The sequence below is a fragment of the Gossypium arboreum genome, chromosome 3 (genome assembly GCF_025698485.1).
Source record: "Gossypium arboreum isolate Shixiya-1 chromosome 3, ASM2569848v2, whole genome shotgun sequence".
Classification (NCBI taxonomy): Eukaryota; Viridiplantae; Streptophyta; class Magnoliopsida; order Malvales; family Malvaceae; genus Gossypium; species Gossypium arboreum.
In genome coordinates this window covers 45,883,519-46,027,697 of record NC_069072.1, presented here as the reverse complement: position 1 = coordinate 46,027,697, position 144,179 = coordinate 45,883,519, and the positions used below count along the sequence as shown (strand labels likewise).

The 144,179-nt window shown below is 36.6% G+C and overlaps 1 pseudogene; it reads right to left on the bottom strand.

Annotated features, from left to right (window-relative positions):
• Nucleotides 1-1,384: 1,384 nt before the first annotated feature.
• LOC108471192 (transcription termination factor MTEF1, chloroplastic-like) lies at nucleotides 1,385-2,583 on the bottom strand (annotated as a pseudogene).
• Between the last annotated feature and the right edge of the window lie 141,596 nt (nucleotides 2,584-144,179).

The window sequence follows — 144,179 nt, the reverse complement described above, 5'->3', positions numbered from 1 at the left end:
TCTAAACCTAGCCAAACAATTAACCATTCTTTTCTCTGCAAACGTTTAAGGTTTCCCTTCCACAAGGCATCACATCAGTTTATAACCTATGAACAGATATTGCCCATAAAAGGGGCAATTAGGCAATTATCGCTGAGGCCCTCAACTGTTGTAGTACAGAGTGGTTAGTCCTCATGGAACATTGATTGCCACTTCCAACATTCACCTAGCAATCTTGGTAAACTTAAGTGATTAAATTGTATGAATTTTGCTTCTATTATCGACCAAGCCAGTATGAAGCAATACGATGTCTATTTCAACAATACAAAGATTCTACTGAAACAAGAAAGAACACTGATCCAAACACTCCAAAGAGAAATGGCAAATTTTCATGGAGGCCAAGTCAGTTATATTAATGGCAGAAAGCTTTAAAGACAACATATAGCATGACAGCTTATGTTATTATAAGTTTTATACAGTATCTAGTTGTTTATTAACACTCAAAATGTCATGGCTGGTTGTTCAAATTCAACTTTCTGAAATGCCTTGTGTTAAAGACATTGCAACCATCATATGGCAAGGCGCCAAGGTACGGAGTTCTGCAACTGCAAAATCAACAGCTAAAACGATTTCGAGATGATTGTTGATTGTGCAGTTGCAAAACTCCGTACCTTGGTGTTTTTACTGAATACGAACAAGGCCAAGAGAAGAGGGGACAACTAAACTGTGAACATTGATCTTCCATTGGAGGGTAACAACCACAGGCAAGTCCTGATTTGTTATTATCGTATTAAGCATGATCTTGTAGACTTCAGAAATAATTAGCAGCACCTTCAATCCATTTCACCCTATTCACAAAATGTATTTTAGCTACGTTGCTTCCTTGTAATCCCTCAAGTCTAAGTATCATCATAGCAGAGCATTCTAGCATTTCCAGCAGGCTATATTCCTCAAGTTGACAAATTAAAGCATAAGCCACCTTACCACAAACAGATTCAACGCTATTGAAATATATAATTGAAAGAACTGCAATGGTATGAGTCAAAATTCCAAGCAATGATAAAATGAAGAAGCAGAAACCAAACAATTAGCCATACTGATCTCTAAGCTCACACTTTTTATGGCCTGGAAAACCAACGATGTGTTAATAGCTAGCTTCAACCATATTAACAACATCATTAAATAAAGATCAAGTATCAGTGGAATTTAGAGAGACGGGGAATAAAAAGAGATAAGGAAATGATCAAAGTAGAATTTTGAGAACCCTCTGAGACTCAAAACCATTGTATTTATAAAACATAGAGCAGTAAATATTACAAATCTGGCACGCCATTGAAACAAATTAAAAACTTCAGGCTCCTAAATAGTAACTGCATTTCAATATGCTTCTCCTTCGGAACCAAAGTAAACCACCATTTCAATCTCATTTTGGATTTCAAATTCCAAGGGACCTAGGACATATTAGGCTGAGCAATCTCTACAAGATACAAGAGTGATAGACAGTGTACCATATACAAAGTAAAAAGAGCACATACCAGCAAATGACTGAAATATCTTTAAATTGCACATGGCTGCTTAAAATTAAAGTCACTATGTTACAAATACACATTCTTCAATGGGAAACCTAGTAAATATCAACAATTGCTCAAAAGGAACAGATGAAATCTAGAAAAAGGAAAAAGCTATCTTTTATGAACTCTTTGCAGTCGCATCTCAATCAATCTAGCATTCAATTCTCCATCGCTAATCTTTAACATCTTTGACAATGGCAATTTGAACCCATATTCCACTAAAGCTCTATGCCTCGGCTTAATTTTTTTCTCTAAACTAAACGAAAAATACTGAGGAAATCTTTTCAATTCCTCCAAGTCACCTTCCATTTCCTCCAAGAAAAACTCAGCTTTAGAACTCATATTATTCTCCACACTCAAAGTCAACAGCCCGGGTGATCCCACCACCATCCGGTTCACCTCCGGCTCGTCAAAACCCAGAGATTGAAGGAAGTTAATTTTCGGTTTCAAGGTGTTTTCCACGTCGGAAACTAAGAGAAGGGTAGTATGGGAATTCAGGACGAGGCCGAGGGAAGTGAGGAAACGGAGAGTTGGGCGGAGTTGGGTGGGGACGGAGGAGACTAAGAGGCGAGGGCAACGGGTGAGGGAGAGAGGGAGGTGAGGGAAAGGGAGGGGGACTTCGTGGAGGAGGAAGTTAATGGGAGGGAGAGGGTTTGAGGTAAGGAGGAGGGGGCACATGTCCAAGATACGGCCGATGGAAGGGCGAGAGAGGCCGACCGAAGTGAGGGAGCGTTCGAGGGAAAGGAGAGAGGAAAGTGGGGTGGAACGGAGGGAAGGGTTAAGTTGAGAGCTTTGTGGGGATTGATGTTTAAGGATTGGAGGTACAGGAGCTTTTGGCGGAAAAGAAGACCGTCTTCTTTGGGTACTTTGGGTATGGGTGGGGTGGTGGCCGGATGGAGTTGGAATCTGCAAGCTTGCATTTTTACTTTTCCTGGTATGAAGGATGACGAAGGGACGGAGATTTTAAAATTAATATTTTGTAATATTAATGTTGGATTTTAAAATTTTTATTTAATAATATTAAAAATTAATTGTTTTTATTTCAGTTAATTGAATTTATATTATAAATTTTAATATTAATTATTATAATTTTAGGGAAAATAACTTTTTAGTATACTCTTTTTAGAATTAACTCAACACTCACCCGTATAAAGTTCATCTCGACCCGATTAAGCAATGAATAAGAAAATAGCGAAATAAATTAAGAAATTGAACACACAAATTTAACGTGGAAAAACCCCTCCAAAGAGAATAAAAACCACGGGTAAAGATAATTTTACTATAATGACAAAAAAACGAAGAGGACAAAAGATGGAGATAAAAACTAAACCTCGAAAACTCGAAAATAAATAACCCACAAAACGTAAACACAAAATTATCTAAATGTGTTATGAGTTCTAATCTCTAATGGGTGTATTTTCTAAGGTTGTAAAAGAGCTTATTTATAGGCTAAATTCATAGATCAAATAATAATAAAATAATCTAAACTAATCAGTGTTTGATTGAAATAAGTAAACAAAGTTTAACTGAAAGACTATTTTTCAAATTTGACTGAAAATAAGAGTCATATTTAACAAATCTCCACCTTGAATCATATTTCCACAACGCCATCTTTGCCAAAGCCCGCCACGAGCCTATCTTGAACTATGCAGGGAATTAACTGAGTCGAATTTGTGCTTAGAAACTAGAAGACTTCTAGCCTTCGACTTGTACACTGCCAAATCAAAACTAACCCGGGTCTGATTTTCACGAACACAGTGCCCTAACTTTTCAAAACCTGCATCCAAAAGAGAACCTCTCTTCAACGAAACAGTCATACATTTTTCCCTCCTATGACCAAGTTTCCTCCGCTCCAAACAAGTTGACTTCAACTCAGTAGCAGACGAGGACGTCCGATTTCACCGATCCTTCGTATAACCTTCCGAATATAAAGACTGCCGGTTCTTTTACCTTTTAACAAAACGAGAGCTCCACGAGATACTATAATACCGCTCGACTCGATGTTGATTTTGCATCCTTTCAAGTCTAAAATACTTAAGGAGATGAGATTCTTTCGTAAATCAGATACATACCTGACATCTGAGAGTGTCCTACTCGTCCCATCGTGCATCTTAATTTTAACAGTACCAATACCAATTACCTTACTAGATGAATCGTTTCCCATGCACACAACTCCACCTTCAATCGAGCTGTATGTAGAGAACCATTCTCTATTGGGACACATGTGGAAAGAACACCCTGAATCTAGGATCCACTCGAACGTGAGCTTGGTGTTACTTGTTGACACTAACAAGAAATCATCCCCATTTTCATCGGCCAAATTAGCACCAGCTACATCTTCCTCGTTACTCTCAGCAACTTTTTTATTTCGCAGTTTATAACAATCTACTTTGACGTGACCAACTTTTTACAATAGCGACACCCTTTATCTCGTTTCTTTGATGTTACCAAAACGGAAGCTTGCCTATCTGTCTTGCTATCCAAATGAAGCTTATTGTCGAGTTTGTCTCTACTTAACAAATGACCCTTCACATCTTCGAACGAGAGTTTGTCTCTGCCATAAATCAGGGTCTCCCTGAAAGACTTGTATGAAGGGGGTAAAGAGCACAATAATAGCATAGCCTGATCTTCATCGTCAATATGAACCTCAACATTCTTTAAATCATTTAAAAGAGTAATGAATTGACTGATGTGATCTCTAAGAAGCTCACCTTCGTTCATGCGAAACGTAAATAGACGTTGTTTCAACACTAAACGGTTAGCCAGAGACTTAGTCGCATAAAGAGTTTCTAACATTTTCCATAAGGCAGATAAGGTCTTCTCCATCAATACCTCCTGCAATACCGTATTCGTGAGGCACAACTGGATTACAGATAAAGCCTTTTCATCAAGCTCTTCCCATTCTGTTTTATTTAGATTCTCAGGCTTTTTTCCGATAACAACCTTTTTCAAGCCTGATTGAACTAGAATTGCCATCATTCGAACCACATATTGAAATTTGTCTCACCATCGAACTTCTCAATTTCAAACCTTGTTGTTGCCATCTCTGAACGGGCTGATCTATGAAAATTGAACTAGCTCTGATACCACTTGTTAGGATCTCGACCCGATTAAGCAACGAACAAGAAAATAGCGAAATAAATTGAGAAATTGAACACACAAATTTAATGTGGAAAAACCCCTCCAAAGAGGATAAAAAAACCACGGGCAAAGATAATTTTACTATAATGGCAAAAGAACGAAGATTACAAAAGATGGAGATAAAAACTAAACCTCGAAAACTCGAAAATAAAGAACCCACAAAACGTAAACACAAAATTATCTAAATGTGTTATGAGTTCTAATCTCTAATGGGTGTATTTTCTAAGGTTGTAAAAGAGCCTATTTATAGGCTAAATTCATAGATCAAATAATAATAAAATAATCTAAACTAATCAATGTTTGATTGAAACAAGTAACAGAGTTTAACTGAAAGACTATTTTTCAAATTTGACTGAAAATAAGAGTCATATTTAACAGTTAAGATTTATTTATTTAATCGTTAGTCAAACCAATTGAATTTAAAACAATGAAAGTCAACTCGCATGGTTTGCGACTTCTACCTGTAAAACCCCATTCATACATCCTCTCTTCTCGCGCAAAATCTTCCAAGATTCTCAAGCTCTTAAACTCTCATGGAAAAACAACTTTTTCTTTTGTACTTATTTTTCAAAGAGAAATGTCAATACACATTCCCAACTACGCTGTTAATATAGTGAAATCTCTATCTCATTTTTCGAAGTTCGATCCTTATATTGAAAAATGCTTGAAAGATGCCAATTTATATGTGGCATCTGCGACATCAAAGTTGAAAATCATTTAGAATATGATTGTTGCCTTGGTGGGAATATAGAGGCCGAAAACATTTATAAACCATTTTCCAAACAAAGAAGTGATCATCACCCTCGAATATGTTACTTTAATAATACACATTCCAATCGACAATGAGGCAATAATTGTAGTTAGTACAACCAATTTAGAGTACTAGTGTCTTCGGTTAGGTGTTGTGCTATTAAGGGAGAAATTGAAGAAAGATTTAAACAAGTGCCGGTTGAAGTTTACATAGTTGGAAACAACCCCTCCATCGCATGTAACTATGGATGGATCGATACGCCAGATCTTGGATGCTCTAAATGGATGGAGGGTTTGTTGCCAGACAAGTTTTGTTACAAGGTACATATCATGTTCTTCCTCTGTTCGAATATTTTGAGGCGATCAGTAGATTCAGGTAGGGTTTTATCACTCTAACATATCTATAACACTCCATACCCGACCTGATCATTGAGTCCGAGTTACAGGATGCCACATAATTTACCGGAGCAACTACTATTCAATTTACAATTTAATACATGCTATTAAATATATTATTCAATATCATTATGATTTTCAGTCATTTCCGGGTCTTATATGAGCTTACAAAAGCTTTATTGCTAACCAGAGGTCAAATTAGGACCAAACTATAATGTTTGCAAATTGTCGAGTTGACGTCACGACTTCGGTGGTTCCTCGTCATGACCGGAAGTTATGATACAAGTCACTAACTTGACCTCATCTTGATACAAAGGAAATTTTTAAGGAATTTGGGAGAAAAAGTGAGATTTCATCGTATGAGACCAAATTGTAAAGAAATTGAAGTCCCTTTCATGTATATATAAGTGGCATTGGAGCCATGAAGAATTTTCTTCATGTTTCCATACAAATATCTTATTTAATTTATTAATTAAATAATAAAATATCTTATAAAATAATAAAATATTTTGTAACACCCCTAACCCGTACTCGTCGATAAAATAGGATTTCAGAGCATTACCAGAACATTCAGAATAATTTTCCATTAAACTACGTAAATTACTATTCATTTACCGAGATCACCCATAACATCCCTTGCTCGGGCCATTGAGGCCTAATACGAACATTAGTATCGAGTTGAGACTTAATCAAGACCTTTAAGAATTTTTTGCGACTTTTCAAAATTTTTCTAAGATGCAGGGCTCACACACCCGTGTGGTCCAAGGGACACGCTCATGTGACCCTAGGACACACCCGTGTTGAAGGCTGTGTTCGACCAATGTAACTCTCTGACTTGCACACATGGCCGTGCCACAAGCCCGTGTGCTAGGCCGTGTGGTTAATTAATTCAATTCGAAATTAGGTGCAGGTCTCACACGGCCAAGACACACACCCATGTTCTAAGTCGTGTGGCACACACAGTTGAGACACACGCCCGTGTCTCTACCAGTGTGCCCAATTCTGAGCATTTTGTTTCTCAAAATTAAGGTGCAGGAGACACACGGCCTAACCACATGCCCATATTACTAGGCTGTGTGTCACACACGGTCTAGACACAGGCCTGTGTATCTGTCCGTGTGGATAAAATAAAGCCATTTCTAGCTCCATTTCTCACCCAAATTTTCACCCAAGACCTGCACTTGAAACACACATCCAAAGCCAACCAATTCAAGCATTCAAATTGGGCAATTTCCATCATTCACAAGGCATATCACTACATGCATATGTGTTTATAAACTTACCTTGGAATAACTTAGACATTAGTATCATTTGCTCCCATATACATAACATATCACATATGAATATAACATCATAACCTACCTAATCATGCCAAAATAAACAATCACTAGCCATTCCAATGGCTAGGTTACAAAATATCATTTTCAAGCCACTATTGGCCAAGTTGTCCTATACATGCCATTATACCAAAATGATTTCTACTAAGTATACCCAAAATGATTAGCTCATAGTGTGACAATGCTCCAGTGATCTCCAACCCTCGCAAGCTTCTGAGCACTATAAAACAAGGGAAAAATAAAATGGAGTAAGCATTACATGCTTAGTAAGTTCGTATAACGGAAACTAAACTTACCAATCTTGTTTATTAAAATCTAGGCATATAATGTTGTGTTTCCATCCATTTGGCTAAATTTCCTAATCACATACATTCAATCAAACATATTAGTCACCAAAATATTCATATCAATCAAGTAACATAGATGAGCTCATCAAGCAATATTCTTTCAAGTCATTATCACATCATATCAAGATTTTCATGCAATGTCAAGAGTTTTGTGTCCGTTGAATCATTGAATCCCGATAGATACAGAAGTAGTAAACTCGAAGTGTACGATTCGATAATTCGTAAATTTCTTATTCAAGGGTACCCATTAGGGCACTTAACCAAGAAACATTCTCTCGAGTCACATATCGTATAACAGGATTACCAGTCCAGGCTAAATCCCTTATATAACGTAAGTTTAGAGGAGCTCAATTAGGATTACCAGTCCAGGCTAAACCCTAATCATAACATGTACTCGAGAGATATTATATCTAAATTACCAATCCGGGCTAAATCCTTTCTATAACAAGGTCATTGGGATTACTCGTCCAAGCTAAATCCTGTCTGCAACAAATGCAGAACCCTATTTGTTTCGAGAAAGCGCATACAATCATTGGAATTCAACATTCAATCAGGACTTAACCCTTTTATCACCATTTCAAACATGTATTAAGTTTCTCATTATAACATTCAAGTAATGTACGTCAATATAAATCCCATTCCATACGACACAACATTCAATTAAACATATTTACATGTCGGATTAAGTTACACGAACTTACCTCGATACTTGTTCGCGTAAAAGTCTACTAATCCGAAATCTTTTCTTTTCCTCGATCTAACCTTGAATTAGTGTTGTCTGGATCTATATAAATGAATTTAGCCATCAAATTCACACATTTCATATTTAAATGGACTCAATTTACGTCCTAGGCAAAATTACCATTTTGCCCCTAACTTTTTCATAAATTCTTATTTTGTTCATAGTCCCAGAAAATGAAACATGTGTAAATTACTCCCTATTCCAAGCCTAACCAAAGCCCTATTACAAATTTCCAACACATGTATTCATAAATTTTCATAATTTTTCATCAAATTTTACAACTTTTCATTTTAGTCCCTAAATAATATTTTTATCAAAAATCACTTTGTAAAAGTTGTTTATCTATCAATAATCTTTCATTTTTCTACCATAAATTTCTAATTTCTAGCATATACATCCATGACTCATTTTCATGCCTTGATAACTTTTCAAATTAATCCCTCAAATAGAGAGATTAAGCTATCCCAGTTTCAAAAACACCAAAATTACTAAAAATGGGACAAAAGAACTTACCCAATTAGGCCTTAAAAGTTTCTTTTCTCTCTCTTAGGGTTTCCATGTGTTTTAGGTTGAAGATGACATAAAATAAGATGATTTCTTTTATCATCTTTTTAATTAATTAAGTATTTTGCTACTTCCAATTTAGTCTTTGCCCTTTTTCTCTAATTCCATGGATAAGTCACAAAGAAAAATCTACATACTTTTCTTAATGGTTTAATTATCATATAAGGACATATAATTTTGAATTCCATAGTTATTTGATCCTTATAGCTGCTAGAATTCAACTTTTGCATTTTATGCGATTTAGTCCTTCTCATAATTAAGCACTAAATTGATAAAATTTTCGTATCAAAAATTTCACACGACATATCTACCATATTACGGACCATATAATGAAATAAAAATAAATCTTATTTTTGGGTTGGATTTGTGGTCCCGAAACTATTGTTCCTATTTCACTAAAAAATGGGATGTTACAACTCTCCCCCCTTTAGGGATTTTCGTCCTCGAAAATCTTACCAGTAAAACGATTCTGGTACTATTTCCTCATAGTATCCTCCGACTCCCAGGTAGCCTCTTCAATACCATGTCATTGCCAAAGAACTTTTACTAGAGCTACCTTTTTATTTCTTAACTCTTTTGTTTCCCGAGCTAATATTTTGATTGGTTCTTCATCATATGTCATATCAGGCTGAATCTCTACTTCTATCGGAGAGATAACATGTGAAAGATCAGATCGGTACCGCCATAGCATAGACACATGAAAAACATTATGAATCTGATCAAGCTCTGGTGTTAAAGCTAACCGATATGCAACTGGTCCAATTCTTTCAGTAATCTCATATGGTCCAATAAACTGTGGACTCAGTTTCCTTTGCGTCCAAACAAAAGAACTTTCTTCCAAGGCAACGCTTTCAAGAATACTTTGTCATCCACTTGAAATTCTATTTCTTTTCGTTTCAAATCAGTGTAGGACTTTTGAGGATCAGAGGCTACTTTCAAGCTATCTCAAATGACCTTCACTTTTTCCTCGGTCCCTCGAACCAAGTCAACTCTGTGTAACTTTTTCTCATTGAGTTCTATCCAATATAATGGAGTTCTACATTTGCGTCCATACAAGGCTTCATATGGTGCCATTTTAATACTAGATTAATAACTGTTATTATAAGCAAATTCAACCAAAGATAAATACCTTTCCCAGTTACCTTCAAACTCAAGTGTACAGTATCGAAGCATATCTTCCAAGATCTGTATTACCCGTTCAGATTGACCATATGTCTAGGGATGAAATGCAGTGCTAAAGTGTAATTGAGTACCCAGAGCTTCTTGCAAATTGCTCCAGAATCGAGATGTAGACTGAGGATTTCTATTTGAAATAATAGAGACAGGAACTCCATGCAATCTGCCAATTTTATAAACATATAATTCAGCCAATCTATCCAAGGGATAATCCAAATGTACTGGAATAAAGTGCGTAGAATTTGTCAACCGATCAACAATTACCCAAATGGCATCCTTCTTCTTTAGAGATAGGGGTAATCCCGTTATAAAATCAATTGTAATTCTTTACTATTTCCATTCTGGTATCGTAACTAGCTGTAATAGTGCAGAAGGCAACTGATGTTCAGCTTTTACTTGCTGACATATCAAACACTTAGATACGAACTCAGAAATATCTCGTTTCATTCCCGGCTACCAGTACATCTTTTTCAAATCATTATACAGTTTATTACTACCGGGATGTATAGACATGTTACCATTATAAGCTTCATTTAAGATCTTCTCTACTAGTTCTAAATCTTTCGGTACACATACTCTGCCTCTGAATAACAAAAAATCATTAGCCCCGATCTAAAATTCTGAGTCAGGAGTCGATTCACTTTGTACCCGTATTGCTTGCAATTTACTATCATTTTTCTGAGCCTTAGAAATCTATTGCAAAAACATTGGTCTAGCTTTTAGCTCAACTATGATTGAACCATCATCAGACAATGATAATTGAGTATTCATTGCTTGCAGAGTATACAAGGATTTTCTGCTCAAAGCATCTGCCACTATATTGGCTTTCCCCGGATGGTAGTCAATAACAAGATCATAATCTTTCAATAACCCAGGCCATCTGCGCTGTATCAAATTCAAATCTTTCTGTGACATCAAATATTTCAGACTTTTATGATCAGTGAATATTTGACACTTTTCCCCCAAATAAGTAATGTTGCCAGATTTTCAATGCAAACACTATGGCTGCCAATTCAAGGTCGTGTGTCGGGTAGTTCTTTTCATATGACTTTAGCTGTTAAGAAGCATAGGCTACTACTTTACCATCTTACATCAAAACACAACCTAAAACATGCAATGACGCATCACTGTAAACTACAAATTCCTTACCCGATTCTGGTTGAACTAACGCTGGAGCTTCTATCAATAAAGCTTTTAATCTGTCAAAAATCTACTGACATTTATCAGTCCACTCAAATTTCACATCTTTCTACAACAAACGAGTCATTGGAGAAGCTATCTTTGAAAAACGTTTTACAAAATCTCTGATAATAACTGGCTAGTCCCAGAAAACTTCGGACTTCAAACACATTCTTCGGTGGCTTCTAGTAAACAATAGCTGAAATTTTATTCGGGTCTACTTTGAAACCTTCAGCAGACAAAATATGCCCAAGGAAACTAACTTCCTATAGCTAAAATTAACATTTACTGAATTTGACGTACAATTCTCTAGCAGAGTTTGTGTAATAGCCCGATTTTAGCTAAATCAGAATAGTGGTTTTGAGACCACAAATCTGAGGTCATAAAATTATTTTAATATTATTTTTTATGTTTACAGTATGTGAATTTATATATGTGAAAATTTCGTAAGTTAATTTTATCGTTTAATAGCTCAATTTGAGAAAAATGACTAAATCGCGTAAAATGCAAAAGTCACATTCTATTTGATAAAAGTGCTTAATTGCTATGGCTTATTAAAGGAAGGGTCCTTATGTTGTAATTAGACCATTTATAGTGGAATTTGACATAAATGGGCATTTAATGGATGTTTTTATAAAGGTTTCATTAAGGGTGAAATGGTAAACTATGTTTTAATGATAATTAAAATAAAACAAAAGCCAAAATTTATTTTATTTTCATCCATCTTTGACCGAAAATAGAGAAAAGAGAAGGGTTTTGAAGCTTTCATCCATTCAGAACTTGCATAGCTCAATTGAGGTATGTTTTGAGCTCGATTTTTGATGATTTCTATATTTTTGTTATCGTTGCTTTGAGTACTAGCTAGCCCATGCCTAAATTTTGAAAGCGTTAATGATTTTCAAAGTTTCCATTGATGAATGCTTGAGCTTTATAATGTTTGATGATGAATTATGAAAGCTTGATGCTTGATATACATGTTTTGTAAAGAGATTTTTGACAAAAATGTCAATTAGGGATTAATTTGAGAAAAGTGTAAATTGAACGGTTAAATTATGAAATAAATGAAAGTTTTGGGCTACTAAGGGTCACTAGGAAATTCGGTTAGGCTTAGGTGAAATTAATTTTTGTGTAAATTGTGTTTTTTGTGAAATAGGGACTAAATTGAATAAATGTGTAAGGGGCTAAAGTGAAAAAACTCAAAATATGTGTTTGTGGATTAAATTGAATGAATTGGTGATTAAATGGGTTAATTTTGAATGCATATAGTCAAGAAAGGAGAACTCAGATTTAGATCGGGGAAAATCGAAGGTTATCAAGTAATTGATTCGACTCGTCAATTCCGAGTATGAGGTAAGTTCGTACATGATAAACAAAGTTAAAATTGTGTTTTTAATGCTTTAATAATGCATAAATTGTATATATTTGACTACGATTGCGTACGGCGATAAATCGATTATGTTTGGCACTTAGTGTGCGATTGGAATAGTTTTGGCTGTATGAGGCACTAAGTGTGCGATACTGAGATAGCTACGGTTTAATGTGATGGCACTATGTGTGCAAGGTCGTTATAGCTTCGGCTAATCACTAATGTACTAAGTGTACGAATTCTTAGAACATTGAAAGACTTCCAAACGAATTAATGTATTGAAGAAAGAGGTGAGAATGAAATAAATAAATATGGGAAAGTTCAGGTATGTATGATACCTATGTGGTAGTTGATACTATGGTTATGAAGCTTGATGAATTTGTATATACATGTTAAATGGTGATGGATTATAATTGAATGATAATATAAAAACTACTAAGTGTTTATTAATTGATGTTTGGTATTATAAAAACTGTAGAGTATATTTGGTACGAACTTACTAAGCTATGAAGCTTACTGTATGATATTTGTCTTTGTTTTATAGAGTATCGAAGCTAGCTCGGATATTAGGAATCATCGAGAACCATCATCACACTATTGATCATCTTGTTGGTACTTTTAGAGCTTTGTATATATGGTATATGCCATGTATAGGCTAGTGTTATTTTAGTATGTTTTGAGTCATATTATTAGCCATGAGATTTGGCATGTAAATGTGGTATGTATATCCATTTAATTTGGCTTGAATTATGTGTTTGGTAAGTGTTATGTGTGATGTATATAATGCTTTATGAGTTGATTTGGTTGAGATGATGATATGGTGTGTTTTGTGATATGAAATAGATGACATTATGATGAATTAGTGAATATGGAATTTATGCAAGCTTGTGATGATTTTGACATAATGATTTGGTATATTTTGAATATAGAATTGAGTAGTTAAAATGGTTGATAATAGATGGTATAATATATGTGTGAATTTGGTATGTTTTGGGTTGCTTATAAGTGTATGAAAATGATTTCAAATTGGTTAAAATGTGAGCATGAGTTTAGGGTGACAAATTGGCTTTACAAATGACCTATTTTTGTCCACACGAGCAGAGACACGGGCGTGTGTCTCAGCGTGTATGACACACCCTGGGGTAGCCCTACAAATTTATGTCAGTCTCGAGCACAGCCTAAACACACGGGCATGTGGTTGGCCATGTGACCCAAGTCAGTATCCTCTCCAGTTTTCTCATGGCCAAGGCACACGTGCGTGTCTCTGGTCGTGTGGTGCAAGTTAGTATGTATGCTCTATTTTTACACGGTCTAGGACATGGGCGTGTCCGGTAACCGTGTTGAGGTACACTACCTGCTTACATAGGCTATGACCTATGAATGTAAAATTTTTCTAAGTGTTCTAAAATTTTTATATGTGATCGGTTTAGTCCCAAACCACTTTAAAGCATATTTTAAGGTCTCGTAGTACCTTATAAGAGACAATGTGAATGTTTGCGAATGGTTTTTGGTAATGAATGTATAAATGTATGTGAATGGGATGTGTTATTTAGTAATGCCTCGTAACCCTATTCTAGCGTCGAATATGGGTTAGAGGTGTTCCATTTATTGGTATCAGAGCTGCAGTTTAGTCGATTCTAGGACTAACATAGCGAGTGAGAGTCTAGCTATACATGCCATATATATAAATTACGATAGTGTGATGACTCTTGATAGTTAAAATGTGTTTTTATATAGCAAATGGAACCAGATCGAGCTATAGCTGACGATGTGGAAAGTAATGCACCCGCTCCCACTCAAAGGGTGGCGCCGACTGATTCTAGTCCTATTTCTAGTAACCAGGGAGGAGAGGCTAAGCAAGCTTTCTTCCAAATGATGAATGAGTGGTTAATGGAATTTGTACGAACGAATCCAGCTGCTCAACAGCCTTCACCCCATCTACTCCTCAGTAAGTTCCAATTTTACCATAAGTGATAGATCTGATTCGATTGAGTAAGCCGTTAGTGGATAAGATACGTAAACATGGGGCTGAAGAGTTTTGGGCTACAGTTGATAATGACGCTGAGAGAGTTGAGTTCTGGCTTGAGAACACTATCCGAGTATTTGATGAATTATCCTGTACTCCAGATGAATGTATCTAATGCGTAGTATCCTTGCTTAGAGATAATGCATATCACTGGTGGAAAACATTGACATCAGTAGTTCTTTACCTGGGAATTCTTTCAGACTGAGTTTCGGAAAAAGTACATAATTCAGAGATTCCTCGATCAGAAACATAAAGAGTTTCTAGAATTGAAGCAGGGCCGAATGACTGTCACTGAGTACGAAAGAGAATTCGTATGGTTAAGCAAATATGCCCGGGAATATATGTCTACTGAGGAGATCATGTGTAAAAGATTTGTTGACGGGTTGAATGAAGATATAAAGCTGTTAGTTGGGATACTTGAAATGAAAGAATTTGTAGTATTGGTTGAGAGGGCTTGTAAAGTTGAAGATCTCAGCAAAGAAAAGAGAAAAGCTGATTCAGAGGTAAGAGATTCGAGGAAGAGATCAATGAATAAATATTATCAATCTTCATCAAAGAAATCTAGGGATTATTTTAATCGATCGACAACTTCAGTGGGATATCAAAATAGAGATCATGGCAAGCAATACACCAACCCTAAAGCTCAAGTCACATCAGTATTGAGTGTTGGTAACGTAAAAAGTGTTAAGCTCGAGTGTCAACAATGTGGAAGACGGCATTATGGAGATTGTTGGGGGAAATGTAATAATAAAACTTGTTACAGTTGTGGTTCACGAGATCACTTTATTAAAGATTGTCCAAGATTAGTTGAAAAAGAATGTTCAGAACACGAGGCCGAGTAACACTGCAACTAGAAGTAGACCACCTAGAAATTTGAGCAATGTGAGTGGTGGTAGAGGTGTGATGTGAGACACTGCTGCGAGATCTGATACCAGAGCACCTATACGAGCCTACATTATTCGCTCTTACGAAGAAGTGTCATCTCCAGATGTTATTACAGGTACTTTTTCTCTCTATGATACTAAATTTATTGCATTGATAGATTCAGGATCAACTCATTCGTATATATGTGTAAACTTAGTATCCAGTAAGACTTTGCCTATAGAGTCTACTGAATTTGTAATTAGAGTATCGAAACCCTTAGGCAAGTGTGTTTTGGTTGATAAAGTGTGCAAGAATTGTCCATTCATGATTCGGGATATTTGTTTTCTGGCTGAACTAATGTTGTCACCATTTGACGAATTTAATATAATTTTGGGTATGGATTGGTTAATGCTGCATAATACTGTTGTGAATTGCAAAAGAAAGACGATTGATCTGAGATGTCAAAATAATGAGATTATCCGAATTGAGTCAGATGATGTGAATGGTTTGCCAGTAGTGATTTCATCGATGTTAGCTCAGAAATATGTGAGAAAGGGTTACGAAGCTGATTTTGCTTATATGTTTGATACGAAAGGGACTGAAAAGAAGATTGAATCAGTGCCAATTGTATGTGAGTATCCAGATGTGTTTCCTGAAGAGTTACCAGGTTTACCATCGATTCGAGAAGTTGAGTTTGGCATTGAATTAGTGCCAGGAACAACATTGATATCAATAGCTCCGTACAGAATAACTCTGACAGAGTTAAAAGAATTAAAAGCTTAGTTGCAAGAATTAACCGATCGAGGATTTGCATAACTGAGTTTTTCGCACTGGGGATGTAACACCCCAAAACCGGCCCAGACGTTATGGTCGGATTCGACGTGTCACATTGAAGTTTTTAAGAATACCCATGCCTCTTTCAGTGTCCTTCTTAGTGTTTTAAAAGATAGTCTTTGCTAAGTTAATAAAGTGAATGGAAGCTGTGCACCAGGTAAGTATCCGAAACATAGGAGGTGAGCCATGAAGGCTGCTTAAGTACCAAGCTCTTGATTGGATCCAATCCTAGAAATGCCCACAACCATTGCCACACTTTGGTGCGAGGTTAGGTTTTGAGAAAAACGAGTTAGAATTCATTTAAGTAGATATTTTTGATAAACCAATTAATTGAATCGTTGCGTTATTTTGAAAACAATTATCATTTTGGAAACGCTCCCTAGGTCTAACTCATATTAAAATGGCCTTATTACAACCCAAAACCAAATAATAATATTAATAAGATAAAACTTATAAAGAAATAAATCGGCTACTTATTGCAATTAAAAGAAACAAAAACAGTAGTGTGGCCATCTCCGAGTCCCTCGCAGCTCCAAACCATCTAAGCTTAGGGATTACCTGCACAGTTAGAAACGGGGTGAGTTTATGAAAACTCAGTGTGTAACCCCAATAACAAACAAATAGTAAATAACACGGTATCAGTACAATCTGGGCCAAAGCCCTATTTAGTCTTGGCATATACTGGGCCGAAGCCTTTCCATAAATCATATCACTGGGCCGAAGCCTTTACTGTAAATGATATGGCCCTTAGGCCCATTTCAATATCACATGTAATGTCAATGAATGTATGCAAGCCCATTTCAATATCACATGTAATGTCAATGAATGTATGCAAGCCCATTTGGGGAGACTACTCGACCCACCATCCGCTACTCTCCACCCGTACCAACCAAGCTCTCCATGTGGGGAATAACTCATCCCACCCAACCAAACTCTCCATGGCAAGCATAGTTGCTTTATCATATAACCGGAGGCCTAGCCTCTTTTAATAATCGGGCAAAGCCCTTTCGATAAACCGGGCAAAGCCCTTTTGATAAATCAGGCGAGAGCCCTTTTAGCACTTCCTCCATCAATATAACCCATATCCTGTGACAGCCCTAATTTGGCCCTAGTCGAAAAGTGGTTTCGGGATCACAAAATCGAGTCACAAAAATAATTAAATGTTATATTCTGTGTTTATTATATGTGAAAGTGCATGTGTGAAAATTTCATGCTTTGATTTTGTCATTTGAGAGTAAAATTATGAAATAGGACCTATGTGAAAATTTTTGAAAATGCTATAGGCCAAATTGTAGTGGCCAAATAATTTGTAGTGTAAAATAGGAGGATTTGCATGTCAAACCTCCCATTTTACATGTAGTGGCCTGCCATCATGTTGGTGGTAGACAACATGTGCAAATTTTTTTATTGAAATTATGGCATGAGTATGGCACAAATATTATATGCCATTTTGTGTCATAAATTGTTGGGTAATTAGAATAATAAGAGTAACAAAAGGAAGTGAAGGAAAAGTTTTGTCCATCCTTGTTCATGGTAGCCGAAAATGGAAGAGAAAGGAGAAGAAAAGAGCTCTTGAATGTTCGGTCACTTGGGGAAGAAAATCCAAGGTAAGTTCATGGTGCTTTGCTTTATTTTGATGTTCATGGGTTTTCTTGTTTCTACCTTAACCCATGAAGCATATTTTGATATTTGGTTGTGTTGTGAGCATTCGGTCATGAATGGAAATGAGAGAAATGGTTGTTGTTTCATGTTCTTTTGATGAAAAATGGAGAATAGATGAAGTTGAGCTAAGCAAATGAGCATGCATGTGCCTTAGATGCTAAGGGGAAAAATCGGCTAACATGTTGTGTGTATTATGGCCGAATGTGAACTTGGATAATATTGAGTAATGTTGTGCTTTAAAATGATGAAAGGAAGATTATGCTTAAGTGAAGTTATAGGTATGTGATGATTGATTTGTGATATGCATGTTTAAATAACATGCATGCAAGGTATGTGTGAAAGAGTGAATTGGTAATAAATCTGATTGGGAAAGCAGCAGTAACGTGATTTTAGAAAATCACCATAAATTGTGGGAGATGAGTTAGCAGCTGAATAAACTATGTAATTAAAGATTAATGAGTCTAGTTTCTTATAAAAGAAACTGTGTAAGCAAAATAATTGCCGATGATGAGATATTTGAAGTGATGTGGGACAGGGTCAGAATGACTTCTAGATCCTCTATTATGTTTTTATAAAATCATTATAAATTGTAAAAAAATGGTTATAAGATGAAGTTTATATGCTTAGACTCCTTAATTAGTCTAGTTTCAAATGAAATAAACGAGAACATATTTTGAATTTTTTACAATGAGAAATATGATTCGTAGTGAAGAGTGGTCAGATTAGTCAAACAGTGAAATGAGGGAAACTTTAAGAAAAATCTGGTATTGATTGGCCAAACCAAAAATCCTGAAAATTTTATGGGTAAAATATATATGGGTCTATTTTCAGAGAAAATTAACAGAACTTGATTTGGAGTTTCGTAGCTCCAGTTATAAATGATTTAGTGACTGTTGCTCAGGAAGACAGCTTGCAGTGAAATTATGATTATGTGGTAAACATTGACAAAAATTTGTTAATGAGTTACTTATTGATTTCTTATAAGCTTACTATGATCAGTATGTGTGAAAGTTGAATATATATATATATTATATTTTGAAAGTGATGCTTGAATAGTCGAATAATGACTAGTTTAAAATCTTTAAATTTTAAGCTCAAGAGCTAGAGGGGCAAATTCGGATAAGAGAAAAGAGAAAGTAATCGAATAGCCGTTGTAATCATTCGAAAACATTCGAGGTAAGTTCTTAAGTGTTTAAGCTTGATTCCTTTTTATATGCCCAAGAGTTAAATTAATATGGTAAAGGGAATGTAAATTTTATTTAGTTAATGTGCCGAATATGTAATGATTTAAGGCTATAAGCCGATTATGGCTATTGTGCTTAAGTTGAATTGGATTTGGAAATTTGATGCACTAAATGAGTGTTACAATGAATAAACTATGCCGTATATGTGCTGGTGGAGATATCACCATTTGTGATTATTAAATACCTAAAGGAAACCATGATGTGTATAAAATTATTATTATTAGTCCTTTGTGATAGCTGAATATGGCTTGGCACTAAAGTGATTAAATGTGAACTTCGATGAGGTAAACCATTAAAAGTGTGGTGCTATAAGACTATGGGCTAATACGATATGTGGATTCGTTCCGTAAAGTAAATTATTCAGGTATGCGATATGTACTTAGGCATGTTAAATTGATTGGAATTGAATCATGAATGTGAATTGAGAAGCATAGGTAAAAATGCCTATGACATATATGTGAGTAAGGGTAAAACCATTGTAAATTATCGATAAGGATGGGCTATGTGCGGAACCATCTTATAATTGCTAATTTGGAAGGTTGTGTGCGAATCAGTGAGCAATATGTATATATTAGATGAATCGTGACCTTTTGGTTCTACTTGAACTAAGTTGCGCGATAAATAATTTATGCATATGACTTATAGTCGAATGGTCACTATGGGTTAAGTTTGAATGGTGAAATGGAAATTTGATATGTTGAATGAGATGTGTTAATATATAATTAAATATGCATGATATTTGATGTGTATCCGGCTTAAAGACCCACAAAGCTTCGTCTTTGGTATTATATCCGGATAAATCTCGCAGCCTAGTCTTGGTATTATATTAAGACCCGTGCCTAGCGTGCTTCGTCTTGGTGATGTGTATTCGCCTTTGTGCCTAGTAGGCGTAATCTTTGGTGAAATGATATGTTATGTGAATTCGGTGTTCCTTGTAAGATAAGGGTTTAGCGAATGTTAAAGATGAAATGATAGTGTATTGTATCATGCTTATATGGCCTAATGGCAAGTATAACATGTTGGTAAATATGCAATGTGCTTTTATAATCGAATGATAAGTTTGAAATGAATGTGAGTGAAATGTTATGCATAAGCTATCAAATGTTAAGTGTGAAAATGAGATGAAAGAAAAATGTTTGAGATGTATAATTATATATACTTTGAATGATGTTAGTACTCAATTGATATGAATATGTTATATGGAACTTGTTGATTTGATTATTCGGCCTTTGAGCTAAGCGAGACTATAATGTCGGTAAGATACTATTCTAAGCTTTCGAGCCTAGCGAGCTATAAAGCCGGTGAAATGATATCGGCCTCGAGCCTAGCGGCGAAATGCCTGGTGATTTGAGAAAAGCCTATGACTAAGGTACCTCGTGCTAGATTGTCAAATGAATACATTTAATACGTAAAGTGGGCAGTGCACGCAGATGTACTCATATGTGAGTTTGATTTGAATTGAATCATAAGGGAGTAATGTGATACGTACGTGAATAAATGTTAAAACTATACCTATTATCATGATACACCTGGTCAGGGTGTGAAAGTATGTGAGGGTATTTGATAAAAATATGTTACATGAATTCAGATTAAGTGTGATAAGAATGCTGAACGTGCATTATGTGCTTGTGTATATTCGGCCAGATGGCAATATCTCTAGAATTTGGCCTCTTAAGAAATTAAATAATCGAAGTATAATTGCGTTTATTTGTTTGCATTGCTTAAGACTTACTAAGCTTATGAAAGCTTGCTCGTTGTTACATTTCTGTTTTATAGATTGTTGACTTGATTACTGCTTTCGGGTTGGAGTTCACGGAGATATTATCACACCGTCGAGCTCACGTTATCGGTGTAAGTAAATCCTAGTATTTCGAGTCTATGACATGTATAGGGTTTTAATGTTTTGGACCTCGTAAGCTCATATATGGGATAGATTGCATGTGAAAAGAAAAGTTTTAAATTGATTGAAATTTTTCAGCACGGTTTTTTTGTGATTGACTGAGTTTAAGTAGGGTAACACCTCGAACCTTGTTCCGATGAGGAAAACGGGCGAGGGGTGTTACATATCCCATGCAACATGTCATGTATACAGAATGTCATGCCCATATTTGAATCAAACAATCACAGTCAAGTCATTCATATCACCAACATATATTCACAATCAAATCCGTCAACCACACAGTCCAAGTTAGTCACTTGCCCACAAGGGCAAAACAATCATTTTTCATATTATAAGGGTATTTTCGTAATTTTACCAAAAATCAGGTTTTTCCATGTTCATTACAATTGTCAATATTTTCGAGTGTTTAAACAATGATCTTTAACCCACTTATCAAATTCAGGCTTTTGGGCCAAAAACCCCTAATAGGCCCTACGAATGCTGATTTAGCCCACTAAGCCTGCTAAACCCAAATTTTACAACAATACTAACTGTGTTAACATGCAATTTTTCCAAATTCCATTTTCTATCAATTTTACCCAAATGGGCCCAAAAGCCCATTTGGCCTAATTCCTGCCCATTGAGGCCCAACTTACCATTGTGCACAAAATTGAGTTCTTACTCGTTCCATCGATCCAAACACCGATCTTATCATATTTATCGCATCTATACCCACACGCAACATTACAAGTTCCCGAAATACCGGTATTTTAGCATTTCGGCTTCTCACAGATATTAATCTAAGCTACTACGAGGGTTAGTACACACCTGTTATGGGTTGAAGTTGAAACGTTTCCATAATCAATCACCTACGATAACCACCACCTGTCACTCAAACTTAACTAATCCAATATCAATATATGTAAATCCTAAGCACATTAGTCATACGGAACATAAGGGCATATTCGTCATTTTACCATACAAGGGTATTACGGTCACTTTACCCTACAGGGGCTTTACGATCTTTTTACCTATTAAGGGTATTTTAGTCATTTCATCCTACAAGGGTGTTTTGGTAAATCTACAAACCAAAGGTATTTAAGTAATTTTGTAAACCAATGGTATTTCTATAATTTTTAGAAAGTCAAGGGTATTTCTGTAATTTTGTAAATTAGGGGTATTTTGGTAATTTTACAAATTGAGGGTATTTCGATAATTTCACAAACCAATGGTATTTCGGTAATTTTACAAACTAGGGGTATTTTGGTAATTTTACAAACTAGAGGTATTTCGGTAATTCTATCTTATAGGGGTATTTTAGTAATTTCACAATCGAGGGTAAAACGGTAATTTTGTAAACTGAGGGTAAAATGGTAATTTTGTAAATCGAGGGTAAAACGGTAATTCTGTAAATCGAGGGTAAAATGGTAATTCTATAAATCGAGGGTAAAATGGTAATTTTGTAAATTGAGGTGAAACAGTAATTCTATAAATCGAGGTAAAATGGTAATTCTACAAATCGAGGGCATTTCGTAATTTGGTAAACTAAAGTATTCTAAGCGAGGATAACAATACTAAGCAGCCTAAAGCCTATTCTCTACCAAATGGGCTCACACGCTCATGTAGCTCTTTTAGCCCAAATCTAGCCACAAATATGAGATTCACCTAACCTAGTCCAATATTTACTACACAATCAAACAACTTATCCAATTGGGCTCGTAGGCCCATTGGGCCCACATGGCCCCTTTCGGTCCATCGCGGCCCGAAGTAGCCATCCTACAGCTAGAGTAATGAGAAATACACACCTGATAGGAGACTGGAGTTAATCCACGCTCTGAGCACTCTTAGCCGACGCCCAACCCAAACGAGCACGCCATAGAGCGAAAGGGATCAGCCAAGAAAGGTATCTTTACTCTTCTCATTGTTCTCTCTATTTAAAGCCAGCTTCGCATCCACTCTTATGTTAGCTTCCCGATGTGGGATCCTTTCAACATCAGAGTTTAAATTCAACACCAACTCTTGCCGCCCCCTGTTAGCAAAATAAATGTTCTTTGATTGCCATGAGTTTCGAACCCTGGACCTCCTTGCCAACTCTATGATGCCACCTTGCCACTTCACCACAGGCTCTTTTTGTGTCATATTTTATCCCCAATTAATTATAAGGTCTAAAGGCCAAAGTCCAGGTTCCCTTAAAAAAAAAATAGAATAAATTGCAAGAGCCAAGGCTTGAACCCAGGCTCCCATACAACCTTAACTACGCCACTTCCACTAGACCACATTGCTCATTGTGTCATTTATTTAACACAATAATTTAAAAGGCCCTTATCCAAGCATCCAGGTTTTTTTCACTTAATACCAAATTTTTTGCTAAAGCCCCAGTTTGAACCCAAGATTTCTCCAACACTTCTCAAAGCCATTAACCACTAAAGCAAACATTTAATTGTTTCATTTCATTACACAATTAAATACCTCTATACAACCTCCTTATGGACCCCCACTCAAGGCCCAATACTTCTAGGCCCAAATTCGGGGTGTTACAGGGGAGCTCCTATTTTGTTTGTGAAAAAGAAAGATGGCACGATGATAATGTTTATAGACTACCGATAGCTTAATAAAGTGACGATAAAGAACAAATATCTTCTACCCAGAATTGACGATTTGTTTGATCAATTGAAAGGGGCTACTATGTTTTCAAAAATAGATTTGAGATCGGGTTATTACCAGTTACGAGTTAGAGACTCTGAGTGCCAAAGACTGCATTTAAAACGATGTATGGTTATTATGAATTTTTGGTTATGCCTTTCGGACTAACGAATGCACCTGCTATCTTTATGGACTTAATGAACCGAATTTTCAGACCGTACCTGGATTGATTTGTTGTTGTGTTCATTGATGATATATTGATATATTTGAGAGACAAAACTGAGCGCCGAACATTTGAGAATCGTATTACAGACTCTCAAATGTTCAGTAAATATGAATTCTGGTTGCGTGAGGTTGCTTTTCTGGAACATATTAGCATCGAGTATTCGAGTCGATCTGAGCAAGATTTCTGTGATTTTAGATTGGAAACCTCCGATAAATGTATTTGAAGTTTGCAATTTTCTGGGACTAGCTAGTTACTATAGGCGATTTGTGAAAGACTTTTCGAGGATTGTGACTCCATTGATGAGATTGCTACAGAAAGATATAAAGCTTGAATGGTCTGAGAATTGTCAAAAAAGTTTTGATCAGCTGAAAGCTTTATTGACCGAAGCTCTAGTGTTAGTTCAACCAGAATCAGGTAAAGAATTTGTAATCTATAGTGATGCATCATTGAATAGTCTAGGCTGTGTTTTGATGTAGGAAGGCAAAGTCATAGCTTATGCTTCGAGACAATTGAAGCCGCGTGAAAAAAATTACTCGACGCACAATTTAGAGTTAGCAGCCATTATGTTTGCACTGAAGATTTAGCATAATTATTTGTTTGGTGAGAAATTCCATGTTTATTCATATCATTAGAGTTTGAAATATCTGATGACTCAGAAAGATTTGAATTTGCGACAGCGGAGATGGCTAGAATTGTTAAAAGATTACAAGTTAATAATTGACTACCATTCAGGAAAAATGGATGTTTTTGCTTATGCTTTAAGTCGAAAATCTTTGTTTGCTCTACGTGCAATGTGTAACATCACGAAATAGGGCCTAGTCAGAATAGTGGTTTCAGGGCCACAAATCCGACATCAAAATATTTATTTTAGGATTATTATGAGGCCTAGAATATGAGTATATGCATGTGTTAAAGTTTTATGAAAAATTCTAAGTATAAGGTGTCCAATTGGAAATTAGGGACTAAATTGAATAAATTGGAAAACTTGGATTTTAGAAGCAAATTGTATGATATTGCTTTAGATTATGAATTAGAAGGTCTTGGAGAGCAATTTTCCCAAATTCTAAATTTTTGGACAAAAATGGGCTTGCATGGATGAAATTTTAAAGAAATGGCATAAAGGCATTTTGGTCATTTGTCATTTTAATGAATTAAAATGGGAAAAATCAAGCCAAAATCAACCATTTTCTCCTTCATCCAGCCGAAAATTTGGAGTTCTCCATAGCTAGGGTTTCAAGCTTTCCAAGCTCAATAATAAGTGCTCCCAAGCCCCGTTTTTAATGTTATTTGTATTTTTGAAATCCCAGTAGCTTGCTCTCTCCATTTCTACCCATATTTCAAGTTAGGGTTCATGTTAAAAAATTTACCCATGCATGAGTTATTTGTATTTTGATGGATTATGGAGGAATAAGAAAGATAAATGTGTGTTAAACATCTTTTCCAAGTTGGTTTTCATGAGAAACCCTTATAGGGACCATTTTGCAAAAGATGTAAATGTGTGGTAGAAATGAAGAAAATATGGAAATTGTGGGCTACCATAAGAATTAAAAGTGTTCGGCTAGGCTTGGGTAAGCTAAAAAGTGCATGTGTTTCATTATACGAGCCTAGGGACTAAATCGTAAAAATGTGAAAGGTTAGGGGCAAAACGGTCATTTGGACCGGGGGTAGATATTAAACTTGTGATGTATAATGTGGGGTATTAATGAATTAATTTTGTTGTTATAGACCCTGAGGAACAAATTTCGGAGGTCGATCGTGGTAAACGCAAGGTTTCGGAATAACCAAAACACAGCTCCGAAAAGAATACCAAGTAAGTTCGGATAACTTAAAGTAAACCCCTAATATGCATAATTGAATGATTTATGAATGCATGATGATTGCATTTATTATTAGCATGAAATATCATGGAAATGTATATTTGATGGTAACATGTGAAAAATGTCTCGGATGAGGTTGACAAAGGGAATTCGATGGATAAACCCTCATTGATATGTGTAAAAAGATCCTGCATGTGTTGCAGTAAGGATTTAGCCCGGACAGGTAATCTGTGATCTCGAGTATGGAAAGGATCTAGCCCAGACGGGTGTTTCTTGAATGATCGAGCCTCCCGAAGAATATATGTGCATTGAGGATTTAGCACGGACGGGTAATCCTATTAGGGTCTGAATTTAGCCTGGAGTAGTAATTTAAATCTAAGCTCATTAAGGGTGTTTGTTGCTATAAGGGATTTAGCCTGGACTGGTAATCCCGACATCACCTTATGAGTTTATGATATGGGGGATTTAGCCTGGACTGGTAATCCTGCCATGAGATGTGAGGTTCGCGGGAGTGCATATATGTGAAATGATCATTCGTAAGAATTGACGGATAATGGGCACTCCATCGAGATTTCCTAGAAACTCAACAGGATTAATATGATGTATGTCAATAAGATGATGAATGATGAGCTCATCTACATAAATTACATGATGCTTTGTTATGTGACTAACTCATTGATTGAGTGCATGTGATAGGAAATCACTTCATAATTGATGATTTCATGATTTAGGTGTGGATGTATTCTAATTACTCGGTAAGTTTACTTTCCGGTATTCGAGCTTACTAAGCATGAAAATCCTTACCCCCTCTTTTTTCCCTATTTTACAGAGCTCGAGGACTCATAAGGATTGAAAGACGGTTGGAGAAGCAACACACTATCAACTAGTCAAGCTTTGGTATAAAGACACTTCTATTTTGTTAATGGCATGTATAGGGCTTTGAGTATTTTGTCATATGTGTCATTTGAATTGCCAAATGAAGGCATGTAAAGATGTATTCATTTTTTTGTAGAAGGCCATGGAAATTGGCATATTTGGAAGTAGGCTATGACCTGCCTTTATATGCATGTTTATGTTCTTATATGATGAGTTGCTACAATTGGCAATGAGTTAAAAAACGAGCCAAATTTTGAATGTGTTACAATAACATAAGAACCCATAAATACTAGATGGGAAATAACTTTTTTGTATGAAACCAATGATATGAGGTTTCCATACAACTAACTTCATCAAGATTGTGACAGCCCAAAATTGACCCTAGTCGGGATGTGGTTTCGGGACCACAAAACCGAGGCATAAAAATAATTTAAAATTTATTTTGATGCCTATGATATGTGTTAATTTGTGTGTGACATTTTTGATGTTTCGATTTAGTATTATAAATGCGAATTTCACTAGAAAGGACCTAGTAGTGAACTTTGAAAGTATGATGGGGAAATGTGTGATGACTAGTTGCTCATGCATGCAAAAATAAGGGATTTGCATGTCAAATTTCCCCCCCAACATGAAGTGGCCGGCCATGGCAAGAGAGGATGGGCAAAACATGTCATGAAACATGTTTTGTTGGTGCATTAGGGAGAAATAATAAACAAAGGTGTATGGGTAAGAAAAGAATGAAAAAAATGTGTGTGAGTGTGGTATTCCCCCATTGCCGTGAGTTGTAGAGAAAGAAAGAAAATTTTGTTCATCCTTTCTTTGAGCCAAAACTAAGGAAGAAGGAGGATTTTTGCTTCATGCTTGGTTTGGAAGAGATCTAGAAGGAGATTTGGCTAAGTTTGCATCAAGATTAAGGTATGTATGAGGTTGTGTTAGGAGTTTCATGCATGTTTTGGTTGCTAACTTGATGTGCATGTTAGCCATGGCTCAAATCTTTGTTATGCCATGGAAATGGTATTTGGCCAAAGTTGTTATGGTGATAAAGCCATTGCATGCTAAGTGTGAAGCTTGATGATGATGCATGCAATGATGGATTGTCTACTTTTGAGTAAGATTTTGAGTTTTCTTTTGTTTAATCATGATTGAAGTTGAAAAGGGCATGATTGTCATATTCGCCATGATGCATTCATGAGCATGGTTCATGCTTCTTGCATGTTAGTTAAAATTTGTGTTTTGGATGGCTATGGACACCTTGAAATTCGCCATGCTCATATATGTATATATATGTTTGCACATGATGTTTTGGTTATGAACTAAGTGATGAATATGGTTGTTTAAAGAAGAAGATGTTGAAGAATGATTGTGAAATTGCAAGCACAATTGCCTAGCACACATATGAGTGCTTGATGCTATATTATAAGTTTTGAGCTACAATATGCAAAGCATTAACTAGTAAAATGCATGCTGTTTTTGTGAGGTATTAAGTGCATAATTGGCCTCAACATGTACATGAATATTGGCCTTGGGTAGCCTATTGAAGGCCTTAGCTTTTCCTTGATGCTCGAATAAATTGTATTGAATTGCTTGATGTAGTATAAAATGTGCATGACCATTGTGTATTCAAGCTAAAGAGTGGCCATATGACCATTTAAACTCCTTGTCATATTCGCCATAAGCTAGCACAATGAGGTTTTAATAAATTGAATTTGTTTGAATTAGCTCAAGAGCTAAGAGGGCCACAATTGGACAAGGGAAGGAAAAGTGATCGAATAGCCGTAAAAGCCGTTCGACAACATCCGAGGTAAGTCCTCAAGAAGTGACCTTAATTGAATTATGTGGAATGAAATATGGATGTATTGATTATTGACTTATGTGTGTATGAGTATTGAATAATACCGGGCTAAGTCCCGGCGATTATGCTAGTGATTAAAATTGTGTTTGAGCCTTAGTAACGAAAATGAAATATGTATGTCCAATGATTATTGATGTATGTGTGCATGAGAAATTGAATGATATCCGGCTAAGCCCCAAAGACAATTATCTTGGAAATTATAACCGGGTTAAGACCAAGGCGGTTAATGCTAGTAGCTATATCAGGGCTAAGACCCGAAGGCATTCGTGCAAGTTGTTAAATCCAGGCTAAGACCCGAAGGCATTTGTGCAAATCGTGATATCCGGGTTATGTGACAGCCCAAAATAGACCCTAGCTGAAATGTGGTTTCGGGACCACTAAACCGAGTCATAAAATTAATTAATTGTTATATTCTATGCTTACTATGTGTGTGCATGCATATGTGGAAATTTCATTCTCTAATTTTACCCATTTGTATGAGAAAGTATTAAATAGGGATCAAAGTGAAACATGGTGAAATATGATAGGCTAATTTTAAATGGCTTGTTAGTACATGTTAACAAAAGGTGGAGTTGCATGTCAAATAATCCCTTCCTAAGGAGGAGTGGCGGCCATGACAAGGTTATGGGCAAGGGAACATGTTCCCAACATGTTTTACTAATGGATGATGTTAGAAATAATAAACAACTAAGCATGGGTGAGAAAAAAAAAAAAAATGTGTGAGAGAGTAGCATCCCCCATTGCCGTGCAACCAAGAAGAGAAAACAAAAAATTTGTTCATGCTTGCTCTCTCCCTTTTGGCCGAAAATACTAAGAGGAAGAAGGGATTTTGCTTCATTTCCTTTGTTTAGAAGAGATCTAGAAGGAGATTTGGCTAAGTTTGCATCAAGATTAAGGTATGTATGAGGTTGTGTTGGGAGTTTCATGCATGGTTTGGTTGCTAATTTGATGTGCATGTTAGCCATGGCTCAAATCCTTGTTATGCCATGGAAATGGTATTTGGCCAAAGTTGTTATGGTGATAAAGCCATTGCATGCTAAGTGTGAAGCTTGATGATGATGCATGCAATGATGGATTGTCTACTCTTGAGTAAGATTTTGAGTTTTCTTTTGTGTTTAACCATGATTGAAGTTGAATGGAGCATGATTGTCATATTCGCCATGATGCATTCATGAGCATGGTTCATGCTTCTTGCATGTTAGTTAAAATTTGTATTTTTGGATGGCTATGGACACCTTGAAATTCGGCCGTGCTCATATTGTATATATATGTTTGCACATGATGTTTTGGCTATGAAGTAAGTGATGAATATATTGGTTTAAAGAAGAAGATGTGGAAGAATGCTTGTGAAATTGCAAGCACAATTCGGCCTAGCACACATATAAGTGCTTGATGCTATATTATAAGTTTTGGGCCACAATGTGCAAAGCATTAACTAGTAAAATGCATGCTGTTTTGTGAGGTATTAAGTGCAAAATTGACCTCAACATGTACATGAATATTCGGCCTTGGGTAGCCTATTGAAGGCCTTAGCTTTTCCTTGATGCTCAAATAAATTGTATTGAATTGCTTGATGTAGTATAAAATGTGCATGACCATTGTGTATTCAAGCTAAAGAGTGGCCATATGACCATTTAAACTCCTTGTCATATTCGCCATAAGCAAGCACAATGAGGTTTTAATAAATTGAATTTGTTTGAATTAGCTCAAGAGCTAAGAGGGCCACAATTGGACAAGGGAAGGAAAAGGTGATCGAATAGCCGAAAAAGCCGTTCGACAACATCCAAGGTAAGTCCTCAAGAAGTGACCCTACTTGAATTATGTGAAATAAAGTATGGATGTGTATTGATTATTGATTATGTATGTATGAGCATTTGAATTCTACCGGGCTAAGTCCCGGCGAATATGCTTGTGATTATATTTGCGTTTGAGCCTTAGTAACGAAAATGAAATATGTATGTCCAATGATTATTGATGTATGTGTACATGAGAAATTGAATGATATCCGGGCTAAGCCTCAAGACAATTATGCTGGAAATTATATCCGGTTAAGACCGAAGGCAATTGTGCTAGTGGCTATATCCGGGCTAAGACCCAAGGCATTCGTATGCGAGTTATTCTATCCGGCTAAGACCAAGGCATTTGTGCACGTGATTATATCCGGTTATATTCGAAGAATCTTGGGCTGGAGGTGAGTGTTGGTTGCTGTAATGAATTCAATTAGTACACTCGAAAAGCCCAAAGGATAAGGTACGTTATATGTGCATTGGAAAGTCGACATGTTTGAGCAACATTCGCTCAATCGACTAATGAATTTCAGTTATTGAATTGATTGATACTTTGTGAAAGTATATAATGATGAAGTGTGAAGTAAGAATGTGTATTAATGAAATGATGCATTTGGCTATGTGAATGTATTGCTGTAATTAGAGCTGATTATATTCCTTGAGACTTACTAAGCATAAAAAAATGCTTACCCCGTTACTTTGGCTCTCTGTTTTATAGATTTCGCTCGATAGCAATCGGATTCGGGATCAATAAAGTCGAAGTCATCCACACTATCCACGCCTCTATTTTGGTATAAATTTTGGTTGAACTTTGAAATGGCATGTATAGGACTACCCTTGTTGGTTGAATATGTTGTGATGTATATATATACGGCCATGCGAAAATGGCTCGTAAAAGTGAAGTATCGACTTAGACTAATTGTGGTTTGTATGTATATATTTGGTGTCATGATGTGGCTATGGCTTGGAAATGGGAATGTTGGTCATATGATCAGCCATTGGCATGGTTAAAATGATCATATATGAACCTATGTATGGCAAGACTAGTTGGTTCATGGAGACTACCAAATAGGTAAGACCTACCTTAAAACAGATGCTGCCAGCTGCAGTGACGTGAATGTGAAAAATCACCAAAATTCGTAGGAATGGAATTAAATAGTGAATAAGCTATGTAAATGAACCTTGATGAGTCTATTTTCATATGGAAGAAACGAAATGGTCATAGGAGTTACATGTTAAGAGATATTAAAGCTATTGTGAGACAGGGCCAGAACGGTTTCTGGGTTCCCTGTCGCAACTTTAAAAATTTACTATAAATTATCCAAAAAGAATTAGGAGACATACCTTATATGTACAGATTCCATTTTGAGTATAGTTTCATTAGAAACAAACGTCACCAGCATTAAAGCCCTGTACAGAGAGATATTCAAGTTATACCGCGCGAAGGTCAGAGCAGTCGATCCCTGTAACATGGGTGACTTTAACTAATAAACTGTACCAATTGGCCAGACCAAAAATTCTAGAAATAAATCCATGGATGGATATATGAGTCTAAATTCAGGGAAAATTTACAAAACCAGTTTCCGAGTTTTGAAACTCGAGATATGATTTTTAAGGCGACAGTGACGCAGTTTTCCAGCCTGACTGGAAATGTCAAATGGATGGGCAAAACAAGTGAACTTGGCTTGTTAACCCCTCGTGTCCGACACCGGCGATGGTCTCGGGTTCGGGGTGTTACAGGTTAAGTCCCGTAGGCCTTGGTGCGGGTTACCATAACCGGGCTATGTCCCGAAGGCGATTGAACGAGTAGCGACATCCGGTTAAACTCCGAAGGTATGTGATTTGAAAATTATAAGCTTGCTGGAAAATTTCAGCTAATGCACTTGTGAAATTTCCCAATGACAAGGTAAGTGCGGTGTGTGCTTTGCGCGCTAGGAGTAAGAGCGTATGAATATCCGCTCCTATGATGGAACGAGTTATCGGCCTTAATGAAGCCGTTATTTGTGTATGAACATAAGAGTTGGGATGGTGAAGTAAGTATGATTATGTGAATGTGCATTAATGAAATGATGCATTTGGTTATGTGAATGTATTGCTTTAATTAAAGCTGATTATATTCCTTGAGACTTACTAAGCATAAAATGCTTACCCGTTGCTTTGGCTCTCTGTTTTATAGATTTCGCTCGATAGCAATCGGATTCGGGATCAATAAAGTCAAGTCATCCACACTATCAACGCTCTATTTTGGTATAAATTTTGGTTGAACTTTGAAATGGCATGTATAGGACTACCCCTTGTTGGTTTAAAAATGTGGCGATGTATATGTATACGGCCATGCGAAAATGGCTCGTAAAAGGAAGCATGAACTTAGACTATTTGTGGTTTGAATGTATATATATGGTGTCATGATGTGATTATGGATTGGAGATGGGAGTGTTGGTCACATGATCAGCCATTGGTATGGTTAAAATGATCATATGTGAACCTATGTATGGCAAGACTAGTTGGTTGATGGAGACTACAAAAATAGATAAGACCTACCTTAAAACAGATGCTGCCAGCTGCAGTGACGTGAATGTGAAAAATCACTAAAAATTGTAGGAATGGTATTAAATAGTGAATAAGCTATGTAAATGAACATTGATGAGTCTATTTTCATATGGAAGAAGCGAAATGGTCATAGGAGTTACATGTTAAGAGATATTGAAGCTATTGTGAAACAGGGCCAGAACGGTTTCTGGGTCCCCTGTCGCAACTTTAAAAATTTACTATAAATTATCCAGAAAGAATTAGGAGACATACCTTATATGTACAGATTCAATTTTGAGTCTAGTTTCATTAGAAACAAACGGTACCAGCATTAAAGCCCTGTACAGAGAGATATTCAAGTTATACCGCGTGAAGGTCAGAGCAGTCGATCCCTGTAACATGGGTGACTTTAACTAATAAACTGTACCAATTGGGCCGACCAAAAATTCTAGAAATAAATCCATGGATGGATATATGAGTCTAAATTCAGGGAAAATTTACGAAACCAGTTTCCGAGTTTTGAAACTCGAGATATGATTTTTAAGGCGACAGTGACGCAGTCTTCCAGCCTGACTGGAAATGTCAAATTGGTGGCAAAACATGTGAACTTGGCTTGTTAACCCCTCGTGTCCGACACCGGCGATGGTCTCGGGTTCGGGGTGTTACAAAGATCATTTACAAGTGTATAATCATGTTTTACTTTGAATTTGGTATCTATTAAGAAAAAGAAGTAGAAAGGGGTGACTAAAGGCTTGGAAAATAGCCTATTAAGGGCCACATGGTTAGACACACGGGCATGTGTCTAACCCATGGGCGTGTGGTATGGCCGTGTGTCCTCTGCACCTAAAACTTTAAGTCAAATTAGCACATGGGTAGAACACAGGGCGTGTGTCTGGGCCATGTTAATTTAACAGAATGCTCAGGTTTTGGACATGGGGTGAGCCCACGGGCGTGTGTCTTGGCCGTGCCTAAAAGTCAATGTTGCCCACGGGTTAAAGGCATGGACGTGCCTTAGGCCACACTGGCTTGGGTGACCACACGGCCCCTCATACACGGGCATGTGACACTTCTAAATAAGGAAATTTTCTAAAGTTATTAAATGTTCCCGGTCCTATCCCGAACTATCTCTAAGTATATTTAGAGCCTTGAAGGCCCATTTAAAGGACAAGATGTGAATGCCTGAAAGTTTCAGATCTGAGCTAAACCTGGTGAGTCGATTCAGTATGTTTTAAATGTAAAGTTCCGGTAATACCTCGAACCCTATCCTGATAACAGATACGGGTGAGGGGTGTTACACAATGAATACTCAATTGACTCTTTCTGATGATGGCTCGATTGAAGCTAAGTTGAAAGCGAGACCGTTGTTTTTACAATAGATTTGTGATGCTCAGAAAGTTGATAATGAATTGTTAGCTAAAAGAGCTCAATGTGATTTGAATTCTCATTCAGAGTTTCGAGTTGATGGTGATGACTGTTTAAGATTCAGAGGTTGAATTTGTGTTTCAAAAAATTCAGAGTTGATTCAGATGATTTTAAGTGAAGCTCATAGTAGTCGGTTATCTGTACATCCGGGAAGTACAAAAATGTATAATTATTTGAAACAGCTTTATTGGTGGCATGGTATGAAACGTGACATTTCAGAGTTTGTTTCTAAGTGTTTAATTTGTCAGCAAATTAAAGCTGAACATCAGGTACCGTTAGGTTTATTGCAACCTATTATGATTCCCAAGTGGAAATGGGATAGAGTGACTATGGACTTTGTTTCAGGTTTACCCCTATCTCTGAGTAAGAAAGATGCAATCTGGGTTGTTGTTGACAGATTGACGAAATCAACTCATTTCATTCCTGTACGTATAGATTCCTCACTTGATAAGTTAGCTGAGTTATATATCTCCTAGGTTGTGAGATTACACGGGGTACCTATTTCCATTGTATCGGATAGAGATCTGAGATTCACATCGAGGTTTTGGAAGAAACTACAAGATACGATGGGTATAAAGCTACATTTCAGTACTGCATTTCACCTGCAAACAGATGTCAATCTAAGCGAGTTATTCAAATACTTGAGGATATGTTGAGATATTGCATTCTTGAATTCGAAGGTACGTGGGAAAACTATTTACCGTTGATTGAATCTGCGTATAACAATAGTTTTCAATCAACCATTAAAATGGCACCGTACGAAGCTTTATACGGTCAGAAGTGTCGAACACTGTTGTACTGGACTGAACTTAGCGAGAATAAGATTCACGGGGTTGATCTAATCAGAGAGACTGAAGAGAAAGTAAAAGTAATCCGTGATAGTCTGAAAGTAGCTTCGGATCGTCAGAAATCATATGCAGATTTAAAAAGAAAAGATATTGAGTTTCAGATTGGAGATGAAGTGTTTCTGAAAGTATCTCTGTGGAAGAAAATACTTCGGTCCAGTCGTAAAGGTAAGTTAAGTTCAAGATTCATCGGGCCGTATATGATTGTCAAACGTATTGGGCCGATTGCTTATAGATTGTTGTTGCCACCTGAGTCAGAAGGGATTCATAATGTATTTCATGTATCAATGCTATGAAGATACAGATCAGATCCTTCGCATGTCATTTCCCTGACTGAGGTTGAAATTCAGCCTGATATGTCTTATGATGAATAATCAATACAGATTTTAACTCGTGAGATCAAAGAACTAAGAAATAATAGAAAGCGTTAGTCAAAGTATTATGGCATCGGTAAGGGGTTGAGGAAGCTATGTAGGAACCGAGGATGCTATGAGAAGGAAATATCCAAACCTATTCACTAGTAAGATTTTCGGGGACGAAAATCCCTAAGGAGGGAGAGTTGTAACAACTCGGTTTTTGCTAAATCGAAACAGTGGTTTTGAGACCACAAATCTAAGGTTGTAAAATTATTTTAATATTATTTTTTGTGTTTACAGTATGTGAATTTATATGTGTGCAAATTTCGTGAGTTAATTTTATCATTTAATAGCTTAATTTAAGAAAAAAGACTAAATTGCATAAAATACAAAAGTCGCATTCTATTTGATAAAAGTGCTTAATTGTCGTGGCTTATTAAATGAAGGGTCCTTATGTTGTAATTAGACCATTGATAGTGGAATTTGACATAAATGGGCATTTAATGGATGTTTTTGTAAAGGTTTCATTAAGGGTAAAATGGTAAACTATGTTTTAATGATAATTAAAATAAAAAAAAAAGACAAAATTCATTTTATTTTCATCCATATTTGACCTAAAATAGAGTAAAGAGTAGGGCTTTGAAGCTTTCATCCATTCGGAACTTGCATAGCTCAATTGAGGTATGTTTTGAGCTCGGTTTTTTATGATTTCTACATTTTTGTGATTGTTGCTTTGAGTACTAGCTAGCCCATGCCTAAATTTTGAAAGTGTTGATGATTTTCAAAGTTTCCATTGATGAATGCTTAAGCTTTATGATGTTTGATGATGAATTATTAAAGCTCGGTGCTTGATATACATGTTTTGTAAATAGATTTTTTACTAAAATATCGATTAGGGATTAATTTGAGAAAAGTGTAAATTGAGAGGTTAAATTATGAAATAAATGAAAGTTTTAAGCTGCTAGGGGTCCCTAGGAAATTCGGCTAGGCTTGGGTGAAATTAATTTTTCTGTAAATTGTGTTTTTGTGAAATAGGGACTAAATTGAATAAATGTGTAACTTTAAGGGCTAAAGTGCGAAAATGTCAAAATACGTGTTTTTGGATTAAATTGAATGAATTGGTGATTAAATGGGTTAATTTTGTATACATATAGATCAAGAAAGAAAGAACTCAAATTTAGATAGGGAAAATCAAAGGTTATCGAGTAATTGATCCGATTCGTCAATTCCGAGTACGAGGTAAGTTCGTACGTGATAAATGAAGTTACAATTATGTTTTTAATGCTTTAAAAATGCATAAATTGTATATATGTGACTACGATTGCGTACGACGATAAATCGATTATGTTTGGCACTTAGTGTCCGTTTCAAAATAGCTTCGGCTATAAATAACACTTAGTGTGCGAATTGGAATAGCTTTGGCTGTATGAGGCACTAAGTGTGAGATACCAAGATACCTACGGTTTAATATGATGGAACTAAGTGTGCGAGATTGTTATAGCTTCGGCTAATCACTGATGTACTAAGTGTACAAATTCTTGGAACATTGAAAGACTTCCAAACGAATTAATGTATTGAACAAAGAGGTGAGAATGAAATAAATAATTACGGGAAAGTTTAGATATGTACGATACTTATGTAGTAGTTGATACTATGTTTATGAAGCTTCATGAATTTGTATATACATGTTAAATGGTGATGGATTAGAATTGAATGATGATATAAAAAATACTAAGTGTTTATTAATTGATGTTTGGTATTATATAAACTGTAGAGTATATTTGGTATGAACTTACTATGCTATGAAGATTACTGTGTGATATTTGTCTTTGTTTTATAGAGTATCGAAGCTATAGCTCGAATACCAGGGATCATCGGGAACCATCATTACACTATCGATCATCTTGTTGGTACTTTTGGAGCTTTGTATATATGGTATATGCCATGTATAGACTAGTGTTATTTTATGTTTTGAGTCATAATATTAGCCATGAGATTTGGCTTGTAAATGTGGTATGTATATCCATTTAAGTTGGCTTGAATTATGTGTTTGGCAAGTGTTATGTGTGATGTATATAATACTTTATGATTTGATTTTGTTGAGATGATGATATAGTGTGTTTTGTGATATGAAATAGATGACATTATGATGAATTAGTGAATATGGAATTTATGCAAGCTTGTGATGATTTTGACATAATGATTTGGTATATTTTGAATGTAGAATTGAGTAGTTAAAATGGTTGATAATAGATCGTATAATATGTGTGTGAATTTGGTATGTTTTGGGTTGCTTATAAGTGTATGAAAATGATTTCAAATTGGTTGCAATGTAAGCATGAGATTAGGTTGGGAAATTGGCTTTGCAAATGACCTATTTTTGTCCACATGGGTAGAGACACAGGCGTGTGTCTCAAGCTGTGTGCGACACACGGCTATGTTACACGGTCGTGTTTCCCCTAGGGTAGCCCTACAATTTTATGTTAGTCTTGAGCATGGCCTAGGCACACGGGCATGTGGTTGGCTGTGTGACCTAAGTCAGTAGCCTCTCCAGTTTTCCCACAGCCAAGCCACACAAGTGTGTCCCCAACCGTCTGGTGCAAGTTAGTATGTATGCTTGGTTTTCACACGGTCTAAGACACGGGCGTGTCCAGTAGCTGTGTGAGTCACATGGCCTGCTTACACAGGCGTGTGACCTATGAATATAAATTTTTTTTAAGTATTCTAAAATTTTTTCTATGATCGGTTTAGTCCCAAACCACTTTAAAGCATATTTTAAGGTCTTGTAGAACCTTATAAGAGACAATGTGAATGTTTGCGCATGGTTTTTGATAATGAATGTATAAATGTATGTGAATGGGATGTGTTATTTAGTAGTGCCTCGTAACCCTATTCTGGCGTCAGATATGGGTTAAAGGTGTTACGGTTTGCAACACTACTCTCAAATGTGTAGCATGTTCATTTTCATCTCGAGAGTAAACCAAAATATCATCTATAAATACCACCACAAACTTGTCTAAAGACGGGCTGAAAATTCTATTCATCAAATCCATAAACACTATAGGTGCATTTGTCAAGCCGAATGTCATTACAAGAAACTCATAATGTCCATACCTGGTTCTAAAATTTTTCTTCGGTACATCCGATTCTTTTACCCGTAGTTGATAGTAACTAGAACGGAGATCAATCTTCAAAAATACAGTGGCACATTTTAACTAGTCAAATAAATCATCAATACGAAGCAATGGGTACTTGTTCATTATTGTAACTTTGTTGAGCTATCTGTAGTCAATGCACAGCCTCAATGATCCATCCTTCTTCTTTACAAATAGAACTGGCGCACCCAAAGATAAGAAACTAGGTCGAGCAAAACCTCTGTCAATCAACTCTTGCAACTGTACTTTCAGCACTTTCAATTCAGTAGGAGCCATTCTGTAGGGTGCTATAGATATAGGTGTTGTACCCGAAACAAGATCTATAGAGAATTCCACTTCTCTATCCGGTGGTCAACCAGGTAATTCTTCTGGGAATACATCAAGAAATTCACATACAACCGACACTGATTGAATCTCTGACTCAGATACTTTAGTATCCAACACACATGCGAGATAAGCATTACACCCTTTTCTGACATATTTCTTTGTTGACATTGCAGAAATCACATTAGGTAATCCATCGAGTTTGTCAAATTCAATATGAAGCAATTCACCATTCTCACATTTCAGTACAATATATTTCTGTTTATAGGTTGCTATTGCATCATATCGGGTTAACCAATCCATCCCCAAAATCACATCAAATTCATCAAATGGAAATAACATCAAGTCAGCCGAAAAGCAATAACCTTTTACCATCAATGGACAATTCTTACAAACTTTATCCACCATAACACACTGGCCCAGGGGGTTTGAAACTTTAACCACAAATTCAATGAATTCAATAGGTAAATTTTTAACAGACATTAGGTTCGTGCATATGTATGAATGTGTGGAACCAGGATCAATCAAAGCAGTAATATCAGTATCAAGTAGAGAAAATGTACCAGTAATGACGTCTAGTGCAGAGGCATATTCTCTAGCACAAATAGCATATATTCTTGCAGGTGCTCCTGCCTCAAATCTAACTATACTGTCCTTGGTAGTACCTCAACTACTGCTAACATTACTGGGGTGACGAGGTGGTCTGCCTCTCACAATAGGATTACTAGGTTGTGGAGTTGGTTCTATCTCCTTTTCAACTCTTTCTGGACAACCCCTGAGAAAATGGTCAAGTGAACCACATCTGAAACAAAATCCACTTCTAGACTGACATTCCCCATGATGGAATTTGTTACAATGTTTACATTTCGGTTCGGGATTACCAACACTACCCACACTAGTCACAAATGGAGATGAAGACCTTGAGTTAGAATGTTGAGAGCCCCACTCTCTTCCAGAATATCTCGTAGAGGTGGTAACACGATCATAATACTTCTTTAGTTTCTTAGAAGAAAATGATTGTGACTTACTCATAGTTCTTTTTCCAGAAACTTGAGCCTCTCTTTCGACTTGTTTCTTTTCTTTACTCAGTTCCTCAGCTTTGCGTGCTCGGTCGGTTAGCGCTGCAAATTCCCTTATTTCGAGAATTCCAATCAATAACTTGATATCTTCATTTAGGCCCACTTCAAAGCGTTTACACATTTCAGCCTCGGTTAAAACCCATTCTCTAGCATACTTACTCAGTCGAACAAATTCCCGTTTATATTCGAATACGGTCATGTTTCCTTGTTTGAGCTTTAGAAATTCTTTCTTTTTCTGATCCATAAATCTTTGACTCATATACTTCTTTCTGAATTCAGCTTGGAAAAATTCCCATGTGACATTCTCCCTCGATACTACTGAAGTTATGGTATTCCACCAATGATAAGCTGTATCTTTCAGTAGGGATGGATACTGCACATTTCAGACATTCTGCAAGTGTGCAGAATAGTTCATAAAAAACTTGGATAGTATTTTCTAACCAAAACTCAGCCCTTTCCGGATCATCATCCACGGTAGCTCTAAATTCTTCCGCCCCATGTTTGCGGATTTTATCTATCAGAGGCTTACCAATTCTAATAGGTTTAGCACCCTGTGGTGCCTCAAGAATCTGTTGGGGAGTAAGTGGAGGAGGTTGTTGTACGGAAAGGTTTGTTCTCAAGTACTGGGTAAACCATTCATTCATCATTTGAAAGAAAGCTTGTTCTGCCTCCTCACTTCGGCCCTCAGACACGGCCCTTTCACTACCAAAAGCAGATGCAACTTTTTGAATTGAAACTGAAGCATTGCTCTCAGCTTCCTTGGATTCAACTCTAGCTCAGTTGGATGACATGACTATATGAAAAACACATTTAAAAGGATCAGGAGTCATCACATTATCACAAGTTATATAATGGCATGTATAGCTAAACTCGTGTTTGCTACGTCAAATCCCAGAATCGACCAAGCCGTAGCTCTGATACCATTAAATGTAACACCCTTAAACTGTATCCGTCATCAAAATAGGATTTTAGAGCATTACCAAAACATTCAAAATAATTTTCCATTAAACTAAGTAAATTACTATTCATTTACAGAGATCACCCAAAACATCCCTTGATTGGGCCCTCGAGGCCTAATACGAACATAGTATCGAGTCGAGACTTTCGAGACCTCTAAGAATTTTTCGTGACTTTTCAAACTTTTTCCAAGGTGCAGGGCTCACACGCCCGTGCTGGAGGCCGTGTTCAACCTTGTGTAACTCTCTGACTTGCACACAAGACCATGCCACCCACCCATGTGCTAGGCTATGTTGTTAATTAATTCAATTTGAAATTAGGTGCAGGTTTTACACGGCCAAGACACATGGACGTGTTCTTGGCCGTGTGGCACACATTACTAAGACACACACCCGTGTCTCTGCTCGTGTGCCCAATTCCGAGAATTCTGTTTCTCAAAATTAAGGTGCAAGGGCTACACGGCCTAACTACATGCCCATGTTTCAGCCCGTGTGTCACACACGGTTTAGACACATGCCCGTGTGGACAAAATGAAGCCATTTTTAGCACTATTCCTCACCCAAATTTTCACCCAAGACCTGTGTAACACCCCGAACCCGAGACCATCGCCGGTGTCGGACACGAGGGGTTAACGAGACAAATCCTCTTAAAGTGCCGACCAATTTGGCCTTTCTAGACAGGCTGGAAAACTGCGTCACTGTCGCCTTAAAAATCATATCTCCAGTTTCAAAACTCAGAAACTGATTCCGTAAATTTTCCCTGAATTTAGACTCATATATCCATCCATGGATTTATTTCTAGAATTTTTGGTCAGGCCAATTAGTACAGTTTATTAGTTAAAGTCACCCATGTTACAGGGGTCGACTACACTGACCTTTGCGCGTTACAACTTGAATATATCTCTGTACAGGGCTTTAATACTGGTCCTGTTTGTTTCTAATGAAACTAGACTTAAAACGGAATCTGCACATATAAGGCATGACTTCTAATTCTTTCTGGATAATTTATAGTAAATTTTCAAAGTCGCGACAGGGGACCAAGAAACCGTCCTGGCCCTGTCTCACGAGAACTTTAATATCTCTCGGTATACTGTTCATATGATCATTTCGTTACTTTCATATGAAAATAGACTCGTCAAGGTTCGTTTACATAACTTATTCACTATTTAATACCAATCCTACAAATTTTGGCGATTTTTCAAATCCGCACCACTGCTGCTGCCAGCATCTATTTTCAAGGTAAACTTTACCTATCTTGTGGTTTCCATGGGCCAACTAAAATTTTGACATACATAGGTCCACATATGATCATATTTAGCCATTCCAATGGCTGATCATGTGACCAACACTTTCATTCCAAACCATAATCACATCATGAAACCAAATATAATTACAAAGCACAAATGGTCAAATTCCATCCTCCACTTTTACGAACCATTTTCGCATGGCCGTACACATATACATCACAAAGAACTTAAAAACAATCGAGGGTAGTCCTATACATGCCATATCCAAAGTTCAACCAAAAGAGTACCAAAAAGGGGGTTTGATAGTGTGGATGACTTCACTTCAATGATCCCGAATCCGATCGCTAACGAGCAAAATCTATAAACAGAGAAACAAAGGAACGGAGTAAGCAATTTATGCTTAGTAAGTTTGAGCCATAATTTACACACAACCAAAGCATAGCATTCAAGTAGCTAAACAATAATTCATATGCACAATTTCTCAATGACATGCTTACTTCACAATCCCAACTCTTATATTCATACACAAATAACGGCTTAGTTAAGGCCGATAACTCGTTTATCATTGGAGCAAATATTCATACGCACTTACTCCTAGTGTGCAAAGCACACACAACACATACCTTGTTGTTGGGAATTTCACAAGTGCATTAACTGAAAATTTTCCAGCAAGCTTATAATTTTCAAATCACATACCTTCGGAGTTTAACCGGATATAGCTACTCGTTCAAACGCCTTCAGGACATAGCCCGATTATGGTAACCCGCACAAATGCCTTGGGACTTAACCGGATATCACAACTCGCACAATTGCCTTGGGCTTAGCTTCGGATATCATAGCTCGCACCATTGCCTTGGGCTTAGCCCGATATCACAACTCGCACAATTGCCTTGGGCTTAGCCCTGATATCACTGGTCGCACATTCATACACATCTTTGTTTCAATTTCATAACAAACTTTTATGCACAATTTACTTAATCAAGAATATCATTTGGCTCAATGGCCACATACAAGGGCACAATTTCGATTGCTTATTACTTGTTCAATCGAATCAAAATCTAAGTTTCGATACTCGAAAACTTACCTTGGAGATTATCGGCGCTTCCAACGGCTATTCAATCACCTTTTCTTTTCCTTTATTGGAGCTAGTTCCCTTTGCTCTTGAGCTTAATGTTAACAAATAAATTGATTTAATCGTTTTGAATATCAAAAGGGAATCCAAGGTACTTAGCCCTTATAAGGCCGCATACACTTACATCCACATACTTAAGCTCAATAATTATAACATAGCATCAAGCACTCATATGGCCGATTATACTTAATCATACTTGCACAAATCAACAATAAATTTCAAGATTTTCACACCATATAAGTACTAGGCCGAATATACATGCAAGTTTCACAAACATTCTTCAACCATTTCTTCTTTAAACAAACATATTTATCATTTACTTCATAACCAAATCATCATGTGCAAACACATATACACATATAGGTGCAAGGCCGAATTTCAAGGTATTCATAACCATCCAAAACACAAATTTTAACTAACATGCAAGAAACATAAACCATGCTCATGAGCATGCCATGGCCGAATACCTCACACACCATACTCCTTTTAAATTTTTGGTCATGGTTAAACAAAGGACTCAATGCCCTACTCAAGAATACTAAAAAGAAATTTCAAGAGTAGTCAATCCATCATTATATGCATCATTAGCAAGCTTCACATTTAGCATGCAATGGCTTCAACACAATATCAACCTTGGCCAAATACCATTTCTATGGCATAACAAGGATTTGAACCATGGCTAGCATGAACATCAAGTTAGCAACTAAAACATGCATGAATCTCATGACACAACCTCATACATACCTTAATCTTGATGCAAGTATAGCCAAATCTCCTTCTAGATCTCTTCTAAACCAAAAAAAATGGAGCAAAAATCCTCCCTTTTTCCTTAGTATTTTCGGCCAAAGAAGTGAAAAATGGATGAACAAATTTTTTTTCTTTCTTTCTCTACAACTCACGGCAAGGGGGGGCATCCATGCTCATCTTTTTTTTTTGTTCATTTCTTTAATGCTAATTCTTATTTTATTTCTTCATACATAACTCACTAACCAAACATGTTGGAAACATGTTTCCTTGCCCATCAACACCTACCTTGGCCGCCACTATGCTTCTTTTGGGGAAATTTGACATGCAAATCCCTTATTTTTGCATGCATGATCAACTAGTCATCCCACATCTTCCCATCATACTTTCAAAGTTTACTACTAGGCCCTTTCTAGTGAAATTCACATTTATAACACTAAATCAAATCATCAAAAATGTCACACACAATTTAACACATATCATAGGCATCAAAATAAATTTTAAATTATTTTTATGCCTCGGTTTTGTGGTCCCGAAACCACATCGACTAGGGTCAATTTTGGGCTGTCACAACTCTCCCCCACTTAAGAAATTTTCGTCCCCGAAAATCTTACCGGTAAATAGGGTTGGGTATCGCTCTTTCATAGAGTTCTCGGTTTCCCAAGTAGCTTCTTCTATCCCGTGTTTGAGCCATAACACTTTCACTAGCAGAACCGCGTGTTTAGCAACTCTTTCACTTCACGTGATAGGATACGAATCGGTTCTTCCTCATAACTCATATTGGCTTGAATTTCAACCTCGATGGACTAATCACGTGCGATGGATCATATCTATAGCGTCGAAGCATCGAAACATGAAAGACATCGTGAATCTTTTCGAGTTCGGGGCAAAATCAAATGATATGCAAGCGGACCGACTCGCTCGGATATCTCATATGGCCCAATGAACCTCGGGCTCAACTTGCCCTTACTACCGAATCGAGTATCTTTTCCAAGGCGAAACCTTGAGAAACACTTTATCCCCACGATGCTCGATGTCTTTACGCTTCAGATCCGCGTCACGACTTCGACGGTCGAAGGCTATCTTGAGACTTTCACGTATTACTTTCACTTTTCATTGCTCATCTCTAATCAAATCCACCCCAAAAATTTTGCTTTCACCGAGCTCGGTCCAAAACAATGGTGTACGGCATTTACGACCGTATAAAGCGTCGAGGGTGCCATCTTAATACTTGATTGAAAACTATTGTTGTAAGCTTAATTCAATCAAAGGCAAATACCGTTCCCATGAACCATCGAACTCGAGGATGCAACATCTCAACATATCCTCAAGTATTTGAATTATCCGCTCGGATTGACCATCGGTTTGGGGTGAAAGGCGGTCTGAAATACAACTTGGTACCCAAAGCTTCTTGCAACTTCTTCCAAAATCGCGAGGTAAATCTCGGATCTCTATCCGACACGATGGAAATAGGCACCCGTGTAATCTCACAATCGAGAAGCATACAATTCGGCTAGTTTGTCCATTGAAAATCCGTGCGTCACGGGGACAAAGTGAGCCGACTTAGTCAATCTATCTACCACGACCCAAACCGCATCCTTCTTACTCACGACAATGGCGGTCCGGATACAAAGTCCATTGTGACTCGATCCCATTTCCACTCGGGTATCGTGATCGGTGAAGTAATCTGAAGGCACTTGATGTTCCGCTTTCACTTGTTGACATATTAAACATCTCAAACAAAGTCGAGATGTCTCGTTTCTTACCATGCCACCAAAACCGACGTTTCAAATCGTTGTACATCTTCGTACTCCGGTGGATTGCCATTCGGCTACAATGGGCTTCGTTCGAATTATCGAAATAAGTTTCAATTCTTTGGAACACACCGACGACCTTCGAACCTCAAACAATCGTCATCATCGATCTGGCGTGATTCCTTGTTCAAACACACTCGGCCCGTTTTGCAACCAACTCATCGTCGACTTTTGAGCTTCACAAATTTGATGTATCAATAATGGTTTGGCTTTCAATTCAGCTACTAACACATTGTCGGATCGAGCGGACAAGTGCACATTCATCGCTCGTAAGCGAATAATGATTTACGACTTAAGGCATCCGCAACCACATTCGCCTTTCCCGGGTGATAGTCAATGACCAGCTCATAATCCTTTAATAGCTCGAGCCAACGTCTTTGTCGCAGATTTAAGTCTCTTTGAGTCATCAAATATTTGAGACTTTTGTGATCCGAATACACATGGCACTTCTCACCAACTAAGTAATGTCGCCATATCTTTAAGGCGAATACGATGGCAGCCAATTCGAGATCATGGGTCGAATAATTTTTGCCTCGACGCATAGGCCACAACTCGACCTTCTTGCATCAATACGCAACCTAACCCAAGTAGGGAGGCGTCACTATAGATGACAAACTCTTTGCCAGATTTGGGTTGCACTAGAATTGGGGCTTCAGTCAAATAAGTTTTCATTGATCGAAACTTTTCGACATTTCTCCGTCCATTCGAACTTAACATCCTTTTGGAGTAACCGTCATTGGCGTGGCTATCGTTGAGAAACCTTTACAAATCGTCGGTAATAACCGCAAGCCCTAAAAAGTCTCGAACCTCGGTAATATTTCTGAGGCTTCCAGTTAAGTATGGCTGAAATTTTGTTCGGTCGACTCGAATACCCGATGAGATACCACATGCCCCAAGAAGCTAACCTCTCTTAACCGAACTCACACTTGCTGAACTTAGCATATAATTGCTTATCCGTAAAATTTGCAGCACTAACCTCGGTGTTCAAGATGTTCGGTCTCATTTCTTGAATAGACCAAGATGTCATCAATGAACACGACTACGAACCGATCCAAATATGGTCGAAGATCCAATTCATCAAATCCATAAATACCGCAGGGCATTAGTAAGCCCAAACGGCATCACTAGGAACTCGTAGTGACCATATCTCGCTCGAAGGCGGTCTTGGGTACGTCCGAATCTCGAATTCAAGAATCGATAATAGCCCGATCTCAAATATATTTTCGAGAACACCGAGGCTCCTTGATTGATCGAACAAATCGTCGATACGCGGTAACGGATATTTGTTCTTTATCGTCGCTTTATTAAGCTGACGATAGTCGATGCACAGCCTCATGGTTCCATCCTTCTTTTTCACAAACAACACTGGCGCACCCTAAGGTGAAAAACTCGGACGAGCAAAACCTCTATCCACCAATTCTTGCAACTGAGCTTTCAACTCCTTTAATTCCGTTGGTGCCATACGATACGGAGCTATCGAAATTGGAGTGGTACCAGGTACCAATTTGATGCCAAACTCTATTTCCCGAACAGGTTGTAAACCCGGCAATTCTTCAGGGAAAACATCCGGGTATTCACAAACCACTGGCACAGATTCGAGTTTCTTATCTGACTCCATGTCTTCGAGCACATACGCAAGGTACGCCGCACCCTTTTCTTACATATTTCGGGCCAACATTGCGATATTACGGTGGCAACCCTTTAAGTCCGTAGACTCAACCCGAATTATCTCGTTATTCGCGCACCTCGGATCGATAGTCTTGCTTTTGCAATTTACAACACATCGTGCATGGTCAACCAATCCAAACCAAGAATAACGTCAATTCATCGAGCGGTAAAAGCATCAAGTCCATGGAAAACAAGAACCTCGAAATACTAGGGACTTTTCTTACACACTTTGTTGACAAGCACGTAATGACCCAAGGGTTTGACACCGAATTACAAACTCGAGAGACTCAATAGGCAAAGTCTTCTTTGGATGCTAAGGTTTCGCATATATAAGAATGAGTAGAACCGGGGTCAATCAAAGCAATCACATTAGTATCGAAAAGAGTGAAAGTACCGGTAATGACATCCGGTGAGGCAAACATCCTCGCGTCGCGTATGGCATAAGTCCTAGCAGAGCACGAGCCTCGGGTCTTGTTGTAGCATCTCTCGACCCTCTCGACCGCCACTAGCATTGCCCGTATTTTTGGATGGCCTACTTGAGCGTTGGTAGCACCGGGTTTCCACTCGACTTACATTTTGTTCAAGCAACCTCGGGCAATCCTTGATAAAGTGGTCGGCCGATCCACACTTATAGCAGAGCGATCACGGAACCTCTGACTCCCGAATGCCATTTGCCACAATGTCGACACTCCATTCGGTTTCGACGATCATTCCCAACACAGGAGACCGAAGTGCCTCATATACCCATTGTGGGGTCGATCACGATCTTGTCTAAAAGGCCGGCGCCTCTAGACCGGCTCACATCTTCTCGAAATCTCTTGATGCTGTTGAAGAGACTTTCCGAGGACCTTTTGAAATTCTCCGGTTCCACATCAACTTTTGATTTTCCTTTCTAAGCTCTTGACTTTACAAGCTCGCTCAACAAGTACTACGAACTCTCGTATTTCGAGAATGCCAACAAACATCCTATATCATCATTCAGCCCATCCTCGGCGTTTACACATAATAGCTTGGACGAAACACATTCCCGAGCGTATCTCTGAGTCTAACAAATTTTCGCTCGTAGTCGAGAACGGACATAGAGCCTTGCTTAAGATCAAGAAATTCCTTTCGCTTTTGGTCGATGAATCTCGGTGATATACTTCTTTGAACTCGGTTTGGAAAAACTCCCAAGTTACTTGCTCCCTAGGCACAACCAAGTCGAGTACTCCACCAATAGTAGGCGAATCGCGTAGCAAGGAGATAGTACACTTTAAGCACTCATCGGTGTACAAGATAGCTCATCGAGCACCGGATAGTGTTGTCCAACCAAAATTCAGCTTGCTCGGCATCGTCGTCATCCGTAGCTTTAAATTCAATGGCCCCATGTTTTGAATCTCGTCATTGGGGCTTACTTGACCTTATTTGGTCGATTCATCGGAGGTATTGTAGGTGCGGGGTTGCGTTAGTCGGGAATGGAGGTTGTGGAACAGTAGTGTTAGTTTGAATGTATTGGTTGAACCAAACATTCATCACGCTATAAAAGGCTTGCCTAGCCTCATCATTCGGATTGCTGGCCATAGGTTGAGAGTCCGCCAGCACTGTCGCTATGCGGGAGCAGCGCCACACTCTCCACATCATCAGCTATTGCTCGGTTGGGATCGGGATCCATTGCTATAAACAAACACAAATTCGTAATGTCGAAATCACCACACTATCAATTATCACTTAATGGCATGTATAGCTAGACCCCAAACATATCACGGTAGTCCTAGAATCGACTAAACCGTAGCTCGATACCAATAAAATTGTAACACCCGAACCCGAGACCATCGCCGTGTCGGACACGAGGGGTTAACGAGACAAATCCTTTTAAAGTCTTGACCAATTTGGCCTTTCCAGACAAAGTGGAAAACTGCATCACTGTCGCCTTAAAATCATATCTCGAGTTTCAAAACTTGGAAACTGATTCCATAAATTTTCCCTGAATTTAGACTCATATATCCATCCATGGATTTATTTCTAGAATTTTTGGTCGGGCCAATTGGTACAGTTTATTAGTTAAAGTCACCCATGTTACAGGGGTCGACTACACTGACCTTCACGCGTTACAACTTGAATATCTCTCTGTACAGGGCTTTAATACTGGTCCCGTTTGTTTCTAATGAAACTAGACTCAAAATGAAATCTTCACATATAAGGAATGAATTCTAATTCTTTCTGGATAATTTATAGTAAATTTTCAAAGTTGCGAAAGGGGACCCAGAAACCGTCCTGGCCCTGTCTCACGAGAACTTTAATATCTCTCGGTATACTGTTCATATGATCATTTCGTTACTTTCATATGAAAATAGACTCGTCAAGGTTCGTTTACATAACTTATTCACTATTTAATACCAATCTTACAAATTTTGATGATTTTTCAAATCCGCACCACTGCTGCTGCCAGCATCTATTTTCAAGGTAAACTTTACCTATCTTGTGGTTTCCATGGGCCAACTAAAATTTTGACATACATAGGTCCACATATGATCATATTTAGCCATTCCAATGGCTGATCATGTGACCAACACTCTCATTCCAAACCATAATCACATCATGAAACCAAATATAATTACAAAGCACAAATGGTCAAATTCCATCCTCCACTTTTACGAACCATTTTCGCATGGCCGTACACATATACATCACAAAGAACTTAAAACAATCGAGGGTAGTCCTATACATGCCATATCCAAAGTTCAACCAAAAGAGTACCAAAAAGGGGGTTTGATAGTGTGGATGACTTCACTTCAATGATCCCGAATCCAATCGCTAACGAGCAAAATCTATAAAACAGAGAAACAAAGGAACGGAGTAAGCAATTTATGCTTAGTAAGTTTCGAGCCATAATTTACACACAACCAAAGCATAGCATTCAATAGCTAAACAATAATTCATATGCACAATTTCTCAATGACATGCTTACTTCACAATCCCAACTCTTATATTCATACACAAATAATGGCTTAGTTAAGGCCGATAACTCGTTTATCATTGGAGCAAATATTCATACGCACTTACTCCTAGTGTGCAAAGCACACACAACACATACCTTGTTGTTGGGAATTTCACAAGTGCATTAACTGAAAATTTTCCAGCAAGCTTATAATTTTCAAATCACATACCTTGAGTTTAACCGGATATAGCTACTGTTCAAAGCGCCGGGACATAGCCCGGTTATGGTAACCGCACAAATGCCTTGGGACTTAACCGGATATCACAACTCGCACAATTGCCTTGGGCTTAGCCCGGATATCATAGCTTCGCACCATTGCCTTGGGCTTAGCCCGATATCACAACTCGCACAATTGCCTTGGGCTTAGCTTTCGATATCACAATTCGCACATTCATACACATCTTTGTTTCAATTTCATAACAAACTTTTATGCACAATTTACTTAATCAAGAATATCATTTCGCTCAATGGCCACATACAAGGGCACAATTTCGATTGCTTATTACTTCGTTCAATCGAATCAAAATCTAAGTTTCGATACTCGAAAACTTACCTTGGAGATTATCGCGCTTCCAACGGCTATTCAATCACCTTTTCTTTTCCTTTATTGGAGCTAGTTCCCTTTGCTCTTGAGCTTAATGTTAACAAATAAATTGATTTAATCGTTTTGAATATCAAAAGGGAATCCAAGGTACTTAGCCCTTATAAGGCCGCACACACTTACATCCACATACTTAAGCTCAATAATTATAACATAGCATCAAGCACTCATATGGCCGATTATACTTAGTCATACTTGCACAAATCAACAATAAATTTGAGATTTTCACACCATATAAGTACTAGGCCGAATATACATGCAAGTTTCACAAACATTCTTCAACCATTTCTTCTTTAAACAAACATATTTATCATTTACTTCATAACCAAATCATCATGTGCAAACACATATACACATATAGGTGCAAGGCGAATTTCAAGGTGTTCATAACCATCCAAAACACAAATTTTAACTAACATGCAAGAAACATAAACCATGCTCATGAGCATGCCATGGCCGAATACCTCACACACCATACTCCTTTTAAATTTTTGGTCATGGTTAAACAAAGGACTCAATGCCCTACTCAAGAATACTAAAAAGAAATTTCAAGAGTAGTCAATCCATCATTACATGCATCATTAGCAAGCTTCACATTTAGCATGCAATGGCTTCAACACAATATCAACCTTGGCCAAATACCATTTCTATGGCATAACAAGGATTTGAACCATGGCTAGCATGAATATCAAGTTAGCAATGCATGAATCTCATGACACAACCTCATACATACCTTAATCTTGATGCAAGTATAGCCAAATCTCCTTCTAGATCTCTTCTAAACCAAAAAATGGAGCAAAAATCCTCCCTTTTTCCTTAGTATTTTCGGCCAAAGAAGTGAAAAATGGATGAACAAAATTTTTTTTCTTTCTTTCTCTACAACTCACGGCAAGGGGGCATCCATGCTCATCTTTTTTTTTGTTCATTTCTTTAATGCTAATTCTTATTTTATTTCTTCATACATAACTCACTAACCAAACATGTTGGAAACATGTTTCCTTGCCCATCAACACCTACCTTGGCCGCCACTATGCTTCTTTTGGGGAAATTTGACATGCAAATCCCTTATTTTTGCATGCATGATCAACTAGTCATCCCACATCTTCCCATCATACTTTCAAAGTTTACTACTAGGCCCTTTCTAGTGAAATTCACATTTATAACACTAAATCAAATCATCAAAATGTCACACACAATTTAACACATATCATAGGCATCAAAATAAATTTTAAATTATTTTTATGCCTCGGTTTTGTGGTCCCGAAACCACATCCCGACTAGGGTCAATTTTGGGCTGTCACAACCTGCACTTGAAACACATATCCAAAACCAACCAATTCAAGCATTCAAATTGGGCAATTTCCATCATTCAATAGGCATATCACTACAGGCTTGTGTGTTTATAAACTTACCTTGGAATAACTTAGACATTAACATCATTTGATCACATATACATAACATATCACATATGAATATAACATCATAACCTGCTTAATCATGCCAGAATAAACCATTACTAGCCATTCCAATGGCTAGGTTTCAAAATATCATTTTCAAGCCACTATTGACCAAGTTTTCCTATACATGCCATTATACCAAAATGATTTCTACTAAGTATACCAAAATGACTAGTTCATAGTGTGACGATGCTCCAGTGATCTCCAATCCTCGTGAGCTTCTTAGCATTATAAAACAAGGGAAAAATAAAATAGAGTAAGCATTACATGCTTAGTAAGTTCGTATAACGAAAACTAAACTTACCAATCTTGTTTATTAAAATCTAGGCATACAATGTTGTGTTTCTGTCCATTTGGCTAAATTGCCTAATCACATACATTCAATCAAACATGTTAGTCACCAAAATATTCAATCAATCAAGTAACATAGATGAGCTCATCAAGCATTATTCTTTCAAGTCATTATCACATCATATCAAGATTTTCATGCCATGTCAAGAGTTTTATGTCCGTTGGATCATTGAATCCCAATATATGCACAAGTAGTACACTCGAAGTGTACGATTCGATAATCCATAAATTTCTTATTCAAGGGTACCCATTAGGGCACTTAACCAAGAAACATTCCCTCGAGCCACATATCATATAATAGGATTACCAGTCCAGGCTAAATCCCTTATATAACGTAAGCTCAAAGGAGCTCGATTAGGATTACCAATCTAGGCTAAACCCTAATCATAACGTATACTCGAGAGATATTATATCCGAATTACCCATCCGGGCTAAATCCTTTCCATAAAAAGGTCATTGGGATTACTCGTCCAAGCTAAATCCCGTACGCAACAAATGCAAGACCCTATTTTTTTCAGGAAAATGCATACAATCATCGAAATTCAACATTCAATTGAGACTTAACCCTTTATCACCATTTCAAGCATGTATTAAGTTTCCCATTATAACATTCAAGTAATGTACATCAATATAAATCCCATTCCATACAACACAACACTCAATTAAACTTATTTACGTGTCGGATTAAGTTACACGAACTTACCTCGACACTTGTTCCCGTAAAAGTCTACTAATCCAAAATCTTTTCTTTTCCTCGATCTAACCTTGAATTAGTGTTGTCCGGATCTATACAAATGAATTTAGCCATAAATTTCACACATTTCATATTTAAATGGACTTAATTTACGTTCTAGGAAAAATTACCATTTTGCCCCTAACTTTTCCATAAACTAAAATTTTGTCCCTAGGCCCGGAAAATGAAACTTGTGCAAATTACTCCTATTCCAAGCCTATCAAAATCCCTATTACAAATTTTCCAACACATGTATTCATAAAATTTCAGAATTTTTCATCAAATTTTACAGTTTTTTATTTTAGTCCCTAAATCATGTTTTCATCAAAAATCACTTTGTAAAAGTTGTTTATCTATCATTAATCTTTCATTTTCTACCATAAATTTATAATTTCCAGCATATACATCCATGACCTATTTTCATACCTTGATAACTTTTTAAATTAATCTCTCAAATAGAGAGATTAAGTTATCCCGGTTACAAAAATACCAAAACTACTAAAAATAGGACAAAAGAACTTATCCAATTAGGCCTTGAAAGTTTATTTTCTCTCTCCTTGTGACAGCCCAAAATTGACCCTAGTCGGAATGTGGTTTCGGGACCACAAAACCGAGGCATAAAAATAATTTAAAATTTATTTTGATGCCTATAATATGTGTGTGTTCATGTGTGACATTTTTTGATGATTGATTTAGTGTTATAAAGGTGAATTTCACTAGAAGGGACTTAGTAGTGAATTTTGAAAGTACGATAGGGAAATGTGTGATGACTAATTAAAGCATGCATGCAAAACAATGGACTTGCATGTCAAATTCCCCTTTTTATAGGTGGTGGCCAGCCATGGCAAGGAATTATGGGCAAAGAAAACATGTTATGACATGTTTTGTTAATGCATGATGTATTAAATGATAAAATAATTAGATGTGGGAAGAGAAACAAAAAAATGTGTGTGTGAGTGTAGCATCCTTTCCCCATTGCCGTGCAAGTGAAAGAAAAACAAAAAAAATTGTTCATCTTTGTTCTCTCCTTTTTGGCCGAACATACTAAGGAAGAAGATAGGATTTTGCTCCATTTTTGGTTTAGAAGAGATCTAGAAGGAGATTTGGCTAAACTTGCATCAAGATTAAGGTATGTATGAGATTGTGTCATGAGATTCATGCATGTTTTAGTTGCTAACTTGATGTTCATGTTAGCCATGGTTCAAATACTTGTTATGCCATGGAAATGGTGTTTGACCAAAGTTGTTATTGTGTTAAAGCCATTGCATGCTAAATGTGAAGCTTGCTAATGATGCATGCAATGATGGATTGTCTACTCTTGAAATTTCTTTGTAGCAATCTTGAGTAAGACATTGAGTTTTTTTATTTAAGCATGACCGAAGTTGAAAGGGGCATGATTGTGATGTATTCGACCATGAAGCATTCATGAGCATGGTTTATGCTTCTTGCATGTTAGTTAAAATTTGTGTTTTGGATGGTTATGGACACCTTGAAATTCGGCCTTGCACATATATGTGTATATATGTTTGCACATGATATTTTGGTTATGAAGAAAATGATAAATATGTTTGTTTAAAGAAGAAATTTGTTGAAGAATGTTGTGAAATTTGCATGTACATTCGGCCTAGTACATGTATAGTGTGAAAAACCTTGAAATTATTTTTAATTTTGTGTATTTATGACCATGTATAATCAGCCACATGAGTAATTTGAGCACTTGATGTTATGTTAAAATTCTTGAGCTTAAATATATGGATGTATGTATATGTGGCCATATAATGGCGTTTTGGTTCAAAGGTTGAATGATAAATTATAATAAAGTGAGATGATATGAGATGCGAATGTGATTGACTAGTGAACATTATTGAGAAAATATTGAATACTTCTACTTGTATTCGTTAAGCTCAAGAGCAAAGGGGAGCTAAATCCGATAAAGGGAAGGAAAAAGTGATCGAATAGCCGTTGAAGCCGTTCGACAACATCCGAGGTAAGTCCTCAAGAAATGACCCTACTCGAATTATGTGAAATGAAATATGGATGTGTAATGATTATTGAATTATGTGTGTATGAGTATTTGAATGATACCCGGGCTAAGTCCCGAAGGCGATTATGCTAGTGATATATTTGTGTTTGAGCCTTAGTAACGAAAATGAAACATGGATGTGTAATGATTATTGATGTATGTGTGTGCATGAGCAATTGAATGATATCCGGGCTAAGTCCCGAAGACATTTATGCTGGTAATTACATCCGGGTTAAGACCCGAAGGCAATTGTGCTAGTGACTACATCTGGGCTAAGACCCGAAGGCATTCGTGCAAGTTGTTAAATCCGGGCTAAGACCCGAAGGCATTCGTGCGAGTTGTTAAATCCGGGCTAATACCCGAAGGCATTTGTGCAAGTCGTTCTATCAGGGCTAAGACCCGAAGGCATTCGTGCATGTGGTTATATCCGGTCGTATTCCGAAGAAGCTTGGGCTGGAGGTGAGCGTTGGTTGCTGTAATAAATTTAATTAGTACGCTCGAAAAGCCCAAAGGATAAGGTATGTTTATATGTGCATTGGAAAAGTCGATATGTTTGAGTAACATTCGCTCAATCGACTAACGAGTTTTCAGCTTTTGAATTGGTTGATATCTTGTGAAAGTATATAATGATGAAGTGTGATGTAAGTATGATTATGTGAATGTGTATTAATGAAATGATTCATTTGGCTATGTGAATGTAATGCTTTAGTTAAAGCTGATTTTATTGCTTGAGACTTACTAAGCATAAAAATGCTTACCCCGTTGCTTTGGCTCTCTGTTTTATAGATTTTGCTCGTTAGCGATCGGATTCGGGATCATTAAAGTCGAAGTCATCTACACTATCAAAGCCTCCATTTTGGTATAATTTTGGTTGAACTTTGAAATGGCATGTATAGGACTACCCTATTGTTGAAGGTCATGTACCTTTCGGTTTTGTGTAAGCTTGGATAGCCATGCGAAAATGGCTTATATATCGTTTTAGTATGATTCTATAATCGTTTGTATGATGATCATTATGGGGTATGGAATTGTTTTGAAAAGATTAGCCATTGGAATGGTTAATCATGATCACACTTTATGCTATGTATGCAAAAAGGGCCAATTGAATCGTGGAAATCATGAAATAGGTAAAGGTTACCTTGAAAACAGATGCTGGCAGCAGCAGTGGTGTGGTTTTGAAAAATCACCAAAATTTTCAGGAAAGGTATTAAATAGTGAATAAGTTATTTAATTGAACCTTGATGAGTCTACTTTCATATGGAATAAACGAAACGGTCATAGAAGTTACATGTTAAGAGATATTAAAGTTATTGTGAGACAGGGCCAGAACGGTTTCTGGGTCCCCTGTCGCGAATTTAAAAATTTACTATAAATTATCCAGAAAGAATTAGAAGTCATGCCTTATATGTTCAGATTCCATTTTGAGTCTAGTTTCATTAGAAACAAACGGCACCAGTATTAAAGCCCTGTACAGAGAGATATTCAAGTTGTAGCGCGCAAAGGTCAGAGCAGTCGATCCCTGTAACATGGGTGACTTTAACTAATAAACTGTACCAATTGGCCCAACCAAAAATTCTAGAAATAAATCCATGGAAGGATATATGAGTCTAAATTCAGGGAAAATTTACGGAATCAGTTTCTGAGTTTTGAAACTCGAGATATGATTTTTAAGGCGACAGTGACGAAGTTTTCCAGCCTGTCTGGAAATGCCAAATTGGTTGGTGCTTTAAGAGGATTTAGTTCGTTAACCCCTCGCGTCCGACACCGGCGATGGTCTCGAGTTCGGGGTGTTACAATTTTATTGGTATCAGAGCTACGGTTTAGTCGATTCTAGGACTACCGTGATGTGTTTGGGGTCTAGCTATACATGCCATTAAATGATGAATTGATAGTGTGGTGATTTCGACAATTTGACTTTGTGTTTGTTTATAGCAATGGATCCGATCCCAACCGAGCAATAGCTGATGATGTGGAGAGTGTGGCGCTGCTCCCGCGCAAGGGACAAGGCGGCGGACTCTCAACCTATGGCCAGCAATCCGAATGATGAGGCTAGGCAAGCCTTTTATAGTGTGATGAATGATTGGTTTAACCAATACATTCGAACTAACACTACTGTTCCTCAACCTCCATTCCCGACAAATGCAACCCCCGCACCTACAATACCTCCGAGAATCGACCAAATAAGGTCAAGTAAGCCCCCAATCGACAGGATTCGAAAACATGGGGCCATTGAATTTAAAGCTACGGATGATGACGATGCCGAGCGAGCTGAATTTTGGTTGGACAACACTATCCGGGTGCTCGATGAGCTATCTTGTACACCCGATGAGTGCTTAAAGTGTACCATCTCCTTGCTACGCGATTCCGCCTACTATTGGTGGAGTACTCTAACTTCTGTGGTGCCTAGAGAGCAAGTGACTTGGGAGTTCTTTCAAACCGAGTTCCGAAAAAAGTATATCAGTCAGAGATTCATCGACCAAAAGGGAAAAGAATTTCTTGATCTTAAGCAAGGCTCTATGTCGATTACGACTACGAACGAAAATTTGTGAGGCTTAGCCAAGACTGCGAGAATGCATTTCGTCCGAAGCTATTATGTAAACGCTTGAGGATGGGCTGAATGATGATATAAGGATGTTCGTTGGCATTCTCGAAATACGAGTTCGTAGTACTTGTTGAGCGAGCTTGTAAAGCCGAAGAGCTTAGAAAGGAGAAACAAAAAGTTGATGTGGGGCGGAGAATTTTGAAAAAGGTCCTCGGAAAGTCTCTTCAACAGCATCGAAGAGATTTCGAGATGATGTGAGCCGATCTAGAGGCGCCGGGCTTTTCTAGGCGAGATCGCGGTCGACCCCTGTGACCACACGAGTCACTTCGATCGCCGATGGTGGAAATGATCGCCGAGAGAGAGAGGAGTGTCTGCATTGTGGCAAATGGCATTCGGGGAGCTGTAGGTTCCGTGATCGCTCCTGCTATAAGTGTGGATCGGCTGACCACTTTATCAAGGACTGCCCGAGGTTGCTTGAACAAAATATAAGTCAAAGTGGAAACCCGGGTGCTACCACTGCTCGAGGTAGGCCATCCCGAAATGCGGGCAATGCTAGTGGCGGTCAAAGAGGGTCGAGAGATGCTACAACAAGGCCCGAGGCTCGTGCTCCTGCTAGGACTTATGCCATACGCGCACGCGAGGATGCTGCCTCACCAGATGTTATTACCGGTACTTTCACTCTTTTCGATACTAAAGTGATTGCTTTGATTGACCCTGGTTCTACTCATTCTTATATATGTGAAACCTTAGCATCCAGTAAGACTTTGCCTATTGAGTCTACTGAGTTTGTAATTCAGGTGTCAAACCCCTTGGTTCATTACGTGCTTGTCAACAAAGTGTGCAAGAAAAGTCCCCTAGTATTCTGAGGTTCTTGTTTTCCGGCGGACTTGATGCTTTTGCCGTTCGATGAATTCGACGTTATTCTTGGCTTGGATTGGTTGACCATGCACGATGCGGTTGTAAATTGCAAAAGCAAGACTATTGAGTTAAGGTGCACGAATAACGAGATAATTCGGGTTAAGTCTACGGACTTAAAGGGGTTGCCAGCTGTAATATCAGCAATGTTGGCCCAGAAATATGTAAGAAAAGGGTGCGGCGTACCTTGCGTATGTGCTCGATGACAAGGAGTCGAAAAGAAACCGAATCTGTGCGATGGTTTGTGAATACCGGACATTTTCCACGAAGAATTGCGGGTTTACCACTGTTCGGAAATAGAGTTTGGCATCGAATTGGTACTGGTACCACTCAATTTCGATAGCTCCGTATCGTATGGCAAGCGGAATTAAAGGAGTTGAAAGCTCGGTTGCAAGAATTGGTGGATAGAGGTTTCGCTCGCCGAGTTTTTCGCCTTGGGGTGCGCCAGTGTTATTTGTGAAAAAGAAGGATGGGACCATGAGGTTGTGCATCGACTATCGTCAGCTTAATAAAGCGACGATAAAGAACAAATATCCGTTACCGCATATTGATGACTTGTTCGATCAACTGAAGGGAGCCTCAGTGTTCTCGAAAATAGATTTGAGATCGGGTTATTATCGATTCATGAATTCGAGATTGGACGTACCCAAGACCGCCTTGAGCGAGATATGGTCACTATGAGTTCCTAGTGATGCCGTTTGGACTTACTAATGCCCCTGCGGTATTTATGGATTTAATGAATCGGATCTTCAGACCATATTTGGATCGGTTCGTAGTCGTGTTCATTGATGACATCTTGGTCTATTCAAGAAATGAGACCGAACATGCGAAACACACGAGGTTAGTCTTGCAAATTCTACGGGATAAGCAATTATATGCTAAGTTCAACAAGTGTGAGTTATGGTTAAGAGAGGTTAGCTTCTTGGGGCATGTGATATCTCGCATCGGGCATTCGAGTCGACCGAACAAAATTTCAGCCATACTTAGCTGGAAGCCTCAGAAATATTACCGAGGTTCGAGCTTTTTGGGGCTGGCGGTTATTACCGACGATTTGTAAAGGTTTCTCAACGATAGCCACGCCAATGACGAAGCTACTCCAAAAGGGCGTAAGGTTGAATGGTCGGAGAAATGTCGAAAAGTTTCGATCAACTGAAAACTTATTTGACTAAAGCCCCAATTCTAGTGCAACCGAATCGGCAAAGAGTTTGTCATCTCTGATGACGCCTCCTACTTGGTTTAGGTTGTGTATTGATGCAAGAAGGTCGAGTTGTGGCCTATGCGTCGAGGCAATTAAAGCCACATGAGAAAATTATCCGACCCATGATCTCGAATTGGTCGCCATCGTATTCGCCTTTAAAGATTTGGCGACATTACTTATTTGGTGAGAAGTGCCATGTGTTCGGATCACAAAGTCTCAAATATTTGATGTCTCAAAGAGACTTAAATCTGCGACAAAGACGATGGCTCATTTGTTAAAGGATTATGAGCTGGTCATTGACTATCACCCGGGAAAGGCGAATGTGGTTGCGGATGCCTTGAGTCGTAAATCATTATTCGCTACGAGCAATGAATGTGCACTTGTCCGTTCGATCCGACAACGTGTTAGTAGTGAATTGAAGGCCAAACCATTATTGATACATCAAATTTGTGAAGCTCGGAAGGTCGACGATGAGTTGGCTACAAAATGGGCGAGTGTGTTCGAACAAGGAATCGGAGTTTCAGATCGATGATGACGATTGTTTGAGGTTGAGGAGTCGTCTGTGTGTTCCAAAGAATTGAACTTATTTCGATATCTTGAAGCGAAGCCCATCGTAGCGAATGGCGATCCACCCGGGAGTACGAAGATGTACAACGATTTGAAACGTCGGTTTTGGTGGCATGGTATGAAAGCGAGACATCTCCGACTTTGTTTGAGGTGTTTAATATGTCAACAAGTGAAAGCGGAACATCAAGTGCCTTGAGATTACTTCACCGATCACGATACTCGAGTGGAAATGGGATCGAGTCACAATGGACTTCAGTATCCGGATTTGCCGTTGTCGATGAGTAAGAAGGATGCGATTTGGGTCGTTGTAGATAGATTGACTAAGTCGGCTCACTTCGTCCCGTGACGCACGGACTTTTCAATGGACAAACTGGCCGAGCTATGACGTTTCTCGGTTGTGAGATTACACGGGTGCCTATTTCCATCGTGTCGGATAGAGATCCGAGATTTACCTCGCGATTTTGGAAAAAGTTGCAAGAAGCTTTGGGTACTAAGTTGCATTTCAGCACCGCCTTTCACCCCAAACCGATGGTCAATCCGGCGGATAATTGAGATACTTGAGGATATGTTGAGATGTTGCATCCTCGAGTTCGATGGTTCATGGGAACGGTACTTGCCTTTGATTGAATTCTCTTACAACAACAGCTTTCAATCAAGTATTAAGATGGCACCCTATGAGGCTTTGTACGGTCGTAAATTCCGTACACCATTGTTTTGGACTGAGCTCGGTGAAAGCAAAATTTTCGGGGTGGATTTGATTAGAGATGCTGAACAGAAAGTGAAAGTAATCCGTGAAAGTCGAAGATAGCCTCCGATCGTCGAAGTAAACGCGGATCTGAAGCGTAAAGACATCGAGCATCAGGTGGGAGATAAAGTGTTTCTCAAGGTTTCACCTTGGAAAAAGAGACTCAGATTCTGCCGTAAGGGCAAGTTGAGCCCGAGGTTCATTGGGCCATATGAGATATCCGAGCGAGTCGGTCCAGTGGCATATCGTCGATTTTGCGCTACGAACTCGAAAAGATTCACGATGTCTTTCATGTTTCGATGCTTGACGCTATAGATCGATCCATCGCACGTGATTAGTCCATCGGAGGTTGAAATTCAAGCCAATATGAGTTATAAGGAAGAACCGATTCGTATCCTATCACGTGAAGTGAAAGAGTTGCGAAACAAGCGGGTTCCGCTAGTGAAAGTGTTATGGCTCAAACACGGGATAGAAGATGCTACTTGGGAAACCGAGAACTCTATGAAAGAGCGATACCCAACCCTATTTACCGGTAAGATTTTCGGGGACGAAAATTTCTTAAGTGGGGGAGAGTTGTGACAGCCCAAAATTGACCCTAGTCGGAATGTGGTTTTGGGACCACAAAACCGAGGCATAAAAATAATTTAAAATTTATTTTGATGCCTATAATATGTGTGTGTTCATGTGTGACATTTTTTGATGATTGATTTAGTGTTATAAAGGTGAATTTCACTAGAAGGGACTTAGTAGTGAATTTTGAAAGTACGATAGGGAAATGTGTGATGACTAATTAAAGCATGCATGCAAAACAATGGACTCGCATGTCAAATTCCCCTTTTTATAGGTGGTGGCCGGCGATGGCAAGGAATTATGGGCAAAGAAAACATGTTATGACATGTTTTGTTAATGCATGATGTATTAAATGATAAAATAATTAGATGTGGGAAGAGAAACAAAAAAAATGTGTGTGTCGAGTGTAGCATCCTTTCCCCATTGCCGTGCAAGTGAAAGAAAAACAAAAAAAATTGTTCATCTTTGTTCTCTCCTTTTTGGCCGAACATACTAAGGAAGAAGATAGGATTTTGCTCCATTTTTGGTTTAGAAGAGATCTAGAAGGAGATTTGGCTAAACTTGCATCAAGATTAAGGTATGTATGAGGTTGTGTCATGAGATTCATGCATGTTTTAGTTGCTAACTTGATGTTCATGTTAGCCATGGTTCAAATCCTTGTTATGCCATGGAAATGGTGTTTGACCAAAGTTGTTATTGTGTTAAAGCCATTGCATGCTAAATGTGAAGCTTGCTAATGATGCATGCAATGATGGATTGTCTACTCTTGAAATTTCTTTGTAGCAATCTTGAGTAAGACATTGAGTTTTTTTATTTAAGCATGACCGAAGTTGAAAGGGGCATGATTGTGATGTATTCGACCATGAAGCATTCATGAGCATGGTTTATGCTTCTTGCATGTTAGTTAAAATTTGTGTTTTGGATGGTTATGGACACCTTGAAATTCGGCCTTGCACATATATGTGTATATATGTTTGCACATGATATTTTGGTTATGAAGAAAGTGATAAATATGTTTGTTTAAAGAAGAAATTTGTTGAAGAATGTTGTGAAATTTGCATGTACATTCGGCCTAGTACATGTATAGTGTGAAAAACCTTGAAATTATTTTTAATTTTGTGTATTTATGACCATGTATAATCGGCCACATGAGTAATTTGAGCACTTGATGTTATGTTAAAATTCTTGAGCTTAAATATATGGATGTATGTATATGTGGCCATATAATGGCGTTTTGGTTCAAAGGTTGAATGATAAATTATAATAAAGTGAGATGATATGAGATGCTGAATGTGATTGACTAGTGAACATTATTGAGAAAATATTGAATACTTCTACTTGTATTCGTTAAGCTCAAGAGCAAAGGGAGCTAAATCCGATAAAGGGAAGGAAAAAGTGATCGAATAGCCGTTGAAGCCGTTCGACAACATCCGAGTAAGTCCTCAAGAAATGACCCTACTCGAATTATGTGAAATGAAATATGGATGTGTAATGATTATTGAATTATGTGTGTATGAGTATTTGAATGATACCCGGGCTAAGTCCCGAAGGCGATTATGCTAGTGATATATTTGTGTTTGAGCCTTAGTAACGAAAATGAAACATGGATATGTAATGATTATTGATGTATGTGTGTGCATGAGCAATTGAATGATATCCGGGCTAAGTCCGAAGACATTTATCTTTGGTAATTATATCCGGGTTAAGACCCGAAGGCAATTGTGCTAGTGACTACATCCGGGCTAAGACCCGAAGGCATTCGTGCGAGTTGTTAAATCCGGGCTAAGACCCGAAGGCATTCGTGCGAGTTGTTAAATCCGGGCTAATACCCGAAGGCATTTGTGCAAGTCGTTCTATCCAGGCTAAGACCAAGGCATTCGTGCATGTGGTTATATCCGGTCAGTATTCGAAGAAGCTTGGGCTGGAGGTGAGCGTTGGTTGCTGTAATAAATTTAATTAGTACGCTCGAAAAGCCCAAAGGATAAGGTATGTTTATATGTGCATTGGAAAAGTCGATATGTTTGAGTAACATTCGCTCAATCGACTAACGAGTTTTCAGCTTTTGAATTGGTTGATATCTTGTGAAAGTATATAATGATGAAGTGTGAAGTAAGTATGATTATGTGAATGTGTATTAATGAAATGATTCATTTGGCTATGTGAATGTAATGCTTTAGTTAAAGCTGGTTTTATTGCTTGAGACTTACTAAGCATAAAAATGCTTACCCCGTTGCTTTGGCTCTCTGTTTTATAGATTTTGCTCGTTAGCGATCGGATTCGGGATCATTAAAGTCGAAGTCATCTACACTATCAAAGCCTCCATTTTGGTATAATTTTGGTTGAACTTTGAAATGGCATGTATAGGACTACCCTATTGTTGAAGGTCATGTACCTTTCGGTTTTGTGTAAGCTTGGATAGCCATGCGAAAATGGCTTATATCGTTTTTAGTATGATTCTATAATCGTTTGTATGATGATCATTATGGGGTATGGAATTGTTTTGAAAAGATTAGCCATTGGAATGGTTAATCATGATCACACTTTATGCTATGTATGCAAAAGGGCCAATTGAATCGTGGAAATCATGAAATAGGTAAAGGTTACCTTGAAAACAGATGCTGGCAGCAGCAGTGGTGTGGTTTTGAAAATCACAAAATTTTTAGGAATGGTATTAAATAGTGAATAAGTTATGTAATTGAACCTTGATGAGTCTACTTTCATATGGAAGAAACGAAACGGTCATAGAAGTTACATGTTAAGAGATATTAAAGTTATTGTGAGACAGGGCCAGAACGGTTTCTGGGTCCCCTGTCGCGAATTTAAAAATTTACTATAAACTATCCAGAAATAATTAGAAGTCAGTCCTTATATGTGCAGATTTCATTTTGAGTCTAGTTTCATTAGAAACAAACGGCACCAGTATTAAAGCCCTGTACAGAGAGATATTCAAGTTGTAGCGCGCGAAGGTCAGAGCAGTCGATCCCTGTAACATGGGTGACTTTAACTAATAAACTGTACCAATTGGCCCGACCAAAAATTCTAGAAATAAATACATGGAAGGATATATGAGTCTAAATTCAGGGAAAATTTACGGAATCAGTTTCTGAGTTTTCAAACTCGAGATATGATTTTTAAGGCGACAGTGACGCAGTTTTCCAGCCTGTCTGGAAATGCCAAATTGGTCGGTGCTTTAAGAGGATTTAGCTCGTTAACCCCTCGCGTCCGACACCGGCGATGGTCTCGGGTTCGGGGTGTTACACTCCTAGGGTTTCCATATGTTTTAGGTTGAAGATGATTTCTTTTATCATCTTTTTAACTAATTAAGTATTTTGCCATTTTCAATTTAGTTCTTGCCATTTTTCTCTAATTCCATGGTTGAGTCACCAAGAAAAATCTATATACTTTTCTTAATGGTCTAATTACCATATAAGGACCTCTAGTTTTGAATTCCATAGCTATTTGATCCTTATAGCTGCTTGAATTCAACTTTCACATTTTATGCGATTTAGTCCTTCTCGTAATTAAGCACTAAATCAGTAAAATTTTCAAATCAAATTTTTCACACGACATATGTACCATGTTACGGACCACATAATGAAATAAAATAAACCTTATTTTTGGGTCAAATTTGTGGTCTCGAAACTACTGTTCCGATTTCACTGAAAAATGGGTTGTTATATATTTAACCAATCATAATTTAACAGGTTTCTTCTTTAATTATTACACCATATAATTATCTAATTTGAGTAATGATCACTTTATCCTTCATGTTTCTTCAAAATTCCATACTTAACTCACTATTTAGTTTTGGTAAAACTAAAGTTTAGTCCTTCATATGTTTTCACTTATTCAATTTGGTCCTTGCACACCAATTTCATGTCATAAGAAATTTGGTTATTTTCTCTTTTGTTCCTTCAATTTTTCTCATGTTTATACTCCATTCCCCCAAATTTCAAATAATTATACTTGAACCTAAAAACTTTTTACATCTTTATGATTTAATCCTTACTTTAATTTAGTATATGACAACATAATTTCAATTTAATTTCCTTTGATACTACTCTAACTTCTTTCTATCATTTTCATTTTCTTATTTTACTTTATCAAGAAATCAATTGTATACTATTTTGATTTATAATTTCTTTTAAAATATAAACAAATTAGGGTGTTACATTTCTCCCCTTAAAATAAATTTCATCTTCGGAATTTCCTTGATTCAGTAATCATTCTTACTTTTCATCAAATAATCATTTCTCGTTTATTTACCCAACCACTATTGGTCTTTCCTAACACTTTTCGTTGATGAAAACAAAACTTTTACCAATCTAATTTACTTCATTATCACTTCTCGGTTTAACAAAAATTATTATCAGAATCTTTTACTTGTCATCTCATCTCATTGAATAACAGGAACTTTTCATTAGAACTTGCTTACCATAACTTTTTTATTTTATTGTTATCTTTTATTATTCAACAGAGGCCCAATAGGCTTAATAGAACACATAAGATATATGGAAACAATACATAGTAGCACCAGAGTGCCATATCAATACAGGACAACACCAAAGTACATAATCAAAACAACACCGAAGTGCATAATCAGGATAGCACCAAAGTGCATATTCAGAGCAAATAGCACCGAAGTGTTTATTTCATTGTGTTGTATCGAAGTGAAACTTTCCATTCATATCCAACATGTTCATGTGTTGTCTACTGGGGCATTTGTATTATCATTTTCATCATTATCATTTATCAATTAATAGAGTACAAAACTTTACACTCATTACAATTTAGTCCTTATTTTCAAGAAAATCAATATTCATTAAATTAATACTTTAATATCACTTAGAATTAATAGCATTAAAACTTCACTAAATTCTCCATAAATACTTTATTACACATACCGAATTTTGGTCACTTTGTTATCTAGTCTTCTTTACATAAATGTCACTTCAATTATTTTAGAATCTTTTCTATTTACTCCCAACGAGTATATATTTTTATTTATCACCATCCATTCACTTAATGTTCACTTCACTTTCATATATCATCACACTTGAATATGTTATTTCAAAATCTTAATATACTTAGTTGTTTTTGTATATTTTACAATTTGGTCATTTTCAATAAGAAATCTATTTGATTATTTTTTACTACTTAATCACTTTAAATCAATTTTCTTCCATATTTTTATATTTTTATATTTCATACCTATTGTCACGAATCATGCTAAGATTATTATCTAGTCGGGAATGATTTAAGGCTCTTTTTACTATCTTCTAAAATTTCAAATTCACATTTTATTGTTTTATATTCAATTTTCTTATCTGACTTATATTTCTAGACTCGACCTTTGTTAGAAAATCAACTAAACCTAAGCTCTTATACCTCCAAAAATGCAACACCTTTATACTTAACCTGATCGTTAGGTCTAGATACCAAGACGCTACATTCGTTGTCAGAGCAACTACAGTCTAATTCAATTTATTTTAAGTGTTTACATAATCAATTTTGGGTCAATATATGTTTCCTATATGTTTATATTTATTTCCTATATCGCTTATAATAGCTTTCTACACAATTTAAAGTTGAACAGGGACTGAAATGTCATTAAACTTATGGGTGTTTATTTGTAATACAAGTTCTTGAGTTGAACCAATTATCCAGAAGGGACCAGTTCAGGAATGCACCAAGGTGGTTGATCGTGGTGCAATGTTATGCATACAGAGGGACATTTTTTGGAATGTGTTTTCAAATGATGAATAGTATTATACGCCACAAATATGTCTATTTTGTCAAAGATTTAAGTTGTAATGTTTTATACCTCTTTTAAGAGCCTGTTATAAATGATAAAAATTTTATTACTTAAAAAATATTTTAAATAAATAAGAAATACATCCAGTATGGTTTTCGCCAGCTAAAAGTTTTGTTAAGTATGTAAGTATTGTAACATCCTATATTTGAATTCGGTAAATCGGGTCGGGTATATGGTGTTACATTTTCTGTAATAGGTCTCAATGCTGAACTCTTGGAGTAAGAGTACCCACCGAATCAACCTTGGGTTAGTATCTTTCTTCGTAAGTAAGTATTTAATCGTCAAAGGATTCGTGAAAACTATCATTTTGTGCTTGCAAGATAAGAACGAAAGTTGTCAAAAGCAAAAACTATAGTAAAGAGTTTTTTTCAGCTACCATATGGTTCAACTAGGCTCCTGCCAAAGTTCTACTTGCATAGTAGATTGGATGAAATACTTTGTTTCTTCACTTGCCCTCATAGCTCCCATAGAAAAATTGCTAGCATTGCACATCAGCTCAAAAAGAGAGTTCCAGTCTGATGTAATGATGATTAGTGCTAAAACTAATCGTCTTTTTAACTCTTCAAAGGCTTCCAAGCATGACTCATTAAAATCAAATGTTGTGTCTTTCTCTAATAAAGAATACAAGGGCTTGAAAATCTTCAAGAATTATTGATAAATCTCCAATAAAAATTGACGTGCCCTAATAAACTTCTAACACCTTTAATGATGACTGGGGTGGAAACTTTTCAATTACATCCAGTTTTGCTTTGTCAACTTCAATCCTTCCCTTGGATATTTTGTGACCTAAGACAACACCTTTCTTAACCATAAAGTGACACTTCTCCCAATTAAGGACAATGTTTTATCTCCTCACATCTTTCTAACACCTTAGCTAAATTACACAGACAATCATCATGCGAATCACCAAAAATCGAAAAATCATCCAAAAATACCTCCACAAAATTCTCAACCATATCAATGAATATTACCATCATGCATCTTTAGAAAGTCACAGGTGCATTACATAAACTAAAAGTGTTGGGAAATGTGTCCATATTGTAGTAAACATCTAACTATTTTCTATGTATTTCAATGAGGAATAAATAAAGTTAATTTAACATTTCACTATTATGTCTTTTGTGTTTATATCTTTCCTATTTTGCATGCGTAGTGAAATTTTGACCAACAAATATTAGCTTATTAATTGTCTAAGTTCAAACTTATGATAAGTGGCACTACAAGAACATTTACATTACTAGAAAGACAACTTACTTTAGTAGATAATCTAAACGAGTCTGTAATCCCGTAAAAGAATCAAAGTGAGCATTTGATTCAAATACTTGAAATGATTATTATGTCGTATACAATTCCAATTGAGGAGATGGCTAGTCTTGGCTATCAGAGTAGTTGACTCCATGGGTAAAGACATATATGTATTCATCAGAAGAATTATAACATCCCGAAATAGGACCTAGTCAGAATAGTGGTTTCGAGACCCCAAATCTGACGTAAGAAAAATTCATTTTTATTATATTTTTATGGTCTATAATTTCACGAAATGATTTCATGAAAATCTTGTTCAAAAGGACTAAATTTTAAAAAGTGCAAAAGTTGAGTTCTACATGCTAGAGGTGCCCAATTGATATGAAATTTTATATTGGAGGCCCTTGTATGGTAATTAGACCATTGGTTAATTTTTTGGACAAAAATAGACATGTAATGGGTGAAATAGAATATTTTTAAGTTAGGGCCATTTTGGTCTTTTGGTAATTAAAATAATAAAAAGGGAAAATAAGCCAAAATTCATGCCCATCTTCTTCATCCAGCTGAAAATACCATGAAAGCCATGGATAGGGTTTGGTTCAAGCTTCCAATATCATTTGTAAGTGATCCCGAGCCTCATTTTTAATGTTCTTTACATTTTTGAAGTCTCGGTAACCTGATTTACCTATTTCTACCATTATTTTGAGCTAGGGTTTATGTTTAAAATTTTACCCATGAGTGACATGTTGGTATTTTGAAGCTTAATGGTAGATTATGCATGTTTATGGTTAGAGGAACAACTTTTACTTAGTGATTTTTGATGAAAACGTCCGAAAGGACCGTTTTGCAAAAGTTATAAAATTGGTCATAAAAGGGCGATTTAGTTGAAATTGGGGGCTGATATAGTTATGAAAATGATTAGGCTAGGCTTAAAATGCAAGGAAATTGAATAAAAATCATTTTACGTGCCTAAGGGCCAAAGTATAAATAAGTGAAAGTTTAGGGGTCAAAATGTAAATCTATAAAAGCATGATTTTTGGACCCACTTGAATAATGTGAGTAATAAATGAGCTATATTTTTAATGTTAGATCAAGAAAACAAGATTCGGCCTTAAAACGAGGTTGAACGAGGTTAAGGACTAATTCGAAATAATTAGCTGTACTCAGAATCGAGGTAAGTTCGTGTGTCAATAATAATGCACTGCTTGTTTAAATTAAAAATCCCTTATTGTCATTGTATGAATGGCATGAGTGAATACATTGAAAGGTGATGGAATAAGTTCATGATGTGAAAATATGATATGAAACAATGATGTATGGAATTCAAGAGAATAATGATACATGATTAGTAAGTGCATAACTAATGTGACATTGTATGATATCTCTAATGCCTTAATATAATGTGAAATGTAAATATTTCATTTCTACCATGTATTATGTGTCTTGATGTTTCATGTATTATATGTTAATTGTTACCATGAAAACATGAATTATATTATGAGACATGGATATAAATTGATGGAAAGGAAATTAAATACCCCAATTAAATAAAAAGGATACTCGACGGATTCTCTTAAAAAAGAATTGATGGTAAAAAGGATCTAGCCCGAACGGGTGATCCAATCCCTATATAGCCCTCCCGAAGAATATGTGTAAACGGATTTAGCCCGGACGGGTACTCCGATTAGGATCTAAATTTAGCCTGGACTGGTAATTCAAATCTGAGCTCATTAGAGCATATGTTGTTACAGGGGATTTAACTTGGACTTGTAATCCCACTATAAGAAAGAAGGTTCACGGGAGTGTGCTCTTTAGAAAGGGAAAATACGAATTGATGGACATGAACTTGTAAAGTGATCTAGCCTCCCGAAGAATATGTGTGCTGGAATGGATTTAGCCCAGACGAGTAATCCGATTTGGGTCTGAAATTAGTCTGGACTGGTAATTTAGATCTGAAATCATAAGGGTAGTTGTTGTTGCAAGGGATTTAACCTAGACTGGTAATCCTGATGACATTCTATGAGTTTATATTACAGGGGATTTAGCCTGGACTGGTAACCTCGCCATAGGAATGAGGTTCGCGGGAGTGCGTACTTGAAATGATCACTTGTATAAATTGACGCTGAATGAAATATCAATCGAGATTTCAAGAAATTCAATGAGTTTGATCTGAAAAATGAAATAAAGAGTCCTTGCCATGATACATCATTTATATTATATGATACTATTATGATGCATATGAATTGTCATGTTTGGACGAGTGTTGTGCTAAATGATAGCACAGGTTCGTACTCGAAACCCACGAACATATGTTTGACATGTCAAATGAAATGAACTTGTGATAAGAATGTAAATGAATGAGTGATTCATATGTGAATAACTTTTATGGCAATCTTATGTTGATTATCATTTTGCTGCACTAAAATAGTTTGGACAGCAGCAGTAGTCCTACTTTGAAATTCCACCAAAAATTGTCGAAGTCAAATTAAAGGTTGAATAATATATGAAATTAAAGATTAATGAGCCTAGTTTCTTATAAAGGTAGCGTTGTAAGCATAGGAATCTCACATTTCTAGATATTTGAATTCTTGTGAGATAGAGTCAAAATGAGTTTGGAATCCCCTGTTCTGACTTGGGAAAATCACTAGAGATTATAAAAAAATAATCATGGGTTATAAATTATATGTTTAAAATCCTTAATGAGTCTATTTCTAATGGAAATTGACGGTAATATCGTCCAAGTTCCTACTATGAGATAATTGATTTTTAGTAAAGGAAGGTCAGAACTGTCAGACACAAAAAATAGGGGAGACTTTAAAGAATAAACTGTACTTATTGGAAAGACCAAAAAATTTGAAAATTTTATGGTAAGAATATATATGAGTTTAGTTTCTAGTAAAATTAAAATTTCTCAATTTTGAGTCTCGTAGCTCTAGATATAAATAATTTAGTGATTATGACTCGAGAAAATAGTATAACTGGACTTTGAATAAATAGAGAGGAATTGAAAAATAGCATATTAATGCAATGCTTATTATTTTTCATGCAAACTTACTAAGCTTTAAGCTTACTCCATCCTCTTCATTTCTTTAGTGTTGTCAAGTCGGCTCAGGGTCAGAGATCGTCGGAGGCAGCATCACACTATCAAGCTACCACTTTTGGAGTATTGATGAGTCTTAATGTCTGCAAGTGAGTGGCATGTATAGTGACTTAGTTTTTATGTTAGATGTTGTTATGATTAGCCAAATATATTGGCTTATATTGATTCATTGTATATAGCCATGAAATGTGGCTTATAATGGATATGGCATGTAGACCTATTCATCCATGCTATGTGTTAATTTCTTGAGATGTGGTTATGTGATTTTGCTTGATAACTATGAATGGGAAGTGTATGACATATGTGCATAATGAATGCCTTAGGACCATTCGAAGTGGTTATGGCTATGGAATAAATGCATGACATGGTAATAAATTAATAATTGTTGAACATGAATATTTTTCGAATGAGTAGAGACTGAGTTTTGGGTAAAATGTTGTGGTTAATTGGTAAAAGTGGTTATCAATATGATAAGGCTATTGAACGTGAATTGGAATGTCTAACTTGGAGTAACATAAGAAATTGAAAAATACATGTATGACAACATACACATGCTATAATTGGGTTTTATTAAAGAATGATTGACCATTGAAATGATGTTATAATGTGTGATTATGATATGTTTAAGTATGAAAGAGATTAAGGGAAATAAAAGGCTTGGAAAATAGCCTAAGTGTTGGCCACACGGGCAGAGACACGACCATGTGTCTCAGCCATGTAGATGACACGGCCTAGCACATGGGTGTGGCTTGATCGTGTAGTTCAACTTATTTGCTGACGTCATAAATAGAGAGTTACACGGCCTGAGGACATAGGCGTGTTGATGGCATACGGGCGTGCCCTTGTGTCCACACGGGCGTATGACCCTGTTTCATGGGAAAATTTTCTAAGTTTGTCCCAACGCTTTCCAAAGTTCTCGATTTAGTCCCAAACCCTTTCTAAAGTATGTTTTGGGCTTCGTAAACCCAAATAAGGGACTAAGGGCATGTCATTGAATGTTTTAAAATATGAATGAAATTTTATGGCCCGGTTTGCATGATTGTTTGTGTTTAAGTTCGGTAATGCCTCGTACCCTGTCCCGACGTTGGACACGGGTAGGAGGTGTTACAAGAATGATACATTGGATGTGACAGCCCAAAATTGACCCTAGTCGGAAGGTGGTCTCGGGACCACAAAACCGAGGCATAAAAATAATTAAAAATCTATTTTGATGCCTATAATATGTGTGTGCTCATGTATGACATTTTATGATGATTGATTTAGTGTTATAAGGGTGAATTCCACAAGAAAGGACTTAGTAATGAACTTTGAAAGTATGATAGGGAAATGTGTGATGACTAATTAAAGCATGCATGCAAAATAATGGACTTGCATGTCAAATTCCCCCTTTTATAGGTGGTGGCGGCCATGACAAGGAGGATGGGCTAAACATGTCATGAAACATGTTTTGTTGGTGCATTAGGGTGAAATAATAAACAAAGGTGTATGGGTGATAAAAAAATGAAAAAAAAATGTGTGTGAGTGTGGTAATCCCCCCCATTGCCGTGAGTTGTAGAGAAGGAAAGAAAAAAAATTTGTTCATCCTTTCTTTGAGCCAAAACTAAGGAAGAAGGAGGATTTTTGCTTCATGCTTGGTTTGGAAGAGATCTAGAAGGAGATTTGGCCAAGTTTGCATCAAGATTAAGGTATGTATGAGGTTGTGTTAGGAGTTTCATGCATGTTTTGGTTGCTAACTTGATGTGCATGTTAGCCATGGCTCAAATCTTTGTTAAGCCATGGAAATGGTATTTGGCCAAAGTTGTTATGGTGATAAAGCCATTGCATGCTAAGTGTGAAGCTTGATGATGATGCATGCAATGATGGATTTTCTACTCATGAGTAAGATTTTGAGTTTTCTCTTTGTTTTATCATGATTAAAGTTGAAAAGGAGCATGATTGTCATACTTGGCCATGATGCATTCTTGAGCATGATTCATGCTTCTTGCATGTTAGTTAAAAGTTTGTGTTTTGGATGGCTATGGACACCTTGAAAATTCGCCATGCTCATATATGCATATATATGATTGCACATTATGTTTGGTTATGAACTAAGTGATGAATATATTGATTTAAAGAAGAAAATGTGGAAGAATGCTTGTGAAATTGCAAGCACAATTCGCCTAGCACACATATAAGTGCTTGATGCTATATTATAAGTTTTGGGCCACAATGTGCAAAGCATAAATTAGTAGATTGCATGCTGTTTTTGTGAGGTATTAAGTGCAAAATTGACCTCAACATGTACATGAATATTCGCCTTGGGTAGCCTATTGAAGGCCTTAGCATTTCCTTGATGCTCAAATAAATTGTATTGAATTGCTTGATGTAGTATAAAATGTGCATGACCATTGTGTATTCAAGCTAAAGAGTGGCCATATGACCATTTAAAATCCTTGTCATATTCGCCATAAGCAAGCACAATGAGGTTTTAATAAATTGAATTTGTTTGAATTAGCTCAAGAGCTAAGAGGGCCACAATTGGACAAGGGAAGGAAAAGGTGATCGAATAGCCGAAAAAGCCGTTCGACAACATCCGAGGTAAGTCCTCAAGAAGTGACCTTACTTGAATTATGTGAGATGAAATATGGATGTGTATGATTATTGATTATGTGTGTATGAGTATTTGAATTCCACCCGGGCTAAGTCCCGGCGAATATGCTAATGATTATAATTGTGTTTGAGCCTTAGTAAGGAAAATGAAATATGTATGTCCAATGATTATTGATGTATGTGTGCATGAGAAATTGAATGATATCCGGGCTAAGCCCGAAGACAATTATGCTGAAATTTATATCCGGTTAAGACCAAGGCAATTGTGCTAGTAGCTATATCCGGGCTAAGACCCAAGGCATTCGTGCAAGTTGTTAAATCCGGCTAAGACCAAGGCATTTGTGCAAATCGTGATATCCGGGTAAAGTCCGTTGGCCTTGGTGCGGGTTACCATAACCGGGCTATGTCCCAAGGCGATTGAACGAGTACCGACATCCGGATAAACTCGAAGGTATGTGATTTGAAAATTATGAGCTTGCTGGAAAATTTCAGCTAATGCACTTGTGAAATTTCCCAATGATAAGGTAAGTGCGGTGTGTGCTTTTGCGCTAGGAGTAGAGCGTATGAATATCCGCTCCTATGATGGAGCGAGTTATCGGCCTTAATGAAGCCGCTATTTGTGTATGAACATAAGAGTTGGGATGGTAAAGTAAGTATGATTATGTGAATGCGCATTAATGAAATGATGCATTTAACTATGTGAATGTATTGCTGTAATTAGAGTTGATTATATTCCTTGAGACTTACTAAGCATAAAAATGCTTACTCACCGCTTTGGCTCTTAGTTTTCTAGATTTCGCCGAGGCAATCGGATTTGGGATCGTTGAAGTCGAAGTCATCCACACTATCAAGCCTCCATTTTGGTATAAATTTTTGGTTGAACTTGAGATGGCATGTATAGGACTACCCTTGTTTGTTAAATATGTGGTGATGTAAGTATGTACGGCCATGCGAAAATGGCTCAAAAGGAACATGAACTTAGAATAATTGTGGTTTGTATGTATATATTTGGTGTCATGATGTGGCTATGGCTTGGAAATGGGATTGTTGGTCATATGATCAGCCATTGGCATGGTTAAAATGATCATATATGAACCTATGTATGGCAAAGACTAGTTGGTTCATGGAGACTACCAAATAGGTAAGACCTACCTTAAAACAGATGCTGCCAGCTGCAGTGACGTGAATGTGAAAAATCACCATAATTCATAGGAATGGAATCAAATAGTGAATAAGCTATGTAAATGAACCTTGATGAGTCTATTTTCATATGGAAGAAACGAAACGGTCATAGGAGTTACAGGTTAAGAGATATTAAAGCTATTGTGAGACAGGGCCAGAATGGTTTCTGGGTTCCCTGTCGCAAATTTAAAATTCACTATAAATTATCCAAAAAGAATTAGGAGATATACCTTATATGTAAAGATTCCATTTTGAGTCTAGTTTCATTAGAAACAAACGACACCAGCATTAAAGCCCTGTGCAGAGAGATATTCAAGTTATACCGCGCGAAGGTCAGAGCAGTCGATCCCTGTAACTTGGGTAACTTTAACTAATAAACTGTACCAATTGGCCCGACCAAAAATCCTAGAAATAAATCCATGGATGTATATATGAGTCTAAATTCAGGAAAATTTACGAAACCAGTTTCCGAGTTTTGAAACTCGAGATATGATTTTTAAGGCGACAGTGACGCAGTTTTCCAGCCTGACTGGAAATGTCAGATTGGTGGGCAAAAACATGTGAACTTGGTTTGTTAACCCTCGGGTCCGACACCGGCGATGGTCTCGGGTTTGGGGTGTTACAATTCGACTAAACCGTGAGGTGTTTGGGGTCTAGCTATACATGCCATTAAATGATGAATCGATAGTGTGGTGAATTCTGACAATTTGACTTCATGTTTGTTTATAGCAATGGATCCCGATCCCAACCGAAGCGATAGGCGATGATGTGGAGAGTGTGGCGCTGCTCCGCGCAAGGGACAGCGCCGGCGGACTCTCAACCTATGGCCAGCAATCCTAATGACGAGGCTAAGTAAGCCTTTTATAGTGTGATGAACGAATGGTTTAATCAATACATTCGAACTAACACGGCTGTCCCACGACCTCCATTCCCCGATTTAATGCAACCCCGCACCTACAATACCTCCGTGGATGACCCAATAAGGTCAGGTAAGCCCCCAGTCGATAGGATTCGAAAACATGGGGCCACTGAATTTAAAGCTACGGATGATGGTGATGCCGAACGAGCTGAATTTCGGTTGGACAACACTATCCGGGTGCTCGATGAGCTATCTTGTACACCGATGAATGCTTAAAGTGTACCATCTCCTTGCTACGTGATTCCACCTACTATTGGTGGAGTACTCTGACTTGTGGTACCTAGAGAGCAAGTGACTTGGGAATTTCTTGATCTTAAGCAAGGTTCTATGTCGGTTACCGACTATGAACGAAAATTTGTGAGGCTTAGCTGATACACGCGAGAATGCATTTCGTCCGAAGCTATTATGTGTAAATGCTTCGAGGATGGGCTGAATGATGATATAAGGATGTTCGTTGGCATTCTCGAAATACGAGAGATCGTAGTACTTGTTGAGCAAGCTTGTAAAGTCGAAGAGCTTAGAAAGGAGAAACAAAAAGCTGATGTGGGAACTGGAGAATTCCGAAAGAGGTCCTCGGGAAAGTCTCTTCAACAAGCACCGAAGAGATTTCGAGATGATGTGAACCGGTCTAGAGGCGCTTTGGGCTTTTTTAGACGAGGACGCGATCGACCCCCTGTGACCACACGAGTCACTTCGATCGCCAGTGGTGGAAATGATCGCCGAGAGAGGGCGGAGTGTCAACATTGTGGCAAATGGCATTCGGGAGCTGTTGGTTTTGTGATCACTCCTGCTATAAGTGTGGATCGGCCGACCACTTTAGGAAGGATTGCCCAGGAAGCTTGAGCAGAATGTGAGTCGAGTGGAAACTCGGGTGCTACCATCGCTCGAGGTAGGCCACCTAGAAATATGGGCAATGTCGATTGGCGGTCGAGAGGATCTAGAGATGCTACCATCGGATCCGAGGCTCGTGCTCTCTGCGAGGACTTATGCCATACGCGCGACGCGAGGATCTTGCCTCTCCGGATGTCATTACGGTGCTTTCACCCTTTTCAATACTAAAGTGATTGCGTTGATTGACCCCGGTTCTACTCAATCTTATATATGTGAAACCTTAGCATCCAAAGAAGACTTTGCCTATTGAGTCTCTCGAGTTTGTAATTCGGTGTCAAACCCTTGGGTCATTACGTGCTTGTCAACAAAGTGTGCAAGAAAAGTCTCCTAGTGTTCCGAGGTTCTTGTTTCCGGCGGACTTGATGCTTTTGCCGTTCGATGAATTGACGTTATTCTTGGTTTGGATGGGTTGACCATGCACGATGCGGTCGTAAATTGCAAAAGCAAGACTATCGATTTGAGGTGCGAATAACGAGATAATTCGGGTTAAGTCTACGGACTTAAAGGGGTTGCCACCGTATAATATCGCAATGTTGGCCCGAAAATATGTAAGAAAAGAGTGCGAAGCGTACACAGCGTCGTGCTCGATGACAAGGAATCGAAAAGAAACCCGAATCTGTGCCCGTGGTTTGTGAATACCGGATGTTTTCCACGAAGAATTGCGGGTTTACCACTGTTCGAAATAGAATTTGGCATCGAATTGGTACCGGTACCACTCAATTTCGATAGCTCCGTATCGTATGGCACCAACGGAATTAAAGGAGTTGGAAGCTCGGTTGCAAGAATTGGTGGATAGAGGTTTTGCTCGCCCGAGTTTTTCGCCTTAGGTGCGCCGGTGTTGTTCGTGAAAAGAAGGATGGAACCATGCGGTTGTGATCGACTATCGTCGACTTAATAAAGCGACGATAAAGAACAAATATCCGTTGCCGCGTATTGACGACTTGTTCGATCAACTGAAGGAGCCTCGGTGTTCTCGAAAATAGATTTGAGATCGGGCTACTATCAATTGCGAATCCGAGATTCGGACGTGCCCAAGACCGCCTTGAGCGAGATATGGTCACTATGAGTTCCTAGTGATGCCGTTTGGGCTCACTAATGCCCTCGCGGTATTTATGGATTTAATGAATCGGATCTTTAGACCATATTTGGATCGATTAAGTAGTCGTGTTCATTGATGACATCTTGGTCTATTCAAGAAATGAGACCGAACATCTTGAACACTGCGGTTAGTCTTTGCAAATTTTACGGGACAAGCAATTATATGCTAAGTTCACAAGTGTGAGTTACGGTTAAGAGAGGTTAGCTTCTTGGGTCATGTGGTATCTGATCGGGTATTCGAGTCGACCGAATAAAATTTCAGCCATACTTAATTGGAAGCCTCCAGAAATATTCTTGAGGTTCGAGCTTTTTGGGCTTCTTAGGTTATTACCGACGATTTGTAAAGGCTTCTCAACGATAGCCACGCCGATGATGAAGCTACTCCAAAAGGACGTTAAGTTCGAATGGACGGAGAAATGCCAAAAAGTTTCGATCAATGAAAACTTATTTGGTGAAGCCCCAATTCTAGTGCAACCCGAGTCCGCAAGGAGTTTGTCATCTATAGCGACGCCTCTCTACTTGGGTTAGGTTGCGTATTAATGCAAGAAGGTCGAGTTGTGGCCTATGCGTCGAGGCAATTAAAGCCACATGAGAAAAATTATCCGACTCATGATCTCGAAGTGGCCGCCATCGTATTCGCCTTAAAGATTTGGCGACATTACTTATTTGGTGAAAGGTGCCATGTATACTCGGATCACAAAAGTCTCAAATATTTGATGACCCAAAGAGACTTAAATCTGCGACAAAGACGTTGGCTCGAAACATTAAAGGATTATGAGTGATCATTGACTATCACCCGGAAAGGCGAATATGGTTGCGGATGCCTTGAGTCGTAAATCGTTATTCACTTTACGAGCGATGAATGTGCACTTGTCCGTCCGATCCGACAAAGTGTGTTAGTGGCTGAATTGAAAGCCAAACCATTATTGACACACCAAATTCGAGAAGCTCGAAAGTCGACGACGAGTTGGTTGCAAAACGGGTGCGTGTGTTCGAACAAGGACTCGGAGTTTCAAATCGACGATGACGATTGTTTGAGGTTCAAAAGTCGTCGGTGTGTCCCAAAGAATTGAACTCATTTCGATAATTCGAATGAAGCCCATTGTAGCGAATGGCAATCCACCCGGGAGTACGAAGATGTACAATGATTTGAAACGTCGGTTTTGGTGGCATGGTATGAAGCGAGACATCTCCGACTTTGTTTCAAGATGTTTAATATGTCAACAAGTGAAAGCGGAACATCAGTGCCTTGAGATTACTTCACCAATCACAATACCCGAGTGGAAATGGGATCGAGTCACAATGGACTTTGTATCCGGACCGCCATTGTCGCAAGTAAGAAGGATGCGGTTTGGGTCGTGGTAGATCGATTGACTAAGTCGGCCCACTTTGTCCCCGTGACGCACGGATTTTTCAATGGACAAATTAGCGGAATTGTACGTTTCTCGATTGTGAAATTACACGGGTGCCTATTTCTATCGTGTCGGATAGAGATCCGAGATTTACCTCGCGGTTTTGGAAAAAGTTGCAAGAAGCTTTGGGTACCAAGTTGCATTTCAGACCGCCTTTCACCCCAAACCGATGGTCAATCCGAAGCGGGTAATTCAGATACTTGAGGATATGTTAAGATGTTGCGTCCTCGAGTTTAGTGGTTCATGGGAGCGGTATTTGCCGTTGATTGAATTCGCTTACAACAACGACTTTCAATCGAGTATTAAGATGGCACCCTACGAGGCTTTGTACGAGGCGTAAATGCCGTACACCATTGTTTTGGTGAGCTTGGTGAAAGCAAGATTTTCGGGTGGATTTGATTAGGGATGCCGAAGAAAGTGAAAGTAATCCGTGAAAGTTTGAAGATAGCCTTCGATCGTCGTAAGTCGACGCGGATATGAAGCGTAAGGATATCGAGTATCGTGGGTGATAAAGTGTTCCTCAAGGTATCGCCTTGGAAAAAATACTCGTGTTCGGCCGTAAGGGCAAGTTGAGCCCGAGGTTCGTTGGGCCATATGAGATATCCGAAGCGAGTCGATCCGGTGGCATATCGTTTGACTTTGCCCCCGAACTCGAAAAGGTTCACGATGTCTTTCACGTTTCGATGCTTGACGCTATAGATCCGATCCATCGCACGTGATTAGTCCATCGAAATTGAAATTCAAGCTAATATGAGTTATGAGGAAGAACCGATTAGTATCCTATCACGAGAAGTGAAAGAGTTGTGAAACAAGCGGGTTCCGCTAGTAAAAGTGTTATGGCTCAAGCACGGGATAGAAGAAGCTACTTGGGAGACCGAGAACTCTATGAAAGAGCGATATCCAAACCTATTTACGGTAAGATTTTCGGGACGAAAATTTCTTAAGTGGGGAGAGTTGTGACACCAAAATTGACCCTAGTCGGAAGGTGGTCTCGGGACCACAAAACCGAGGCATAAAAATAATTAAAATCTATTTTGATGCCTATAATATGTGTGTGCTCATGTATGACATTTTATGATGATTGATTTAGTGTTATAAGGGTGAATTCCACAAGAAAGGACTTAGTAATGAACTTTGAAAGTATGATAGGAAATGTGTGATGACTAATTAAAGCATGCATGCAAAATAATGGACTTGCATGTCAAATTCCCCTTTTATAGGTGGTGGCCGCCATGACAAGGAGGATGGGCTAAACATGTCATGAAACATGTTTTGTTGGTGCATTAGGGTGAAATAATAAACAAAGGTGTATGGGTGATAAAAAATGAAAAAAATGTGTGTGAGTGTGGTAATCCCCCCATTGCCGTGAGTTGTAGAGAAGGAAAAAAAAAAATTTGTTCATCCTTTCTTTGAGCCAAAACTAAGGAAGAAGGAGGATTTTGCTTCATGCTTGGTTTGGAAGAGATCTAGAAGGAGATTTGGCCAAGTTTGCATCAAGATTAAGGTATGTATGAGGTTGTGTTAGGAGTTTCATGCATGTTTTGGTTGCTAACTTGATGTGCATGTTAGCCATGGCTCAAATCTTTGTTAAGCCATGGAAATGGTATTTGGCCAAAGTTGTTATGGTGATAAAGCCATTGCATGCTAAGTGTGAAGCTTGATGATGATGCATGCAATGATGGATTTTCTACTCATGAGTAAGATTTTGAGTTTTCTCTTTGTTTTATCATGATTAAAGTTGAAAAGGAGCATGATTGTCATACTTGGCCATGATGCATTCTTGAGCATGATTCATGCTTCTTGCATGTTAGTTAAAAGTTTGTGTTTTGGATGGCTATGGACACCTTGAAAATTCGCCATGCTCATATATGCATATATATGATTGCACATTATGTTTGGTTATGAACTAAGTGATGAATATATTGATTTAAAGAAGAAAATGTGGAAGAATGCTTGTGAAATTGCAAGCACAATTGACCTAGCACACATATAAGTGCTTGATGCTATATTATAAGTTTTGGGCCACAATGTGCAAAGCATAAATTAGTAGATTGCATGCTGTTTTTGTGAGGTATTAAGTGCAAAATTGACCTCAACATGTACATGAATATTCGGCCTTGGGTAGCCTATTGAAGGCCTTAGCATTTCCTTGATGCTCAAATAAATTGTATTGAATTGCTTGATGTAGTATAAAATGTGCATGACCATTGTGTATTCAAGCTAAAGAGTGGCCATATGACCATTTAAAATCCTTGTCATATTCGGCCATAAGCAAGCACAATGAGGTTTTAATAAATTGAATTTGTTTGAATTAGCTCAAGAGCTAAGAGGGCCACAATTGGACAAGGGAAGGAAAAGGTGATCGAATAGCCGAAAAAGCCGTTCGACAACATCCGAGGTAAGTCCTCAAGAAGTGACCTTACTTGAATTATGTGAGATGAAATATGGATGTGTATGATTATTGATTATGTGTGTATGAGTATTTGAATTCCACCCGGGCTAAGTCCCGGCGAATATGCTAATGATTATAATTGTGTTTGAGCCTTAGTAAGGAAAATGAAATATGTATGTCCAATGATTATTGATGTATGTGTGCATGAGAAATTGAATGATATCCGGGCTAAGCCCAAGACAATTATGCTGAAATTTATATCCGGGTTAAGACCAAGGCAATTGTGCTAGTAGCTATATCCGGCTAAGACCGAAGGCATTCGTGCAAGTTGTTAAATCCGGGCTAAGACCAAGGCATTTGTGCAAATCGTGATATCCGGGTAAAGTCCGTTGGCCTTGGTGCGGGTTACCATAACGGGCTATGTCCCAAGGCGATTGAACGAGTACCGACATCCGGATAAACTCCGAAGGTATGTGATTTGAAAATTATGAGCTTGCTGGAAAATTTCAGCTAATGCACTTGTGAAATTTCCCAATGATAAGGTAAGTGCGGTGTGTGCTTTATGCGCTAGGAGTAAGAGCGTATGAATATCCGCTCCTATGATGGAGCGAGTTATCGGCCTTAATGAAGCCGCTATTTGTGTATGAACATAAGAGTTGGGATGGTAAAGTAAGTATGATTATGTGAATGCGCATTAATGAAATGATGCATTTAACTATGTGAATGTATTGCTGTAATTAGAGTTGATTATATTCCTTGAGACTTACTAAGCATAAAATGCTTACTCACCGCTTTGGCTCTTAGTTTTCTAGATTTCGCCGAGGCAATCGGATTTGGGATCGTTGAAGTCGAAGTCATCCACACTATCAAGCCTCCATTTTGGTATAAATTTTGGTTGAACTTGAGATGGCATGTATAGGACTACCCCTTGTTTGTTAAATATGTGGTGATGTAAGTATGTACGGCCATGCGAAAATGGCTCGAAAAGGGAACATGAACTTAGAATAATTGTGGTTTGTATGTATATATTTGGTGTCATGATGTGGCTATGGCTTGGAAATGGGATTGTTGGTCATATGATCAGCCATTGGCATGGTTAAAATGATCATATATGAACCTATGTATGGCAAAGACTAGTTGGTTCATGGAGACTACCAAATAGGTAAGACCTACCTTAAAACAGATGCTGCCAGCTGCAGTGACGTGAATGTGAAAAATCACCATAATTCATAGGAATGGAATCAAATAGTGAATAAACTATGTAAATGAACCTTGATGAGTCTATTTTCATATGGAAGAAACGAAACGGTCATAGGAGTTACAGGTTAAGAGATATTAAAGCTATTGTGAGACAGGGCCAGAATGGTTTCTGGGTTCCCTGTCGCAACTTTAAAAATTCACTATAAATTATCCAAAAGAATTAGGAGATATACCTTATATGTAAAGATTCCATTTTGAGTCTAGTTTCATTAGAAACAAACGACACCAGCATTAAAGCCCTGTGCAGAGAGATATTCAAGTTATACCGCGCGAAGGTCAGAGCAGTCGATCCCTGTAACTTGGGTAACTTTAACTAATAAACTGTACCAATTGGCCCGACCAAAAATCCTAGAAATAAATCCATGGATGTATATATGAGTCTAAATTCAGGGAAAATTTACGAAACCAGTTTCCGAGTTTTGAAACTCGAGATATGATTTTTAAGGCGACAGAGACGCAGTTTTCCAGCCTGACTGGAAATGTCAAATTGGTGGGCAAAAACATGTGAACTTGGTTTGTTAACCCTCGGGTCCGACACCGGCGATGGTCTCGGGTTTGGGGTGTTACATTGGACTGGACCCAAGATGAGTTAATTCTAAATTTTTATATGCATTAATTTACTTGTGATCTTCATGGTTTGATATACCTAAATCCTGAGTTAGTCATTGACCATGCATATGTAACTTATGTGCTTTGATATAAGTGGATGCTAATACTCTAAAGATGATCAAGCCCATAGGCGGTATATTGGGTACATGACTTATGTATGGCATGACTTTTGTAACAGATCGTCTGGCGAAGTCTCTATATCTGGTTACTGTTTGGTGTATAATTGGTAGAATAAGGGTAGATATGAGTAAGTAAAGAATTTGTCTTGGCTAAGTATAGAATTATGTGTATTGCACTATTTGGTGAACTCTTAAGTTTTGGTGAGATCTGTGGTTTGGCAAACTCTTTTGTTAAATATCCACCCAACCCAAATGCTTTGGGTGAACTCGTTAAGTTTGCAACTATTAAATTTGTTTATTATTTTAGTATGAAAATTTGGTTAGTTAAGTGAGATTTAGTTAGAAGGAAGTAGACTACTATGGATGAAACGATGTAAATAATGTTAAGTGCACTAAATCACAAGAATCAATAGTGTTAATGGAATTATCTGATTCTCCCACTAACCCTTGTCTCTGTGCTTAAGTATATAAGGATAGCGATGATCTTTTTGAACACTTTTACGTTTTCTTCTTCCTTCTTGATTTCCTCTAAAACTCTTTGAAAACTTAAGTTCAAAAAGTCTCTTTGAAGTAAGGTTCGCAGTATTCAACTAACTTACACGTTAGTACCAACTCACTGGCAATTATTGATGAACCCTAGGTTATTCTCAAAGTCATTTATGTGTTCTTCATTCTGCATACATAGATGTTAGAATGGTGTGAAAAGAAGTAAACTTCCTGATTCTAGATTAGGTGTTGTTGATTCTTGTATGCATGACCAGCTTTGATAGATTGATAATTTGATATGTTAAATTATCTATATTTTAACTCAAGAAGATATCGAAGGTCCATATGATAAAGGCAAAGGATCTGCTTTGTAGATTGTGCAAGAATTTCTAGTGAGTTTCTTCTTACTTCCATGTGTTGTAAGTTTATTTACTTTATAATTCGTGTAAGGTAAGTATTCTTTCTCTATAATGACTCGAAAGTCAGTGGTGTCGAAAACAGTGGTTTTAAAATTCTATTTTTCGATGATAAAGTCAGTAAATATTATTTATTATTATTTACGAAGGTATTGCAATATTGATAATACTCTAAAATGACATACTTTTATGTGTTAATTACATATATATATTGAGTACAATCCTACTAATTTGGGTTGTTTATGGTTTTTTATCTTGTACGGACTAAATTGAAGGAAAAAGGAAATTTGGAAAGCGTGAATTTAAAGACAAAACGGGTCAGCATGCGAAATAGGGAAGAAATGGTGCCGAAAATACAAAGTGTAGAAGATTTTGGACAAAATTTCAAAGAAGATTTCATCTAGAGTTTAGATTTAATTTCAAATTATATCCTTTAAACATTATCATCTAGGGTTTAAATAGGAACAAATTAGGTTCTTTCATGTTGTAATAGCCCATTTTAGGGTTAAATCAGAATAGTGGTTTTGGGACCACGAATCTGACGTAGAAAGATTTATTTTTATTATATTTTTATGGTCTACAGTTTCATAGAATTGTTTCATGAAAATTTTGTTCAAAAATTTTATGGATTGGACACTTAATTTAGCTAAAAGGACTAAATTGCAATAGGTGCAAAATGTGTGTTTTAGAAGCTAGAGGTGTCTAATTTCTATGAAATTTTAAATTGGAGGTCCTTAAATGGTAATTAGACCATTTTACTTTTAGTTGGACAACAATGGACATGGTAGGGTAAAATTTCAAAGTTTTAAGTGAAGGGCATTTTGCTCATTTGGTAAATAAAGACAAAAATAACTAATAAAAAAATGTTATATAACATCCTGATTTTGGGCTTAGTCGGAACAGTGGCTTCTGGACCACAAATCTGATGAGTAAAATTTCATTTTTATTATATTTTTATGGTCTACGATTTCACAAAATGATTTCGTGAAAATTTCATTCGAAAATTTCGACGTTTGGGCACTCAATTTAGTAAAAAGGACTAAATTGAAAAAAGTACAAAAGTTGAGTTCTACATGTTAGAGGTATTAAATTGTTATGAAATTTTAAAATGGGAGGTCCTTAAATGATAATTAAACCATTGTATAACTTGTTGGACAAAAATGGCCTTGATTGGGTAAATTTTGAAAGAATAGTAAAAAGGGCATTTTGGTAATTTATGGGTAAAATGAATTAAAAGACAAATTTTAAACTCCAAATGTGTCCCTTTCTTCTTGCTACAGCAGAATGTACCAATAGCAGCCATGGTTAGGGTTTGGCCAACCTTCCAAGCTTAATAGTAAGTGATTCCAAGCTCCGTTTTTAATGTTCTATGTATTTTTGAAATCCCGGTAATATGATCTGCTCATTTCTACCATTATTTTGAGCTAGGATTTATGTTTAAAAATTTACCCAAGAATGATATGCATGTATTTTGATGTTTAATGGTAGAATATGAAGCTTGAAATTGTGTTAAACAACTTTTGCTAAGCAATTTTACGTGAAAAGGAGTAAAACGATATAATCGGTAAAAATACCTAATGTTCATAAATACATGTTAGAGTGAGAATTTGATGTTTCCATAGAAGGGAAAATGATCAGCATGTCATAAAACATGAGAAAATAGGAAGAAGTTTAATTTCTGAACCTTGGGGCAAAAGTGCAAATATGCAAAAGTTTAGGGGTCAAAATGAAAATTTGTAAAAATATGATTTTTAGACTCATATGAATAGTGTAACTTATTAGTAGGCTAAATGTGATATTATAGATCAAGGAAATAGAGCTTTGGGCTTAAATCGGGAAAATACAAGGTTATGGACTAGAATGGTAAATTGTCATTTCTGGATCGATGTAAGTTTGTACGTAAATAATTTATCGATTATTTTTATTTTATTATATTTTGTTATCATATGAAATGTGGCTGCCTATAGAATGATTATTTGTTGTAAATTGCAAATTGAAAAAGGACTATGAATAAATTGTAACATGTTGGAAAGTGAGGAATTTCTCGGTTGAGCCTTCGGAATAGAAACGATACGAATGATCTATTGTGAGGTCACGTGTGTAGTACTAAGTGCAGGCTACTATACGTGCCCGATAACTTCGATCACGTGTGTAGTACTAAGTGCAGGCTACTACGTGTATCAGATGGTTAGGTCACGTGTGTAGTACTAAGTCCAGGCTACTACGTGTACTGGATAATTGGTCGCATGTGTAGTACTAAGTGTAGGCTACTATGCGTACCAGATAGCTTTGGCTATAAGTGTGAAAATATGTCCAGGCAACTGAGTATCAGTTATTATTCCGAAGAGTTCAACGAGAAAATCAATTAAGCAAAAATATATGTGAACATGATTATATGATGAATAAGTGCAGATATATGTTTAAGAAAATTTCGAGCAATATGCTTGATATTTGAGTGAACTTCGATAAGACAAAATGGATTACGTGAAATTATGTAAGAGTGAATTTTAGTAGTAAAATAGTGTTGGACAGCAGCAGTTGTGTAACTTTGAAAATTCACCAAAAATTTTGTAAGTTGAATTAAATTTCAAATAAATTATGGAATTAAATCTTAATGAGTCTATTTTCATATAAAAGAAACAAGGGGAGAAAAGAGTTGTATATTATGTGATATTCTAATTTTTGTAAGAGAGTGTCAGAATGAATTCGAGATCCCTGTTCTGACTTGGAAAAATTGTTAAAAATTGTAGAAAAATAATTATGGGTTATAATTTATATGCTTAGAATATTATGAGTCTAATTTTAATAGAAACAAATTGGAACATTATCCGAGTCTCGTACTATGAGATAAATAAATTTTAGTGAAGAAAGGTCAAAGCTATCAAATAGCGAATCAGGGGAGAATTTGAATAATAAACTGTACTTATTGGCTGGACCAAAAATTCTGAAAATTTTTATGGTGGAAAGATATATGAGTCTAGGTTCTGGGAAAATTTACGGATCTTAATTTGGAGTTCCGTAACTTTAGATATAGATAATTTAGTGACTGTGACTCAAGAAATCAGTTTACCCAGAACATGTGTAAATGTACAATTGGGTTAGTTTTACTATGGAAAGCATGTTAGTGAATTGCTTATTATTATTTCATGCGAGCTTACTAAGCGTAAAGCTTACCCCCTCCTTTCCATTTCTTTCAGTGTTGTCAGGTTAGCTCAGGGTTGGAGATCATCGGAGGCAGCATCACACTATCAAGCCCACAACTTGACAGTATAAACACATAAGCTAGAATTATCAAGTGAGTGGCATGTATAGGACCTAGTTTTATAACATGTGTTATTATAATTTGGCCAAATATATTGGTCTTTAGTGAGCTAATGATTCTGACTTATAAATCTAGCTATTTATGTTATGTTTGATAGTGGTAATGTGCATATGCTTGTTTGCCATGCATGGTTGGCAATATATTATGTGTTGTTGTGAATGTTTAAGTCTGTTAATGCCTCGTACCCTGTCCCGATGTTGGATATGGGTGAGGGGTGTTACATTTAGTGGTATCAGAGCTATGTTTTAATCGGTTCTCGGACTAACCTAGCATGTGTAAAAGTCTAACTATACATGTCACCGATCCGTGATAGTGTGATGTCTCCCGACGCTTATGAGAGCCACTTTGTTTAGACAAAGGTGCTCTCCAACTGAGCTACACTGACCATGTTGCATGTGATGCTAAAATATTCGAGTAAAGCATAGTCTTGACGAACTAAAACTTGGAAAGGTACGAATGAGGATTCATGAAATGTGTACATGGTTAAATGAGCTCATCTATGATTAATAGATAATTCCATGATGTATATGATCAATTTATTTGAACAAATGCATGTGTTTGAGTAACTTATCAAAAATATTGATAAGATGAATATTCATGTATATTGGTTGGGATGATTATGATTGGTAAGCTCGTATAACTTGAGTAAATGTATTAAAATGCTTGGACTGATCTATATGATTGTAATGATATGTATATGATGATGTGTAAAATGAAAGTTTAGAATGTGATATACTTATCCATGTTTGTTTGGCCCTTATACGATATTATGTGTTTGACTTGTCTGATTTAATGGATGGATAAGTAATATTATCTAGGAAACATTGAAATACATGTATAAGTACACTTGTTTAAATGAGATAACTAGAAAGTGAGTGTAAAATCAATATGAATGTTAGTTACTCAAAATGAATGACATGATTGAAATATGATTGCTATGATGAAAATTGTGTTACATGTATATGAGAGTTGAGTCAGAGGCCCTACGACCCCTTACCAAAGTGGTGTTTTATAAAGGAAATTCCTGAGATTTATGTTGAATGAGTTTCTAGGTGAGAAACCAAAGAGTTCAATGATGGAATGGTTATAAGCATGATTAGAGATTGAGAATGGGTTGATAAGTATAGACATGAGCTAGAAAGATATCGGATTGACCGAAAGATTGTTTAATTTTCACAACATCGCAGTTAGCGAAAAAGGTTAATTTTGGTAAAACGATCTATCCTGGTATGATGTCGAGAAATGTATTGATTGAAATTCCCTCATTAATTAGTTTTCTTAGTAAAGGGAATATTATGGAATTTGGGACAACAGAAATAGTTAAAGGAATAATGTTCGAAATATTAAATGTTCAAGCATGGTAATTATAGTGAACAGTTTGTGACTATCTCTATTGAGATATTGTATGAGATTACCTGATACTGGAAATATTATTGGGGTTATCTAATCCCTGATGAATTATTATATTATGAAAATGTTCCTTGATCTTAATGTTAGACGAATATATTGTCTGTCTGATTGGGTTATGATCTGCATGGTTCTGTTTTCCTCTGGTATTTTGTTATATTCTGTCTATTGAGAATCGATGAGAAATTGTGTATGGTGGATTTCCTTTCTCAAGAAAGTTAATCAGAGTTAATGTATTCAGTGGAGGTATCAGTATTACTTATGTTAATGCATTTGTTAAGGTATTCGATTGGTATGATGAGTGAATTTGGAATGATGCATGTTGAATCGTTCTATTGACTAGGAGAGAGAATTTCTTGAAATATCAATTACGGATGAATAAGGTCGACTTGATTGTTCAATCTGTATGGAATATATGTCTAGAATTTAATGAGATGTGCATACTTGAGAATAAGATTTTATTTCTTCACGGGTAAAAAGGTGAATAGTCTAATTAAGAAGTGTATGTTTCCTAGAATAACTGTATACAATAAGAAGATCTGATATTGATAATGTAAGATAATTTGGGTATTAAAAAAATGCTGAAACGATCATTGTTTATCTTTGAGTACAAATTCTTGAAATGTTGAAAGTTTAAAGATGTATAGCAAGAATCATCAAAATTATTTTTTGCCGTTTCGGAATTAGAATGGAAATAGAAAAGGTTAATATGGATTTTCTTGTTTGGATCATTCCTGTCCCTGAAAGAGGAAAGTAATATGTAGCGTTGTTAAACATTATGAGATGTGTAAATTATACTGGTATACCTGAATGTCTGCTCACCAGATTCATAGAATTTCGTGTCTTTATGAATTTTGGATATTATAGAATTTTAATCTCCACTAATCGGATTGAGATCCGAGTTTCATATCATGATTTCTTTGGAAAGCCAGAAGAGGCTTGAAATAAAAAGCAGTTGAGGGTTGAATTGACAAATAATTGGACTGTGTGAAATTATAAAGAGTATGGCGTTGAGATGAACTGACTAGTTTTACTATTCGAATCCGAAAGGTTTCGGGTGCGAATGTATATGTAACATGATGGTATGGATAGGACTTTTGAGTACATGAGCTTTTTAATAGAGATTAAGTTTCAGTAAAAGTATTGTAAAGTGAATACCACTTATGATTTTTGTATGTAAAATTTAAAGAGACAGGTAGTAAAAGTTTAGCCTGAGTGAAAGTTCTTTGACATTGATTATAGGATTGAGGAATCCAAGTGAAAAACCAAAACCACTTTTCTAGTAAGATTTTCGGGGACGAAAATCCCTAAAGGAGGGATAAATGTAACATCCTGATTTTGGGCTTAGTCGGAACGGTGGTTTCAGGACCACAAATCCAATGAAAAAAAATTATTTTTATTATATTTTTATGGTCAAAGAATTCACGAAATGTTTTCGTGAAAATTTCGTTCGAAAATTTCGACATTTGGGCACTCAATTTAGTAAAAAGGACTAAATTGTAAAAAGTGCAAAAGTTGAGTTCTACATGTTAGAGGTATTAAATTGTTATGAAATTTTAAATGGGAGGTCCTTAAATTATAATTAAACCATTTTATAACTTGTTGGACAAAAATGGCCTTGATTGGGTAAATTTTGAAGGAATAGTAAAAAGGGCATTTTGGTCATTTATGGGTAAAATGAATTAAAAGACAAATTTTACACTCCAAATGTGTCGCTTTCTTCTTGCTACAGCAGAATGTACCAAAAGCAGCCATGGTTAGGGTTTGGCCAACCTTCCAAGCTTAATAGTAAGTGATTCCAAGCTCCGTTTTTAATGTTCTATGTATTTTTGAAATCCCGGTAACATGGTCTGCTCATTTCTACCATTATTTTGAGCTAGGATTTATGTTTAAAAATTTACCCATGAATGATATGCATGTATTTTGATGTTTAATTGTAGAATATGAAGCTTGAAATTGTGTTAAACATCTTTTGCTAAGCGATTTTACGTGAAAACGAGTAAAACGGTATAATCGGTAAAAATACCCAATGTTCATAAGTACATGTAGAGTGAGAATTTTATGTTTCCATAGAAGGGAAAAATGATCATCATGTCATAAAAAATAAGAAAATAGGAAGAAGTTTAATTTCCGAACCTTGGGGCAAAGTGCAAATATGCAAAAGTTTAGGGGTCAAAATGAAAATTTGTAAAAATATGATTTTTAGACCCATATGAATAGTGTGACTTATTAGTAGGCTAAATGTGATATTATAGATCAATGAAATTGAGATTTGGGCTTAAATCGAAAAAATACAAGGTTGTGGACTAGAATGGTAAATTGCCATTTCTAGATCCGAGGTAAGTTTGTACATAAATAATTTATCGATTATGTTTATTTTATTATATTTTGTTATCATATGAAATGTGGTTGCCTATAGAATGATTATTTGTTGTAAATTGCAAATTGAAAAAGGACTATGAATAAATTGTAACATGTTGGAAAGTGAGGAATTTCCCGGTTAAGCCTTCGGAATAGAAACGATACGAATGATCTATTGTGAGGTCACGTGTGTAGTACTAAGTGCAACCTACTACATGTACCGGATAATTGGTCGCATAGTGTAGTACTAAGTACAGGCTACTATGCGTACCCGATAACTTCGATCACGTGTGTAGTACTAAGTGAAGGCTACTACGTGTATCAGATGGTTAGGTCACGTGTGTAGTACTAAGTGTAGGCTACTACATGTACCAGATAATTGGTCGCATGTGTAGCACTAAGTGCAGGCTATTATGCGTACCAAATAGCTTTGGCTACAAGGGTGAAAATATGTGCAGGCAACTGAGTATCAGTTATTATTCCGAAGAGTTCAACGGGAAAATAATTAAGTAAAAATACATGTGAACATTATTATATGATGAATAAGTACATATATATGTTTAAGAAAATTTTGAGCAATATGCTCAATATTTGAATGAACTTCGATAAGACAAAATGGATTAAGTGAAATTACGTAAGAGTGAATTTTAGTAGTAAAACAGTGTTGGACAGCAGCAGTTATGTAACTTTGAAAATTCACCAAAAATTGTGTAAGTTGAATTAAATTTCAAATAAATTATGGAATTAAATCTTAATGAATCTATTTTCATATAAAAGAAACAAGGGGAGCAAAAGAGTTTTATATTATGTGATATTCTAATTTTTTTGAGAAAGTATCAGAATGAATTCGAGATTCCCTATTCTGACTTGGAAAAATTGTTAAAAATGGTAGAAAAATAACTATGGGTTATAATTTATATTCTTAGAATATTTGATGAGTCTAATTTTAATATAAACAAACATTAACATTATCCGGATCTCATACAATGAGATAAATAAATTTTAGTGAAGAAAGGTCGAAGCTGTCAAACAGCGAAACAGGGGAGAATTTGAATAATAAATTGTACTTATTGGCTGGACCAAAAATTCTGAAAATTTTTATGGTGAAAAGATATATGAGTCTAGTTTTATGGTGGAAAGATATATGAGTCCAGATATAAATGATTTAGTGGCTGTGACTCAAGAAAGCAGCTTAACCAGAACATGTGTAAATGTACAATTGGGTTAGTTTTACTATGGAAAGCATGTTAGTAAATTGCTTATTATTATTTCATGCGAGCTTACTAAGCGTAAAGCATACCCCCTCCTTTCTATTTCTTTCAGTGTTGTCAGGTTAGCTCAGGGTTGAAGATCGTCGGAGGCAGCATCACACTATCAAGCCAACACATTGACAGTATAAACACATATGCTAGAATTATCAAGTGAGTGGCATGTATAGGGACCTAGTTTTATAACATGTGTTATTATAATTTGGCCAAATATATTGGTCTTTAGTGAGCTAATGATTCTGACTTATAAATCTAGCTATTTATGTTATGTTTGATATTGGTGATGTGCATATGCTTGTTTGCCATGCATGGTTGGTAATATGTTATGTGTTGTTGTGAATGTTTAAGTCCGTTAATGCCTCGAACCCTGTCCCGATGTTGGATACGGGTGAGGGGTGTTACATGTTATCTTCTCCAATTTAGTCTCTTGTTCCGAATTTGAAGAGTCACCATAGCTAGGGTTTTGGCCAAAGCTTTCAAGCTCGATTGTCAGTCTGTTCTAGCCCCATTTTAAATGATTTTCATGTTTTTGAGATCCTTGTAACCTAATCTAGCTATTTCAAGGACTAATTTGAAAGAAATATAAAGTTTAAAATTTTATCCAGGTTAGATATTTGTGTATTTTGATGTCTAATGGTAGAAAATGCATGTTTGGTGTTAGATAAACAACTTTTGCTAAGTGATTTTCGGTAAAAATGTCAAAAAGGACTTATTTGTAAAAGTTATAAAATGAGTAGTAAAAGTGTGATTAAGTGGAAAATGTGGGTTGATATGAGTATCAAAATGGTTCGGCTAGGCTTAGGTTTTGATGAAATTGAATTCATTTCATTTTACGAGCCTAGGGACTAAATTGTAAAAAAGTGAAACATTAAGGGAAAAAATATAATTTTGCCATAATATGATTTTTGGGCCAAATTGAATAATGTGAGTATTAAATGAGTTAAATTTGTTATTATAGATCAAGAAAAACAAGGTTCAGACCTAGATCGGGGGAAAAACAAAGTGTTTGATGATTAAGTCCAATTCTACTATTTTTGTACCAAGGTAAGTTCGTATGTAAATAATACAATGTTATATTTATGTTTTAAATTATTTAATATTGCGTGAAAGGTATGATTGACTCTTTGGATGTATTCAAAAAAGTTTCAACAAACGAAAAATACCGCTTGAACCTTAGGAATAGAATAGGATATGAGTGACATGTCACTAGGAACCCCATATGTATATGCATTTACATGATCTGGGTGCTGATCTTGTACGTCCTACCAGTGGCTAGGTATTCTAGCATATGTTGCGGATATTTGACAGCTTGTGTGAGCAGTACTATGTAGCTACGTCCTGACTAACAGCTTGTGTGAGTAAGCTCGTGAATAGCTCGAGAGGGAGCCTATATGTGTTAAGAGATATGAGGCAGCTTTAGCTATATATATGGGACTTATGTGCAAGATTTTCTGAGTATCCAATAATATTCCAAGTGTTCAATGGGAATGTCACGATGTGAAAGGATGTGTTTATGTTACGAGTTGGTACAGGTATGTACATAAAATTCATAAGAAATAAACTCGATAGGTGATGAACTCTTGGTAAGGTTGTGATTGAGCAAGTTATGACTATGAGATTTTAGTAACATTTATGTTATCTCACATTATATAAATTGCATGATTAAAGTGTGGCTAAGATGCTTATTATTTGCGTATGAACTTACTAAGCTATATAGCTTAATCCCCTTTCTTTCCCTTGTCTTATAGTGTTACCAAGAAAGCTCGAGTTCAGAGATCGTCAGAGATCCATTCAAACTATCAACAATTATTTTGGTACCAATGAATTCAACATTTTGAGTTATGTCATGTATAGGGGATTTGGTCATTTTGTTATGTGTCATTATTGATTTGGCCAAATGTGTTGGGTTATATTGGTTAGAAGTTCATTTTGTATAAGGCCATTGGAAATGGGCTAATATTGGCTATAAGTATATTTATATAATGATGCCTTTCATGAATGATGTGTTGATGTCTTGTTTGTGGATGTTGGTTGTATGTATATGCTTGGATTGGTGTTATGTTATGTTGTGTAGATGTGTGCATTAAAGGGTGGCAAAATGGCTTTGTAAAATAGCCTTATTTTTGTCTACACGGCTAGACACACGGGCGTGTGTCTAAGCCGTGTGCAACACACGGCTTGCTCCACTGGCATGTGTTTAGGCCGTGTGTCCCCTGCACCTAGATTTTGGGGAATAGAATGCTCAAAATTAAGCACACGGGCAGAGACACGAGTGTGTGTCTCAGTCGTGTGGACTGCAGGACCTCAAACACTGGCGTGTGCCCTGGCCGTATGAAGTCTGCACATATTTTATGAAAATTAATTTTCCACACGGCCTAGCACACGGGCATTTGACTTGGCCGTGTGATCTCAATTTATTCTTAGGTGACAAACAGAGAGTTACACGGGTTAAGGACACGGGCGTGTGTGACCACACGGCCTGCCCACACGGGCATATCCCATATCCACATGGGCGTGTGACCCCTATTTAGTGAAAATTTTCTATATTTTTTAAAATTTTCTAAAGTTCTCAGTTTAGTCTCAAATCACTTCCAATGCACATTTTGGGCTTTGTAGGCTCATATCAGGGACTTTATGATTAAATGCAAATGGTTTTAATTTGGACACAAATTCATAACTTGGAATTGTACGGCTGCTTATGTGATAAGTTTGGTAATGCCTTGTACGCTATTCCAACGTTGAATGTGGGTAAGGGGTGTTACATATGTACTATAAATAGGGGATGGAGTGACATGAATATTCACTCATCACTTCTGTAAAAAAAACTCCCCCTAAGGATTTTAGTCTTTTTGTTTCTTTTCCTTTCCAATAAAACTCTATTTCATTAAAAATTTTGTTTTTTTCCCAGAAGCATGAGTAACTAAACTCATCTAGACAAAAGTTATCAAAACTCCTCCAAAAGAGTTCATGAGGTTAGAACCCACAGTTAGCCTTTCTCGATGAGTATTCATCATTTCTCTGCATTACAGCACTGACGTTTCTGTCCATGTCCTTCCAAAAGTAATCTTTTCCTCTTGTGCAAAGGCAGTCACTTTGTATGTTTTAGGAAGGTTGCACAATCGGTTCGCTAACTTACTGCATCAAAGGTTGTCGAGCCCAAAAGATGAAATGGCATGGGATTCACCATTGAGAAACAGTGATCTAGTGTAAGACGGTCCTACAAAGGTGACAGTTGGCTAGAGTCAGGTTCCTCTAAACCGTAAGGCTAAAACCTAAGTGGAGCTAGTGGTCGTAGAAGTTCTTTTCCACTTAACTAGCTTATTCAGTCATGAGAAGGTTCATTTAAAGCCTATGATTGAACCAAAGGAATATCGAGATAACCAGAGCCTAGAATCCCTCAATTGGAAAATCCATTTTTATCATTTCTGCTTCTTATCACAATTACGATTTTGATCTATTTAATTTCAACTCATCCATAATTTTAATACTGCTTTATTTTTTTTCCATGTCAGTTATTTTTCTTGAGCACGATTGTGCCCAAGATTTCGAGAAACAAGGAGCTGTGGCGATCCAGTCCCTGAGGATTTGACCCTACTCCCTTATACTATTTCTTTTCATTATTTAGGAACAGGATATATTTGGTGCCTTCAACGACACACCAAATATTAAATTAAAGCTTGGTCTAATAATATTGGTTATTTGGAAAGTTAGACAAGGTACAACTTTATCAGCTCTAAAGTCTTTAGTTTTGGAGATTGAGATATCAGGACCTCGATTTCATAAACCAGACATATAAATATTTTTATTAAATATTTACAGAGTTATTGGAAATGAATTGAATTTCAATTGGGTAATTTTATTAAATTAGTGCTTAATTAATGTACAGGGACTAAATCGCGTTAGTGATACAAGTGTAAATTGCTAAGGATTTATAATTAGAATTTAATATAAGGGACTTAAAGGGAAAGTAAACCTTAATTATAATATATGGCTAGTTAACTAAGTGTAATGCATGTGTATATTATATAAACATTAATTGACTAAAATATAAAATAAAACAAAATTTAACTAAATGAAAAAGATGATAAACTAGTGGATTGAAAGAGAAAAACATTATTTTTTTCTCATTTAATCCCAAATAATTCGAAGCAAAGAAACAAGGGAGTAGACCAATCGCCTTAGGTTTTCAAATTTTAAGCCCTAATTTAGTTAGTCCAATTCAATCATTTTTCTTGTAATTTTTATATTTTTGGAATCCCGGTAGTTCAAATTACCCAACCCATGTTGAATTTTTCAGTATTGTTAAAGAATAAGGAAGTTTCCATTGTTAGATAGTTGAATCTTTTGGTAATATTTTGATAGATTTTAAGTTTTGTATTGAAAAAAAAGACCAAAAAAAGTTAATTGTTAATTTTGTGCAATAAGGATTAAATTGCATAAATTTCAAAATTTGCGGTAGAAATGAGAAATAGGAAGTTAAATTAGGCCTACAGTGAAATCAAAATAAAAATTTGAAGCTTAAATTGAAAGTTATGTTAGTCTCGATTTTAGGGACTAAATTGAATAAAATGCAAAAGTCACATAAATTAGCAATTGAATATGGAAATGATTGTGTATTGATTTTTTTGGTGTATTTATGTTCATCCGTAGCTAACGTCAACCCAGATTCCTCAAGACGGGAAGGAAAAGATAAAGTCAATAATAAATAGCTCAAAATTTATGGTTTGCATTTCTATAACCTGAATCTTTTCAATTGCTACATTTTTTAACTGCGTTACATGGTAATGACATAAGGTAAGTTGGAAATGCTAGAACGAGCTGAATTAAATTTGATTCGAAATAGTTTTTGTGATAATGACTAAATTAAATAGATTTGAAAATATGATATATTGTTATAATTGTGCAATTGAATTCAATTTGTAATGAGTTACACATTTTGACATGTAGATAGTCATATTAAATTGCATTTGAAATCTCATTTGTAGATTCATGCATTACATGACTTATATTATGATTTAAAGTTTTGATATAGAAATATCACTAAGTTATACTGAGCATACGGCTTTGTTTTCCGTGCATAGGTTAAGTACATAAAGAATCATTGTCGATATTGTTGGGAAATGTGCCCATATTGTAGTAAACATGTAACTATTTTCTATTCATTTGAACAATGAATAAATAAATAAAGTTAATGTCAGATTTCACTATTATGCCTTTTGCATTTGTGTCTTTTATATTTTGTATGCATAGAAAAATTATGACAAACAAATATTAGCTCATTGATTGTCTAAAGCTCAAACTGAAGATAAGTGGCATTTTAAAGAACGTTTACATTGCGAGAAAGACAACTTACTTTAGTAGATAATCTAAATGAGTCCATAATATCGTAAAAGAATCAAAGTGAGCATTTGATTTAAATAATAAAAAGGATTATTTTGTCGTCTACAATTCTAATTGGGGAGATGGCTAGTCTTGGTTATCAGAGCAGATGACTCCATGAGTAGAGACATAAATGTATTCATTGGTAGAATGATACCATGGACTGGACCCAAGATGAATTAATTCTGAATCTGTTTGTGAATTAATTAACTTGTGACATTCATGGTGTGATTTACCTAAATCCTGAAGTAGTCACTAACCATGCGTATGCAACTCATGTGCTTTGATATAAGTGGAGACTTATGCTCTAAAGATGATCGAGTCCATAGCCAGTATGTTGGGTACATGAATTGTGTATAGCATGGCTTTACTAGAACTGTGGAATTCATAGCTCAATTAAAGAGTTAATGATATCCTCTCATTGACATTGTGTGGATTGATAAATATGGAACGTGGCCACGGGTTGCTTGTTATTGAACGAGCAATTTATCACAGTCGTTTGTTGACAGTGATCATATTAATCATTAAGAAGACACAATAGTGACAATGAGATAAAATAGGATTGTATTGAGTGAACGAATTTAACTCAAAGAAATTAAGGATATCATATAAAGGTAACACACACATGATGAGGTCAGTAGACAAAGCAGTTGGATGAACTGCTTTTGTAAAGAGTATACAATAAGGAGTTTTCAATCATGGTACTTCTTGTGGACTGACTCCATGATTAAGTAATTACAAATTATCAGAACGATGCTTCTGGACATAATTACAATTTGTAACCCCTTAAACCCAGCCTAGACGTTATGATCGAATCTCGAAGATCATATTGGCCATATTGATGGTGCAGAAAATCATTTAGCTATTTTCTCTTAATAATCATCATTTCTAAAAACATCCTTGTTGAGAAAATTGAATTTTGTTTAAAATTGTTTATCTTTATAAAACTCAAATTTTGATATTTTTTTTAAAAGTGTCGTACTCCAAGTAAAACATCACAGTGGATAATTTGCATATCTAAAACTCGTTTTTCATCTTCAAAATGTAGATTTAATGTATATCTCATAAAATATCAATTTTGTAAGAAAATAGTGTTGAGTTTCAAAAACAAAGTATTGAATTTTGAAAACACCCCATCATAAATTGTCAATTTCACAATCTTTTAAATGATCATTTTAAAACCTAATCATGCAGAAAAATCCAAAATAAAAAATAATCCAAAGTCCAAAAGAAAATCTCGAGCAAAAGTTCATAGTAATAAAAACACATCCCCAAAATATCGAGTACAAAAATAATATATTTTTCTGAAAAGGGCTGAGAGTACCTTCGTAAGTCGAGCACGTCCCAACCTTGATTATTATATGAAAAGTCAAAATTAAAAAAGAGTGAGCTTTAAAAGCCCAGTGTGAGATCAACAAAAATATAATCACATACATATTAAAATATCAATCTCATCATAATAATCACAAGTTCTAATACTGATACTTATGCATGAACATGTCGATGCATACTTTAAAAACAATGCACATTTTATAAAATTTCCTACCCATCTCCACTACACAACACTATCGAGTTCCCAATAACTCGTCTATCCGATAACACACCATTTGTGGACAAGCCACCACATAATTGCCGATAACGACCATATAATCGCAGTTAAACTGCCACATAACTTCCTTATTTCACTATACATGTGATATGAACATTTTAACTCATATGTTTCACTTTTCACATTTTCCACATATTCATGCTCTAACTCATATTTCTTGGTTTTTTCACATATGCATGTATCATGCTCACATTTTTCACGTATCACATAGTTTTCACTTTAGCATGCTTTAATATACATATTTATATTAAAACATGGATCTTAACATACACATACATATATCACATGTTTAGATCATCACATATCAATCTAGCCATATATCACATAACATAGAGTTGAGAATAAGTCACATAACAGATCACAAAATCATGGATTTTCACAACACTTAATAGTTTAGGACACTTACTTGGATCCCACTTTGATTGAGTTTTTCCACTTCACCCGAGTACTTAATGTACTTAAAATTTAATTAATTAATTAAAATTTTATTGAAGTAAATAACATTATATTTCACATAAAATGAGAGTTAGATCCCACACCTTAAACCATAGATCCAATTGCCACAATCTTATTAGAGGAGATTTCACTTAGATCTAAGTTGATAGATGTATCTATCGCATCAAACACATATTTTAATTAGATTTATTGGACTTTATTTTTAACACTTAAAGTTTTTAATCATTCGAAATAGTTCTCACCATCACTTACCCTTAAATTAAGACTTGGATTAGTTTTCTTTATTATCACACTAAGGATCTCATTGATCGGCTTCATTTAGTCCTTCAAGTTGATAAAAAATCATATTAGTACTTATGTTAAATCAATAATAAAATAACTTGATGATATTGTCACCCTATACCATTTGGCCAAACCATAGTATTTTTAAAATGAAAAGTTTTACGAATCGAACAACCTTACTTACACTTAATTTAATATGAGATGATCGAAGGATCAAGAATGGAATGAGATCTATGTTTGGGTGATTTAGAAATAAATAATCGAATAAGTGAAAGAAAAATATGACTTTTAATCATTAAGGAATCAGCAAAAGAAAAAGGGAGCAAAAAGGAAAATTTTGGTCACCAGCGGCAGCTCAGCGGTAGTCCAGCTATAAAGGAGCAGCGATTCAACGATATTGAGAAAATATTAAAAGGAAGAGGTTTCAATCACTATAATTGGAAGAAAGGAGAAAAGAGAAAAAAAAAGAGAAAATAGGTGGAGGAGGAGGAGACCTACAGTGGTTTGCGACAGTGGCCATGGCAGCTCACGGTGATGGAAGGGAGGAGAAGAGAAAACAGGTGGCGTATATGGTGGTTAAGAGGTCTTGAATGGTTATGGAATGCTGGTTTGTGGTGGTTCTATTTTTATTTGATAGAAAAAGAAGATGAAGAAAAAAGAAAAAAACAAAGATTAGGGTGCAAATGAGGGTGGTGGATGGCATAAGGGATGTGTATAGCTTGGTCAACCATGACCAGGTTCATTGTATTACAATCTTATGGAAAGAGAGGTGATTTTGGCATGGGAGTGAAAAGGGGGATGTGTCTCACAACAAAAGGCAAGTTTGACTTGCTTCAGGAGGAAAGGAATCCTCCATATAAGGCAACAAGGGGTTGGACGATTGGCATCTATTGTGCACATGAGAATTGTGCCAAAAATAGAAAAATAAAACAAGGGTGGGGATTCGAGCTAGGGACCTATAGGATAGTTAACAAGCTTCCTACCACTAAGCCACAACACTTCCTTGTTATCAAACTTGCACAAATAAAGAAATAAAAATATGGGATGAATTTGCTAAGGGTTTGAAAAAATTTTGCACCAAATAGAAATTAACTAAAGCGAAGGGATTCGAACTCAGATCATCAAGGATAGCTCCACCACTACTCAATCACTATAATTGGTATTTATTTATTATCAAATAAGAAAACGATTATCTAAATTAAAAATTTCGATCGTGACCACTCTCAGTTCATTGACCCAATTTCTACTAACCCGATTTTTGGGATGTGACACAATCACTAGAGCCTAATTATATATATCCAATTGGTCCTTCCACTAGCTCAACAAAAACTTGATCGAATTGCATTTGAATCAGAAGAAAATGCTACGACTTTGGGAATAATTTAATTGAGTCGATTTATTTATGTAGAATTAAATTAGGTGGTCATAAGAATTGTTCAACTAGAGAATTTGATTAAAGAATTTTCTTGAAAAAATAATTTGGAAAATCTAAGTGATTTTTGGAAAAATTAATTTTAATCAAGTAAAATTAAATTAATCAAATTAATTAAAATTAATATGATATTTTTGGAAGTTAATTTTCAAGTCAAACAATTGGCCCAATAGGTTATTAAACTTGAAAATTGGACCTTAGATCATAAATTGGGCTCGAGAGTCTAAAACCGAGACCAAGATCCAAAAATTAGTCGAACTGGGCCTGGTATGTAAAACCAGGCCAATGGTCCAACTGGTGGTTAGACTGGACTGGTCGAGTCGTCATTGACCCAGACCGAACCGGTAGCAGTCGAATCGGCTTGGGGTTCCATAAGGGTGTCGCACGTGCATCACTGGACACGACGGTGTCGGTGGCCGGCGGTAGTTGGTCATTGGTGGTTGAGTAGTGGAAGAGTTACATTCCTACTGGAATTCCACAAAAGAATTTGGTTTGATTAATTATTCAAAAATAATATTATTTTAATGGTTTAATATTAAATTTAATTTAATACATATATTAATAGTATTCTATTAATTTAATATTAAAGTGATTATCTTAATATTAAATTTAATTTAATATTTATCTTATAGATAAACATTCTATTATTTTAATAAGATTAAATATTAAATATAATATAATATTTATCTTGATAAATATTATATCAATTTAATATTAAAGTGATTAAGTTTAATAATAGTTGAACTCTCCGAGCTCTTCTGTATAAAGAGAGTCTTAGGTCATTATTTATATACACTTGAATTCAAGAGAAAGTTGTAGAGAGAAATTCTCTAGAGAGATTATTCCAGAAAATTTCTAGAGATATTTTTTTTTTTTTTCAGCTTGACCAAAATGTTTAAAGAAATTATGAAATTACCCCACTGGTAATTTTTATGAAAAATTTTCTGATTGGAAACGAGCCCACACTCGGTAGACGTGAGCTTAAGGATACCAGAGAAGATTACTCGGTCGAAGCACTCATCTTAGACGAATAAAAAAGGTACAATTTTGATTAAGTGTTTAATATTTTAAATATCACAACCAAAATCTTGTTTTGGAAAAAAATTTAAAATTCTGGTTTTTCCTTAAATTTATTTTTTGCTGCTTTTTTCAAAGCCTTTTTCCAACATATATAGCATCTAACGACAATCCTGAACTCAAGTGTTGGTGAATTGTTCTTTTTTTTCTTGCCATGTACATTTTGCATCTTGTTTGCCTTTTTGAGAATATGAAAATATGTATAAGTGTGATGACTGGTCATGTGGTTAATAACTTGATAGTTTGCTTTGGTTATATGCTTAATGTCTTCATAGTTGAGAAAAATATCATGCTAGGCATTATGTTCGGTTGATGCTTGGATTTGTTTAATGGATATGCTTAGGTTATATTTAGGAAATGCTTTGGTAAGTTTGATTCTTAATCATGTGATGGTTGAATGGTGGAATGTATACATGTGTGGCTTGAATATTTGAGGTACCATTGATGGTATATTGGCATGAATGAATATGGTCATTTGACTAGTTTTCAATTGTTGATTGAGATGCCAATCGTGATATATTGGTTAGGCACTTAGGATAGTTGTTTTAAATGATGATTTTGACTTGAATTAAATGATTTTGAATAGGTTAAAATGTAACTTAAATGGTAGCATATGACATAAGTGTTTCACGAGTAAATAGCTTATGTTGGAAGGCATTTTCTAGGTAGACACGGGCTCATGGCATAGTCGTGTGGTCTATGAATTTTTATGTGATTTTGGCACACACGGGCACAAGGAGTTTGTGACAGCCCAAAATTGACCCTAGTCGGGAGGTGGTTTCGGGACCACAAAACCGAGGCATAAAAATAATTTATAATTTATTTTGATGCCTATAATATGTGTTAATTCATGTGTGACATTTTGATGTTTCGATTTAGAGTTATAAATGTGAATTTCATTAGAAAGGACCTAGTAGTAAACTTTGAAAGTATGATGGGGAAAGGTGTGATGACTAGTTGAACATGCATGCAAAAATAAGGATTTGCATGTCAATTTCCCCAACATGAAGTGGCCGCCATGGCAAGAGTGGATGGGCAAAACATGTCATGAAACATGTTTTGTTGGTGCATTAGGGTGAAATAATAAAATAAAGAGCATGGGCAAAGAAAGAAAAAAAATGGTCTCATCCATGCTTCCCCCCTTGGCCGTGAGTTGAGAGAAAGGAAAAGAAAAAATTTGGTTCATCGATTCTCATTTTCTTTGGGCTGAAAATTCTAAGAAGGAAGGAAATTTTGCTCCATTTTTAGTTTAGAAGAGATCTAGAAAGAGATTTGGCTATACTTGCATCAAGATTAAGGTATGTTGAGGTTGTGTCATGAGATTCATCCTTGTTTTGGTTGCTAACTTGATGTGCATGTTAGCCATGGTTCAAATCCTTGCTATGCCATGAAAAATGGTATTTGGCCAAGGTTGATATTGTGTTAAAGCCATTGCATGCTAAATGTGAAGCTTGTTGATGATGCATGTAATGATGGATTGACTACTCTTGAAATTTCTTTTAGTATTCTTGAGTAGGACATTGAATTCTTTGTTTAACCATGACCGAAGTTGAAAGAGTATGGTTGTGATGTATTCGCCATGGTGCATTCATGAGCATGGTTTATGCTTGTTACTTGATTGGTAAAATTTGTGTTTGGATGGGTATGAACCCTTGAGATTGACCTTGCACCTATATGTGTATACATGTTTGCACATGATGTATTGGCATGACATATATACTATTTCAAGGTATATATTTGCTTGTGATGATGTTTGGTTATGAAGTACATGAGAGATGTGTATTGAGCTACAATATGTAATCGTTAGTTAGTAAAATGCATGCTGTTTTTGTGTGGTATTAAGTGCATAATTGGCCTCAACATGGACATGCATATTCGCCACATGAGGGAAATTGGTGTGCATGCATTCGGTTAGAGGCAAGCATATTGATGCCTATTCTTGGCTTAGAAAATTCGCTAAGAGGAATATTAACTAATGTGTTGAGTTCGATTCGTGATTTCGTACATATCGACTTTGATGCCTAATGAGCATATATATTGGCTAGGTATCTTGAATTCCTCTTTCGATGCTCAAATGATAAAACCAATTTATTTGTTAAATTAAGCTCAAGAGCAAAGGGGAGCTAAATCCGATAAGGGGAAGGAAAAAGTCGTCGAATAGCCGTCGAAATCGTTCGACCACGTCCGAGGTAAGTTTTCGAGTATCGAAACTTAGATTTTGATTCGATTGAATGAAGTAATAAGCAATCGAAATTGTGCCTTTGTATGTGGCCATTGAGCCGAAATGATATTTTTGCTAAGTGAATTGTGCATAAAAGTTGTGTTATGAAATTGAAACAAAGATGTGTATGAATGTTCGAGTGATATCCGGGCTAAGCCCGAAGGCAATTGTGCGAGTTATGATATCCGGGCTAAGCCCGAAGGCAATTGGGCGAGTTATGATATCCGGGCTAAGCCCGAAGGCAATTGTGCAAATTGTGATATCCGGGTTAAGTCCCGAAGGCCTTTGTGCGGGTTACCATAACCGGGCTATGTCCCGAAGGCGTTTGAACGAGTAGCTATATCCGGATAAACTCCGAAGGTATGTGATTCGAGAACTTTGAACTTGCTGGAAAATTTTCAGTTAATGCACTTGTGAAATTCCCAACAACAAGGTATGTTTTGTGTGTGCTTCGCACACTATGAGTAAGTGCGTATGAATATTCGCTCTAATGATAAATGAGCTATCGGCATTAACTAGGCCGTTATTTGTGTATGAATATAAGAGTTGGGATTGTGAAGTAAGCATGTCTTTGAGAAATTGTGCATATGAATTATTGTTTAGCTACTTGAATGCTATGCTTTGGTTGTGTGTATATTATGGCTCGAAACTTACTAAGCATAAATTGCTTACTCCGTTTCTTTGTTTCTCTGTTTATAGATTTTGCTCGTTAGCGATCGGATTCAGGATCATAGAAGTTGAAGTCAACCACACTATCAAAGCCCTTTTTGGTACTCCTTTAGTTGAGTTTTGGATATGGCATGTATAGGACCACCCTCGGTTGTTTTAAGTACTTTGTGATGTATATGTGTGCGGCCATGCGAAAATGGTTCGTAAAAGTGGAGTATGGAATTTGACCATATGTGGTTTGTAATTATATTTGGTTTCATGATGTGATTATGGTTTGGAATGAGAGTGTTGGTCACATGATCAGCCATTGGAATGGCTAAATATGATCATATGTGGACCTAAGTATGACTAGACTATAGTTGGTCCATGGGAACTACAATATAGGTAAAGCCTACCTTAAAAACAGAGGCTGCCAGCTGCAGTGACGTGGATGTGAAAAATCACCAAAATTTGTAGGAATGGTGTTAAATAGTGAATAAATTATGTGATCGAACCTTGACAAGTCTATTTTTATATGAAAGTAACGAAACAATCATATGAACAGTATACTGAGAGATATTAAAGTTCTCGTGAGACAGGGCCAGAACAGTTTCTGGGTCCCCTGTCGCGACTTTGAAAATTTACCATAAATTATCCAGAATGAATTAGAAGTCATGCCTTATATTTCCAGATTCCTTTTTCAGTCTAGTTTCATTAGAAATAAACGGCATCAGTATTGAAACCCTGTACAGAGAGATATTCAAGTTGTAACGCGCGAAGGTCAGTGTAGTCGACCCCTGTAACATGGGTGACTTTAACTAATAAACTGTACCAATTGGCCCGACCAAAAATTCTATAAAAAAATCCAGGGATGGATATATGAGTCTAAATTCAGGAAAATTTACGGAATCAGTTTCCGAGTTCTGTAACTCGAGATATGCTTTTAAGGAAACAGTGACGCAGTTTTCCAGCTTGCCGGGAATGTCAAGTTGGTCGGTGCTATAAGTGGTTTGGCTTGTTAACCTCGTGTCCCATAACCGCAACGGTCTCGGGTTCGGGTGTTACAATTTTATTGGTATCGAGCTACGGTTTAGTCGATCCTAGGACTACCGTGATATGTTTGGGGTCTAGCTATACATGCCATTGATAGTGTGGTGATTTCTGACATTTTGAAATTTGTGTTTGTTTATAGCCATGGATCCCGATCCCAACCGAGCAATAGCTGATGATGTGGAGAGTGTGGCGCTGCTCCGCGCAAGGGACAGCGCGGCGGACTCTCAACCTATTGCTAGCAATCCGAATGATGAGGCTAAGCAAGCCTTCTATAGCGTGATGAATGATTGGTTCAACCAATACATTCGAACTAACACTACTGTTCCACAACCTCCATTCCCGACTAATGCAACCCCAAGACCTACAATACCTCCGAGAATCGACCAAATAAGGTCAAGTAAGCCCCGATCGATGAATTGGAAAACATGGGGCTACTGAATTTAAAGCTACTGAGATAGCGACGATGCCGAGCAAGCTGAATTTTGGTTGGACAACACTATCCGGTGCTCGATGAGCTATCATCTACACCGATGAATGCTTAAAGTGTACTATCTCCTTGCTACGTGATTCCGCCTACTATTGGTGGAGTACTCGACTTCTGTTGTGCCTAGGGAGCACGTAACTTGGGAGTTCTTTCTAACCGAGTTCAAAGAAGTATATCGATCGAGATTTATGGATCAAAAGCGGAAGGAATTTCTTGAACTTAAACAAGGTTCCATGTCGCCATCGACTCTGAACGAAAATTTGTGAGGCTTAGCCAGACGCTGCTGAATGCATTTCTTGAAGTCGTGATGTAAACGCTTTGAAGATGGACTGAATGATGATATAAAGCTGATGATACAAAGCCGAGGAGCTCAAGATGGAGAAAAGAAAAGTGAAGTGGGAGCAAGGAGTTTCAGAAGAGGTCTTGGGAAGCCCTTCCACGATCATCAAAGAAATTTAGAGATGGCTTAGGCGGTCTAGAGACACTTCGGGCTTTTCTAGACGAGACCGCGATCGACCCCTATGGGCACGCTGAGTCACTTGATCGCCGGTGTTGGCAATGATCGTCGAGACGTAACGGAGTGCCAATATTGTGGCAAATGGCATTCGGGAGTTGTAGACTCGTGACCGCTCTGTTACAAGTGCGGATCATCGATCATTTCATTAAGGATTGCTGAGTTTATTTGAACAAAACGTAAATCAAAGTGGGAACCCGGTGCTACCACAACTCGAGGTAGGCCACCTAGAAATATGGGCAATGCTAGTGGTTTGTGAATACCGGATGTTTTCCACGAAGAATTGCCGGATTACCACTGCTCGGAAATAGAGTTTGGCATCGAATTGGTACCGGTACCACCCCAATTTCGATAGCTCCGTATCGTATGGCACCAACGGAATTAAAGGAGTTGAAAGCTCGGTTGCAAGAATTGGTGGATAAAGGTTTTGCTCACCGAATTTTTCACCTTGGGGTGCACCGGTGTTGTTTGTGAAAAGAAGGATGGAACCATGAGGTCAGTGCATCGACTATCGTCGACTTAATAAAGCGACGATAAAGAACAAATATCCGTTATCACGTATCGACGATTTGTTCGATCAAGCGAAGGAGCTTCGGTGTTCTCGAAAATAGATTTGAGATCGGGCTATTATCGATTCTTGAATTCGAGATTGAGACGTACCCAAGATTGCCTTGAGCGAGATATGGTCACTACGAGTTCCTAGTGATGCCGTTTGGGCTTACTAATGCCCTGCGGTATTTATGGATTTAATGAATCGGATCTTCAGACCATATTTGGATTGGTTCATAGTCGTGTTCATTGATGACATCATGGTCTATTCAAGAAATGAGACCGAACATGCTGAACACCTGAGGTTAGTCTTGCAAATTTTACGAAATAAGCAATTATATGCTAAGTTCAGCAAGTGTGAGTTCGGTTAAGAGAGGTTAGTTTCTTGGGGCATGTGATATCGCATCGTATTCGAGTCGACCGAACAAAATTTCAGCCATACTTAACCGGAAGCCTCAGAAATATTACCGAGGTTCGAGCTTTTGGGGCTTGCGGTTATTAGCGACGATTTGTAAGAGGTTTCTCGACGATAGCCACGCCAATGACGGCTACTCCAAAAGGATGTTAAGTTCGAATGGACGGAGAAATGTCAAAAAAAAAGTTTCGATCAAGCTGAAAACTTATTTGGTGAAGCCCCAATTCTAGTGCAACCCGAATCGGGCAAAGAGTTTGTTATTTAAAGTGACGCATCCCTACTCGGGTTAGGTTGCGTATTGATGCAAGAAGGTAGAGTTGTGGCCTATACGTCGAGGCAATTAAAGCCACACGAGAAAAATTATCGACCCATGATCTCGAATTGGTCGCCATCGTATTCGCCTTAAAGATATGGCGACATTACTTATTTGGTGAGAAGTGCCATGTGTATCCGGATCACAAAAGTCTCAAATATTTGATGACTCAAAGAGACTTAAATCTGCAACAAAGACGTTGGCTCGAGTGTTAAAGGATTATGAGTGGTCATTGACTATCACCGGGAAAGGCGAATGTGGTTGCGGATGCCTTAAGTCGTAAATCATTATTAAACTTTAGTGATGAATGTACACTTGTCATTCTACCCGACAATGTGTTAGTAGCTGAATTGAAAGCCAAACCATTATTGATACGTCAAATTCGTGAAGCTCGAGAAAGTCGACGATGAGTTGGTTGCAAAGCGAAATGAGTGTGTTCGAACAAGGACTCGAATTTCAAATTCGATGATGACGATTGTTTGAGGTTCAAAAGTCGTCTGTGTGTTCCAAAGAATTGAACTTATTTCGATAATTCGAACGAAGCCCATTGTAGCCGAATGGCAATCCACGGGAGTACGAAGATGTACAACGATTTGAAACGTCGGTTTGGTGACATGGTATGAAACGAGACATCTCCGACTTTGTTTTGAGATGTTTAATATGTCAACAAGTGAAAGCGGAACATCAAGTGCCTTGAGATTACTTGATGACCACGATACCCGAGTGGAAATGGGATCGAGTCACAATAGACTTTGTATCCGGACGCCATTGTCGACAGAAGTAAGAAGGATGCGATTTGGGTCGTGGTAGATAGATTGACTAAGTTGGCTCACTTTATCCCCGTCGCACGGATTTTTCAATGGACAAACTAGCCAATTATACGTTTCTTAGATTGTGAGATTACACGGGTGCCTATTTCCATCAGATCGGATAGAGATCCGAGATTTACCTCGCGATTTTGGAAGAAGTTGCAAGAAGCTTTGGGTACCAAGCTACATTTCAGACCGCCTTTCACCCCAAACCGATAGTCAATCCGCGTAGATAATTCGGATACTTGAGGATATGTTAAGATGTTGCATCCTCGAGTTCGATGGTTCATGGGAACGATATTTGCCTTTGATTGAATTAAACACAACAATAGTTTTCAATCAAGTATTAAGATGGCACCCTACGAGGCTTTGTACGGTCGTAAATGCCGCACACCATTGTTTTGGACCGAGCTCGGTGAAAGCAAAATTTTCGGGTGGATTTAATTAGAGATCTTTGAATAGAAAGTGAAAGTAATCCGTGAAAGTCGAAGATAGCCTCCGATCGTCGAGGAAGTCGACGCTGGTCCGAAACAAAAGACATCGAGTATCGGTGGGAGATAAAGTGTTTCTCAAGGTTTCACCTTGGAAAAAGATACTCGATTCTACCGTAAGGGCAAGTTGAGCCCGAGGTTCATTGGGCCATATGAGATATCGGCGAGTCGGTCCGGTGGCATATCATCCGATTTTGCCCTCGAACTCGAAAAGATTCACGATGTCTTTCATGTTTCGATGCTTGACGCTATAGATCGATCCATCGCACGTGATTAGTCCATCGAGGTTGAAATTCAAACCAATATGAGTTATGAGGAAGAACCGATTCGTATCCTATCACGTGAAGTGAAAGAGTTGCGAAACAAGCGGGTTCCGCTAGTGAAAGTGTTATGGCTCAAACACGGATAGAAGAAGCTACTTGGGAAAGCGAGAACTCTATGAAAGAGCGATACCCAACCCTATTTACGGTAAGATTTTGGAGACGAAAATTTCTTAAGTGGGGAGAGTTGTGACAGCCCAAAATTGACCCTAGTCGGGAGGTGGTTTCGGGACCACAAAACCGAGGCATAAAAATAATTTATAATTTATTTTGATGCCTATAATATGTGTTAATTCATGTGTGACATTTTGATGTTTGATTTAGAGTTATAAATGTGAATTTCATTAGAAAGGACCTAGTAGTAAACTTTGAAAGTATGATGGGGAAAGGTGTGATGACTAGTTGAACATGCATGCAAAAATAAGGATTTGCATGTCAATTTCCCCAACATGAAGTGGCTGGCCATGGCAAAGTGGATGGGCAAAACATGTCATGAAACATGTTTTGTTGGTGCATTAGGGTGAAATAATAAAATAAAGAGCATGGGCAAAGAAAGAAAAAAATGGTCTCATCCATGCTTCCCCCCTTGGTGTGAGTTGAGAGAAAGGAAAAGAAAAAATTTTGTTCATCCATTCTCATTTTCTTTGGGCTGAAAATTCTAAGAAGGAAGGAAATTTTGCTCCATTTTAGTTTAGAAGAGATCTAGAAGGAGATTTGGCTATATTTGCATCAAGATTAAGGTATGTTGAGGTTGTGTCATGAGATTCATGCTTGTTTTGGTTGCTAACTTGATGTGCATGTTAGCCATGGTTCAAATCCTTGCTATGCCATGAAAAATGGTATTTGGCCAAGGTTGATATTGTGTTAAAGCCATTGCATGCTAAATGTGAAGCTTGTTGATGATGCATGTAATGATGGATTGACTACTCTTGAAATTTCTTTTTAGTATTCTTGAGTAGGACATTGAATTCTTTGTTTAACCATGACCGAAGTTGAAAGAGTATGGTTGTGATGTATTGCCATGGTGCATTCATGAGCATGATTTATGCTTGTTACTTGATTGGTAAAATTTGTGTTTGGATGGGTATGAACCCTTGAGATTGACCTTGCACCTATATGTGTATACATGTTTGCACATGATGTATTTGCATGACATATATACTATTTCAAGGTATATATTTGCTTGTGATGATGTTTGGTTATGAAGTACATGAGAGATGTGTATTGAGCTACAATATGTAATCGTTAGTTAGTAAAATGCATGCTGTTTTTGTGTGGTATTAAGTGCATAATTGGCCTCAACATGGACATGCATATTCGCCACATGAGGGGAAATTGGTGTGCATGCATTCGGTTAGAGGCAAGCATATTGATGCCTATTCTTGGCTTAGAAAATTGGCTAAGAGGAATATTAACTAATGTGTTGAGTTCGATTCGTGATTTCGTACATATGCGACTTTGATGCCTAATGAGCATATATATTGGCTAGGTATCTTGAATTCCTCTTCGATGCTCAAATGATAAAACCAATTTATTTGTTAAATTAAGCTCAAGAGCAAAGGGAGCTAAATCCGATAAGGGAAGGAAAAAGTCGTCGAATAGCCGTCGAAATCGTTCGACCACGTCCGAGGTAAGTTTTGAGTATCGAAACTTAGATTTTGATTCGATTGAATGAAGTAATAAGCAATCGAAATTGTGCCTTTGTATGTGGCCATTGAGCCGAAATGATATTTTGCTAAGTGAATTGTGCATAAAAGTTGTGTTATGAAATTGAAACAAAGATGTGTATGAATGTTCGAGTGATATCGGGCTAAGCCCGAAGGCAATTGTGCGAGTTATGATATCGGGCTAAGCCCAAGGCAATTGGGCGAGTTATGATATCCGAGCTAAGCCGAAGGCAATTGTGCAAATTGTGATATCCGGGTTAAGTCCCGAAGGCCTTTGTGCGGGTTACCATAACGGGCTATGTCCCAAGGCGTTTGAGCAGTAGCTATATCCGGATAAACTCGAAGGTATGTGATTCGAGAACTTTGAACTTGCTGGAAAATTTTCAGTTAATGCACTTGTGAAATTCCCAACAACAAGGTATGTTTGTGTGTGCTTCACACACTATGAGTAAGTGCGTATGAATATTCGCTCTAATGATAAATGAGCTATCGGCATTAACTAGGCCGTTATTTGTGTATGAATATAAGAGTTGGGATTGTGAAGTAAGCATGTCTTTGAGAAATTGTGCATATGAATTATTGTTTAGCTACTTGAATGCTATGCTTTGGTTGTGTGTATATTATGGCTCAAACTTACTAAGCATAAATTGCTTACTCGTTTCTTTGTTTCTCTGTTTATAGATTTTGCTCGTTAGCGATCGGATTCGGGATCATAGAAGTTGAAGTCAACCACACTATCAAAGCCCTTTTGGTACTCCTTTAGTTGAGTTTTGGATATGGCATGTATAGGACCACCCTCGGTTGTTTTAAGTACTTTGTGATGTATATGTGTGCGGCCATGCGAAAATGGTTCGTAAAAGTGGAGTATGGAATTTGACCATATGTGGTTTGTAATTATATTTGGTTTCATGATGTGATTATGGTTTGGAATGAGAGTGTTGGTCACATGATCAGCCATTGGAATGGCTAAATATGATCATATGTGGACCTAAGTATGACTAGACTATAGTTGGTCCATGGGAACTACAATATAGGTAAAGCCTACCTTAAAAACAGAGGCTGCCAGCTGCAGTGACGTGGATGTGAAAAATCACCAAAATTTGTAGGAATGGTGTTAAATAGTGAATAAATTATGTGATCGAACCTTGACAAGTCTATTTTTATATGAAAGTAACGAAACGATCATATGAACAGTATACTGAGAGATATTAAAGTTCTCGTGAGACAGGGCCAGAACGGTTTCTGGGTCCCCTGTCGCGACTTTGAAAATTTACCATAAATTATCCAGAATGAATTAGAAGTTATTTCTTATATTTCCAGATTCCTTTTTCAGTCTAGTTTCATTAGAAACAAACAGAATCAGTATTGAAACCCTGTACAGAGAGATATTCAAGTTGTAACGCGCGAAGGTCAGTGTAGTCGACCCCTGTAACATGGGTGACTTTAACTAATAAACTGTACCAATTGGCCCTACCAAAAATTCTAGAAAAAAATCCAGGGATGGATATATGAGTCTAAATTCAGGGAAAATTTACAGAATCAGTTTCCGAGTTCTGTAACTCGAGATATGCTTTTTAAGGCAACAGTGACACAGTTTTCCAGCTTGCCGGGGAATGTCAAGTTGGTTGGTGCTATAAGTGGTTTGGCTTGTTAACCCCTCGTGTCCGACACCGGCAACGGTCTCGGGTTCGGGGTGTTACAGAGTTACACGGTTTGCTCACACGACTATTTGAGCCACTCACACGGCCATGTGGCCTATCTTATACGAGTACAGCTCTTGTACACGGTTTAGCGACATGGCTATGTGGTTCATCACACACGGGTTGAGTTTTCGCACCCGGCCAGGGGACACGACCGTGTGACCTGTAACACCCCAAACTCGGCCTGGAAGTTTGGCTCGAATCTGGCATGTCACATTGAAGTGTTTTTTGAAAACCATGTTTCCATTAAAAACCCTTCTTAATAATTAAAAACTTATACCCTTTTTAAACCTTGTTAGAAGCCTAAGATGAATAACATTCTTAACAACTTTGTAAAAATCTTGGCAGTTACGGAAGCTTGATTTAAAAACAATTGCGGATACGTGATGTTTTGAACAACAGTAGTTGCTTTGGAAAATCGTGTTCTAATACTAGCAATTATAAGAACAATAAGTAAAATTTCAAATTTGAAATCCAGAAAATTACAACGGCTTTACTACAACCCACATAAAACATTTAAAAGTAATAATCAAAACTATAAAATAAAAAAGTGTGTGTGGCTTCCTCCGAGCCCCTCGCACTCCGATCCGTCTAAGGCTAAAAATTACCCGAAAGGTTAATAAGCGAGGTGAGTTTACGAAAACTCATGTGAAATCCCTACTATAAAAAGGAACGATCGGTCATATAAAAGAATTAAAAGTCCGCCCTGACCTTACTTACAGTTTCAGTATCAATTGGGCCTTAGCCCACTATAACAGACAGTATCAGATGGGCTTTAACCCATTACAAAATAAGAAACATTATTAGAACTAGAATCAGAATCAGAATTAGAATTAGAATTAGAATCAGGTGACAGAATCAAAATCGTAACCGAATCGTAATTAGGTAATGTAATCGTAATCGAGATCGGTAACAAAATTAGAATCAGAACTAGAATCAGAATTAGGTAACAGAATCAGAATCAGAATATGAATGCAATCCCAACCCAATCCAGCCGTATACACCCCCGTACCAACCTTACATCATGTGGGGAGACTACTCGACCCACCCAACCGCTACACACCACAGAAATTGCAGCGAGGCTGCCAGATATTGTGACGAAGTCACCAGATACAGATATTGTGGCTAGGCCACCAGAACAGATATATATATGTGGCGAAGCCACCAGATTGCAGCGAGGTTGTCAGATATTGTAACGAAGTCACCAGAACAGATATATATGGCGAGGCCACCAGATTGCAGCGAGGCTGCCAGAATGCTTCCTCCATCAATATAAACCCGTGTCCTATGCAACAAATATACATGTCATGGCATACAACATACAGAATCAGAATATCATGCCCATACTTGAATCAAACAGTCACAGTCAAGTCATTCATATCACCAACATATATTCACAATCAAATCCGTCAACCACACAGTCCAAGTCAGTCACTTGCCCACAAAGGCAAAACAATCATTTAACACCCTAGGGGTAAAATGGTAATTTTATAAATCGAGGGTAAAACGGCAATTCTGTAAATCGAGGGTAAAATAGTAATTTTGTAAATTGAGGGTAAAATAGTAATTCTATCAATCGAGGGTAAAACTTTAATTCTGTAAATCGAAAGTAAAATAGTAATTTTGTAAATTGAGGGTAAAATAGTAACTCTGTAAATCGAGGGTAAAATAGTAATTCTATAAATCGAGGGTAAAATAGTAATTCTATAAATCGAGGGTAAACTGATAATTTTGTAAATCGAGGGTAAAACAGTAATTCTGTAAATCGAGGGTAAAATAATAATTCTATAAATAGAGGGTAAAATGGTAATTTTGTAAATCGAGGGTACTTTGATAATTTTACATGTCGAGGGTATTTCAGTAATTTTGCAAACTGAGGATATTTCGATAATTTTACAAATCAAGGATATTTGGGTAATTTTATAAACCGAGGGTACTTTGGTAATTTTACAACTGGGGGTATTTCAGTAATTTGGTAAACTAAAGTATTCTAAACAGGGATAACAATACGAATGGGCCTAAAGCCCTTCTCGGCCCAAATAGGCCCACACGCTCGTGTGGGCCTTTTAGCCCAAATCTAGCCACAGATATGAGATTTACCTAGCCTAGTCCAATATTTACTACACAATTAAACAACTTATCCAATTGGGCTCGTAGGCCCATTGGGCCCACATGGCCCCTTTCAGCTCATCGCGGCCCGAAGTAGCCATCCTACAGCTAGAGTAGTGAGAAATACACACCTGATTGGAGACTGGAGTTAATCCACGCTCCGAGCACTCTCAGCCGACGCCCAACCCAACCAAGCACGCCACAAAGCGAAAGGGATCGACCAAGAAGGGTACCTTTACTCTCCTCATGGTTCTCTCTATTTAAAGCCGACCAGCATCCACTCTTATGTTAGCTTCCGATGTGGGATCCTCCATCATCGAGTTTAAATTCAACACCAACTCTTGCCCCCCTATTAGCAAAATAAATGCTCTTTGCTTGCCATGGGATTCGAACCCATGCCCCCCCTAAAATGCTCACACGCTACTTGCCACTAAGCCACAAGGCTTTTTGTGTCACAATTTCTCCAACAATATTCTTAAAGCCTACCTACTACACCTAGGGTTTGATTCACCTTAAACCAAAATTTTTGCTAGAGTCCAGGTTTGAACCCAGGACTTCTCCAACACTTCTCAACACACTTAACCACTAAAACAAGCCTTCAACTACGAAATTTTCACGCACAACAAAATATTATAAGCTGCCTTCAACCGCTCCCATGTTCAAGGCCCAAAACTTCTAGGCCCAAATTCAGGGTGTTACATGACCCCTGTTTCCAAAATTTTCTCAACTTTTTTTGTTTTTAATTCAAATTGATCCCTGTTTATTCCTGGATTATTTTTAAGCTTTTGTATACTCAATATTTACTTGAAATAGATTGAATAATGTATTTATACATGCTCGTATGTGTTTATTTAATAATTATTTAAGGTTTTCATTAATAAATTGTATGAAATTGTTTTGTAATTTTTCATAACATCTCATTACTCGAGCCCGACGAATGGACCAGGTAAGGGGTGTTACATTCTCTGTAATGGATGAAAAATGTATGTGTGGATAATTATTATCTAGAGTCTTCAATTTGAGTTCAGTTTGATTGTGATGAGAGGTAAACATTGTTCTTCATATTTAAGCTACTATCATCTGCTTTTGATATGTATGATATGATATGATCTAAGATGTGGTAGTGGAGATGAGGAGATATGTTTGTGTAGCCTCCGATAGGGCAGATATGTTGCAAACCGAATTGGCGGTTCATGATAAAACATCCTATTCTGAATGAAAATTATACGAGGATTTAAGGGGAGTATGTATGTAAATGAGACTGAAAGGTATGAATCTGATTTTGAATTCTAGGTACGTGGTTGCCATGAATGTAAAACTCATTTTTTAGTGGTTTCGAGAACACAAGTCTGACGAGTAAGCTTGTATAATTAGTATTTAAATTATACGAGTCAATAATAATTTTTATAATGAATTTGATTTGAGGATTTTAACTAATTAAAGTAAAAGTTAGTATAAATGGTTCGGTTCAAAAGGCAAGTGGTTATAGAAAACGAGGTATTAGGACCTCATTTTCATAATTTAAAGTCATAAATATTTTTATTTAATATTTACTGAGTCGTATTATATGTGAATTGAAGTTTGGTCCGGTAATTTTGATGATTTAATACTTAATTACAGTAAAAGGATTAATTTGTAAAAGAGGTAAAAGTTAATTGCTATAGATTTAAAATAGTAAATGGACCAAAATGGTAAATTAAAATTAAGTTTGTTTAGTTGGAATTTTAAAAAATTGAAGGACCAATTGTGAAATTAAACCTTCCTTAGATGGTAATTATACCATATTTATATATTATGGATGAGGACTTGATTTAGTAATTTTATAAGTTTTATTAAAAGGTTAATTTTGTAAAAAGTTAAAAAAATCAAAGAAATAAATAATAATATCATGAATTTCCTTTCTTCTTCTTGGTGGAGAACCGAATACACCATGGAAGAGAAGAACAAGCTTCGGCCAAGCTAGGGTTCTTTAATTTCGTGAGTAAATCTCACTCATTTTTAATAATTTTTATGTTTTTGAGCTCGTATTAGCTTAATCTAGCTAACCCAAGGACTAATTTGTAATACTATTAAATGTTGTGGTCCATTGATGAATTTAAGTTTTATTGTAAATTATTAAGCTTGGTTGTTAGATAAGAATATTTTGTAAAGTAATTTTTAGTAATTTTAATGTTTAATGACTAAATTGTTAAAATGATAAAATTACAAGTACTTGATGTGAAATAACAACAATTATGGACTGCATTGGAGTGTTACACTATTCGGCTGAAATTAAATTTAGTTAAAATTGGTTAAATTGCAAGTTTGAGCTTAAGGACTAAATTGTATAAAAGTGAAATATTAGGGGCAATTTTGTAAAAATTTAGAAAAGGACTTAATTGCATAAAATGAGTTAATTTTGCTATTGAAATTAGTTAATTGAATGAAAAATATTATTTTAGGTCAAGAACGACTGGAAAACCAAGGAAAAGAGAAAATTACCGAATAGTCCTTGTACATTTGTTATTACTGCAATTTAGTCAGGTAAATTCATTTGATTTAATTTTAGTACATTTATAAATGTATTATATAAACCAATTGCATATTAATGAATTATATTGATGTGTGTAATTGAAATGGAAATAACGAATTGAAATAATGTCGACCACTGACTAAGATACTTTGAGCCGTTACTGCAATTCAATCTTGTAAGTTCGTACGTTTATTTATAATTCTAATAATTTTTATATTCTTTGCTAATATAATTTTCTTAAATGTTATATTTTATAATGGTATGATTTGGAAAAGAAAAAAAATGAATATCGATTCTATTGAAGTGCTGAATGAGCAATATCTATTGATTCTACTAAAAGTGCTCAAACGAGCAATATCTACTGATTCTATTTAACGTGCTCAAACAAGAAATATCTACTGATTTTACTGAAAGTGCTCAATGAGCAATGCCACAGATCCTACTGAATGTGCTCAAACGAGAATGTCTACTGATTTTACTGGAAGTGCTCAAACAAGCAATATCTATTGATTCTACTGAAAGTGCTCAAACGAGTAATACCTATTGGTACTACAGAAAGTGCTCAACGAGCAATATCTAATCCTATTGAATATGATCAAATGAACAATGTCTACTGATTCTACTGAAAGTGCTCAAACAAGAAATATCTACTGATTCTACTGAAAGTGCTCAACGAGAAATATCTATTGATCCTACTGAATGTGCTCAACCAAGCAATGTTTATTGATTCTACTAAAGTGCTCAAATGAGCAATATCTACTGGTTCTACTAGAAGTGCTCAACGAGCAATATCTGCTGATCCTACTGAATGTAATCAAACAAGCAATGTCTACTGATTCTACTGAACTGCTCAAACGAGAAATATCTATTGATTCTACTGATTAGTTGCTCAAACGAGCAATATCCATTGATTATACTGAATGCTTGCTCAAACGAGCATTATCCACTGATTATACTGAATAAGATTTTTTGTACCGATGATTGGACACGAACACTAAAATAATGCTCCAAATATTATTCATTTGATGGAAGTTGTGATTGACAGGAACTATATTCATTAATCTTTATTTGAATTATTATTTATGTTTGATTTGATAAGCGTTACCGTTCAATCGACAAACTTACTAAACTTTACGTAAGCTTACCTGTATTTGATTTATTTTTGTAGATTACATTTTTTATGTACTCAGAAGATCAGATCAACATGAGAAATCACACAATCCAGGAATCTTTGGTAGATTTTAATTTTGTATGGCTTATATGGCATGTAATAGGACCCCTTTTTTTATGTGGTATTAGTTCTTGATTTTGTGCAAGTTTACACTTGAGCTTGTAATGTTGTATATGAATAACTATGAAGACATGCATGTTTCACCTGAGTTTAGTTGTTAGTCAAGCATGAAATACAATGATACTATGTTGAGTTATGGTATGAAATGAAATGGAGGCAAGATCTTGATGTGTAAGTTGTGACTTGTATATACAACTATGGAAGTGAATTATTATGAAATATTGTGGTGCCAATACATTAGTTAGGCACTTAGATTGATTGTGTTTACAGGAGTTGAATGTATTTAAAGGTGTTTAATGGCCTATGGGATTGTACATTTAAATATGTTTAAGTACTTAGACATATGGGTGAAGAAAGAAACATGATTTAGGTAAATTTTGGGTACACACGGGCTATCACACGATCGTGTGTCTCACACGGGCATGTGCCCTGAGCGTGTTTAGGTACAGTTTTCAGACGGACTAACACACGGCCTACGACACGACTGTGTGACCCAACATCGAATGTTACAGGGGCTAGCACATGACCAGCGACATGGTCGTGTGGTGTCATTTCAAAAAGTACACAATCTGGAAAATGAGTAGTGACACGGCCGTGCCCGACACCACACGGTCTAGATCATGTCACACGGCCATGTGACCCTGTTTTGAAAATTTACAAATTTTTCGTAAATATTCTGATTTGTTTCAAGTTGGTCCCTTATTGTTCCCAGACTGATTTTAAGGCCTTGTAAGCCCAATTTAGGGTCCATAAGTGTATGTTTACTTTGATCTTACTTATTTTTTTAAAAAAAAAATACTATTAACTATTCTAGTGAACTAGATGTTATTGTTACTGAATGTTCTGAAATGTACAGTGATACTTTGTAACCCTAATCCGACGACAGAAACAATTATGGGTGTTACAATAAAGATGAGTTTTTGAGGTATGTTAAGTTGTTGTACAGTATACACCCAAGTGATAAGCAAGGTGGGGTCATGAGTCTGTCTATTTTCTGTATATGTCAGTGGGCGTATTATGTGAATGTGTGTAAATTTCTTAGAAAGGTTCATTAGTAATATCATAGATATTATGCATGATTTCTCTTTGGAACTCACTAAGTTCTTATGAACTTACTCTGTTACCTTTTTCCTTCTTAGGCTTGTTGATTGGAGGAAAGCTTTATTAGAAGGACTATGTCAAAATGTTGTTACGATTGTGAGTTGACTATTTTTTTTGTATCATGCATGACACGTGGGGATGACGTATAAATGTACTTTTGAAATGATTTGTAAGAAAAACTCTTATTCTAATCAGGCTTTGTTTTTTGAAATCTTTATTATATATCAAAATTTAACTTAAAGTCTTATATTTTGATTAATGAAGTTGTCTATTTGAACTTATACATCATGTGACTTGATCATTGTTATAAATTGCTAATATTTTCATTCAACCGTTATTAAAACAATAGTTATAAATTGTTATATAATTATAACTTGTAAAATTTTGTAAAGCTTCCACCAAAATGTTTTGAAGTCAGATTGATTTTAAGTAGTGACACACCATACTCAAATTTTGTTATAGGGTCGGGTTTGGCGTGTTATAGCTTTACTAGAAACAACGGAATCCATGTATAGATTAAAGAGTTAATGATATCCACTTATTGGCATTGTATGGATTAATAAATATGGAACATGGCCACGGGTTGTTTGTTCTTGAACAAGCAATTTATTTCAATCATTTGTTGATAGTGATCATATTAATCATTAAGAAGAAATAATGGTGACAATAAGATAAAATATGATTGTATTGAGTGAACAAATTTAACTCAAAGGAATCAAGGATATTATATGAGGGTAACACACATGATGAGGTCATTGGACAAAGTAGTTGGACGAATTGCTTTCGTAAAGAGTATCCAATAAGTAGTTTTCAATTATGATACTTCTTCTGGAGTTACTTCATGATTAAGTAAATTGTAAATTATCGGAATGATGCTTTTGGCATAATTGCAATTACTTGAGCCTAATTGTATATGTCCAATTGGTCCCTCTGCTAGCTTAAAAAAAGCTTGATCAGACTGCATTTGAATCAAAAGAAAATTATACAACTGTAGAAATAATTTAATTGAGTCGATTTATTCAATGTGGAATTAAATTAGGAAACTGTGAGAATTGTTCAAATAGAAATTTTGATTAAAGTTTTCTTGAAAAATTAATTTGGAAATTCTTAGTGATTTTTGGGAAAATTAATTTTGATAAAGTAAAATTAAATTAATTGAATTAATTAAAATACATATGATATTTTTAAAATTAAGGGTAATCTACAAAAATAGTCGCTTTTGTTTGCCTCAGGTTACGTTTTAGTCACTTATGTTTGAAATGTTACATTTTAGTCACTTATGTTACTATTTTGTTACGAAGTGATCACTCTACCATTAAGTTTCGTTATCTCTCTGACGGTAATACTACGTGACAGTCCAACTAGATTTTAGATGCCAAGTTAGATTTTTAAATAGGATGAAAATAGATTTTTAATTAAAAAATTTAATTAATTAAAATTTTTAAACCTAAACCTTAACTAAAAAAACTGTTCATCTCCTCTTTTTAATTTTTCTTCAGTCTCTTCTTTTTTTCAATGATTTTTTTTTAATTTGACTGGAAAAACTATTATTAAGATCATAATAGTTGAAATCAAATTGACTGCTTCATAAAGATGGATTCAATGAAGGGTTCAGGTATATCTTCTTTGCATTCCTCTATCTCTTTTATTCAATACTGAAAAACAAAAGATTGGATTTTTTATTGTTTAATGAAATCCCTAAATTAAAATTCTTGATATGAATATTAACAACTAAAAGAATTTCAGATCAGAAAAAAGGGATACCCACAAAGGGATTGTAAACAAACAAGCCGATTCAGGTCAGAAAAAATCGGATTGAGAAGCCAATTATTCAAGAACCTGAAGAATTGGAAAATACAATGATTAGGAACAAAAATGATTACCATCTTCTTATTTGTCGACAAACATTTCCTTTTAAGTCTTAGAATATAAATTTGTCGGTGAAGAAGACATACCTGGACACTCCATTGAATCCTCTTTTATTTTTGTACGTGAATAAAAAAATTTAATGATAATAGCTTTTTTAGTCAATTGAAAAAGAAAACTAAAAAAAAAAGGGGAGATGAACGATTTTTTAACTAAGATTTAAGGTTTAAATTTTTAATTAATTAAATTTATTTAATAAAAATCTATTCTCATCCCATTAGAAAATCCAAGTTGGCACTTAAAATCTAGTTGGGTTGCCACATAGGATTACCGTTAGGAGATAACGGAACTTAACGGAAGAGTGATCAGTTCGTAACAAAATAATAACATAAGTGACTAAAATTTAACTTGAGGTAAACAAAAGTGACTATTTTTGCAGTTTATCCTAAAATTAATTTTCAAGTTAGAATGGGTAATTGAACTTGAAAACTAGACCTGAGATCAAAACTCGGGCCCGAGAACCCAAAACCGAGACTGAGACCCAAAAACTGGTCAAATTCGACCTATATGTGAAATTGAGCCAACAGTCAAACCGGTGGTTGGACTAGACCGGTCGAGCTATCACTAGGCTCGGATTGAACCGACAACAGTCAAATCGACTCGGGGTGTCATACCTTTGACGGCACCACTAGGCACGACGATGCCGGTGACAACAACAGTGGCATTCTAGTGGTCGGCAGGTGTCCTTCGACAATTGAACAATAGAGGAATCACACTCCTACTGGGACTCTTCCAAATAATTTGATTTCAGATTAACTATTCCAAAAATAATATTATTTTAATAGATTTAATATGAAATTTAGTTTAATACTTTTCTTTATAGAATTCTATTAATTTAATTTAATATTTATCTTATAGGTCAAGATTTTATTAATTTAATATATTTAATATTAAATTTAATCTAATATTTATCAAGATATGTATTATATTAATATAATATTAAAGTGATTAAGTTTAATCATAATTGAACTCTCTAAACTCTCTCCATATAAAGAGAGTCATAGGTCATTATTTTTCACAAACTTGAATTCAAGAGAAAGTTGTAGAGAAAAAATTCTCTGAAGAAATTATTTCAAAATATTTCTAGAGATATTTTTTTATTTACAATTTGACCTAAAAGTTTAAAGAAATTGTGAAATTGCCTCATTGGTAATTTTGTGGAAAATTTTCTAATTCGAAGTGAGCTCACACTTGACATACGTGAGCTTGAGGATAGCAGAAAAGACTATTCGATCGAAGCATTCATCCTAAACGAATCGAAAAGGTACAATTTTTATTAAGTGTTTATTATTTTAGATATCACAACCAAATTCTTGTTTTTGAAAATTTTTTAAAACTCAGTTTTTCCCTCAAACTTATTTTTCGATGTGTTTTCCAAACTCATTTTTCCAAAAGAAAGGCATACGTTTAAAAGCGAATATACTGTATAGGCAAGTGAAAGTTGTCTTATGTTGGTCCTCCAAGTCTAAAGCTATCTGGTTGTATCCCAAGTACCCATCTAGAAAGCAATAATACCCCCTACCCACAAGTTGGTCCAACATCTAGTTCAAGAATGGTAGTGACCTGCCTTATTCAACTTTCTGTAATCTATACAGATTCTCCAACCTGTGTCCGTCCTTGTCAGAATTAGCTCGTTATTCTTATTTTCCACCACCATATTTTTGCCTTTCTTTGGTACCTACTGTAATAGACTCACCCATGAACTATTCAAGATGGGGTAAATAATTCCTGCATCTACCCACTTGATTATTTCCTTTTGGACTACCTCATTCATGATCGGGTTAAGCCTCATCTGCCCATCAATTATGGCTTTCTCACCCTACTCTAATAGAATCTTATGCATGTAAAAGGAGGGACTTATTCCTTAGATGTCATCTATAGTCCAACCGATAGTCTTTTAAATTTTTGTTTCAACATTTAAATCAACTCTGCTAAAATAATCATAGGCAAAGTAGAGGAGTTACCTAGATAAACATATTTTAAATGGGAAGGTAGTACCTTTAGTTCTAATTTGGACGGTTCCTCGTTCGATGCCTTAGGTTGTATGTACTCTCAAGACTTTAGCTCCAATGATTCAACTTGGGCTTGTGACACATAACCTTTTGAATTGGTTCCCCGACTCTACAGCTTTTAGGGCAATACATAGAGATTCTCGAGCTATAGTGCAACCAATGCCTTCTCGTCACCTAGCGAGTTCCTTACCTTCTTCATAATCCGATGGGTCAGACACTAAAACATGCTCTAACGAGTCATCTACAGAATTAAGCTCTCATTCTGTAGAGACTAAGGACTCTAACTCCAACATTGCAGATCACTCTTCAATCGAATCAAGGAATTTCATGGCTTTTAAAACATTAAATGTGACCTAATCATCCTGAAATTGCATCGTTAGTTCACCTTTTTTGCACATCAATTAATGTTCTATTGGTTGCCAGGAAAGGTCTCCCCTAGATAATTGACACGTCCTTATCTACTTCGAAATCTAAGATAATAAAGTTAGTAAGAAATATGAACTTATCTGCACATACCAAAACATCCTCGATCGTGTGCTAAAGATTGAACCACCAATTGAAGTGTTACAGTTTTTGGTCTAACTTTACCCATACCTAACTTCCTGAAGATAGACATGGGAATCAACTTGATGCTCGCTCTTAGATCATATAGGGCTCAAACTCGACTAAAAACTGTTGTTGCAGGCAAATTCTACCAACGGTAAGTACTTTTCCCAACTACTTTAGAACTCAAGAACACAGCACCGTAACATATCTTCAAGAATCTAAATTACCCTTTCGGATTGACCTTCAGTTTGCGGATTGAAGGCGGTACTAAAATTCAACTTTGTACCTAAAGCCTCTTGCAACTTTTTCCAAAACCGCGAAGTGAACTTCGGATCTCTATCCGATATAATTAACAAAGGTACTCTGTACAATCTCACTATTTCAGAAATATACAACTCGGCTAACTTATCAAGTGAGTAGTCAGTACGTACCAGTATAAAGTGAGCCGACTTTGTCAATCGATCTGCACCAACCCATACAACATCTTTTTTTATCGGTGTACCGTCACAAAATCCATAGTAATACGGTCCCATTTCCACTTGGGAACTATTACAAGCTGAATTCAACCTGAAGGTACTTGGTGTTCGGCTTTCACTTGCTAACAAATCAAACATTTAGAAATAAACCCTGCAATGTCTCTTTTCATTCCCGACCACCAATACACTTTCTACAAATCCTTATACATTTTCGTACTACCTGGATGAACAGATAAACATCCATTATGTACTTCGTGCAAAATCTTCTGAATCAACTCAGTATTTTTAGGAATACAAATCCTATCTCGGAACATTAAGCAACCATCGGAACTAATCTAAAAATCTGGTTCAATACTCAACTCACACTGAACTCTCTTGTCTTGCAATTTACTGTCACTTTTCTGAGCTTCATAAATCTCTTGAAGAAACATCAGTCTAGCTCTCAACTCGGCTCGAATAGAACCATCATCTGGTAAAGCCAATCATGTATTCATAGCCCTCAATGTAAACAAGGATTTCCTACTCAAGGCATCGGCAACCACATTCGCCTTTCCCGGGTGGTAGTCAATCACTAGCTCATAATCTTTTATCAACTCTAGCCACCTCCGTTGTCGTAGGTTCAAATCCTTTTGAGCATTAAGTACTTTAGACTCTTATGATCTATGAATACTTGACATTTCTCGACATACAATTGGTGTCTCCAAATCTTGAACACAAACACAATGGCGACTAGCTCCAAATCATGGGTCAGATAATTTCTCTCATGTGGCTTTAGTTGCATCAAGGCATAAGCTATTACCTTGCCTTCTTGCATAAGTACACAACCTAATCCATTCAAAGACACGTCAATATAAACCAAAAATTCTTTTTTTGGTTCAAGTTGCACTAAAACCGATGTCTCAGTCAACAATGCCTTTAGTTTTTCAAAACTCTGTTGACACCTATCCGTCCATTCAAACTTGACATCTTTTTGTAACAACTTCATCATCAGAGTAGCAATCATGGAAAATCCTTTAACAAACTGTCTGTAATAACCGGCTAAGCCTAGAAAACTTCTAACCTCAGTTACATTCCTCGGTGGTTTTCATTCAACAATAGCCAATATCTTACTCGGTTCAACTCTAATACCATCGCCCGAAACAATGTGACCCAAAAACCCAACTTCTCTAAGCCAAAATTCAGTTTCACTAAACTTAGCATAAAACTATTTGTCTCTCAAAGTTTGCAAAACAGTTCTCAACTGCTCGGCATGCTCGGTCTTATCACGAGAATAAATCAGTATATCGTCAATAAAAACAACCAAAAATTTATCCAAATACGGTCAGAAACTTTGGTTCATTAAGTCCATAAATATTTTGAGAGCATTCATTGAACCAAATGGCATAACAAGAAATTCATAGTGACAATACCTCGTTCGAAAAATAGTTTTCGGCACATCCGAGTCTTTAACTCTCAACTAGTAATAACTAGACCTCAACTCTATCTTTGAAAATACTATGGCTCCCTTCAATTGGTCAAACAAGTCATCGATTCTTGGTAAGGGGTACTTGTTCTTTATGGTTACCTTATTGAGCTGTCAGTAGTCAATGCACAATCTCATTGAACCATCTTTTTTTTTTTACAAATAGTACCGATGCGCCCCACAGAGAATAACTAGGTCTCGTAAAACCTTTATCCATTAACTCTTGTAACTGAGCTTTCAACTCCTTTAATTCCATTGGAGCCATCCTATACAAAGCGATCAAAATAGGTGCAGTACCAGGAATTAACTCAATACCAAACTCAACTTCCCTAATCGGAGGCAATCCGGGCAACTCTCCCGTAAACACATCCAGATACTCACATACTATCGGCACTAATTCAATTTTCAACTCAGACTCTTTTGTATTCAGTATAAAGGCAAGATAAGCTTCATAACCTTTTCTTATACATTTCTGAGCAGTCATAGAAGAAATCACTACAGGCAAGCTATCCGATTCATCTGTTTCAGCCCAAAGAATATCACCACTTTCATATTTTAATTCAATGATTTTCCTTCCACAGTTTACCACTACATCATACGTGGTCAGTAAATCCATACCAGGTATTATATCAAATTCATCAACGGAAAAAGCAAAAGATTAGCCAGGAAACAATGACCTTTAATCATTAAAGGCTATGTCCTATATACTTTGTCAACTAACACATGCTTGCCTAGAGGGTTTGACACTTTTATCACAAATTTTGTGTGACAGCCCAAAATTGACCCTAGTCGGAAGGTGGTCTCGGGACCACAAAACCGAGGCATAAAAATAATTAAAAATTTATTTTGATGCCTATAATATGTGTGTGCTCATGTATGACATTTTATGATGATTGATTTAGTGTTATAAGGGTGAATTCCACAAGAAAGGACTTAGTAATGAACTTTGAAAGTATGATAGGGAAATGTGTGATGACTAATTAAAGCATGCATGCAAAATAATGGACTTGCATGTCAAATTCCCCTTTTATAGGTGGTGGCCGGCCATGACAAGGGAGGATGGGCTAAACATGTCATGAAACATGTTTTGTTGGTGCATTAGGGTGAAATAATAAACAAAGGTGTATGGGTGATAAAAAAATGAAAAAAAATGTGTGTGAGTGTGGTAATCCCCCATTGCCGTGAGTTGTAGAGAAGGAAAGAAAAAATTTTGTTCATCCTTTCTTTGAGCCAAAACTAAGGAAGAAGGAGGATTTTTGCTTCATGCTTGGTTTGGAAGAGATCTAGAAGGAGATTTGGCTAAGTTTGCATCAAGATTAAGGTATGTATGAGGTTGTGTTAGGAGTTTCATGCATGTTTTGGTTGCTAACTTGATGTGCATGTTAGCCATGGCTCAAATCTTTGTTAAGCCATGGAAATGGTATTTGGCCAAAGTTGTTATGGTGATAAAGCCATTGCATGCTAAGTGTGAAGCTTGATGATGATGCATGCAATGATGGATTGTCTACTCTTGAGTAAGATTTTGAGCTTTCTTTTGTTTTATCATGATTGAAGTTGAAAAGGAGCATGATTGTCATATTCGCCATGATGCATTCATGAGCATGGTTCATGCTTCTTGCATGTTAGTTAAAATTTGTGTTTTGGATGGCTATGGACACCTTGAAATTCGCCATGCTCATATATGTATATATATGTTTGCACATGATGTTTTGGTTATGAAGGAAGTGATGAATAAGTTTGTTTAAAGAAGAAGATGTTGAAGAATAATTGTGAAATTGTAAGCACATTCTGCCTAGCACACATATGAGTGCTTGATGCTATATTGTAAGTTTTGAGCTACAATATGCAAAGCATTAACTAGTAAAATGCATGCTGTTTTTGTGTGGTATTAAGTGCATAATTGGCCTCAACATGGACAAGTATATTCGGCCTTGGGTAGCCTATTGAAGGCCTTAGCTTTTCCTTGATGCTCGAATAAATTGTATTGAATTGCTTGATGTAGTATAAAATGTGCATGACCATTGTGTATTCAAGCTAAAGGGTGGCCATATGACCATTTAAATTCCTTGTCATATTCGGCCATAAGCTAGCACAATGAGGTTTTGATAAATTGAATTTGTTTGAATTAGCTCAAGAGCTAAGAGGGCCACAATTGGACAAGGGGAAGGAAAAAGTAATTGAATAGCCGTAAAAGCCGTTCGACAACATCCGAGGTAAGTCCTCAAGAAGTGACCTTACTTGAATTATGTGGAATGAAATATGGATGTATTGATTATTGATTTATGTGTGTATGAGTATTCGAATGATACCCGAGCTAAGTCCCGAAGGCGATTATGTTAGTGATTATAATTGTGTTTGAGCCTTAGTAACGAAAATAAATATGTATGTCCAATGATTATTGATGTATGTGTGCATGAGAAATTGAATGATATCCGGGCTAAGCCCCGAAGACAATTATGCTGGAAATTATAACCGGGTTAAGACCCGAAGGCAATTGTGCTAGTGGCTACATCCGGGCTAAGACCAAGGCATTCGTATGAGTCATTCTATCCGGCTAAGACCGAAGGCATTTGTGCAAATCGTGATATCCGGGTTAAGTCCCGTGAGGCCTTGGTGCGGGTTACCATAACCGGGCTATGTCCCAAAGGCGATTGATCGAGTAGCGACATCCGGTTAAACTCGAAGGTATGTGATTTGAAAATTATAAGCTTGCTGGAAAATTTCAGCTAATGCACTTGTGAAATTTCCCAATGACAAGGTAAGTGCGGTGTGTGCTGCGCTAGGAGTAAGAGCGTGTGAATATCCGCTCCTATGATGGAACGAGTTATCGGCCTTAATGAAGCCGTTATTTGTGTATGAACATAAGAGTTGGGATGGTGAAGTAAGTATGATTATGTGAATGTGCATTAATGAAATGATGCATTTAACTATGTGAATGTATTGCTGTAATTAGAGTTGATTATATTCCTTGAGACTTACTAAGCATAAAATGCTTACTCCATTGCTTTGGCTCTCGGTTTTCTAGATTTCGCTCGATAGCAATCGGATTCGGGATCGTTGAAGTCGAAGTCATCCACACTATCAAGCCCCCATTTTGGTATAAATTCTTGGTTGAACTTGAAATGGCATGTATAGGACTACCCTTGTTGGTTTAAATATGTTATGATGTATATGTGTACGGCCATGCGAAAATGGCTCGTAATAGTGAAGTATCAACTTAAACTATTTGCGGTTTGTATATATATATATGGTGTCATGATGTGACTATGAATTGGAAATGGGAATGTTGGTCACATGATCAGCCATTGGCATGGTTAAAATGATCATATGTGGACCTATGTAAGGCAAGACTAGTTGGTTCATGGAGACTACAAAATAGGTAAGACCTACCTCAAAAACAGATGCTGCCAGCTGCAGTAACATGAATGTGAAAAATCACCAAAATTTGTAGGAATGGTATTAAATAGTGAATCAGCTATGTAAATGAACATTGATGAGTCTATTTTCATATGGAAGAAACGAAATGGTCATAGGAGTTACATGTTAAGAGATATTAAAGCTATTGTGAGACAGGGCCAGAACGGTTTCTGGGTTCCCTGTCGAAACTTTAAAAATTTACTATAAATTATCCAGAAAGAATTAGGAGACATACCTTATATGTAAAAATTCCATTTTGAGTCTAGTTTCATTAGAAACAAACGGCACCAGCATTAAAGCTCTGTACAGAGAGATATTCAAGTTATACCGCGCGAAGGTCAGAGCAGTCGATCCCTGTAACATGGGTGACTTTAACTAATAAACTGTACCAATTGGCCCGACCAAAAATTCTAGAAATAAATACATGGATGGATATATGAGTCTAAATTCAGGGAAAATTTACGAAACCAGTTTCCGAGTTTTGAAACTCGAGATATGATTTTTAAGGCGACAGTGACGCAGTTTTTCCAGCCTGACTAGAAATGTCCAATGGATGGGCAAAACAAGTGAACTTGGCTTGCTAACCCCTCGTGTCCGACACCGGCGATGGTCTCGGGTTCGGGGTGTTACATTTTGTAGACTCAATAGGCATATTCATGCTAGACACCAATTTCACACAAATATATGAATGGGTAAATCCCAGATCAATCAAAGTAGCAATATGAGTATCACAGAGAGAAACAGTACTCATAATCACATCAAGAGATGAAGCCTCTTCACGAGCGAAAATGGCATAAGTCCTCGCAGGTGCCCTACCCTCGGGTCTCACAGCTGGATCTTTAGGTGCACTCTTACTACTCGCTCCATTTCCCTGATTTCTCTATGGTCTCTATTTAGAAATAGCATTGCCCGATCTTGCACTCTAAAATCTCTCATTATCAACCATTTCGAGGCAATCTCTAATGAAATGATCTTGGGAACCACACTTAAAACAAGTTCCATCATTAGCTCGACACTCGCCGAGGTGACGTCTACCACATTGTGAACACTCCGGTCTACTCGGTTGGGCATTACCAACACTAGCAATTGAAGTAGTCTGAGCTTTTGAAACCGAGTAATGCTTACCCTTATTTCTATTTGAGTACCCAACTGAAGCACTCGATCAAGTATTAAACTCTCTCAGTTTCTTAGATGAGGACTGCAGTGACTTACTCATCTGCCTTTTCTTTGAATCTCGAGACTCAAAATCAGCTTTTCTTTTATCTTTAGCCAATTCCTTAGCTTTGCAAGCTCTCTCAACCAGTACAACAAATCTTTTAATTCTAGGATGCCAACTAGAAATCGAATATCCTCATTTAATCCATCCTCAAACCTCTTACACATGATGGCCTAAATCGATACACACTCCCGGGCATACTTACTGAGTCTTACGAACTTACGCTTATACTTTGTTACAGACATTCGGCCCTGTTTTAACTCAAGAAATTCCTTTCTCTTTTGATCAATAAACCTTTGGCTAATGTACTTCTTACGGAACTCTTCTTGGAAAAATTCCCAATTAACTCTCTTTCTTGGTGCAACCGACACAAGGGTGTTCCACCACTGATAGGTCAAGTCTCTCAAGAGTGACCCAACACGTTTCATGCATTCCTCACGTGTGCATGATAACTTATCAAATACCCTGATGGTATTCTCGTGCCAGAACTTTGCCCTCTCAGGGTCATCATCTATACTAGTTCGGAACTCTTCGGCCCCTTTCTTTCAAATTTTATCCACTGGAGGTCTATTCAATCTCATAAAATCCATACCTTAGGGTGCTACAGGAATAGGCTGAGGAATAGATAGGGGTGGAAGGGGTTAAGCATTCGGGTTTGTTCGACCGAACTCCATATACCAGGCATTCATCATATGAAGGAAGGCTACCCTAGCCTCTTCTCCTCCTCCCTGACTCACGGTCACAGGCCTACTCTCAACCGACCCTGACCCTTGAGTAGGAGTCGGCGCATTACTTTCTACATAGTCATCTTCAGTTGAATTGGGATCCATTACTATATGAAAAAACAATTTAAAAGGTCAAGAGTCGTCACACTATCATAATTCATTTATAGTATGTATAGCTAGACTCGTACACATGTTACGTTAGTCCGAGAATCAACTAAATAGTAGATCTGATACCACTAAATGTAACCCCCTTACCTGTATCCAACACCGGACAGTGTCTGTGGCATTACCGGACTCAAACATAAACATTCATGCAAAATCGGGCCATAAAATTTCATTCAATTTAAAACAATTCATAAACATGCATCTTGTCCCTTATACGGGCCCACGAGGCCCAAAACATACATTGGGTGTGGTTCGATGAGAACTTTCAGAACTTTTATGTCACTTAGAAAATTTTCTTATTTTGGAGTCACACGCCCGTATGGGTAGGCCGTGTGGTCACACAAGCCTATGTGGCTTAGGACACGTCCGTGTCCTTAGCCTGTGTAACTCTCTATTTATGACGCCATCAACTAAATAGGGTCACACAGCCACAAATCCGGTGCAGACTTCACACGACCAGGGCACACGCCCATGTCTTGAGGTCGTGTCCTTTATACGACTGAGACACATGGTTGTGTCTCTGCCCGTGTGTTTACTACTGGGCATTCTATTTTACCTATTAGGATGTAGTGGACACAGGGCCAGATCACATGTCCATGGGGCACACACAGTCTAGACACACGCCCGTGTGCCTACCGGTGTGGACAACTTTGAGGCTATTTTCCAAGCCTTTTGTCACCCTCAAAAACACGTGCACACTTATCTCAATGACATCCTATATAGCATAAATAAGCACTTACACATTTATAAACACGGCTCATACATATCAACTTCTAATCATTTTATACCTGCTTAAGACTTCATGTTTTATTTAGACCAAGCTTACCAAATCACATGCAATGTGAAACATCAATTTACTTCCATTTCATACATTTATGCCTTAGTTGTTATTATTTCATTTACTCACATTTCCATCATCAATCATCCATGAACATATCCACAATTCATCCATGCCAAATGAATTAACCACAACATAAGTAACCATAGCACATGTATGCATGTATGAATAGGATTACATCCCCATAATTAATATAGGCCATATCTCATGGCCATATACAAAATAAATCATTAAATCATTATAATCCAACATATTTGGCTACACAAATATGACATATAATAAAAAAACCAAGTCCCTATACATGCCATACTTAAAATACTTGAATTTTACTATACCCAAAAGATTAGTTTGATAGTGTGAATCGAGCTCTAACGTTCTTCGATCCTTGAGCTAGCTTGGCGATACTATAAGAAAATGGAAAAGAAAGGAGAGTAAGCATAAAGCTTAGTAAGTTTGCATGTAAATAATTAACAACATTAACCATGCATTATTATACACATAACACAAAAATATTTATCACAATGTCATCAAGTATCATAGGTACATTTTAAGTCATGCCATTTACATAATGTACAATAAAACTCATAATCATAATTCATTCATTCACTTCTTTCGAGGTCTCATCGATTCATAATCTCAATGTTTATGAGCTTTGTATACGTACTTGTACCCTTTCAACATGATCATACATTTCCATCTCTTTGACATAATCGTTGGATTACCCGTTGAACTACTTGGACTACTAAAGGATGCTCGGGAACTCTCATACAAATGGTAGGATGCCAATGTCATATCCCAGATATGGTCTTACATGCGATCACATATCGATGCCAATGCTATGTCCCAAACATGGTCTTACATGGGATCATAGATCGATGCTAATGCCGTGTCCCAGACATGGTCTTACATTGGATCATATATCGATGCCGATATCCCAGCTATGGTCTTATACGAAATTACATATCCATGCCAAAGCCATGTCCCAGACATGGTCTTACATGGGATCGTGCATAACCCTAATCTCATGACATTTGTATCCTAACTATTCCTAAGGTTCAATTGGGGTTTTGAGATATCAAACTTTGTTGAATCGTCATCGAGTCATCATTAATTAAATCCACAAAGACAATTATAGAATTCATACAATATTAAAGCATTAAAAACATAATAATGTAATGTTGCATTATTTACACATGAACTTACCTCAGTACCAAAATATGGCTAACTATTGTTCTTTCCTCGATTTAGATCCGGGCTCCATTTTCCTTGATCTATAATAGAAAATTTCACTTATTCAATTATCACATTGTTCAAATCAGTCCATAAATCATACTTTGGAAAATTATAATTTTGCCCCCAAACTTTCACATATTTACAAATTAGCCCCTAGGCTCGTAAAATGAAATGTGTTTATTTTCTTTGTTACCCAAGTCTAGCCAAACTTATAACATGCTCATAGAAACCAACATTTCTCATTAAATCATACATCTTACAACTCATTTTACAAACTTTACAAATAAGTCCTTTTTAGCCATTTTCACTAGAAATCACTTGGTAAAAGATGTTAGACACATATCAAACTTCCATAATTTACCATGAAACATCAAAATACATACATGTCATACATGGGTCAAATTTCAAACATGAAACCTACTTCAAAATATGGCTAGAAATAGGTAAATCGGGGTACAAGGGTTTTAAAAATATAAAGAGCATTAAAAACGGGGCTAGGATGCACTTACTATTGAGCTTGAAAGTTGAAGAAACCCTAGCTATGGAACCCTTAGAATCTTTGGCACACATGAAGAAGATGGAAATCAATTTTGACTTATTTTTCCTTTTTTATTCTTTTATTAACTAAATGACAAAAATGCCCTTAAGACTTTTCTTTCAAAATTTTCCTATTCATGCCCATTTTTGTCCATAAATATAGAAATTATGCGAATTGCTATTTAAGGACCTCTAATTAATAATCCATGGCAATTTCATGCTTAAAGCTTCTAGAACTCACATTTTGCAACTTTCGCAATTTAATCCTAAATGTCAAATTGGACACTTTATCAATATAATTTCTTTATGAAATTTTCACACAAGCATGAAATCATACCATATACCTCATAAGAATCATAAAATAATTATTTCTACTTCAGATTTGTGGTCTCAAAACTACTATTCTGACTAGGCCCTAATTTGGGATGTTACAATTGGTGTCAAGTGAGGGTATGTAAAAGTTTTGGTTGAAATTAGCCATTGGAATGGCTAGATATAACATATTTAATATATTTATGCATGAATTTATATTATGTTTGGTATGTAAGTATGCTTGAATTAATAACTTAGATATAATCGCTCACTTGGGTAAGTATACGATTAAAATAAGGGTAAGATGAATACTCAAAAGTATGAGCAAACATGTCATGTATAAAACTTGATCATTAGATTGATTTATATGTCTTGAATTGGTTGGTGAATATATTGAATTGATGATGTAGGTGCAATGTGAAAAGGGTAAGAAATAAGGCTTGGAAAATAGCCTTATTCTGTCCACACGGGCGTGTGTCTAGATCGTGCATGACACACGGCCACGTGCATGGACGTGTGGTTCGGCCGTGTGTCCCCTGCATCTTAAAAATTGGGAAACAAAATGCTCAAAATTAGTCACATGGGCATATGTCTCAGCTGTGTGTGATACACGGCCCAGCACATGGGCGTGTGTCTTGGCCGTGTGAAACCTGTACCTAATTTTTAAAAATTAAATTGACCACACAGCCTAACACACAGGCGTATGGCTAGCCGTGTGACCTAAGTCAGAGATTTACACAGGTAAGGACACGAACTGGACACGGCCGTGTGCCTCACATTGAATGCCCACACGACCTAGGACATGGGCGTGTCATTGGCGGTGTGGCTCACACGGCCTGGCCACACGGGTGTGTGTCCCCTACTGTAACAGCCCGATTTTGGGCTTAGTCGAAATAGTGGTTTTGAGACCACAAATCTGAAGTTAATAAATTATTTTTATTAATATTTTGGTTCCATAATATGATTATATGAGTGTATGAAAATTTTGGTGAATTAATTTTAGCGTTTGTGAGCTTAATTGCGAAAAAGGACTAAATTGCATAAAGGGTAAAAGTTTTGTTTTACCTTATAGATATACCAAATGACTAGAGAACCATAATTTGGCATCTTTAAAGAGCAAATAAACCCTTTAAAGAGGCAAGGCTGGCCATAGGGACAAGATAAATCAATTGGTCAAATGGTTAGGTAAGTTGATGACTTAATATTGTCTAGAAATAAAATAAAGAGAAAAATGTTGTCATCTTTTTACTCTTCTTTCTTCCATCGATTTTTCCTCCAAGAAATACCATGGGAGCTTGAAACTTTCAGCCATTTATTCCTCTCTCAAGTAAGTGATTTAGATGGTTATTTTTGATGATTTTGGTACTTTTGGAACCCTTGTAGCATGAGCTAACAAATAAGGGGACTATTTTGCAAAATGGTTGAGAGTCTAGGGTTTTTCCATGAAAGCATATATTTTGTTAACTGAAATTTTATGAAAGAATATGAGTTATGGTTGTGAAATAAACAACTTTTGTGAAAGAATTTCTCATGTAAACCCTAATAGGACTATTTTGAAAAGATTGTAAAATAGTTAGTAATGACATGAAATAATGGAAACTTTGGGTTTCTATAAGAGTAAAAAGGGTTCGGCTAAGCTTAAAGCATGAAGAAATTCAATAAAAATTGATTTTCGAGCCTAGGGGTAAAATGATCATTTTGCCAAAAATGTGAATTTTTTATTGTACAAATTTATCTAGTGATTAAATGGATGAATTTTTATTATTTTAGATCAAGAGATACAAATCCGAACCTAGACCAGGGGAAGGCCAAGCAAGTAGATTAAAACCGACTAGTCGCCTACATTTTGTAATTCGAGGTAAGTTGAATGTTAATAATGCAACTATATTGTTATGATTTGTGATTGAATTCATATTGCATAAACTTTTATAATTGTGAATATGAGTATGCACGTTGAGAAATTAACGTAGTAAAGACTCCCGATTGAACTTTAGGAATAGATTTGGATATTCATGCAATGACATTAGGTGATATGTGTGCTAGTGTAAGACATGTCTGGGACATGCATCGGCTTTGAGACGAGAGCTAGTGTAAGAAATGTCTGGGACATGCATTAGCCTCGAGATATACAAGCTAGTGTAAGACCTGTCTCGGACATGGCGTCAGCTTGTTGTGTGTCAGTGTAAGACCTATCTGGATCATGGCATCAACACCGATAGATGAGAGCCAGTGTAAGACCTGTCTGGGACACGGTATCAGCCTCGATATATGAAATTCAGTGTAAGACCTATCTGGGACATGGCATCGACTTTGATGTGCTAGCCAGTGTAAGACCATCTCTGGGACATGGCGTCGGCATCTTATCCTATGTTTGGGGATATTGAATATCCTGTAGTATTCTAAATGGTTCAACAGGAGATTTATGGTTTACATTGAAATTAAACAAATTATGACCATGTGGTGAGTGGTACGAGTACCTAAATGAGAATTACGACATACGAGCTTCATTTACATTGTATGTTTAGTAAAGGAGGAAAGTAAGTAAGTTATGCATATGACTACTTGTGTATTTTACACTAATTATGAATTGTGAATTCAAACCAATGTTCTATGATTGGTGAGAAACAAAAATGAGCAAGTAGCGTTTATGAATCCTTACTTTCATGTGCAAATTGAGATATGTTGGGAGTATGATCCCTTATGGTAGCATATAGTTACTCTTTATTTGCATGCAACTTACTAAGCTTTATGCTTACCTCTTTTCCTTTCCATTTTCTTATAGTGCCCCAAAGTAGCTCGTGGATCATCACCTTACATTGGAGAAGCCAATCACACTATCCCTAAAGCAATTGGTATAGCTAGTTTTATCATTTTGATTATGGCATGTATAGGTACTAGTCTTTTGTAATGGTCACATTGTTTTGGGCCAAATGAGTGGCTTGTCATAGTTCTTTGGTTATCTTGTACAATGCCATGGATTGTGGCTAATATTGGTTATTGATAAGTGCAAATAATGATGATTTCATAGATGAGTAAGTCGCATGACTAATCAAGTTCTTATTAAATTGTTAAAGTTTAATGTAGTTGTATTAGATATCTTGATGTGGTTGAATTAGCTTTGTGTTGCCGTGTGAATTGGTGGTATGTATTGCTTTGTAGGTAGGTGTAAGTAAGGGTGGCAAAAAGGCTTGGTAGATAGCCTATTTTTTCCCACACGGCTAGACACAGGGGCATGTGGCTAGGCCGTGTGTGACACACGGTCAGCCCCATGGACGTGTTGTTTGACCGTGTGTCCCTTGCACCATGAATTTGCAAGTTAGTATTCATGGTAGTAAACATATGCGCAGGACATGACCGTGTGTCTCAGCCGTGTGGAAAACACGGCCTACAGCCACGGGCGTGTGCCTTGGCTGTGTGTCCATAATTTGTTGCTGACGTCAAATAGAATGTCAAGGTTTTTACACACGGGATGCAACACAAGCGTGTCATGGTCGTGTGAGGGACACGGGCTGTAGGCACGAGCGTGTGCTCGGCCATGTGAAAACCCCTGTAGGTTTGAATTTGGAATTTAATTCACACGGGCTCGGGGCTCAGGGCACAGGCATGTTCCCTTGTGCTTAGGCCGTGTGAACCACACGGGCCTCTCACACAGCCATGTCAAATGGGTACACGGGCATGTTGCCTGTCACACGGGCGTGTGCTCCTGTTTTAAGTGACATTTTTTTTAGTTTTCAAAAGTGTTCGGGTAAATTCCGAGTCGTTTCTAATGTGTGTTTGGGCCTCGTAGGCCAATATTAAGAATTTTTAGACTAAGATTGAAAACTTTTAAATTCGATCGAGTTTTTATGATTTGAAATGATTGTATGCACGTGTTTAAGTCAGGTAATACCTCGTACCTAGTCTCGGTCTCAAACTTGAGTAAGGGGTGTTACACCTACACTTAAAAAAAATTTTGAGATTTTACGAATAATTTTCTGTAATCCCGATTTAGTCCCAATCGACTTTATTCTAATATGTATTTTGGACTTCGAGGACCCGTATGAGGGACATTATAATTTATTATGATTGATTTTCTGAAATGAATAGTAAATGACATGAATTAACTGTAATTCTACTGTAAACTCCGATAATGCTCCATAACCTTGTTTCGACAATGAATATGGGTTGGGGTGTTACAGGAACTGCCTACTTTCCATTGTTGATTACTTCACTTTTCTTGAGGACCCAAGTTAAATCAAAAGCAAACCTGGAGGGTCATTATGTTCAAGGTTGCATAACAAGACATGATCTTGAGAGGTTAGTGGAGAATGTTGAAGTATTGAACCAGATCAAGCCAAATGAACCGAACGAGCCAAAATCTGATGAGTCGTCTACCAGATTTGAACCGGAAGTTGATTCGATAAATGAAACTAAAGAAGTAGAATCTGAAGAGGAACCAAACAGCCCTAAACTGAGAATGGAACCATATGTTGTTGAACCAGTAGAGCCAAGTGTTAATCCTAAGTTTACCATTCCAATGCCCACTTCTTTGAACACTATGAAGAAATCAGAATTTTCAATTAGGATAGATATGTGAAAATTCATGGATAACCAACAATAGGCTTATTGGAGATATGCAAAAATTAGAGATGATTCCATATGAAATACTTTTAAGAATATCTCTAACTGTTTTTTTCCTGAGTTTCTAGATCATATCTTCGAGACATGGCAGGAAGAGCTTGTGGGATCAAGTGAGACCAAAAAGGAAAAGAAAAAAGACATAGAAGATGATACGAATTAAAAGGGGGAAATTTCTTTTTCTTAGTATTTATTTTTAGGCATTTATATTATTTTCCTTAGTTAGTATTTTGCTTTCGCACAATAAGTAGGAAATTGCAAACATGAAAAAATTAAGCTCAATGCCTATTCTCTAATAAAAAGCAAAGTAGTGTCGTAATGTCAATGAACATGTCTAAGATTGGATTGTGAAGAAAGACTTGGTACTTAAGCAGTCTTCATGACTCACCTCTCTTTTCCAACTATCCTACTTGGTGTTCAGTTCTCATTCATTACATTTTTTACACAATGAGGACATTACTTCTTTTTAAGGAGAGGGTAGGGCAATATTTACATAATTTTAATTTTTCTTATGTATGTTTCAATGTTTGCATATAAGTATGCTGAAATAAAATGATGTTCAGGGAAAATTTTTGTTCATAAGTTAGCTCAAATGAAAGTATGATTTCTGATTTTCTCTGAGTTTTTTTATGTTATCTTAAGTTATGTAATGCTTGTATATTCTTTAGTCCTATGTAGTCTTTGACATGAAAATTTAATTTCCTTGGAAATAGATATGCATGAAGGTTTAAGTCTTTAGAATTGACTTAGTAACTTTCTTGAGGCAAAATCCTAGGAGGCATAAGAATCTAAACATGATATAGCCTTTCAAGCCTATTTTATCAATTTAACCCTTGAAACTTTAATTTGAGCTAAATGGTTTGCTTTATTTTAAATTACCTACATCATAATTCATATTACCATCTTTTCAAGTTTTATCTTATTTTTTGCACCAATCTTAACTATACTTGTCTTGGTGATCAAAATTTAAGGAAAAATTCAGAAAGATGTACATGTTCTCCATTTGATTCAAAAAAAAAAAGAAAATTTTGCTCAAATTTCTGAAAAATTGTTGAGCATAAGTTTAAAATAAGTTTGGGAGTGTTCAAAAGACCCATTTGTAGGAAGGTTTACTGCAAAAAGATCCAAGACAAAGTTAGTGTTAAGATTCTTGAACCTAGAAATCCACTTCTTTTTATTCCTACCTTGAACCGAGCCCCATTGCAACCCTATAAAAGACCTATTCATTTTGATAATTATGCTGACTAATTAGTGGAAAGAAATTGCTAAGTTCAACATATGAGGACCACTAATTAAACCTTTTGATTATTTTGTCTAATTTGATAGGGAAACTTTGATTGAATAGTGAATTTTATATATGACCTTGAAAGGCATGCACTCTATAACTTATGTTAGCATTTTCCCACACTTAGTATTAAGTTTTGAAATAATGTTTGCATATGAGTGATTTATCAACAAAAAGAGTTTGTGAGTATAACTTTGTTGATGTATGATTTTGTGTAAAATTTTATTCTACCTAAACATATTTCAAGATTGTCTTATCAAAATTTTTGTTTTACATGAAACATTACTCAGACGAGCAATGGATTAAGTTTGGGGGTGTGATAAGTCTGAAATATATAGACTTATGTCACATCTTTTTACTTAATATCTGACCAAATTTCAAGTATATTTTTATCAAATTATATGAATTTAATTCATATTAATACATTGAGAATAATTTTAGCAAGTTTGTAATTTTATTATTTTTAAAAGTTAATTATGCATAAAATTAAGTTATATTGTTACATGTTTAATAAAGTGCTTAATATATTGAAGTGGAACCATGGAATTAACTAACATGGGAGCAAATTAAATGTCACACAAGAACAAGTCATAGGGACGACTAGAGTATGATTGGGTTCAAAAATTTTACCTTGGCCTAGTTGAGTTGGTTGCTGAAAAGAAATCTAATTTTGTCTTAAATTGGGTCACAAATTTGTTCATAAAGGGGAAGCGAAGCCCAAATATAGGAAAGGCATATGAGTAGCCAAAAAATAGCTTTTGGAAGATTTATTTAAAGGTCCTTGCACTTGGGAAAGAATCAGAAATCAGCTCTCAAATATTGCCCAAGAAACCGTCAAACCCCTAACACAAATCAAGTGAGAATCATGCAAGAAAATCAAG